The sequence below is a fragment of the Prunus avium genome, chromosome 8 (genome assembly GCF_965620075.1).
Source record: "Prunus avium chromosome 8, drPruAviu1.hap1.1, whole genome shotgun sequence".
Lineage (NCBI taxonomy): Eukaryota > Viridiplantae > Streptophyta > Magnoliopsida > Rosales > Rosaceae > Prunus > Prunus avium.
The window spans coordinates 30,311,412-30,445,401 of NC_142291.1; the positions used below are offsets into that span (position 1 = coordinate 30,311,412).

The 133,990-nt window shown below is 37.2% G+C and overlaps 17 protein-coding genes, 3 non-coding genes and 2 pseudogenes across 33 annotated transcripts in view; 11 read left to right on the forward strand and 11 right to left on the reverse strand.

Annotated features, from left to right (window-relative positions):
- LOC110772537 (B3 domain-containing protein Os01g0234100) overlaps positions 1-1,640 on the forward strand; it is a 4,058-nt gene extending 2,418 nt beyond the window's left edge. For all 4 annotated transcript variants that reach the window (XM_021976974.2, XM_088245074.1, XM_021976975.2 and 1 more), the window contains 2 exons: positions 410-497; positions 615-1,640. In XM_021976974.2, the coding sequence (XP_021832666.2) occupies positions 410-497; positions 615-1,318 (792 nt within the window). In that variant the 3' untranslated portion in view covers positions 1,319-1,640. The remainder of the gene's footprint in view (positions 1-409; positions 498-614) is intronic.
- A 129-nt stretch (positions 1,641-1,769) lies between these two features.
- TRNAT-UGU (transfer RNA threonine (anticodon UGU)) lies at positions 1,770-1,841 on the reverse strand. The gene has a single exon. It is a non-coding gene; the product is annotated as a tRNA-Thr (tRNA).
- Positions 1,842-11,515: 9,674 nt separating this feature from the next.
- LOC110772552 (oil body-associated protein 1A-like) lies at positions 11,516-12,462 on the forward strand. Its single transcript, XM_021976989.2, has one exon. The coding sequence runs from the start codon at positions 11,523-11,525 to the stop codon at positions 12,240-12,242; it is 720 nt and encodes a 239-aa protein (XP_021832681.1). The 5' UTR covers positions 11,516-11,522; the 3' UTR covers positions 12,243-12,462.
- A 24-nt stretch (positions 12,463-12,486) lies between these two features.
- LOC110772550 (uncharacterized) lies at positions 12,487-20,471 on the reverse strand. The gene is made up of 18 exons (XM_021976988.2): positions 20,170-20,471; positions 19,581-19,754; positions 19,052-19,233; positions 18,428-18,533; positions 18,163-18,239; positions 17,986-18,073; positions 17,235-17,427; positions 16,512-16,638; positions 16,193-16,273; positions 15,969-16,070; positions 15,663-15,758; positions 15,300-15,380; positions 14,810-14,929; positions 14,032-14,160; positions 13,412-13,489; positions 13,138-13,224; positions 12,938-13,024; positions 12,487-12,831 (listed from the first exon to the last, which is right to left on the reverse strand). Exons 1-18 carry the CDS (start codon positions 20,222-20,224, stop codon positions 12,781-12,783), a joined length of 1,914 nt encoding a protein of 637 aa, XP_021832680.1. The 5' UTR covers positions 20,225-20,471; the 3' UTR covers positions 12,487-12,780.
- A 6,996-nt stretch (positions 20,472-27,467) lies between these two features.
- LOC110772522 (uncharacterized) lies at positions 27,468-40,249 on the reverse strand. Of its 10 annotated transcripts, XM_088245608.1 has the most exons (26): positions 39,920-40,237; positions 39,659-39,832; positions 36,994-37,175; positions 36,400-36,505; positions 36,131-36,207; positions 35,960-36,050; positions 35,576-35,768; positions 34,945-35,071; positions 34,733-34,813; positions 34,509-34,610; positions 34,222-34,317; positions 33,876-33,956; positions 33,155-33,274; positions 32,811-32,939; positions 32,381-32,458; positions 32,169-32,255; positions 31,966-32,052; positions 30,815-31,860; positions 30,664-30,722; positions 30,456-30,547; positions 30,173-30,311; positions 29,293-29,370; positions 29,044-29,071; positions 28,868-28,954; positions 28,370-28,453; positions 27,468-27,814 (listed from the first exon to the last, which is right to left on the reverse strand). In XM_088245608.1, the coding sequence occupies exons 1-18, from the start codon at positions 39,972-39,974 to the stop codon at positions 31,810-31,812; spliced, it is 1,917 nt and encodes a 638-aa protein (XP_088101734.1). In that variant the 5' UTR covers positions 39,975-40,237; the 3' UTR covers positions 27,468-27,814; positions 28,370-28,453; positions 28,868-28,954; positions 29,044-29,071; positions 29,293-29,370; positions 30,173-30,311; positions 30,456-30,547; positions 30,664-30,722; positions 30,815-31,809. The 10 variants fall into 10 exon arrangements, with proteins under 10 accessions (XP_088101734.1, XP_088101736.1, XP_088101731.1 ...); XM_088245610.1 differs by lacking the exon at positions 29,293-29,370; XM_088245605.1 differs by having other exon boundaries at positions 29,044-29,370.
- A 487-nt stretch (positions 40,250-40,736) lies between these two features.
- Positions 40,737-43,083, reverse strand: NPQ6 (YCF20-like protein (DUF565)). The gene is made up of 2 exons (XM_021976971.2): positions 42,944-43,083; positions 40,737-41,350 (listed from the first exon to the last, which is right to left on the reverse strand). Exon 2 carries the CDS (start codon positions 41,308-41,310, stop codon positions 40,843-40,845), a length of 468 nt encoding a protein of 155 aa, XP_021832663.1. The 5' UTR covers positions 41,311-41,350; positions 42,944-43,083; the 3' UTR covers positions 40,737-40,842.
- A 976-nt stretch (positions 43,084-44,059) lies between these two features.
- LOC110772534 (autophagy 2) lies at positions 44,060-54,595 on the forward strand. 2 transcript variants are annotated; one of them, XR_015826244.1, is made up of 15 exons: positions 44,060-44,592; positions 45,065-46,137; positions 46,372-46,520; positions 46,843-47,006; positions 47,124-50,333; positions 50,419-50,531; positions 50,675-50,882; positions 51,367-51,480; positions 52,291-52,398; positions 52,495-52,627; positions 52,870-53,072; positions 53,458-53,654; positions 53,771-53,845; positions 53,955-54,049; positions 54,334-54,595. XR_015826244.1 is itself a non-coding variant. In XM_088245328.1 (13 exons), exons 1-13 carry the CDS (start codon positions 44,389-44,391, stop codon positions 53,841-53,843), a joined length of 5,949 nt encoding a protein of 1,982 aa, XP_088101454.1. In that variant the 5' UTR covers positions 44,060-44,388; the 3' UTR covers positions 53,844-53,847. The 2 variants fall into 2 exon arrangements, 1 of the variants encoding a protein (XP_088101454.1); XM_088245328.1 differs by lacking the exons at positions 53,955-54,049; positions 54,334-54,595 and having other exon boundaries at positions 53,771-53,847.
- A 1,893-nt stretch (positions 54,596-56,488) lies between these two features.
- LOC110772547 (uncharacterized) lies at positions 56,489-57,630 on the reverse strand. Its single transcript, XM_021976985.2, has 2 exons — positions 56,983-57,630; positions 56,489-56,843 (listed from the first exon to the last, which is right to left on the reverse strand). Exons 1-2 carry the CDS (start codon positions 57,403-57,405, stop codon positions 56,796-56,798), a joined length of 471 nt encoding a protein of 156 aa, XP_021832677.1. The 5' UTR covers positions 57,406-57,630; the 3' UTR covers positions 56,489-56,795.
- A 2,206-nt stretch (positions 57,631-59,836) lies between these two features.
- On the reverse strand, positions 59,837-69,012 carry RAD54 (DNA repair/recombination protein). The gene is made up of 21 exons (XM_021976983.2): positions 68,696-69,012; positions 67,740-68,123; positions 67,468-67,554; positions 67,047-67,287; positions 66,856-66,981; positions 66,706-66,762; positions 66,544-66,630; positions 66,114-66,209; positions 65,855-65,905; positions 65,147-65,221; positions 64,958-65,044; positions 64,419-64,510; positions 64,201-64,333; positions 63,356-63,475; positions 63,119-63,232; positions 62,921-63,004; positions 62,718-62,795; positions 62,582-62,640; positions 61,714-61,903; positions 61,532-61,630; positions 59,837-60,483 (listed from the first exon to the last, which is right to left on the reverse strand). Exons 1-21 carry the CDS (start codon positions 68,896-68,898, stop codon positions 60,115-60,117), a joined length of 2,832 nt encoding a protein of 943 aa, XP_021832675.2. The 5' UTR covers positions 68,899-69,012; the 3' UTR covers positions 59,837-60,114.
- A 735-nt stretch (positions 69,013-69,747) lies between these two features.
- On the forward strand, positions 69,748-69,820 carry TRNAR-ACG (transfer RNA arginine (anticodon ACG)). Its single transcript has one exon. It is a non-coding gene; the product is annotated as a tRNA-Arg (tRNA).
- A 2,351-nt stretch (positions 69,821-72,171) lies between these two features.
- On the forward strand, positions 72,172-73,808 carry LOC110772543 (protein PLANT CADMIUM RESISTANCE 2-like). The gene is made up of 4 exons (XM_021976980.2): positions 72,172-72,388; positions 72,483-72,554; positions 72,661-72,873; positions 73,544-73,808. The coding sequence occupies exons 1-4, from the start codon at positions 72,172-72,174 to the stop codon at positions 73,618-73,620; spliced, it is 579 nt and encodes a 192-aa protein (XP_021832672.1). The 3' UTR covers positions 73,621-73,808.
- Positions 73,809-75,547: 1,739 nt separating this feature from the next.
- LOC110772542 (Tetratricopeptide repeat (TPR)-like superfamily protein) lies at positions 75,548-77,706 on the forward strand. The gene has a single exon (XM_021976979.2). It carries the CDS (start codon positions 75,603-75,605, stop codon positions 77,433-77,435), a length of 1,833 nt encoding a protein of 610 aa, XP_021832671.2. The 5' UTR covers positions 75,548-75,602; the 3' UTR covers positions 77,436-77,706.
- Positions 77,707-78,201: 495 nt separating this feature from the next.
- Positions 78,202-79,108, reverse strand: CML30 (Calcium-binding EF-hand family protein). Its single transcript, XM_021976966.2, has one exon. The coding sequence runs from the start codon at positions 78,955-78,957 to the stop codon at positions 78,400-78,402; it is 558 nt and encodes a 185-aa protein (XP_021832658.2). The 5' UTR covers positions 78,958-79,108; the 3' UTR covers positions 78,202-78,399.
- Positions 79,109-79,263: 155 nt separating this feature from the next.
- SCO2 (protein disulfide isomerase) lies at positions 79,264-82,089 on the reverse strand. The gene is made up of 3 exons (XM_021976967.2): positions 81,481-82,089; positions 81,256-81,382; positions 79,264-79,477 (listed from the first exon to the last, which is right to left on the reverse strand). Exons 1-3 carry the CDS (start codon positions 81,874-81,876, stop codon positions 79,404-79,406), a joined length of 597 nt encoding a protein of 198 aa, XP_021832659.2. The 5' UTR covers positions 81,877-82,089; the 3' UTR covers positions 79,264-79,403.
- Positions 82,090-82,822: 733 nt separating this feature from the next.
- LOC110772559 (Leucine-rich repeat (LRR) family protein) lies at positions 82,823-86,680 on the reverse strand. Its single transcript, XM_021976997.2, has 9 exons — positions 86,549-86,680; positions 85,707-86,265; positions 84,590-85,053; positions 84,327-84,462; positions 84,101-84,172; positions 83,925-83,993; positions 83,725-83,796; positions 83,565-83,633; positions 82,823-83,426 (listed from the first exon to the last, which is right to left on the reverse strand). Exons 1-9 carry the CDS (start codon positions 86,619-86,621, stop codon positions 83,378-83,380), a joined length of 1,563 nt encoding a protein of 520 aa, XP_021832689.1. The 5' UTR covers positions 86,622-86,680; the 3' UTR covers positions 82,823-83,377.
- Positions 86,681-87,923: 1,243 nt separating this feature from the next.
- On the forward strand, positions 87,924-87,996 carry TRNAR-CCU (transfer RNA arginine (anticodon CCU)). Its single transcript has one exon. It is a non-coding gene; the product is annotated as a tRNA-Arg (tRNA).
- Positions 87,997-88,158: 162 nt separating this feature from the next.
- LOC110772539 (EKC/KEOPS complex subunit tprkb-like protein) lies at positions 88,159-90,639 on the forward strand. The gene is made up of 7 exons (XM_021976977.2): positions 88,159-88,316; positions 88,890-88,995; positions 89,494-89,560; positions 89,680-89,802; positions 89,897-89,980; positions 90,083-90,175; positions 90,270-90,639. The coding sequence occupies exons 2-7, from the start codon at positions 88,928-88,930 to the stop codon at positions 90,354-90,356; spliced, it is 522 nt and encodes a 173-aa protein (XP_021832669.1). The 5' UTR covers positions 88,159-88,316; positions 88,890-88,927; the 3' UTR covers positions 90,357-90,639.
- Positions 90,640-92,388: 1,749 nt separating this feature from the next.
- LOC148292523 (uncharacterized) lies at positions 92,389-96,168 on the forward strand. Its single transcript, XM_088245849.1, has 2 exons — positions 92,389-94,964; positions 95,553-96,168. The coding sequence occupies exons 1-2, from the start codon at positions 92,389-92,391 to the stop codon at positions 96,166-96,168; spliced, it is 3,192 nt and encodes a 1,063-aa protein (XP_088101975.1).
- A 981-nt stretch (positions 96,169-97,149) lies between these two features.
- Positions 97,150-101,339, forward strand: LOC110772528 (Vacuolar import/degradation, Vid27-related protein). Its single transcript, XM_088245938.1, has 2 exons — positions 97,150-98,942; positions 100,809-101,339. Exons 1-2 carry the CDS (start codon positions 97,320-97,322, stop codon positions 101,088-101,090), a joined length of 1,905 nt encoding a protein of 634 aa, XP_088102064.1. The 5' UTR covers positions 97,150-97,319; the 3' UTR covers positions 101,091-101,339.
- A 3,673-nt stretch (positions 101,340-105,012) lies between these two features.
- Positions 105,013-106,437, forward strand: LOC110772554 (putative F-box protein At4g22030 pseudogene; annotated as a pseudogene).
- LOC110772546 (F-box protein At4g09920-like) lies at positions 106,421-108,872 on the reverse strand. Its single transcript, XM_021976984.2, has 2 exons — positions 107,431-108,872; positions 106,421-107,276 (listed from the first exon to the last, which is right to left on the reverse strand). The coding sequence occupies exons 1-2, from the start codon at positions 108,733-108,735 to the stop codon at positions 107,067-107,069; spliced, it is 1,515 nt and encodes a 504-aa protein (XP_021832676.2). The 5' UTR covers positions 108,736-108,872; the 3' UTR covers positions 106,421-107,066.
- Positions 108,873-128,211: 19,339 nt separating this feature from the next.
- On the reverse strand, positions 128,212-129,003 carry LOC148292524 (secreted RxLR effector protein 161 pseudogene; annotated as a pseudogene).
- Between the last annotated feature and the right edge of the window lie 4,987 nt (positions 129,004-133,990).

A 133,990-nucleotide genomic window follows, 5' to 3' on the forward strand; every position in this document is an offset into this window, starting at 1 on the left:
AAAGGCAATAAATGACTACAAGATAACTTCGTCTTACTTGTAAAAAGATAAAATCTTGAAGCAAATATTAACAGTAATAAAAGGATGAATTGAAGCACTTGTATAGAATGTTTAGAAAATATTGCAGGGGGCTAGGGCCACGTCAGGCCTTAGAGTGGCTCCTGATGATGAGAATGTTTATCCTGCAGTTTGAAGAAAAATGGTATGAACAATTTGGCTGATTGTATATTTTTTAAGTTTGTCATAATTTATGCTTAGCTGTAGATAAAGGATAAGATTTACTTTTCTTAGTGAAGAATTCCTAATGCTTCTGGGTTGACGAGCATAGATTGCAGACATTTTAGTGCTTTAATATGCTACTCCTAAATGCACGCCAACCACTCAATTCTTTTTCTGCCTACTTGTTTAGGTGTATATTGTGAGATCAAATGGATTAGATGAACTTGATGGCGCTCTTGGCCTTATGAGATTAGATGCTTGCAAAAAAATGGACACTGGTAAGTTGTCTCAAAATTCACAAAGTTATTTCGCTAAGTGGCTTGACAATCATTCTTCTTACTTTCTTCGAGGCAAAGCGCGCATTATGAATTTAGTCTGAGTCTTAAATCATGCAGGAGACACTTTTGCATGTGAGAGGGAAGAAAGTGAGACTTTGGAACCCAATTCAGAGGACAATGCAATAGCCTTTATTACAAAATCTTGTCCAATATCAGATCAGTCTGAAAGTGAAAGTGGAGATGTTGGTTTTGAAGTTCTGGATGGACTTAGACTTTCAGAATCTGCTGTCACATTCGAAGAAGTGAAATGCATGGATGACTTCAACATTCTGGTCAATGGTTTAATCATAAATTCTGAGTTTTCGAAATACATTTTGAACAAGTATTATGAGCTTTGTTGCAGTCAAAACTCTTTCCTTCATGAACATCTTCTTGAGGGTCTGAACTGCAAACTCGTAGCTGGAGTAATTTCTGAGACCGTAAACATTGCAGATGCCATCAGGGCGTGCGATATTACAACCCCAGAAGGTAATTTTTCCACTTGGGATCAGACTTTGAAAGCCTTTCAGGGTTTAGGCATGAACATCGGATTCCTTCTAGCCCGGCTAGACCAGCTTGTAAGTCTTGCTTCAAAATCAAAAAGGTTTAAAGAGGCTAGACTTGAAAAGGACCAGGCAGAAGAAGAGATGAGGAGCTTGGAGGCAAAGCTTTTGGAAGTAAAAGAGGCTGTAAATAGGCTTGAATCTGAGATTGAGACTCTAAATACGAGTTCAGAGAACCTTGGGGTTATGTTTCAAGATGTGGCTAAAGCCTCTTGGTGATGAAAAACTTAAACACCGGCTGCTTGGTTCTTTTTTTGGTATAACTCAAGCTTTATAGTTCCGAAGCAGAAATGTGCCGAAGCTACACTGTGAAGAAACATTTTGTGTCATGATCTTTGGGCTCTTTTTGTGGGGTTACAAGGACATCAATATTTTGTATAGGAGATGATGTACATGAGCTCTATTAGTATAGAATGCTGATCATCGGATGTCTCAGTACCTACCAAGTAGGGAGGAAAATTGTAGCTTCTGGTTCTCTCTTTTGTAGTTTCCAGCTAACATTGGAGGATATGATTTGATATAGGAAGAACCAATTGCCAAATCTCCTTCTCTGCTACACAAAAACACACACAAGAGGTTTATGTCAAGATCAAATAATGCTGTCAATTCCAATCTTTAAAAATTGTAATCGACAGCTTGTAAAAAGTAGATAAAAAACGTATGAATTACTTGCCCCCATGCAGGATCGAACTGCAGACCTTCAGTTTACAAGACTGACGCTCTACCACTGAGCTATAAGGGCATTTGCGACTTTACTTATGAAATGTACTTATTTATTGGTTTGAAATAGATTCCACCTCATTATAATTTATAACATTACTTTTATCTTTTTGAGATTACCCAATAGTTTTATCTATGGCTTCCCACTAAAATTCAAACCTGGCTTTGAATCCCTAGTCGTCTGTGCAAATTATCTCTATCATTAGTTCAGGTTAACATATCAAATATATTCTATAAAAAATTTGCAAAAAAAGAAAATTTTAATTTAAAAATAAAGCTAAAAATGCACTCTCAATTTTTCCAAACAAGCAGCTTTGATGCAAGGAACTTGTAACTCAAGTCGCGTTAAGAGCATTTACCAACCCCCAATATCGCTTGTATAATTTAAAAAAAAAACACATACAAAGCTCAAATCTCAATTAGTGTATCAATTTCAAAGTACTATTTGTTGGAGGACAATCATAAAATAATAAAGTAACATATAATAAAATACACGAAACCTATATATAATTAACAATTAAATATACAACAATTGTACAACACAAATTAACTATTTTTAAATAGAATTTTAACAAGTTAATTAAAATAAGTTAGTTTGGCTGATTTAACAATATTACCCTTATTAATTTGAATGCAAAATTGGATGCAGTAGAGGGTGACTTTGATGTGTGGAACAAGAAAATGAGGATGATATCGATCGAATTTGAGGAATGGGGATTAATATGATGTCTTCGGAATATATGGACTAAAAGCAGTCGTTATCACAATGTTAGATGGCTGCTTTGGTGTAGTATACTAGTATTGGGTCTAGAGTTTGAACTCCATATACTTTTTTTTTTGGTCAAGGAACTCCATATACTTGGTGTGTGGGTCTCTTGGGGCACGTCATCTGTGTGGGGGTGCCACTTCTCTTGGTGCTTGCGTATTAATTCTTTATTATATGTTTTTTTATATAAAGAAAGAAAAATTGCAATACAAAATCACGAGGGCAACCAATATCTAAGGAATTGAAAACCTAACAAATTATCATTACATTTATATTTTCATTCATGTATTCATGTATTCATGTATTGTTGTAACTTGTAGACAAGGACTAAAATATCGATAATATCAATGAAATATCGAGGATATTATCGTTTTTCCGGGTCTAAGATATTTTGGAACATATCCATACACATATTGTATAAGTATCGACAATATCGAAAAATATTGACGTCGATAATTTCTCTCACACTTCAGCAACATTTAGTCAAAATATCGCTATATTATCGATAATATCGAGAAGATAAAGACAGTGAAAAATTTGATGAGTTATTTGCACTAACACCCCATGAGGTTTCTTGTGTTTTCATAAAACCCCCTAAGGTCTCAAAAATCACACGAACACCCTCCTGAGGTTTCAGTTTGTTTTCATAAAACCCCTTTTCGTTGATTGTTTGTCTAAAAATTAATGATTTCATTGAAAAAAAAAACGTATGCAAATGACAAAATTAACCTCAATGAAGTATATATACAATCTAATCTCAAAGGCCAACTTTGTTATTTTGAGATTTTTTCTTTGTATAAAATCATCAATCTTTGGATGAAAAATCAATGAACTGGAGTTTTGTAAAAACAAATTAAAACCTCAGGGGGTGTTCTTGTAATTTCTAAAACCTCAAGGAGTGAAAAAACCAAAAACCTTAGGAAGTGTTAGTGTAAATAACTCAAATTTGAACCTTATAGGAACTCTATGTGGTACTAAGTCACTCATGTATCTTACCATGCAATGTATAAAGTGTAAAATATTGTAGTAAATCATTATAAATAAATGATTATGCTGTGTTTAATCTTCTTTCATTAATTACTACGTGTTTTCTACACTCGCATTGTTTGTCAGCTTGCTATATAATCAACTTAAATCAGTTAAACTCATCATGCGATGCATTTCCTTCCAATATTTTTGTGATAAAGTAATAGATAATTGACTAAATAAATATCATCCAAAGTTTCAAGAAAAATTTCCAAGTTTTTTTACAATTTCCGTGGTTTTTGTTCAATTTTTTTGATATCGATAATATCTCGATATGTCCATAGAAAATTTTCAATTTCATTGGGTTTTTACTCCGGGGCCAAGCCTGAATACGACACGATTTGTTATTCCATACTCTACTTTCTAATTCAAGTTTTGACAGCAAGAACAAGAATGATAGAGATATATCATTCTTGGATTATGAAAGCATCTTACTAGAGGATCTCATTTGGCAAATATTACAAAAATTCTTTCTTTTAGCTATTATGATTTACCTCACCAACTCAGACCTTGCTTCATATACTTTGGGACATATCCAGACAATTGCAGAATCAGATGCGGTAGACTAATTCGGCAATGGATCGTTGAAGGTTTATAAAAGAGAGCAGAGAAAGAAAACATTGGAGGATGTATAAAATATGCCCATCAATGTTGCAAAAGAATACTTGACAGAGCTTATCCAAAGAAGCATAGTTCAAGTGTCATCGGTTCATTATAATACTAGGAAACTGTCACGCCCCAACCCACGAATTTAAGTAATATTGGGTTAAGACGTGATTCACACCTTAATTATAGAATTTAATAAAAACTATAACTAAAATATGAAGAAACATTTAAATAAATAAAGTAAATATTTCACATAGAATATTCGAAACAACAACATCTGAAAGCTTGAAATAGTTATATTATTTTACAAGCCAGAACTACTAAAGAGTTTACTAAAAGAGTAACTCATTATTTATCCACGAGCTATGTACACAGTACACTCTTATAAATATGCCAAAATCATCACAAGCTCTAGCTTTCAGGTTCGATACCTGCAAAATCTATTAGGGGGTGAGCGAAACCACAGCTCAGTAGGGACATAAACCTTTTTACATGAAACTGATATACTTAAATTAAGTGAAACAATCACACAGCCAAATATCACATTATTAATAATAATGCATGAATGCTCTTAATCTAATCCCGTTAATTCATATAACTGGACAAGTAGACCTGCACGTCCCATACCATGCTTATATCACTTGGTCCCGGATGCCCATTTATATGAACTAACACCCATTTCAACCGTCCCATAATTCCCCCTTTTGTTAGTCATCTTGCCTAACTCCCTTTCGCCAGTCTCGAATCACCCAATAAAAACCATGTGCACTGTGGGATCCCTGAGACCTGGTACCTGCCAAGAGTTAGACTCAACTACACAAAAGACTATATCCATTACCCTCTTTTTCATCATTATTATCTCCAACCAACATCTCCAACTAATTTTCATGACATGATATAATTATGCATTTCACATATCTATATATCCCACAACAATGTAGCTATTCAAAATATCACCAATGTACCAACATTGTTCAACCAATCAAGAACACATAAACATTCCAAGAATAACATTCAATTGTAACAAGAATATTAATCAAATAATCATATCACGCATAATATATTGTTCACAAAATTTAATTAAATCAATCTCTGCAAAAGGCCCCCAAGAAACCCCTACCTCGTTTCCAAAGCTAGCTCCAAGTTAAGAAAATACACAAGCTATTACCTCTAATTCCTCCTGAGAATTTGATCACCACTTGCTTTCTCTTGTTTTCTTTCCTCTCTTCTATCTCACTCTCTTTATTTCGATTTCTTTTCTTTTGTCAAGCACAACTATGCCTGAAAACAAATAGTGATGACCCTATTTATACTAAGAAGATGGCGGCAACTCTCCTATGCTTTCATTGGCGGCATGTTGATTTGCACCAAGTAAGGATAACTTTTTCTACAATTACAACAACACATGGTAATGTTGCTTAGTCACAATACACTTGTAGGCCTTAGTGTGCTGCAAAGCAAGTGTTCTTCCACACGTTGATTAACTTAGTAGGCAAGGAAAAGTAAAGTTGCCAACTATACAACAATCAAAGTCAAGCGGTTGCATGCAAGAGATGAAGTGTTTGAGTTTCCTAAGCCCAACTCTCATAAGTTCATGAATTAAAACTATTATTAGATCGTAGCTTCTTAACACATAGAAGATAAATATCACAATTCTAATAATTGAATATTATTCTAAATATATACCATTAAATACCCAAAATATCTAAGGGTGCCCATTTTAAAGAAAAACAAATTAAATATATAATTTATAGTTGAACATATATATATATATATATATACTAAGTACAAATATTTATTTAGAATAGTATTGTAAAAACTATATATATATATATATATTTAAAACAATGTTTAATCTTCTTTAAAAACTTTTTAAGAATACAGATTCTCACAGAAACTCCAAGAATGTCAAGTCTATGATGTTATGCGGGAGGCCATGATCCTTTTAATGACAGGAGATGTGAGCTTTTCTCAATTTTAGAAAGAAGATTCAAGATTCGCAATAATTTTGTGAAGACAAATCTAATCATATTCGCAAGGACTAATAATAATAATCAAAGTTAAATGGGCTTATACTCCGGGACGATTTGTTATTTTGTACTCTACTTCAATATTGATGGTCTCTAATTCAAGTTTGGGAGCAAGAACAAGAATGATAGAGATATTTCATTTTTGGATTATGGAGGAATCTTACTAGAGGATCTCATTTGGAAAATGTTACAAAAATTCTCTTTTATCTATTATGATTTACCTTACTAACTCAAACCTTAATTCATATACTTTGGGACATATCCAAAAAATCGCAGCATCAGATTTGGTAGATTAATTTGTCAATGGATCACTGAAGGCTTTATAAAGGAGCAGAGAATGAAACCATTGGAAGATGTTGCAGAAGAATACTTGACAGAGCTTATGCAAAGAAGCCTAGTTCAAGTGTCAGCAGTTCATTAGATTATTGGGAAATTCAAAGAATGTCAAGTCCATGATGTCATGCGAGAGACCGTGATTCTTTTAAAGACTGGAGATATGAGCTTTTCTCAATTTTTGAAAGACGTTTAAGATTTGCAATAATTTTGTAAAGACAAATCTAATCATATTCGTAATTACTACTAATAATAATTAAAGTTAAATGGGCTAGTACCCCTAAGTGATGCTTATAATAGATTATACTAGAATGGCGTAATAATAAAGCTGACCATTGGATCTCATCTCACGCAACACTACTAGAAAATCTCTTTATAAGCCAATTGATAGATTGTGGTTTATATTCATGTTGGCCACAAATTGACCATGGCATATATATATTATAAGTCACTAATGCACAGTAATCTTGACCATACACTACCGATGGCCACACTATTGATTTGTTGTGGCTAGGCCAACTGTGGCTTATGCCTCCATTTTCTAGTTGTGCAAGTAATTGAATTTGTGACTCTGTGCGGTATATATAATATATTTTCAAGTTTGTGTATGTGTTAATAAAATATAAGATTTATTTGACTTGCATAATTATTTTAGTTACTCATTGAGCTAGTGGTTTGCTCATCTTGTAACAAATGTTTATTTTAGTTAATACAATACAAATCTTCTTCTCAAATTCCCCTTTTCTCTCTCTTGAGTTATATTTATATGTTATCAGAGCCCTCGGTGCCCTGCATGTGAACTAGTTCCTATCATATGTTAAATTTGTGTTAATGGCAAAATTATGAGGCGAACTTTGTTTTGATTTGACTAGGGGATTAGGGCTAATGGAGTTCTAACGAATCTAATAATGTCTTTGGCGGGATCCGGGCATGACAAATGTGTTTTATTTATTTATTTATTTTTATTTAGGCTTTTCCATGCACGGCGAGAATTAATTAACGAAGCTTGATGCATAGCATATTTCCAACTTCCTTACATACGATATGCCAATTTGATTTATTGACTTTATTGAATTTTTACGTGAAAAATGACTTGTAGTTTAAGTAGTTAATTATTAATAATATTTAACTCGGAACTCGAGATCTCATGTGTTCAAGATTTGTAGGCGGAGTTTATGATCTAATCCAAGCTTCAAATTTGTTGCCCATTCCATTTCAAATTTTCCTTTTGAGGATACCAAACAAGGAAATTATTGATTGTCATAACTTTTTCCCAATTATTGAATCCAATTTGTTCATCCAAACACATTGTTATTGTAAGCTTGCCATCGGACAAAAAGGTACATGTAAAGTCGAAACAATCATGCTTGACATAAGGTTAATCAACAACAGAAACTCAAAATTAACTGAAAATTCATTATGACATAAGAGTATAATACTTAATAACAACGGGATGAACCAAACAACAAAAGATCGGCCAAGTGCTTATTGCATAATAGTAAAACATCATCTTAAACAAAGCTAGAACTTTAGGAAGAAAACGGTGCACATCAAAAGCCATAGTGAAGACACTTAATCTTAGTCTATGACGGTAACAGTATTAGCAGTAGCCTGGTTATTGAGCCCATGCACGTACTGCATAACAAAAAATCGTGTGGACTCACCATCCAGAAAGGACCAAAGGTCAACAGGAACCTCAACCCTAAAGCGGTTGCGGGAAACAACATTTCTCCATTCGTCCTGAGAACCAAAAACATACATCCCATTTCCCTTCTTGACCAGCTTGATCAAGCTAGTAAAGCCCTCAGGCTCTATAAGCTTTACGGGGATGGAATCTCCGTCATTGGCCAGCTTTTCCTTCTCCTTGGAATGGAGAATGAGGCTGAGCAGCAGTGCCTGGGGTATCATCAGATACTCACTGCATATGTCACGTTGGAACTTCAAAAACAATCGGCCTACGAGCTTCACATCCTTACCCTTCAGTTCACGGATCTTATCTTTTGTATTTTGAGCCAGCGCAAAGTCTGCCATCTTCGAAAACCTTGGTATTCGGGAGATGATGACCTAGTGAGGCTGAGAATATAAGTGAGGAAACTAAGAACTTGTGCCCTATGATCAGCCTCTATACATGTATATATAGCTGTAAATAACTAGTTTAGGAAACATGGTTTTCAAGAATTTTCAATATTTGAATCTTGAAAATGACCAGCCTTCGAGCCTATATTAATTGTTAGGCAGGCAGGCATATCCATTAGGAATTATCTTATAACCATAAAGATGTGAGCATGCATATAAGGATGAATATTTGGAGCCACTACGCTTTAAAATAAAAACATTAGAAAATTAGATTATGATGACAGATTAAATCCTAAATTTTGCTCCTAATTTATATCCAACTCATGAGTTTTCCTTATATCACCTGATTAGTTTGCTATAAAAAATTGTTTTATTTATTCCTAAAATGCCTTCTTCTTTTTTTTTTTTTTTCTATAATCCAGCGAACAATCATTGCATCAATTTAATTTTGAAAATATAGGTTCACCTTATACCAAATGTGGGTACTAAAGTTCATGAATCTACCACCAAATGAGTAGTTAAATATTTTTTTTAAAAAAATTTGAGTAATTATATATATGTATATATGTAAAGGTTTTCATATGTTGGCCTCGCAGATTTCACTTGTCATATATAGGCATATGCAAAATATAAAGTCCATTGCAGCTTAAGCGGTTAAGAGCATTTACAGTTGAATTCGATATCCTGTGTTCATTTCCTATCTCTCCTTGTATCGCTTGTAAAAATTAAAAAAAAAAAAGACATTAATATTAGTGCATATGAATTCACGCGCTAACAAATTTTCTTACATGTTTAATGTTTTGATTTTTAAGGACCTCCAAGTTCCGACCGTACCAATCAAACCACCTAGCTGCGAAACACATAGACAAATATCAAATTTCAAGTAAATTTTTAGTCTTCCATTGCCGCAGAAGCAAAGGAGTTTTGTGGTTTGTTTATGTACAACGACTTGTATGTTATCTATTTTATGCATCCGTGATACTATCATTTGCAAGGGGCCTATAGTTAGTGGTTAAGAGCATTTATCTCTGCACATGAAATTCTAGGTTTGGTTCCTCCGTCCCCTAATAACGTTTGTATATAAATAAAAAAATACCTCCAATCATTTGGATCATTGAAATACAATACGAAGTGGGCCCTACAAAAGTATTCCTCAAATAATCCATCAACTGAAACTATTTGTATATACACATATATATAGACATTTCTTTTTTTGGCATGCCCTAAAATCACGAGTACGCTCCTTTTTTTGGGACGAGTTACAAGTTGGTTTACGAGCAACCAACCTTACATAAGTTTTACGAAGCAATTAAATCTCGAAAATACCAACCCCTACAAATTCTCAAATAGAAAAACAAAGACTCCAAACTCGAAACATGACAAGGTTTCAAAAAATAATGTGGTTCATAAAGGGACTTGCCATGATAAAACCCAATAGTCGGGCCTAATAAGATCCATGAGTGTTTTGCTTGGCCACAATTTAAAGTGTTTTTCGTTTAGGTGCACAGTACATATTAATAGTTGTTATTTTCATATTTTTTTGAAACACCATGTCATCTATTTTATTGGTCACAATATATATACATATATTTATATTATATTATATTATAGGAGACACACAATTAATAATAATACATTGGGTATAGAAATTTTAATCCAACTTTTATTTTGGTCTGGAAATTTTGTATCCAACTTATCCGACCACTTTCCCACCTTCTGATAATTTATGTACAGTATATCCATATATAGCAAGAGTTATAATTTTAGTGGGTATTGCTCGAGTCACCCTTGGGTGCATAGCATATAACGAAGCAACGAGTGGATTCTTTGTCTATGAAGGTCCATAGGTCAAAGGGAATGTCGACCTTAAAGGGACTCGTTGACACCAATTTCACTTTAACCTCACTATTTTTCTTTATGTCAGGCACTTTCACCAGACTTATCAACCCACAATGGCCCTCGGGTTTGAAGAGCTTCGCCACCAGTTTACCGTTATTGAGCAGCTGCACCTCGCCAGGCTCGTCGAGGATGGAGTCAAGCACTTGTGGCCGTATTGTCAGATGAATGCAGGGTTCAAACTGCAAGTTCAGTCCGGAGGCAACGTGCTTTATGTTTTGACCTCCCTTCCGACTAATTAGGGTCTTTATATTAACCGGCAATACAAAGTCCACCATCTTAATAGAGTTTAAGGTTTGGAGTATAGGAGTCAAAAGCTTTCGAGATTGAGAAGTTGAAGGAGAAAGCTGAGGTAGGTTAATTTGCACTATGCTCGATCAATCTCCGCCTATTTATAACGTTTAGGTTAGTTTTAAAGAACTTAGCATGCTAAGTCTAAATTAATTGGATCGGCATGTGCAGGCATGCGTGCATTGCATATTTCTAATAACATTAATTGGAGGCACTATGCGGTGGCGCCACTTACGTCAAATGAATTTTATATTTGAGCACACGCATAAACTTTCGATACATTTTCATATACGCGAAAATATGTGTGTTTGCTTGCTTACACACAAACAGTCACTAAAAAAACATTCACAGAGTCACAACGTATGGATAAATCTTATAGAGAAAAAGTAAACCTCAATTACCAGACAATATATGTTGATTTTGTTACAAATATAATCCTCTAGCAAAACCCAAGTTTTTTTTTTTTGACTTCTTTTGAACTTGTTCTCAATCACGATAAGAATGGTTCCTCAGTAAAAGCCTCGTCTATAGCCACGTTTGAGCTAAAACAAAACACACGTATGCCTTCTTCTTCTCCCACCACGCGTAACTCTGCATGCAAGTTTGCAACCACCTTCTCCTGCTTTAAATTGGCTTTACGCATTGCCTTGCAAAACCAAAACCCACCAAACAAACAGCAATGTCCACGGCTCACACACAAGTCCCCGGCGAGCCAACCCACACGGGCACCGCGCTCGTCGAAACCGCTACGGCCGCCATCCAAGGCTTCGGCCCGATCAACCAAATCCACCAGCACCTCTGCGCCTTCCACTTCTACTCCCACGACATGACCCGCCAGGTGGAGGCCCACCACTACTGCGCCCACCAGAACGAGGAGATGAGGCAGTGCCTCATCTACGATGGGCCAGAGGCTGATGCAAGGCTCATCGGCCTCGAGTACGTTGTGTCAGAGAATCTCTTCCTGACACTCCCGGATGAGGAGAAGCCGCTCTGGCACTCACACGAGTACGAGGTCAAGAGCGGGGTCTTGTTCATGCCGAGAGTGCCAGGAGTGATCGAGAGGCGGGACATGGAGAAGGTGTGCAAGACGTATGGGAAGGTGTGGCATTTTTGGGAGGTGGACAAGGGGGACAACTTGCCGCTTGGGATTCCGAGGGTTATGATGGCGTTGACCAGGGATGGTCAACTGGATGAGAGTTTGAAGAAGGGTGTGGAGGAGAGGTATGGGGTGAGCTTTGACAAGGAGAGGCTGAATCGGGCGTATATGAGTGGCCCCGAGCACGGGGTACATCCGCTGGCGAACGGGGCAGGGAAAGGGTTGAAGACTGAGCTGAGAGAGACTGGTTGCGTTAAGCCTCCTGCTGATTCTGTTTCTCCTGTTCTCAGGGCCTCTGTTTGATTGTGTGTGGATGGGGAAATTAATCAGTGATATATCAAATAGGGCTTTTCTAGTTGTGGGTTTCTTAAACTAGTAGTTGCATTATCATTTGTAATTTTTGTAATTTTGAAGTTAAAGGTGTGTTCAATCTAATCATTGAAGTCACCTTTCCAAACGGAAAATTATGGAAATGTATTTTGTGAAAACAATTTGGAAAATACAAAAAATTCAATGGGTGTCAGTGAATTTCTGCTAGCACAACTAGTGATCCAAAAATCTCTTTTTATTCAATTAATGATACAAAAGAAGGCAAAATGTGGCTCATATATATAGTACACAAACAAGCTCCTGTAAAAATGATCATCGTTGTTCTTGAAAATTTTCACCATTGTTTCTTTCTCGTGTAAATATATTTTTCTATGACAGATGAGTTGCTTTGCTAGCCTTCTTGAACAAGAGCTGCAAATGTAAACATCGGTGCTCTTTCAATCTTCTTTTCTCTGTTTATTTTTCAGAAAGGAAATAAAACATGCCTGGGAAGCTGCAAGGCAACATCTGCTCATAATCTTGCCGTTTGTTGGCTAAAGGTAGGATCAATGCAAACAACCACCTGCAACAATTTTACAGCAAGGAAAAAGGCATTTAGGGGGGGAATTGAGTGGCCACAATCACCATTCTGAGAGTAAGAGAAGTTCAAGATATGACAGAGGAATTACCTTCCCTACACTTTTACCAGAATGGAGATACTCCACGGCATCTGCAACCGAATGTACACCCAAAAACTGTTTTGGGTCTAAAGAAACCTATAAAATTGAAGGCGACATACAATCAGGAACACCGATGATTCGAGTTCAAGAAGTTCGTGGATAAGAACTAGCGGTAAATTTAGTTGGTGCATTATGTAGATATATTCTACCTTCAGCTTTCCCATAGAGAAAAGATGAAATAGTTTATCCAGATGTTCTTGCCAGAAGTGACTGTATTGCACTAGGAAGAAACCAGCCTGAAAAGATTGGCATTGTTATATCAAGTAGTTTTCGATTTATTGATAAATTCACCAAAATATATTTGAATGCAGAGTCAGTTCTCAAAACTAGGATGATGAATGTCAAGAAACTTATTTTGTGGGAAGTAGGACGAAATGATGGCCGATTATATGAGGACCAGTTTAGTATTTAGCAGCTACATACCACAGTTTGGCTTTTCGCTAAGAGCTTTTCGCAAAGTCCTGGGTAGTTTGATGGCTTCCACCCATGCTCTCCTTGATACTGAGTTCAGAATGGATTATGTTATTGGAAAAAACGAAAGCCAACAACGTCAAACCCAAGAAATTCCAGAGCAGACAAGAAAAACTTCAAGTGAAATACTAGTTAGTGTTCTTCAGGGCACGATATAATAGAATTTAAACAAAATTAAGTTAAAAACAAATTTGAACACATCAGGAAAGTATGAACCTAACAAGGAGAATATATACAGATCCATAGCTGAACCTGTACTACATCCTAGAAATCTTATACCAACTCTACATGGTTAAGACTGTTAATTGGAGCTTATATTGATTTCTTTACCGATAATGAGATAGACATATTATTATTACAGAAAAAATAAAAGTTTTTAAAATTTTACCAAGATGATTGCTAGATTAGAATTGTAAAACTAAAACACAACAATTATGCCAAATCGGAAAAAGAGAAAAAAAGGATTCTAACATTTTTCTATACTTCAATAATTCTATTCAAATGTCAACATATCAAGTGTCAAGAAAGACAATCATAGTGTAATAACGTTTATGCTTGCATGAATACACAACCTGAGAAATCATTCCAATCACTATGAGTCGTCCATAAACCGCAAGAGCATTCAGGCACAAATCGAACATGTCACCACCTACAGACTCATAGATAATGTCAACGCCTTTGGGAAACTCCTTCTTTAGAACCTGGAAAACTGAAAGTTATCAATAACCCCAACTTTATACTCAAATGACTTTAGAATAAAATTATTGCATTGCTCCCTAAACTGAATCAGATTAAAAGCCATTTAGTTCTTACTGTGAGTGTTCCTTTATCCATCCAACATGTGTCCATGTTAGAAAGTGACAATCCAAATAGTCCCATTTAAACCTAAAGAGTGGGGATGACAAGATGTGTTTCAACTTAGTAATTGTTCAGACTGCATTCTCAAAACCCGTTTCAGTGATGATATAAATTGGACAAGGAAAAACTGATAAAATAGGAAAGCTATACAAGCAGATGACTCAAAGGTTACTTCAACAAAATGCAAAAACTAGATTCGCTATTAACCAGTGCCAGATTATGATTGACTATGAGTCAGTGAATTTTACTGAGATTAAAGACTTGCACATGACCACATACTTCAAATTAGATATTGATCCGTGGAGTCTTTGAAAAAATAACACTAAACAATCAGTATAAACAGATGTAGTCGATTTTAAGAGCTGAAATCTGGATTAACTGACATATTGCATCACATCAATGAAGTCATGGGTCCATTTTCACCTTACCATTCCACCAAATACAACTAAGAAACAATTTCGTAAATTAAGGGGAAAGATTCAAAAGACATACAGTCTTGATATCTTCAGCTTTATAGTCTATGACTCGATCAACCCCCAATTCTTTCAAATGCTTTGCCTTTTCTTCACCTCCACAAGTTGCAACCACAGTATTTCCAGCTAGCTTTGCAAGCTGTGCATATAAAAGACTACTAAGAATATTTCCATTCAGGATGCTCAAGAGAATAATATCGTTGAAACACTATTCCAATAGCTACAAAATTTTGTTAAGAAAAAAATTGCCCCAAAGACCCACGAATTCCAGTCAATATTCATCCAAAGTTTTGGTGGGCTTTCAGGAGATAAAGGAAATAAGGTTTTTTTTTTCCTCAGATTTCCATCCCCTAGTTGGTGTCAGTGGGTTTGACATACCGAATTGTCGTATGCATCAGTCAACATTTTAGACAGTGAGAGCAGTGCACTCACAAACAGCCATACACCCTATGGGATGAGATAAAAAGCAAGCATGTCATAAAGAGCTATTCCTATATTTGAAAGCAAACCTGGACTGCAAATTGCCCAGTCCCTCCAGCAGCAGCAGTAACAAGAACTACTTTTCCAGATTCCAGTTGTCCTGCTCCCGCCTAGAGGTTCATAATAAAAGAAATTGTAAGACAAGTAGAAATGTGGTGTCTCAGTGAATAATCTAACACAAACTATTAAAAACAATGAAGGCTACAGAACAAAAAATATAATGCACAATGGCTAGAAAGTTATTTAAAAGATGGCACGACGTTATCATCTGAATGTGACCACCAAGAATTCAGCGAAGGAAATAATATGCAATTCTGATACACAAATACATATATGTGCACTAACAGTTTTTGGACTATTATTTTCAGACTACACATACACACACATCTAACCTTTTCTAGAGCGATTGATGCAGTCAGTCCTGAAGTAAGCATAGCAACAACTTCTGGATCTGGTCTTTCCACAGGAAGGATGTGTTTTGAAGGCACCTAACTCAAATGCAAAGCTCATCAGTTATTAAACTAGTAATGGATATTAAAAATAAACAAAAGAAAGATATCAAAAAATAGAATAGAATCATTTGGTGTCATGACTCATGATTAGTGTAAACTTGGAAACATTCCTGACATTAAATATGAAAGCACTTCTTAGTAAACATTGAAAAAAAAAAAAAGAACAGTATTCTTCAGACAGTGTACCATCGTGAATTCTGCATAACTACCAAAAGTCATGATTGCAGCTGGAGTACCAACTTTCAAGTTAGTGACAGATTCCCCAACTGCTGCAATTATCCCCACAGCCTGCAACAGTGCGACAGACTTTATCAACTAGGCATCATAGATAGCAATAACTTTATAAACCTAAAGGCCCTCAACTGCATGAGCGATTGTAAGAATGTCAAAAATGATATATTGTCCTGCACCTCAAAACCACAATCAAATGGAAGACGGGATTCAAGATCTTTGTTGCTTCCACCAAAATAACGCCCTGAGCTGTAATTTACCTACCAAAAATAAGTCCTTGTTAGAGCATATATTAATGAAGAAAAGTCATTAAGTTCAGTCTAGTTCTAAATACCATGCCAGATAATTTAGATTTCATAAAATAAATATTAAAAAAATGTATGTCATAAAATGAAGAAAAGTGACAGATGTAAGCCAATAAAACATGTGATGGCATAATAGAATCCAGGAAAATAAAAAACCTTAGGATGAATATTTCAAGGGGAGCCATAAACTTACATCACTAGCATTTACGCCAGCATATATGACTTTGACAAGAACGTGGTGTGGTATAATGGGTAATCTCAAAGGTGCGCGCACTGTGCCGGTAGCCTTACGAAAATTGTGACTCAAGGTGTGAACAACTCTGAAGAAAAAGAACTACAATTAATTACCAAATACTAAAAACAAAACCACTTGCATTCTTTCAAAAGTTAGTTTAGCACTTCTGCCATATCATGTTAAGCGAAAGATGTGAAAGGTTTGAACAGATAATAAATGAAACATGAATGGAAGAGGTTTCGGGACCACAAGACCGAAGCCATACTTTATATTGAGCATTTTACACATAAGCAACATAATAAAAGGTAGAAAGTTGTTCTATCACAAAGATTTCGCAATCAAAGGATTTTGTCAAGTCAAGCGAGGAAAAGTGGACTACAGTGAACAGATTTATGTAAAGGCTCTTGAAGAAATGAAAAGCTTCATTTTCCGCCTATACCAACAAAAGTAATAATCTGTCAGATTTTTTCTTCAACAAAAGAGTTAATAGGGGATACTGTAACATCTTTACTCAAGACCGTACTTTTATTCTGCATATGCTAAATGAATTCAATTTATGGGTTCACAATAAAAAATATATCCAGCCATATATTAAACAGTCAAGAATTGCCTAAGAAATTGAACTTGTATCATACTCATAAAGGAAGGAAGAAAAATAATGTTTGATGTATTATTACTAACAATTTCTCAAAACTTTGTGGAAGTTGAAGATTCAAAGGAGCTTGGAATGGAGCTTTGTCCCCAGCTCTTTTCCTCTGGCTAATCAAGTATTTTGCTTCTTCAGCGGGAGTTGGCCAATATTCCATGCCTCTTCGAATTGTAATCCATAGGCATGAACCAGCTTTACTCTCATCAGTAATAAGCTCAAAGGCACCTAAAATGCATAACAGCCTTTATTCAATAAACATGGTGGGTTAAACAATATATCCAAGCTCTATTTCAGTGATATAGTATGCATGTATACAATCTAAAAGAAAGTAGAAAACCTATCCAATAGCCGTTCTGAATGCTTAGACCCTTTCACTACATAGAGTTGAGTAGCAAAGAACTGTGTCTTTGCAAGGCACTGGCAATAGATAATTTCTGAAATCACCACCGCCCGCATGTTGGACCAAAACACGATTCAAATCCTAGATAATTAAAATTTTGACCCAAAAAATAAAGCCTTCATTCGATGAAAGCCTTCTACACGGGCCTCATCATTTATAATGACAAATGGAGACATCAAAATCATCATTGCCATAATACAACTGTTTATGCCAATTTGGTATAGTCTCTTGATGTTCTTTCTTATGTACTAGGATATTGTAACAACACAAAAAAATCCTTAACTATGAAGTCCAACAATTGTATCCCTATAATTATAATTTTTCTCCTCACATAATTACTAGAATTACAACCTTCATTAAGAAAAGAGAAAGATAAAGCATACCTTTCACTACCATTTCCATAGGGACAAAGCCGTCCATTAGGCTAACAAATTTAGAACCCACCTTTGAGCCCATGTCAGTTTCAACAAACTGCATCAAAGAGGTTGGCAATAATGTGTTTCTTAAGTATTCCTTTGAATTGTACTCTTATTTCAGTTGGGTTTAAGTTACAATCTTACTTCAGGACAAAGCACATTGATGCGAATCCCTTGACGCTTGTAGAGAACCAGAGATCTAGTAAATTGAACAACACCGCCTGCAAAAACATGATTCTATGATTGTCAATTTATCTATGAAAGTGGCATTTACAAGATATCTCTGCACATGTTAGGTGTACTAAAGTTTATCTGTATCCATGGATGCTCCAGAAAAAATTGGTATAGACTGACCAAAAAAACAGTTTCGGACAGGAAATCAGAGACAAAGCTACTGCATAGAACAAACCTTTTGAGCCAGAGTAGATTGGATCAGAATACAGTGGGTAAAGACCCGAAGCAGACCCCATATTGATAATTACGCCAGGCTTTTGCACAGCTTGCATGGTTTTAATCTGTTTGAAACATAGTTGATTCATGAGACACACTAATGTAGTCAACAATAAATAAGTTCAGAAGCATAATAACATAGAGAAACTAACAAAAGTGGCTCTAAGTAATCCTCAACACAAAACATTTTTTCTCTTATTTCTTACAATCTAATTTCACAAGCATGACTGGTATATATCAATTTTCAACACTACTTCCCACTGGGTATGATTCAAAAGTTTGGAATTCTGAGCAACATCATAAACAACCTTTTTCTTTCAAAAGATCAATTAAACAAGAAATAAGACGAAGAGCATTTTCTTATCCACTTTCAGAAGCCCAAATTGATACGACTAAAACATCAGGAATGACAACATATTCTCACTCACCACTATGGACTAAACTTTGATAGGCAATGGCCCTGAATAGAACTTTATGGTTTAGGGGGAAATCATTGGAGGTCAAATAAAATGCAGCACATTCACATTAGCAGATACGGAAGGTACGGGTCTATCAGGAAAACCTAGTCAAAGTCCAAACGTACCGCAAGACGAGTGCAATCAATAATTGCAATCAGATTCACGTCTACTGTTAGTCTCCATGAGCGAGTACCGTCTGTTTGATCCTTATTGAATGGTATGGGATTACTGATGCCTGCACTGTTAATACAGATATCCAATCCTCCAAATGTTGCTAAATGTTTCTCAAACGCAGCAGCTATATTACCTGTCCATCACATAAAGAATGACATAATTATCTGAAAGGTACCATCTAATCCACAAATTCGTAAAACTGCACATATAGAATGAATGAGAACCAAGCCTCTTCAAATTTCTAGTTGTGAGTATGAAATGCAGATACATGTACATATTTCAAATCAAACATGCCTGAAAAACAAATCTTTTGCCTTTTTCTTCTTTTCTACTCATTCAAAAATAAGACTTTTGTAAAATATGTATAACTTGTAAATAAACACATTTTAGGGAGAAAAACAGAATATTTAATGAAAAGAAGAAAACCGAGAATTTAGAATTCATTCGTATATCAGTCTTATGTACAAACAGTTCACTTACCTGTATCAGTCACATCGCATTTCACAAACAACGCAGATGGAAAACCTAAATTGGTATGGAACTTGGCATTCTCCTTCTGAACAAGGGATGCAACTTCCTTTCCCTTTTCTTCAGAGAAATCAACGACCGTCACAAATATTCCTTTCGCTCCAAGAGCCAAGCTAAGAGCTTTCCCTACATAGCAACACCCCAGAAAGTCACTAATACTTACAGCTTGCAGCCCCAATCATAGAGTCAAAGAATCTACACATCTACAATTTAAATTGTCTATGCATTCGCCTAGTGATTTCATCAAGAATTTGATTGGCTTTGAAAGTTTCCATTTTCAGAACAAGCTGTTTGGCCAAAGAAAAATGAATTTGGAAATTTCAAAATCAAACCCAGTTCTTCAAAAATCAAAACCAAACACAACCTGACTGATGCACACCAGCCACGATTGATGTGCAGCGATTTTCATTTTCGTTCTTGTTTTTAAAACTTCCAGTTATATATGAATCAAACAGGCATAGCAGAACCAGTCTTCTTGTTGTTCAAGTTCGATGAAAAAATTGATAGAGGAAGATTAACAGAGCAGTGGACGATGGTTTACCAATTCCAGAAGCTCCACCAGTGACGAGAGCTGAAAGGCCTGGTTTTAGCTCCATTTCTGTGGAAATTGACCGTTGAATTTGAAGGAGCTGATGATCTTAGCGGTGGTTGACGACGGTTGAAGGCAAAGAGAGAGACGCACAAGGGCGAGTGTAATAAGCCAATGCTGGGTGGCTTTGTGACGTTTCGTAGCTTTTGTGTCGTCGTTCGTAATGGCGCGAGTTTATCGCTAACAGACAAAGGGGATGGCCGGCCTCTGGAAGAGGGAATGGCTATTCGGTCCAGTTTATATTTTTATCCGAAATATCGCATCAGTATTTCTCGGTTTATCCAATTTTTATTCTAATTTCATTTAATTGTTTTATTAGGGAGAGAGAAAAAATAAATTAAAATATAAAAGATCTTAAAATCCTAGAGGACTTTTTGAATGGACATCTCCAAACGTAATGGAAGTTCTTTTTTTCTTTTTTCTAACATAATGGAAGTTATTTCAAATTTCTTTAATTCTTTAAAACAAATGGCCAGTTGCTCTTTTCATATGGTCACTGATGATGGGCTCGCATCTCATATTTAGCTTAATTAATGGTTGTAGAGATTTTGACACCAAAAAGAAGTATTTTATTTTGAAGCTATGGGAGCATAACCATATCATCTTGAAGCTATGGGGTACAGTTCTTCCTTGAGTTTGCATAGTTTTGATGTCTTCTTTATTGGCGAGTCCTTATTTAGTTAGGATTTTAGTTCCTTATTATATTAGGATTTTGGTTACTTACCTATTTATCTAGTCCTATTATAATTGATATTTATTTTCTATTGTAATTTAGTTTATTTCCTATTTTATTTAGGATTGTACTTCCTTATAAATACCTCTATATTTGAGAAGAATACATATTTGAGATAATTGAAAATTTACCCTATTTTGTTTGACATGGTATCAGAGCCTTGGTTTTCTTGTGACCTATGCTTGCGTTCTTCTTGCAATTTAAGTGTTCTCCTCCCCTTCTCCTCAAGGGGGGGAGAAGGAGTGAAAATGATCTGTTTATCTTTCTCATGAAGATATTGCCTATTTCTTGACTACGACGACCCTTTCACTTCAGAGGGGGAGGGGGAGTGAAGAGAAGTTGTGTTTGCGTGAATTAGGTATAGTAGATATGGAGGAATTCTCCTTCACTTAGGCTGTTGTTATTGTTGTCGTGGCCGCTGTTGCCGGCGTTGATGTTGCCTTTTCTTGCTTCGCTTTCCGTTGATGTGGTCATTGTCGTTGTTGTTGCTGTGGTCATACCCTTTACCTTTGCTTTGCCTTCATTTGCCTTGCCTTTGCCATTGCTCTTGCCTTGCCTTACTTTGCCTTTATTTGTCTTTGCTCTCGCCATACTTTGCATTGCTTTGTCTTTATTTGCCTTTACTTTGCCTTGCCTTACTTTGCCTTTATTTGTCTTTGCTCCTGCCTTACTGTAATATCCCGAATAATTCAAAGTGGATTTACATATTTCAGTGAAAAATAATATTATGGTGGAGAATGATTATGAGTATTTTATCAAGTGATTTTAGATTAAGATTATTAAATTAAGTGTGTTTAATTTTAAGTTGGACAAAAATGACCAAAATACCACTATGTGTGGAAAATTACCAAAATACCCTTATAGGCAAAAAAAAACATATGAAACGTAGAGGGCATCAACCCACCCTCCTCTCATTCTTCTCCCCTTGCCTCAAGCTTTCAATCCACCATTATAAAAGGATGAGTCACCTAGTCTAAAGTGGTGAGTCACCTAATCTAAAAGTGGTGAGTCACCTAATCTAAAGTGGTGAGTTACCTAGTCTAAAGTTATGACTCACCTAGCCTAAGGTATCTTCCTTAATGAAGTTGAATTTTTTTAGAGCTAAGGGAGGTGAGTTGTTGACGGGAGGGAGAAGAAAATGAGAGAGAGAGAGAGAGAGAGAGAGAGAGAGAGAGAGAGAGAGAAGAAGAAGAAGAAGAAGAAGAAGAAAAAGAAGAAGAAGAAGAAGAAGAAGAAGAAGAAGAAGAGAGGAGAAGACTTGGAAATAAGGGATATGGAGGTTATTACTATTACATCCATGAGAGAATTAAGAAAGAATTGTGAGAGGTAGAAAAGAAAATGGTTAAGTGTTGAAAGCAATTGGAAGGATGAAAGGTGGGATTTTTGTTTTAAGTTCATTTTCAATTCTTGAGTTTTTGTATAATTATTTGTTTGAGTATATTTATAGTTGTATTTGAGTTGGAGAATGATTTATGAACCTTTTTAAGGCATAAGAAAATCAAAAGAAGAATTTTGAAATCAATATTTTCGGATTTTGGGTGTGTTGATAAATTTTTGGGTTTGGGTGTTCAAAATTTAGATCCAAATCTTGTTTTTGGGAAGTTTATGCCAGGGATTTGATGTTGGAGTATGATTTTGAGCCTTAAGGATGGTATTTGAGGTGTGTTGAAAGAAACTTTTGAGAAAATTCTGAAACTTTGTATTTTTCTGGAAATTTCAGTTCATGGGCCTTACTTTGGCTCTCGTGTTCCTTTGATCTGTGAAGTACTTTTTGGAAGGTTTAGATGTTTTGGAAACTAGGAATAGCAAGGGTCAAAACCCTTTCGATTTCACTGATTTTGGTTAAGTTTTGGGGGATCAAATATTGGAGTGAAATTAGGTTTTCAAAACTTCCAAAAACAGAGGAAGCTGGAAAACAAAAATTCAGATTTTTGGGTCTGTCTTTGGGTTCGAATTTCTCACTAACCGTAGCTCCGTTTTCACAAATCTTTATATGTATAGAAAGCTAAGGTTATAAGCTTCAATTTGAGTATAGTCTTGGAAAGTTTTACTATTGTTAGTTACGCCAAAAACGAAGTAGAAAACAGGGGGGAATGGGGAAGACGATGAATAGTGCCATGCAATCTTCATACGTGTGTTCAGCACATGTGGTGCAATGTTGGTGTTGTTCGTCATCCTCCCCAACTTGGTTTTTCGTTTTAAGTCCGTTAACGTTCGTTTCGGGACCATCCGAGACCCGTAACTTTTTGACCAAAAATTATGTTAAGCAAAAGCACTAACTATTATTTGTCCTTATTGTTCGATTTAGGCTCGAGTGGAAACAGAAGGATTTGAAAGGTATTTCGGTAATCTAACCAGTCAAACGTGAGGTAGGGTTTCCTGATTTTCGATGATTGGGCTATGTCACTTTTAATCTTGGTGCTTATATCTAGTATTATAAATATGAATATTATTGTTGCGTTGCTTGGTAAATATTATTTGATGTTGGGTGAATATAATAATTCATGTGATTAAGCCTGATATATTATTGTTATTATCTATATTATTATTCTGCAGAGATAAATGATGTTTGCATTACATTACATATGCATCATAAATACAATGGTGTTTGAGGGGTGTGTGTGTGTCGTTTGAGGTATATCTAAGGGGTGGGAGAAGACCTTAGATATATCTGAGTAAAAAAAAATGTGGAATATATTCAGGTGATGGGAGTAGAGCTTGAATATATTGAGGTGATGAGAGCAGGGCCTCTAATGAAAAGTGAAACTTGAGAAATTCGTAAATAAAAGAAAAATGGGTTAAGGGACGAATGGGTGCTAGTTCATATTTTAGGATATTCAGAGCCACAGTGGTAAAACGCATGATATGGGACATGCAGGCTTGTTGCCCTAAGGTATGAGTTAGTGGGATTAGAAGGGAGTGAGTTCATGGCATCACCGCATATGCAAATTTATTTATTTGGTCTGATTACATAACTTATATATCTTGTGTTGTTTGATGCATGACACTTTGATTAACTGTAATAACTGACCTTGAGGGGTTTGATGGTACTCTATTGGGCATTAGAAATGCTCATACCCTAATAGATTGTGTAGGATTAAAGAAGAAGTTTGAGGAAACGGGTTTCAACTAAGCTGCTGGGCTTTTGTTGTTGATTTGTGTAATTAATAATTGTAAGTAGTCAACCGTTTGATAAAAATCTGCGACTCTAATTTTGTGTTGTTAAGTAAATTTGTATTATTTGTGACTCTATTTCTCATCATACCATGGTTGTAAGATTTTATTCTTATGATTATGGTATGACTCTCACACTATGATTCGGGAATATTCCTTATTTTCGAATCGGGTCGTGCAACTTACTTTGCATTGCTTTGTCTTTATTTGCCTTTACTTTGCCTTGCCTTGCTTTGTCTTACCTTGCTTTTCTTTGTCTTTGCTCTTGCCTTGCCTTTGCCTTATCTTATTTTAGGGTTTGGTTTTGCCTTGCCTTTGTCGTGTTCACAAGATTTCTGTGTTCTTTGCCTTGCCTTTATCGTGTTCACAAGGTTCTGTGTTCTTTGTCTTACCTTTGCCGTGTTCACAATTTTCTATCTTTTTTGTTTTGCCTATGTCGTGTTCACAAGGTTTTTATATTATGCCTTACCCAATTTTTAGGTTTGGTTTTGCTCTTGCCTTTGTTTTGCCTTGCTTTGCATTTGCCTCTAGTATGGTGTACTATGCCTCGCTTGTCAAGTTAGGCATGTGAAACATCTTTGCGCCAACTTGAGGGATTGTACTCTATAAATAGAATATTTCAGCTGTATAGCCGCGCGGTTTTACTTTATAAATAGAATATTTTAAGAGTTTAACCGCGCGACCTTACTCAATAAATAGAATATTTTAAGAGTATATCCGCTCGGCTATACTCTATAAATATAATATTTTAAAGGTATAGTTGCACGGCTATACCATTTAAATGAATAAAGTATATTTTTTTTAATTACTTTAGTTAGTAGTTATGTTTTAATTATTATTTAATTAATGAATATTTAGTATTTAAATAGTTTATTAAAAATAAATAAATTACTATTTATTAAGTAATATAATTTATGAAGTTAATTAAAATATTTAATTATTCACTAAAGAAATAATAATTAAAACACAATTACTAATTAAAGGATTTAAATAAGGCTAAGATATTATTTAATTACTAAAAAGCAACTTTTTTAAAAAATGCTAAAAAGAATATTTTAAGCGTACAGCCGAACGGCTATACTATTCCAATTAAAGCGTATAGCCGCGCGGCTGTTCTCTACTAATACAATATTTTAAACGTATCGCCGCGTGGCTGTACTGTACAAACATAATATTTTAAACGTATAGCCGCCCGGCTTTACTGTAGAAATAGAATACAATATGCAGCCGCACGGCTATACGCTTCGAATACAATATCTTTGAAGTATATAGCCGCGCGGCTATACTCGTTAAATACCATAATCTTGATTTCTCTTTTCTAATTACTTTATTTAGTAGTTATGTTTTAATTATTATTTACTTAGTGAATAATTAGTATTTAAATTAAATTAAAGATACTAAACTTATATATATTTTAAAGAAAACCTCCCTCAACGAAAGTTCGTCGGCACAGATCTATCCCGGCGAAATTTTGCTAGATTAGAGATCTCTCGAAGACAATTCGTCGACAAAGTGAGTTTCATCAGGAGAGGTCTAATCCGGCAAATATTGCCGGCATAGATCTGTGCCGGCAATATTTCGTCGAGACAAATTTTCTTGATTTTTTTAATTTTATAACAATTTTAAATTTTTTTTATAAAAAAAACAAAAAAACAAAAAAGCAAAACAACCTCTCCTGACGAAATTTCTTCGTGAGAAACTTAATCCGGCAAATGTTTGCTGGCATAGACCTGTGCTGACGAAATTTCATCGGAAGAGGTTTTAAAAAAATATATATAAAAACTTAGTATCTTTAGGTCAATAAATTTGTTTTTTTTAAAATTCCTTTTCAGTAATTAAATAATATCTTAGCTTGATTTAATTACTTTCATTAGTGAATAATTAGTATTAAATATTTTAATTAACATTATAAATGATATCACTTAATAAATAGTATTTAGTTTTTAAAATTTTTGAATTTCATAAAATTCTTAAATACTAAGGTATAGCTATTGTCTGTTACGTTTAGGCCATTACCAAGGTTGTCCCCTTTTGATTTTTTACTTTTCCAGAGTTATTACCCGTATAAAGAATTTAGCATTTTCCCATTTAATACTCGTATTATACATGTATGTACGTATTTTAATGATTATTTAATATCAAAGAACAAAAAACAAAGTCCACAAAATAATTAATTTCACTAAAGAAATAATAATTAAAACATAATTACTAATTAAAGTAATTTAAAAAAAGCTAAGGTTATTGGAAGTGCCCAAGTGCCCGTAGGCCAGAGGCCATCTTTTTGTTAGTTAAATGTATGATATTAAATGCCCATTTTACTTCTACTTGGCCCAACTTCCATGTACTATGTGTGGGATTATGACATTTATAAAAATCTCATTTTTCCTTCTTTCTACCAATATGGGACAAAAGTTCTTAAATTTCATTCAAACTTCCAACACTAACCCAATAATCACCTCTTTTGCAACTGCAAGCCCTACTGTAAAACTATGGAGGACCATGGTGCAGCACTGTTACATGTAAAATTAGGGGTTTAATGCTGCTAATAGTGGCACTCTCGCAACTCACACATTCATTCTCAATCCAATTCTTGGGTATGGACATTTTCAGGGTAAACAAAAAGGTTCCTTAGTAAAAGCCCCGTCCATGGCCACGTTACGTATGCCTTATTCTCCAACCACGCGTACGCATGCAAGTTTCCAACCACCTTCTCCTGCTTTAAATTGGCTTTACGCTGCATCATGGCCTTGCAAAACCAAAATCCACCAAAAGAACTATCAATGTCCACGGCTCACACACAACAATACAAGTCCCCGGCGAGCCAACCTAGATGTACACGGCTCTCCCTGACTCCGCCACGGCTGTCATCTAAGGCTTCGGCCCAATCAACAATTTTGTGAAAACAATTTGAAATTTAATCCACTGACACTACTACAAAAATTGAAATAGACGACGGGAAAACACCGTCGTCTTTTTCTTTTTCAAACCGTCGTTAAATCGACTGTCGTCTTTTTGAATGTCAAACTACGACGGTAATTAACCGTCGTCTTTACATATAATAGACGACGGTTTTTAACATAACCGTCGTCTATTATATGTAATAGACGATGGTTCTTTCATAAAACCGTCGTCTATTATATGTAATAGACGACGGTTCTGTTAAAAACTGTCGTCTATTATATGTAAAGACAACGGTTTCTTGAAATATTGTCATTTATTAGCTCTAAGACGACGGTTATTAACTATAAAACTGACGTAATTTTACATTTTAGTTTTTTTTTCTTGTTTCAAATGGTATCAGAAATATATACTCAAATATGCTATTACCCAAGCCATACATATATATACTCAAAAATTGTTTATTTCATAAACAGAATATCAAGAGTACAGTAGAACAAAATAAAATCTAAAAAATGAAAGTACTCTAAGGCAGCTAGCTGCAAGCCTAATTACAATAATACACCAAAATTCCTATACCTAATTATCCTTCAAGTCAAGTTCTCCATATGTATACAGAGCTATACATTCATCATCACCAATTTTCCTCTGCATTTCTTCAACTTTTACCACTATGAGCAGCTTCTTTAGTACAATTTTCTCCTAACAAGACCTACATCTAGTACTCCTCATCCAAGCCTTCCTCTCATCCAAACATACAATTGATGCACAATTGAAGTCTACTCCATCATCCTTGTAAATAAATCAAAATGACAAAGAAAAAAAGGCTAAGATTACAAACAAATAAAATTAGATGAAAGAGAAATTTTACTTCACAGAAGTATGCAGTATTTCTAAGGGCCAGGAGATATACAGGTACATAAATTTCAGTTCGTCAACTGTCAGCCTAGAATCTCAATGACTTGGCCTAGCAAGTATACATGCATTTCACAAGCCAAAAATATAATAAAACAATTTAAACATGCCCAGCCTTGTTAGCAGGCCTTGAATTTTCCCAAATTGAACAAATGAAGAAGGTTAGTATTATCATCTAATCTTAGTCCTAGTTCTAAGGTTAATGCTTTATCATCTAAACTTTGTTGATTGAACAGTAGAAATCTATACCATACATAAAAAAAGAATGATCAGTTAACAAAACCTTTCTTTTTGATAAGACACATATGTGTTTAACTGAACTACTCCAATTATCTATAATCAATACCTAAATCCAAACCTATAACCCATACCAACAGCAGCAAATCTGAACTCAAAAACAAAGATTCCTTTAATTCTTTTAAAGAAACATACAGCTAGTCGAAGGTGATGAACTTGATTGGCCATGCAGGGTCTTGCATCTATAGCTACTCTTTCAACGGCAGCAAATCCATCTGCCTGTGGAATAGGAAGAAAGAAAGTTTGATAAAACTCGCTTAGATTCAGAAACCACTAGTACTTGCAAATGAAGCTCGGCAGGAACTATTGGACAGAATATATGTAAAGCCAATACAAGATTGGTAGATGGATAAAAGTAGCAACTGATTTAATCCGAAAGTTAGAGGTGCAAGTAAAGCAGGGCATAAGAGTCGAGGCTTAAAGCGTATAATGTGTCAGAAAAAATGGAAACAACAAGAAATAGAAAGTAATTGTGAAAATAAAATAATGTAGATTATAACTCAATTGGAGATGTCTTCGAACCATAGCTGCATTAGTAATATATATGTCAGATCCACAAAACATTCATAACCATATGACTATCCAAACTGAAAGATAACAAAAGCAACGAGTCTGCAGTAGCAAGATTAATACCAAGTCCTCCAGCTCTGATAGAAACACTGGAAGCAATGGCTTAAGTGCTTTTGGTGAACAAAATCCAGGTATGAGAATTGCTCCTCCCTGCAAGGTCACAAACATAACATATTAGGATTAATATAGACCATTCACTGGAAAACATTTAATATATGAAGCAAGGGAACTGAACTTACAAACCCTTGAGAAAGCTTCCCAAGAAACCTGTTGAACAGAAGCTAACATACAATGTTATACACTTGGAGTCAATAACAGAACATGAAATACTCGACTATCATTGACAGCTATAACAAGCTCAGATATAAGAGAATCGACATCTTCCTCATCTATGACTAAGACCACAATGTCAGCAACCTCCCTTGCCAACTTTTGAACTTACTAACATTTCCAAAGCAACAATATTTCAAATTCAGCCCATTCTTTACCAGATCCTAAGTTCGGCGGTATATGCCCATTCTTTGTCCATTGCTATAGTGAACAACTTGTTAACAGAATCGTTCATCCTGTTACAAATATATCACAGCAGTTAACACAAGTTCAGAATAATTACTCTGAACCTGCACACAAAAAATCAAATGATCCTCAAGAAGGCTCAGATTGTGACACATGTCATGCTTAGATTGCTTTGACTGTTAGATGTTAGAGTTTGTTATTGAGAGAGAGTTGTGTTTCTCTCTTGTATAAAAAAAGTACATTCTTGTAATTATTTTCATTCAAGTCAATAAAATCAGAAAGTTCCAGATTCACTTTTCTCTTCAATTCTCTAATCTAGACTTTTCTCAGTATCCAAACACATAATACCTTATTTACTCATCACATCCCAATTCGAATAAGATATCAAATTAAAATTTCAAGCAAGAACTAAAATTCCAGCACACCTGCCCACCCAATACAAACCGATGATTGAAGCGCCCACCCAGGAACATTATGGTTGAAGTGTTGCATTCTTAAGCTACCGATAATCCCCAAATTTGAGTTGAAGATAACAATTACACTCTGACATAAGTTGGAAGGATAATTTCTCTTTTTCGGTAACCACGAGGAGAAATTTTCACATAATCAAAATTACTCTCTGAAAATAAAAAAAAATACAAATTTCTAAATTCTAACGCACAACTAGAACCCAAATTCAATCAAATAAAATCAGAAATACAAGTAGAATCTTGGATTCAATCAAATAAAATCAAACATTCACATAGAATCCACAATAAAAGCAAGCTACGGACATCTAGAATTCAAATCAATCCTAAACTGATATGAAAACTTTGTATCAAGCATGGAGGTTAGGGCTTTTGAAAATCGCACCTTGGGAACTGTCACTGAGCCTTCAACTTCGAAGCAATTGGCCTCGAGCAGTTGTCTTCCACCATATCGTGTATTTACGTAAATACACGATATGGTGGGAGCCCAAGTGTTGGTAACCTCATCATATGGGGCACACGCCCTGAAAAATCCAAATCAATATAATCAGCTTCAATGCTTCACGAACTAAAAACAATAAAGCATGCATCTTTGTTTTCTGTTTTTTTTTTTCAGTCATTAAAATTAGGGACTTTCAAAGGAATTAAGGAAACAAAGAGGGCCTTACTTGCATCGATGTTCGGCTTTGGGGAGCTTCGAACGGAAATTTTCTCAACCATGGATCTATTAAATTTATCTTCTCTGTTCCTCTGCCCTGCCCTGCTCTTTTGATAATTACCAAAATCAACAACCCAATGAGTGCAGCCACACACACAACACGAAGAGAATACAGAGAGAGAGAGAGAGAGAGAGAGAGAGAGAGAGAGTTTGGCTACCCATGAGAATCCCGGAGAGTCTGAGATCCATGGGAACTGAAGGATTCAAAAGATCCTCGCTGCAAACAAAAAATCATGAAAATTTGCATCGGATTTTTAGACAACAAATCAGAAGAAGCCTAAGCAAACTCCTAGAAAAGTAACTTCGTACCTTTCTGGTCCACGAGGAAGAAGATCTAATCTAAAGCTTATGAAATGGAAGATGGGAATCCAGATGGGGGCTTAAAAATGATCGCGATGAGGAAGGGTAGCTTCCATGGGCAGCGCGAGGGAGATGACGAACGCGGCAAGATCGGTGACCTGAACGGCTCGACGGAGATGGCGATCAAGGCAAGTTCGGTGGACGGCGCGAGGGAGATGTGCTTCATAGATGTGAGAAAGGGTTTTCTTCTGAAAGGTCGTGATGTAGTACAGTGTTTGAGAGAGCGTGGGTTTTCTGAAAAGCTCCGCGCTCGCGAACTTAAAAGTTAAATTTTGTTTAGCGCCTCTTAAAAACACGACGGTTGTAATAAGGTATCGTCGTAACTTTATAAATTAACCCGAAACATCAGCGTATTAGGCACCTTATCACGACGGTATTATAACACTCGTCGTCTTTTAAAATACCACGACAGTTTTATATAAACGGTCGTCTATTGGGTGTCGTTGTTTAACATAATTGTAGTAGTGTGAGTGCTAGTGTAATTTCCGAAATCTCATGATTTTATAGTAACATGAAAAAGAAATTCATGAGCGTTAGTGATTCTGAGCTACACAACGTTACTAATGATACTTATCCTTCCAAAATCCCCTTTATTCAATTAATGATACAAAAGAAGGCATTCAATGTAGCCCATATATATATGGTCATATATGACAAGATTACAGAACAAATAAGTAATTTTGTACCTGCAATACCACCTTCCAACCAAAATAGTTTTATTCTCTCTGTATACTTGCAACCGGTATAGTTTTATTCTTTTGTACTTTGTCCTTGAAAAGTTTCACCATTGTTTCGTTCTCGTGTATATATATTTTTCTATGACAGATGAGTTGCTTTGGCTAGCCTCTTGGACGAGCGGTGCCCAATCTTCTTTCTCACTCTTAAGTGCTTATTGTTCAGAGAGGAAAGAAAATACGCCTGGGACGCTACAAGGCAACATCTGCTCATAATCTTGCCGTTTGTTGGCTAAAGGTAGGATCAATGCAAACAACAACCTGCAACAAGGTAACGGCAAGGAAAAGGGCATTTAGGGGGAAGTTGAGTGGCCACGATCACCATAGTGAGAGTGAGAGAAGTTAAAGATATGACAGAATAATTACCTTTCCTACACTTTTTCCAGAATGGAGATATTCCACGGCATCTGCAACAGAATGTACACCCAAAAATTGTTTTGGGTCTAAAGAAACCTATAAAATTGAAGGCGGCCGGCATACAATCAGGAACACCGATGATTCGAGTTCAAGAAGTTCATGGATAAGAACTAGCAGTAAATTTAGTTGGTGCTTTATGTATATAAATTTACCTTCAGCTTTCCCGTAGAGAAAAGATGAAATAGTTTATCCAGATGTTCTTGCCAGAAGTGACTGTATTGCAAGAGGAAGAAACCAGCCTGAAAAGATTAGCATTGTCATATCAACTAGTTTTCGATTTCTTGACGTTTAAACTCGACAGGATAAATGAGGTAAATAACGGCCTATTATATGAGGACCAATTTAGTATTTAGTAGCTACATACCACAGTTTGGCTTTTCGCTAAGAGCTTTTCGCAAAGTCCTGGGTAGTTTGATGGCTTCCACCCATGCTCTCCTTGATACTGAGTCCAGAATGAATCATGTTATTGGAATAAATGAAATAAATGAAAACCAACAACGTCAAACCCACGAAATTCAAGAGCAGACAAGAAAAACTTCAAGTGAAAATACTAGTTAAGTGTTCTTGAGGAAAGTATGAACCTGTACATACATATCCATGTGAATATGATCAATCCATCCTAGAAATTTTATATAAACTCTGCATGCATGGTTAAGACTGTTGATTGGAGCTTATATTGATTTCAATATTTTTCTATATTTCAATAATTCTATTCAAATGTCAGCATGTCAATTGTCAAGAAAGACGATCATAGTGTAAGTGTAACAACGTTTATGCTTGCATGAATACACAACCTGAGAAATCATTCCGATCACTATGAGTCGTCCATAAACCGCAAGAGCATTCAGGCACAAATCGAACATGTCACCACCTACAGACTCATAGATAATGTCAACGCCTTTGGGAAACTCCTTCTCTAGAACCTGGAGAACTGAAAGTTATCAATAACCCCAACTTTGTACTTAAAATGACTTTAGAATAAAATCATTGCATTGCTCCTTGAACTGAATCAGATCAAAAGATATTTAGTTCTTACTGTGACCTTTATCCATTATGGGTCCATTTCCACCTTACCATTCCACCAAATACAACTAAGAAACAATTTTGTAAATCAACGGGAAAGATTCAGAAGACATACAGTCTTGATATCTTCAGCTTTATAGTCTATGACTCGATCCACCCCCAATTCTTTCAAATGCTTCGCTTTTTCTTCACCTCCACAAGTTGCAACCACAGTATTTCCAGCTAGCTTTGAAAGCTGTGCGTATAAAAGACTACTAAGGGTAATGTTTGAGCAAAGAAAGACAAGGTTGACATCATATGATGTCAGAATTCAAACGGACAAAATTAAACAAATTTTTTTTATAATAAAAAAAAGAAAGAAGTGCAATCCTTCCCGAAGGGAACTAGGAAAGAAATCTAGGGTGGTCTTTTGGATTAAAATCTTAGGACATAAGGAATACACCTTTTATTTTCTAAATGTAGTTGGAACAGAGTCATAGTTTTCTAGCCTTTCCAACTCTGTTTAAATTCAATCTCCAAATGCACCACAAACTAGGTTAGAACTTTTTCCTGATTGATTGGATTCCATAATCTTTAAGAAACTGAGATTGAAGTGGATTTTCTGAAAGAATGAAAGCGGTAGCCTAAATTAAATGCCCTGCTGGTGCTTTTGTGCCTAAACCCTAAACCCTAGGGCAGTGCTTTTGTGCCTACTAAAATCTGGAAAACTAAAGAACCTAGGAAACTAACAAAAAAATTGGGAAACTAATCATTTCATCTACCCTTCTTCTTCTTCTTCTTCGTCTTCTTCTAAGCATGCATGTCATAAAGAGCTATTCCTATATTTGAAACCAAACCTGGACTGCAAATTGTCCAGTCCCTCCAGCAGCAGCAGTAACAAGAACTACTTTTCCAGATTCCAGTTGTCCCGCTCCCGCCTAGAGGTTCATTATAAAAGAAATTGTAAGACAAGTGGTGCGTCGTCTCAGTTAATAATCTAACACAAACTATTAAAAATAATGAAGGCTACAGAACAAAGAATATAATGCACAATGGCTAGAAAGTTATTAGAAAAAGGGCACGACGTTATCATCTGAATGTGACCACCAAGAATTCAGCGAAGGAAATAATATGCAATTCTGATACACAAATACATATATGTGCACTAACAGTTTTTGGACTACACATACGCACACATTTAACCTTTTCTAGAGCGATTGATGCAGTCAGTCCTGAAGTAAGCATAGCGACAACTTCTGGATCTGGTCTTTCCACAGGAAGGATGTGTTTTGATGGCACCTAACTCAAGTGCAAAGCTCATCAGTTATTAAACTAGTAATTCATAGTAAAAATAAACAAAAGAACGATATCAAAAAATAGAATAGAATCATGATTAGTGTAAACTTGGAGACATTCCTGACATTACATATGAAAGCACTTCTTAGTAAACATTGAAAGAAAAAAAGAACAGTATTCTTCAGACAGTGTACCATCATGAATTCTGCATAACTTCCAAAAGTCATGATTGCAGCTGGAGTACCAACTTTCAAGTTAGTGACAGATTCCCCAACTGCTGCAATTATCCCCACAGCCTGCAACATTGCGACATACTTTATCAACTAGGCATCATAGATAGCAATAACTTCATAAACCTAAAGGCCCTCAACTGCATGAGTGATTATAAGAATGTCAAAAATTATATATTGTCCTGCACCTCAAAACCACAATCAAATGGAAGCTGGGATTCAAGATCTTTGTTGCTTCCACGAAAATAACGTCCTGAGCTGTAATTTACCTACCAAAAATAAGTCCTTGTTAGAACATATATTAATGTGCAGAGGGAGAATGTAGAATTTACTTTACAAAAAGAGACAAAAATCTTCAATATCATTATACTTGGTAACAATGATCACATCATAAACTTACATCACTAGCATTTACGCCAGCATATATGACTTTCACAAGAACGTGGTCTGGTTTAATGGGTAATCTCAATGGTGCGCGCACTATGCCGGTAGCATTACGAAAATTGTGACTCAAGGTGTGAACAACTCTGGAGAAAAAGAACTACAATTAACTACCAAATACTAAAAACAAAACCACTTGCATTCTTTCAAAAGTTAGTTTAGGCTTGCTTCTGCAATATAATGTTAAGGTAAATATGAGAACCATATGAACAGATAATAAATGAAACATGAATGGAAGAGGTGTCGGGACTACAAGACCGAACCCATACTTTGTATTGAGCATTTTACACATAAGCAATGTAATAACAGTCAGAAAGTTTTTCTTTCACAAAGATTTTGCAATCAAAGGATTTTGTCAAGTCAAGTGAGGAAAAGTGGACAACAGTGAACAGATTTATGTAAGGGCTCTTGATGAAATGCAAAGCTTCATTTTCAGCCTACACCAACAAAGTAAAATTCTGACTATGCTAAACAAATTAAATTTATGGATTGACAATAATATATATCCAACCGTATAAGAAAATGAACGTGTATCTCCTCATAACTTTGTGGAATGGGGGGAAAATATTGTTTGATGTATTATTACTAACAATTTCTCAAAACTTTGTGGAAGTTGAAGATTCAAAGGAGCTTGGAATGGAGCATTTGTCGCAGCTCTTTTCGTCTGGCTAATCAAGTATTTTGCTTCTTCTGCGGGAGTTGGCCAATATTCCATGCCTCTTCGATTGGTAATCCATAGGCATGAACCAGCTTTACTCTCATCAGTAATAAGCTCAAAAGCACCTAAAATTCATAACAGCTTTTATTCAGTAAACATGGTGGGTTAAACAATATACCCAAGCACTATTTCAGTGATATAGCAGTTCTGAAGACTTTGACCCTTAACTATGAAGTCCAACAATCATAAGTTGTCTCCTCACATGATTACTAGAATTACAACCTTCATCGAAAGAAAAGAGAAAGAGAAAGCATACCTTTCACTACCATTTCCATAGGGACAAAGCCGCCCATCATACTAACAAATTTAGAACCCGCCTTTAAGCCCATGTCAGTACTTTCAACAAACTGCATCAAAGAAGTTGGCAATAATTTTTTCTTAAGATATTCGTAGTCTTATTTCAGTTGGATTTAAGTTACAATCTTACTTCAGGACAAAGCACATTGATGCGAATCCCTTGATGCTTGTAGGGAACCAGAGATCTAGTAAACTGAACAACACCGCCTGCAAAAACATTATTCTATGATCGTCAATTTATCCATGAAAGTGGCACTTACAAATATCTCTGCACTCACATGTTAGGTGTACTTAAATTTATCTGTATTCATTGATGCTCCAAAAAAAAATTGGTATAGACTGACCAAAAAAACAATTTCGGACAGGAAATCAGAGACAAAGCTACTGCATAGAGAAAACCTTTTGAGCCAGAGTAGATTGGATCACCGTAGAGCGGGTAAAGACCTGCAGCAGAACCCATATTGATAATTACGCCAGGCTTTTGCACAGCTTGCATGATTTTAATCTGTTTGAAACATAGTTGATTCATGAGAGATGAGACACTAATGTAGTAAAAAATATATAAGTTCAGAAGCATAATAACAGAGAGAGAAACTAATAGAAGTGGCTCTAAGTAATCCTCAACACAAGACATTTTTTCTCCTATTTTTTACAATCTAATATCACAAGCATGACTGGTATATATCAAATATCAAACTACTTCCCACAAGGTATGATTCAAAAGTTTGGAATTCTGAGCAACATCATAAGCTATCTTTTTCTTTCAAAAGATCAATTAACCAAGAATTAAGACGAAGAGCAGTTTATTATTCACTTTCAGAAGCCCAAATTGATACGACTAAAACATCAGGAATGACAAACATATTCTCACTCATCACTATGGACTAAACTTTGATAGGCAATGGCCCTGAATAGAACTTTATGCAGCAGACTCACATTAGCAGATATGGAAGGTACAGGTATCAGGAAAACATAGCCCAAGTTCAAACGTACCGCAAGGCGAGTGCAATCAATAATTGCAATCAGATTCAAGTTAACTGTTAGTCTCCATGAGCGAGTACCGTCAGTTTGATCCTTATGGAATGGTATGGGATTAATGATGCCTGCACTGTTAATACAGATATCTAATCCTCCAAATGTTGCTAAATGTTTCTCAAACGCAGCAGCTATATTTCCTGTCCATCACATAAAGAATAATGCAATTATCTGAAAGGTACCATCTAATCCAAATTAGTAAAACTACACATATAGAATGAATGAGAACCAAGCCTCTTCAAATTTCTAGTTGTGAGTATGAAATGCAGATACATGTATATCAAACATGCCCCAAAAACAAAATCTTATGCTTTTTTCTTTTTTCTTCTTTTCTATGTCCAAATGTTTTTACTCATTGAAAAATAAGACCTTTGTGAAATATGTACATAAAGGACGTAATATTTGACAGCAGGGTTTTGTAAGGAGTATTATTTTATTATTCTAAAAAGCTATAGGTTCAGAGGTCTGACCCGGCCTGCACTAACTGGGTGGCAATTTCCAATACGACCCAATGACTCGAAACCCGCACGGAAAATTAGCGAGTCAATCCGCACGATTAAATTTTCGTGTCATTTTCAGGTTAACCCGCCATGACCCGTTTAATAAATAGGTGAGTTTCGAATCAACCCGTTAACCTGCTAAAATACCTATGTAATCCATTTAATAAACGAGTTGTGTCAACCCGTATAATACCCATAACATGTTTATTTTCTTATTTTCCTATTTTTTATTTCTCTTTCTCAATCTTCATACATGCATAGGTAAATGTAATCACAAGTGTTTTTTAATTAAAAAAAAAACTAATTAATAAAATTGCAATTACTTGATTAGATTATCAAAATTCAGGTTTTTTATTTATTTTTTGATGACCTTGTGAATTTGAGATGTAGGCCTTCGTTGTTTTTTGGCATTCTTTCTTTTTAGGGAGATTCACTAATATACCCAATATATGAGCCCAAATTATAAAAATATCCTATATGAAATGGACTTTAGAAACACACCCAAAACCCATTTATAACATAACAAAAAGACTTTTAACTTCTTTTAAATTACAAAACTGCCATTGATTTCTCAAAACAAACCCAACCCCAAAACATATAAACAAGCCCAAAATACTCAATAGGACATCAAAGTAATTTAATAATCAAAATTAAATTCAATATGGCCAATTGTCATTTTTTGGGTTTTTTTTGGGTTTGTTTATAGAAATTAAATGGTGTAGGGTTTATTTATAGTTTTAGTGCTAAGAATGGGTATTTGACTAAATATCTCTTCTTTTTATTTGTTTTTGCTTATTGCCCAATACTTAATTATGCAAGTGATTCTTATACAAGTTATTTTTTCTTTTTAGGGATTTTTGCAGAAATGTCACCTGAACTTAAACCTCAATTTCAATTTGTCACTTTTCTTTAAGAGAAATGTCATATTAATTTTCCAAAATCTATGATTTATCATCTGACTTTAACACCATCCAATTTTCCATCCATTTTAAGGGTATTTTAGTCTTTCCATTTTCAAGAAAAAAGGGAAAGAGATCTCTCTCCCTTTCTCCCCCACCCCTAAACACATCACTCAAGACCCCCCGACTCACTCTTTTTTTTTTTCTCTCTCTGAGCGTGTATAAATTTTTTTTATGGTGTTCATTGAGCATGGAAATGGAAAAAATTTCAATATGCAAATGGAAAAATACTAAAAAGAAAAAAGAAGAAGAAAAAAGTGGACTCGGTTTGGGTGGGCTACGGGAATTTGTGTGTGGAGGGTAGGTGTTTCATGGTAGATAGAGAAGGAGGAAGGGGCTGTGAAGAGGGAATGAGGAATGGATTTCAAGGTGGGCGGGGTTGGTTGGAACCGCCAGTGGGGCACAGGGGATGGGGGAAGGTGAGAATTTTTTTTTTTTCATTTTTAATTGTTTAAAAGATATTTAAAAAAAATTATAACGATTTTTCCATTTTTAAAATACCCTTAAAATGGATGGAAAATTGGATGGTGTTCAAATCAGATGACAAATCATGGATTTTGGAAAAATTAAGGTGACAAATTGAAACTAAGGTATAAGTTCAGGTGACATTTCTACAAAAATCCCTTCTTTTTATTTGTTTTTAATTTTTACCCAATTATGCAAGTGATTCTGAAAAAAAAACATAATAAACTTTTTTGGTCTACCTTTTTAGCTTGCTAGTTACTAGTTGCTACCACTTATTGAACCCCCCAAAAAAAAAAGTTATAAACTAGAGGCATGTCATCAATTCAAGTCAATATATTGCAAGGCCTTAGAGAACATTCTTATTTGATTATGATAAGAATTACTTTTTTGGTTAAATTATGATAATAAATCAAATGTAGCAATCCTGATAATTTGTAACTAGGTAACTTGTTGAATAACCTATTAATCACGACTCAAATTCGGCACGACACGTTTATTAAATGGGTCGGCTTTGAGTTAAGCATTCTTGACACATTTATTATCCTAACACGACACGATCCATTTTATCTTGTTAATTACTATCTTTTTACGTAGCTTTGGTTCTTTTTTGGCTCCCTGTACAATGATTGGTGTCAAGTGTCTGCATACCAACATAGTATTCATTCCTAAATCAGTCTTATGTACAACCAGTTGACTTACCTGTATCAGTCACGTCGCATTTCACAAACAAGGCAGATGGAAATCCTAAACTGGTATGGAACTTGGCATTCTCCTTCTGAACAAGGGATGCAACTTCCTTTCCCTTTTCTTCAGATAAATCGACCACCGTCACAAATATTCCCTTCGCTCCAAAAGCCAAGCTAAGAGCTTTTCCTGCATATTAACAGTCAAAGCAGAACCAGTCTTCTTGCTGTTCAAGTTTGATGACAAAGATTAATATAGCAGTAGATGATGGTTTACCAATTCCAGAAGCTCCACCAGTGACCAGAGCTGAAAGGCCTGGTTTTAGCTCCATTTCTTTTCTGCGGAAATTTACCGTTGTCCAGAGAATTTCTAGTTGCTTCTTGAGTTATGTTGTCACCTTGGAATTCATGGCTATTTTATCCAGACCACAGAATTTCTAGTTGCTTCTTGAGTGATGTCTGATGTGATTGATAAGATAGTGTGGGGTGGAAAAGAGCAAATCGACCACCTACCTGTTCCGGTAATTTGATTTTTTGTTTCTTTTTTTGGCTAAAGCACCTTCGTGTTTCCAATTTTTATTCTAATTTCCTTTTTTTTTTGTTAGGGAGACCAACTTGAGAAAGGACGTGAATATTGAGAAGCTGCATCAAGGGTTCACTCATAGACTTGAATCTACATTTGAGAATAGGAACTCCTTGTGATTGATAACAAGTCCTCTACATCTTGTGTATAATTGGAAGGGCATGAATCCAATTAGGTGAACATAGAGGACTTGTTTACCAATTTCCTTGAATATTCGTTGACACTCTTTGTAGAACTCTCAAGTATTTTAATGATTAATCACTTGCTTCGCTTGCATGAATAAAAAAGCACCTCCCCAGATAATACAAGGGTTGGTGAAACATCGCAATCAAATAATACAAGGATACAGTACGACCAAAAAAAAAACACAAAAACAAGGGTCCAGCTTATCTGAAACGGTGTCAAATAGAAACTACCTTTTAGCAAACCATACAACAATAATGATAACAAGTTGCAAAAGGTAGAGTCGGCATTCAAATCAAAGCCAACTTGCCATACGGGGAAAAGTAAATAAAGAAATGGGACTGTGTATAATTGGGAAATGTATCTTTTAATCTATACCAATATAAACAGAGAACTTTACATAGACAAACCAAAAGGGTTTACACAATATGCCATCAACTGGCAAGCTTAAAAGCATCGATGAACAGACCATAAGTGAATCCCATTTTGAAGTTGTTGAGAAGAGCAACAGGGAATGTTACTTTTGGTCGACTGTAATAAAATTTGGTCACATACTCTGTCAGGAGAACACACACAACTGAAGCAATAACGTCGTTGACTCCTAAAGCTCCAAACGACAGAGATATCGTTTGTGCAACATAAAAGCCACCCAACAAAGAGATTCCCCCAAAGAGAGCCCTACGAGATGGACTTCGAAAATAGTTCCTTGTGAGCTCCGGCACATTTCTGATGATATCAACTAGTCTCCGAGATCCTCCAGTCTCCTGCACAGCCCGAACACGAAGAAACCCTGGCGAGGGTCTCAAAGTAAAAACTCCATATTTCCCACGTGAAACTCTGTTTTGAGGACTCAATCCAAATTTATTGAGGCCTGTAGAGACCAAACTCAAGGAATGTGCCATTTTCTGATTTAGATTCCACTATCAAAACCAACCAAAATGCCTGCAAAATGAAATGGAAGCAACACTTGACAAGGCAACCCCGGCAGAAACATAAATAAGACATGAAAAAAGAATCATTTCATAGCATAAAAGGAGAATGTGGTTCAGTCAATAGCAACAGTCCAAGGACTCCAATGTGAATATCCTACCTATTTTGTTTTCTCAAAATTTTCCATAAAAGAAAATTCCTCACATAATTTTTTAACCATTGATTAGTTAATATTGTCATGTTTGAGTCACATCAATCTTAATTGGATTGTTTCAAATACTTCCCACATCTTGTAGATTTTCACTATCAACAATCAATGACGTGTTACTGTATTCATTAAACAAAACATAACATACTTAAATCTGTCCAAAAACAGCTATACACATATCCCTCTAGCTCCTTCTGTATTTTCTCATTTTTAAAAAAATAATAAATAAAAGCTGTCATTGACATTGTAGAATCACATTCTGTCAAAACCACTATTGCACTAGTTCAATAGGATCCAAAATTCAGAAACCACAAAATTAGTGTGATGTGCAGGAACTACAAAGACTTCAGCATCCTATAGAGGACTGTCAAAAAATGAATTTCATCATCACTGTAGCTTAAATCCCACCACCAAAAGCACTAGTCTCAAAGAACAGTGAGACGCATGCTGGAAACAGAAGAATTAACCAAACTCAATGCTTCAGATAACAGGGCAAACTTCCTCAAGGAATTATCTACCAAAAGCATGCTGGAAACAGAAGAATTAACAATTTTTATGGATCCACACAAATCCAGGCCTAATTATCATAACATGTGCTCCAAAGAAACTATATCAAAAAAATTAAAAAAACTTATCAACATACATCCACACTATTTGATATTTAGAGCCTTCATGTAGGTATAATGATCACAATATTGCAACGAGCAGCACTTGGAAGCAAACCAGACTTCATACAACCATACATTAACATGAGAATACCAAGCTCATAAATACGAAGAAAATGGATATGTTTTTATGATAATGGTAAGTTGCAGGAAAGATGACAGCGGCAGTCTCACAACACAACTTTGACGACGATTAGTTGCTGTCTCTAAGTTTTTTCTTCCAAATACTAATGCACTACCATTCATCATGCCCAGAAAAGCAGACAAGTTCATCAAATAAAATTTTAATGGTAATACCAGAACACATAGGCTGTTACCCCAGATATGACATTTTTAGATAAATACCAGAACATACAAAATGCCCTTCTATGACCATAAAAACAAGAAAATTCAGAAGAAGAATTGCAAAAAAAAAAAAAAAAACAGTTGTATGAGAAAATAAGGAGACAAATTAACAACATAAGATAAGATGAACACAGTAAAAAATGAGAGCTAAAAGCAGCGGCCAACCAACAAAACAAAGTCCAGAAATGTTGATATCATTGACAACCCATCATAGACTTCACAATTCTAATGAAGACCCTATTGGGTTCCATGGATTTGGCATCGCAAGACCTGAGCTTGACATGGCCCTTGCAATGGCAGATCCAAATGTGCCCCAATATCTATCTTGGGGCTGAGACTCAAAATTCAAATATCATTTAGCTGATGGTCAGAAACAAATCTACTTACCCAAGAAACCTCCTTTCAATCTCTACGGCGATGGCAGAGCCTGAAGCCGCCCAAAAGGTATCGTTGTCGCTGAAAGGTCCTAACCCAATAATAGAATTTGGTTCACCTCTTTCTCTATCTCTCTGCAACTGCAAGCCCTACTGCAAAACTATGGAGGACCATGGCGCAGGACTGTGATATGTAAGATTGTATATGCTCGGAAGTTCGGAGGATACACTCCGCAACCAAAGCCTCAAAATGTAAATTTCGGGTTTCCACCACTTTAAGCATCTTATCGTCAGTGTAAAACAGAGTACTTTGCACCCAAAAGAAAAGAAAGACAAAAGTAAAAAACGTAAAAGAAATTGTGCTTTTTTTTTTTTGGGGTCAAAATAAAAGAAAGTATTCTGTTATTGAAAAAAGTTCAAATTATCATGTAAACGAAAATAACATAATAATGTTAAATTTTTTACAACAAGATACGAAGCATCGAACTCATCATAATTATACAATAATATTGACTTAAATCCGAATATACATATATTATATATCATCATTCATATGAGTCGAATTCCACAATTAAATGGAGACAACTTCAACTAAATAAAAGGCTAGTTGATAACTAATTGAAGACAACTACCACTAAATGTTTGATACTAATATGAGCAATTTAATGTAGGAAAAAAAATGTGAACATGAGGCAAACACTATAAGTGTGAAAAAACCTTGATTTATGTGGTTTTGAAAAAAAAAAAAAAAAAGTGTAAGAAACACACTCCAAAAAGGATTAGAATATTTTTAAAAATCATTCTCAATTTGAATATGTGTTTAACGTCTCCTTAGAATTTCTCAAATTCTTCTCCAAATAGTGAACAATATACTCCAAGCCATCCCTAAATGTTTTATGAGACTCTCCTCAATTGGTCAACTTAAATTGGACTCTTGAAAAAAATTATATAAATGTAAATAGATTTTTAAGAGAAATATTCTCCACTCTAACTTTTTACTAGAGTCCAGAAAAAAAAAATTACAAACTTTATCTAGAATAATATTATTCACTTTAACTTTTTACTAGAGTTTATAATGGAAAGGGTTTTGGAGACGGTACCAATATATAGGAAGCGAAATTAAAAACCACCGGGAGACGCCGACGCGGAAAGGAAACAAAAATTAATAATAAATAATAAAAAAACAGAAAAAAGAGTCCTCGTCGTCATCGTCGTTTCGTTCTAATCCCACCCAACTTCTCTTTCTGTTTCCTTTTCACGCCTTCTGATCAAATCAGAAGCTCAAAACCATTCTTTATAGCGCTTCTGAATCTATGAGGGCTTGACCTCCAGCTACCAATCTCAATTCGAAACGCACCGTTTCGGCCTCCTGAATTCCCCAAACCCTAAATTCCACCAAATTCCACTCAATTTCACCGAATTCCGAATTTGTCGGCATCGTTGTTGCCTTCGGCGGCCATGTTTCCGTGGAACATCGCGAAGTCGGCGGAGGCGATGTTCTCGCGGTGGGCCGTGAAGAGAGTGTGCAAGTTCTTGTTGAAGAAGAAGTTGGGGCAGTTCATACTGGGAGATATTGATGCCGACCAGCTCGATGTCCAGCTCTCCGAGGGCACTATTCAGCTCAGCGACCTTGCGCTTAACGTTGATTTTCTTAATCAGAAGGTACGCGTGCTTTTCTGTACTTGGTTTCGGAATTAGCTCGTGTTTGGCCGATGAGAAAATAAAGGAAAAATGTATATTTTACCTCTGTTTTCTGTCTAGAATGTGAGTTCTGGGTCGGTTGTGCTTAGTTTAGACTGTAATGGCGTTTTTCTCGTCCGTTATTCAAAATTGTAGTGGATACTGGAATGTGAAGTAGCCTGGGGAAAAAAAAGTGAATTAGTTTTTGTGAATTTTGTAATAAACACGAAGCTATAGTGTGTGATTATAAATAACTTTTGTTATGAGAAGAGTATGAATAGTTTGTTAACTGGATGTTAAAGACCAATTTTTGACTGTTGTGCGCAAGCTAAGGTAATATTGAGCTTTGGTGGAGTTTAGACCGCTATTTACTTTTGTTAACTGCGTCTTGAGTTTGACATTTAATTTATAGTTCTGGAGTTTAATTGCTTTCTTATGGCCAATGTTTTTCCAGTTTGGCGCAGCAGCATCAGTGATGATAAAAGAAGGATCTATTGGGTCCCTATTAGTTAGAATGCCTTGGAAGGGAAAAGGATGTGAGGTTGAAGTGGATGAACTTGAGCTTGTGCTAATTCCCTGTGCAGAGAACAATTCACAAGGTAGTGCTGAAAGTTGTAACCTTGATAAGGATGGTAACCCAGTGAAGCTAGACGGCGACATGGGGGAAAATACCGCAAAATCTTCTTCCAGGGATGTGCATGAAGGTGTTAAAACAATTGCAAAGATGGTAAAGTGGTTTCTAACGAGCTTCCATGTAACGATAAAAAGGTTGATTGTTGCATTTGATCCTTGTATAGAAACCGATGGAAAGACATCAGGGTGTCGCTCAACCTTGGTGCTTCGAATTTCAGAAACAGAATGCGGAACATGTGTTTCTGAAGATGATACTCAAAATGCTGATGCAAGAATTGAAAACTTTCTCGGCATTAGTCAACTGACAAACTTTGTCAAGTTTCAAGGAGCAGCACTTGAATTGCTCCAAATGGATGATGTTGATAATCAAACATGCATTCCATGCGAGACAGAAAGCACATTTGCTGAATTTTTTTCAGGGTGCCGTCCACCAGGTGCTACCACTCCGATATTGATTGGGAAAAGAGGTGGATTTTCAGGGAATTTAAAATTAAGTATACCTTGGAAGAATGGGTCTTTAGACATTCGTAAAGTGGATGCGGATGTTTCTATTGAACCTGTAGAATTAAGATTTCAACCCAGCACAATTAAATGGCTTTTGCTTGCTTGGGAAAAATATAAAAATCTGGAAAAGGACGGGAGTAGTCATAAGTCAGCAGATTCTGTTTTCCTTGATTCAGCATCTCACTGCATTTCACCAAGGCCCGTTTGTTCTGCAGCAGATAAGGTGATGCCAATTTGTGGTAGTTTTCCCACAGAATCCTCTTCTTTGACACTGCAAGAATCAATGACTGAAGCTCTTCTACCTGGGTCACATCTTATATCAGATTGGGTACCCTTTTTACTCCATAAAAATAAAGAGGATGCTATTGAAGAACTTGATTTTGGTGCAAGGTTAGTATCTTTTTCTGCTATTATCAAGGAACTACTGTTGATACTCTTGCCAGAGACTTCTAGGGTTGTTTAGCTCATTAATATATTAACTATTTCTTTTTCTTGTGGTGATTATGTTGTTGCATTGATTATTGCTAGCGTAACGTATAAAATGAGCAATAGTTTTCATACTTCACATCATCTTGTTTGTGTGTATCTCCTGTTCTTATATGCATTGTTTTGGTGTTTGTGCAGTGTGGACCAGTTTTTTGAATGTTTTGATGGAATTAGAAGTTCCCAATCAGCTTTAGGGAGCAGTGGGGCGTGGAACTGGACGTGTTCTGTTTTCACTGCTATCACAGCTGCATCCAGCCTTGCTTCTGGATCTTTGCATATTCCCTCTGGCAAGTGCATTTCACCCTTATTAACCTAGAATATCTAATGTATTAACTGGCATGTTCATTTTGCTATTGTTTCTGGAAGTTATTTGTATCAAAATACTGTATTAATAATCCTCGAAATATCAGGAATGTCTGGTGTCAAGTTATTATACCCATGCGGGAAAGAAATTGTTGAACTCAGTTTGACGCTTTACATTAAAAGTTGTTAAGTCCTCAGATGCTTTTAGTCTCTGATATTTGTTTCCTGATAATAAAGTTTTCAAACTATGTATTCTTATTTCCTTCTAAACAATTTTCACTGTAACTATTATTTTAATGTGTACAGAACAGCAGCATGTTGAAACCAATCTTAAAGCAACTTTAGCTGGGATTTCTGTCGTGTTTTCATTTCAAAATGAAAACCGGACACATTTTTGTGATACTAAGGGCGCTCATTCAGCTGTTCTATACCTAGGAGCAGAATGCCGAGACATCCTTCTTGTTATGCAGGTAATACCTGTGCTTGGGGAACATCTTGTCTTTTGAGTTTGATGTCTATGCTATACACTTGTTGGTTCTACATGATTGTCACCTACACTAACTTGAAACATTTGATAAGGTCAACAGGTATGCCCCCAAGAAATAAGGTTTCAAGGAACAATGGAGTACATTGAGGTTGCTAATTACTCAAGTTACAAAGATGATACCTTTGAGTTTGGCTTTCAAGGGTGTAATAACAATATTAACAGCCAAACTCTTTCGGTTCTACATCTTCAAGCTGATGTTCAAAATGCTCTTCCTCTGTATGTCTCATCTTCTGAAGATTTGGATGAATCAAATGCTTTAACTGCTGAAGATTTTCCGTTTGGGTATAAGGATGATGTAGTCAGAACTACATTGCTTAAAACTTCAGGTGTTACTCACTGCCAATTTACTGTGAGTTCTAGTTCATCAAATGGGAGTTTATCTGGGACAACATCATTTTCACTGAAACTGCCACATTTTGTTTTCTGGGTGGACTTCTCTTTGCTAAATATGCTATTTGAACTGGCGAATGAATTGGAAAAGCCTGTTGAATTGAATAACAAACAGGCTGAGGTTCCTTCTGAGGCCTCCAATAAGAACCATGGTTCATCTCATGGGAATCTTAGAAGACCTTCTAGGTGTGTTACGACCTTGTCTTCAACAGAAAGCCTGCGAGGTGATATATTGATCCCTAGTGCGAGGATAATTCTGTGTTTTCGTGCTAAAGGGGGTGAAGATGTTAGAGGCTTCTCTTCCTGGGATCAGTTTATTGCTCTTGAATTTTCTTCACCATCAACTTTTAACGAAGGTATAATCCAAGAGCATGGTCCAACTTCAGATGCAAGGTCAGATAAGAGGTTTTCTTCAACAGCCACGCGTTCTTTACATTTGAATGTTGGTAATCTTGATGTTTTCCTCGTCAGTCCTGCAAGTAAGGATAATGCTGGAATAAGATCTGGGAACATGCAGAGGCAAAAATTTACCGCACAGAATATAATGTCCGTGACCGACAGAAAGAGTCTTTCTGTCATTAGTATGCTTTGGCAGGAGGGTTATGTGACTGGTCCTTGGATAGCAAAGAAAGCCAAGAACTTAGCTACTTTTGAGGAATCAAGGAGCATTTCTAAATTTGTCGGACAAGATCATGAGTTTGCTTCTGTATCTACTGTGAAAGATCTACAAGATTTAAACTCCCACACTCGACAGGAGATTATTTTGAGCTCCGCTTTTTCCCTGCATGCTTGTCTACCTTCTGTTTCAATAAATCTAGGCAATCCTCAATATAAAGGGTTATATAGTCTTTTAGATCAGATGATAAGTGAGTTAAATGTGGCTTGTGGTTCAGTCAATGTTAAGGAAAAATCTTCTGTGTCTCAGACATCTATCCTGGTGGGCTGTGATTCTGTAGAAATTTTGATTAGCCTAGATGCAAAGGAGATTGTCAAAAGCTCAATGCAAAGTGAACTTCCTGGGGCGTGGCGTCAGCTAAAACTGAAAGTTCAGAAACTAGAAATGCTCTCTGTCTCAAATATTGGAGGTATAACAGGTGCCAATTTTTTCTGGCTGGCCCATGGGGAAGGCAAATTGTGGGGTTCTATCACTGGTATTCCTGATCAGGAGTTTCTTCTGATCGCATGTAGCAACTCAACAATGAAGCGTGGTGATGGAGGGGGTTCTAATGCATTATCCTCTAGGCTGGCTGGTTCTGATATTGTACATCTGTGGGATCCCAAGAGTTTTCAGGGTTCTACATCTGTAACTGTCCGATGTGCCACAATTGTTGCAGTAGGCGGTCGATTGGATTGGACTAATGCAATATGCTCCTTCTTTGTTATTCCTCCTCCTGAAATTGAGCAAGCAGTGGACATCGAAAAGGGTGACGTTAATTCACCTCATGGATCGTCTTTTGTTCTTAACTTGGTTGATGTTGGATTATGTTATGAGCCCTACCTAAAGAATGCAATGGTCAGGACTGAAGCTTTAGATTTGGAGCCTATTTTTTCATATGTCAAAGAAGATGAGGAACAGGTTTCTTGTCTTTTGGCTGCGTCTTCCTTGAATCTTTCAAATTCAACCACGGAAGATTCAATGGAAAGTGAATACAGAATTAGAGTGCAAGATCTCGGGCTTCTTCTCCGTGTAATGGCAAAGCCTGAGGATGTTGGTGGCATTTATAGTGTAGAACATCTTCGCAAGATTGGGTATGTTAAAGTTGCCAGAGAGGCACTTGTTGAAGCAACGTTGAAAACTAATTGTAATAATGGCCTTCTCTGGGAGGTAGAATGTTCAAAATCTCATGTTTACGTGGAAACATGCTATGACACAATGTCTAGTCTGTTTCGTTTGGCTGCCCAACTTCAAAAGTTATTTGCCCCTGACATGGAGGAATCATTCGTGCATTTGCAGACTAGATGGAATAAAGTACAGCAGGAGCAAGAGAGCAGAGGTTTCAATGATGATCCAAGTAACTCTGACAGCAATTCTTTATTGCCAACTTCTCAAGTTCACACTTTTGGTGCTGTTACAGAGAGTGAAACTCGGTCAGTTGGGTTAATGGATGAGATATGTGATGATGCATTTCACTTAGATAAGGATCAGACCTGTCAATATGATACTTCTGAGTCACAAATTTGTATTTCGTTTGATCAAGACCTTGGAGAGGCACATTACTCAAGTATTGAAACTCCTGAAATTTTCTCTCCTGGTCCATCTTTTGATGGGTCAGTGCCTGTAGCGGAATTAGAAAATAATCAAACATCATTTCTACAAGAAGGTAATGTTCTGGAGTTAATAGAAGGGTATTGTTTATCTGAGTTACAACCTCTCTCGGAATTGTCTGCCAACAGACAATCACTGCATGAGATTCTGAAATGCAAGACCGGGAATGTCATTAACGGAGATGTTGGAGCAGAAAATAATGGATGGTATGGTACGTCTGTAAGAATTCTAGAAGACCACATTTCTGAAGCGAGTGAAAGTAGTATGAAAGAACCTGTTGAAGACAAGCTTCCTTCTATAGAAGGTACAAAATGCAATGATTTTGGAAAGGCCATTGGATGTGTACTTCTTAAGAACATTGATGTTAGGTGGAGAATGCTTTCTGGGTCTGATTGGCACAATTCTAGAGCAACTGATCAGCGATCAGTGGATTGTAGTGGAAGGGACGCTACTGTTTGTTTAGAGTTTGCACTGTCTGGGATGGAATTTCAATATGATGTTTTCCCTGCTGGTGGAATAAGCGTATCTAAGCTTTCTCTTTCAGTTCAAGATTTTTATCTATATGACCGGAGCAAAGATGCTCCTTGGAAACTGGTAAACCTTTCATACTTTAACACCAAAATTTAATTTTTGGGCTTTACAAAATTGATTAAATTTCTTTTTCCTTCTTGGTTGGAAGGTACTCGGATATTATCATTCAAAGGATCGTCCTCGGAAATCATCTTCAAAAGCATTCAAGCTGGACTTAGAATCTGTCAGACCGGATCCTTTAACCCCTCTTGAAGAGTACCGGTATTCCTTCTTTTTATACCATTATTAGTGTGTTAGTTAAGGTGGTAGTGCAAATCTGTTTTGGGCTGTCACGCCCCAGGAAGTATAGATGGTGGTATAACAGTGTTCATTGAGTGTTGGTCTTCATATTTTCTCCCTTGTAGGTTACGTGTCGCACTCCTTCCCATGCTATTGCACCTTCATCAGTGCCAACTTGATTTTCTCATCAGTTTTTTTGGGGCAAAGAGCTCTTCAATCGACCAGTCTCCAGGCTGTCGTCAAGATTCAGATGGTTCAAAACTCTTGCCAGCCAAAAGTAATAATCTTGCTGGGTCTACCATTGAAGAGGAGGCATTTCTTCCCTACTTTCAGGCAAGTTGTTTCCCCTCTTCTCCCTGATGTGCCTTGAATTTTAGCTTTCATCCTAGGCACAAATGTGTGTTTGCATTTTCTAGAAAGTGATAGCATGTTATATATAAAGAACATAAAGGGATCACCCTGGTGCTGGGAATCAGTCTAGCTTAATTAAGCCTTTCCCAATAAATTGGTTTCAGCTGCTTGATCCCTATTTTTTTAGACTACTGAGGTACTCGAACTTCAAACATTTATTACTTTAGGCTTAGCCGTGTTCAAAGCCAGTCTTCATTATAATGATATACTTCCCTGAGAGAGAAAAACGAATGCGAAAATGGGAAATGCAAACAAAAGAGTGGGATAAAATATTCATGCATAATTCTTAGAATCCACACCTTGTGGTTTTCTTAAATTAACGTGCTTCAACTTTTCCTGTAATATGTGGATTTTAAATATGCAAATCCATATACTGATTGCTTCAGTTTCCTTTTTTTCTCCTCAGAAGTTTGATATATGGCCTATTCTTGTTCGGGTTGACTACAGTCCCAGCCGTGTTGATCTGGCAGCATTAAGAGGCGGGAAGTATGTAGAACTTGTAAATCTTGTCCCATGGAAGGTATATTGTTTGCTTCTTATACTTTATGAGATTTATACAAGTGAAGGAAGAAAAAGGTTTTACTTGTTACTTTTTGTCCCCATAGAGCTTATTGTGAAAGGATACAAAATTGGTCTATTATCTCATGAATCATATGCTTTCCTGGTATCCATTCCCATGAAATTTGCAGAAGACTTGGTTAACATCAAACTTCTGACCTTTTTAGTTACTGTCCAGTTAGCAGATTTAAAGTCTTTCTTGCACTCTGGTCTATTATCTTATGGTTTTTGTCTTATGTTTGCTGTCGTCCTACCTCTTAATTCAGTTGAGAATTTGGTGTATTCCTCGTATTCCTTTAATGACAAGATTAGAGAATATGAAAATATGTATTAATATTTACTGGAGGTCTAAATCTGGAATGAGTAAACAGCAGGATTGCCTTTAAACGAGGCTCGCTGTATATATATGCATACTTACACATGCACAATCACATACATGTGCGTATGACTTTACAAACTTCAAATACCTGATGTGATGAGTTATAATTTATAAACAAGGTAGGGCTGAATCTTTTCCTCATTCTTCTTATTTTGAATATGTCTCAACAATTGATGTTCGTATTGGTTACTCAGGTGCTATTGTTATTCTTGGTTATGTATTGTCTCCCAAAATTTTTTTGTAACAAAAATTAAATTCTATTTGTGTTACTGAATTTTGCAATCCTGATAACTATCTGATCTCTACCTTCCATTGTTTGTATTTAAACTTTTTTTTTTTCTCATTGAGATTGACAAAGGAACTTATTGGCCATACTTTCACAAATAAATGCAGGGGGTTGAGCTACAGCTTAAGCATGTTCATGCAGTTGGTATTTATGGTTGGGGTAGTGTATGTGAGACAATTGTAGGGGAGTGGCTAGAAGATATTTCTCAGAATCAGGTTTTGGAATTACCTGCACTTCTTTAGAATTCTGCCCCCTTTGCAAGTACTATTGTGTGTAACAACTTAACAAGTTATTGTATTTTCATAATGTAGATTCACAAAATATTGCGAGGTCTTCCTACAATTAGGTCATTGGTAGCAGTTGGTGCTGGTGCTACAAAGTTGGTTTCTTTGCCCATTGAGAGTTATAGGAAGGACAAAAGAGTACTTAAGGGAATGCAAAGAGGTAAGTTGAATTCATTCAACTATCTCCCTCTTGGGAACGTGCACATCCATGTCAGTTTTTAGGTGTTCCTTGACTCGAGTTATATTTCTTATTGAATCTCAATTAACCGAGTTTAGATAAATGAGGCCTTTATCATTAATTTTATTCAACAGTGTATAATAAAACCATCTGTCTCCATATCAGATAATATTAAATTGGAAAGAATAATCCTTGGTATTCATGATGGCACTACTTCCTTTCAGGTACAATTGCATTTCTTAGAAGTATTTCTCTTGAAGCTGTTGGACTTGGAGTACATTTGGCCGCTGGGGCTCATGACATTTTACTCCAAGCAGAATATTTACTTACAGGAATTCCTTCTTCTGCACCATGGTCGGTACCACATAAAATGAAAACCAATGTCAGATCTAATCAGCCTAAAGATGCTCAACAAGGAATTCATCAGGTGAATATTCCAACCTGGGGTAATTGCTTGCACAAACTTAGAAATAGTTGTCCTAAATTCCTAATACTTTGGGCCTTAAAAATGATTTCTTTCAAAATTTGAAAATTCAAACCAAAGCTGTTGATATAAAATTTAATTTTGAGAGAAACTGATCCTGAAAAAGAAGTACTTAAGACTCTCAGTTGCTTTCTGCCCCGCCCTCCCTCCCTCTCATTGGTTCTCTTCAAAGGATTAATTCTGTGCAAAATTTAGTTTTAAAACTTCTTTAGTGTGTGGACGCAAAAATTGTGTTTTACTATGTATAATAATCAACTGCTACCTATTTTGGGCGTGGGGATGTGCTCTTTTATTTTTCTTAATCAAGTTAATTTTCTTGCTTTGACAGGCTTATGAAAGCCTTAGTGATGGCCTGGGGAAATCTGCTTCTGCTTTGGTCCGGACTCCCCTAAAAAAATACCAACGTGGGGCTGGTGCAGGATCAGCTTTGGCAACTGCTGTTCGGGCAGTTCCTGCAGCTGCTATAGCTCCGGCTTCGGCTTGTGCTAGTGCTGTACATTGTGCTCTTCTTGGCTTCAGAAATAGGTTAGTTGAATTCTTAATTTTGTTTTGTATATTTTGACAATACACAAATCATTTCACAATATATATGAGGACATTAATCTCTACAACCAAGGCTAACTGGTTGTTCATGCGTGCAGCCTGGATCCTGAGCGCAAGAAAGAGTCCATGGAGAAATATCTGGGCCCCCCTCAGCCATGGGAACAAAACTGATGGTTCGATCACATAGTTACATTTCAGTTGAATATTTCTTGCATTTCCATGACATAGCACATCCTGATTTGATAACTGACTTTTTATTGGCGGGGGTCTATTTTAATGTAGGTGATTAAACCATGACTAAAATTTTGAACTCTTGCATGCCTCGGGAAAGGAGATCATTACTGGGCCATCTATTCCTGTTAGAACTTATGTATCATGTGAGTTGAACTTCTCCATATCGGCTTAAACAAAGTTTTTTATTTTTTTTTTGGGGTTAAACATGCTTGTGTGAGTGTGTATGAGTGTGCTTGTCTCAATTGATGAGCTTCTGGGGAATGATGGGTTGGGAAGGATAATGATGCCAGGTGCTCATGATTTTAACCTTTATGATGCGCTATATTTTCTGATAGGTTTTTATTGATTAAGTATCACATGATAGCGCAAAACCGAGAACTGCTATAGTAGAAGTATTGTTTATGCTCTGTATTTTCATCGGTTGCAGGTGTACAGTTACCGGGATTATCACTGGATTCTTTCCATCAGAAACATCAGGTAGTTTTGTACAAAAATGTAAATGGATAAATAGCGCTCAAAGGTTGTACCATACCCACAAACGTTGTAGATTTAGCATCCGACTGGCATAGTTAGTTAGATAGCCATTGTTATTCTTTCAAAAAGCCTCATCAAGTGTAAGTTGTTTGCATTTGTTTGCTGTAAATATTTATTCAAAACATTATTTCTCAATCAGCAGTGTTGGTAGTCAATCGATTTGTTTTGGCTTGTGACTACATGCAACGTGCATAATATTGCTTAGAATATCTCTCTTGAATAAATAATAATTTCTTCGACCATTCAAGTTAGGAAGGACATCAGTCTGGATGCCAATTTCACCAAACAGGGCAGAAAGAACTTAGTCTCCTATGTGACTACATAAACACTTTATTATAAGCATGTTGAAATTTTTATTAAAAATTCCAGTGCTTCCTCTTTTACAACCCAAAAGCACTTAAGTTTTCTGCCAAATGTGTTCAAAAGCAATTTGGGTAATAAACTAGACAATATTTCTTCGGGGGATTAACTATTATACCAAATATAGGGGCATAAATTATATTTTTAAATCTCTATATGAAATGGACTTTAGAAAGCTCATTTACAACAAGACAGAGGCTTTTAACTTCTTATAAATTACAAAACTGCCATTAATTTCTTAAAACAAACTCAATCCCAAAATCTCATAAAAAAAACCCAAAACACTCAATAAAGGCTAGCTGTCAATTTTTGGGTTTGTTTATAGAAATTAAATGTTGTAGGGTTTATCTATATTATTAGTGCTAAGAAAGGATATACGACTAATTATCTCGACTTCTTTTAAATGATAGCCAAAATTTGTTTGATCAAATGTTGAAAAGAATAAATAAAAAAAGAAGAAAAATTATGAAGATGAGTAATGTTACATCTACATGTACTAAGATTAACCACTGGGCGAGATTAATTAGTGTTAGTGGATTTCATTTTCGTAAGAAATGGTTAAGCAAATATAAAGCATTTAATATTGTTGATACAAGGTTGGAGTGGAAGGTTCCGAAAAGGAACTTAAAAATAAGAAGGATGGATCCAATCCTGTTTATTATTTAGGAAAATCCATATGTTCCAATGCATTTCAAGTCGGTGAAATTTTGATTGCAATACGTGTTGGGTTGATTAATTCTTCTTTAGTACAAGCGATAGTCTAAACTATAAGGGAGGGGGGTTTCTCACACACACAACTATGATGTCGTGGGAATTTAAACTTGAGACCTATAGTTTGAAAGTCAAGACCATTTTTGACTGGGTTAAACCCCATTGGCACATTGATTAATTCTTAAGCGACCCTTAATGACATCCAACTGTTGTTGCTTTAGCGGTTTCCAATGGTGGTCAACTTGCTTCAACCCAAAGTGATCCTTGGTGAATGAATGGGTCACTTTCAAGTTTCAAGCTCACCACAAGCTAAAGATATATATGATCTAGAAAATGCATTTTTTGAACCAGTCCCACTACACCTAGAATTGCAACGTAGGCCAATTTTAGTCCTCAGCCGACACAAGAGGATTTGAAGTCTAGTAGCCATCAGGCATTGAAAAGGATCTATCATCTTAAAATATAGGTGATGGCCCTTTCCTCTTGCGACTCTTCCTTGAAGAGAGTGGTCATGGTCATTTGGCTTGCTGGAAAGTTCAGCAGCAGCAGTACCCATTTGATTAAACCCATACTGGGGGGTGAAGAACTTCGGGGCAATGGAGATGTCTTTGTAGCGGTATTCCACACACTATCATGTGAGAGAATTAAAACCCATAATAGTGCGTGATCAACTTGGAATACTGATACAATGACATCTCAATAAAGGTAAGTTCTCCGTATTGGGGTGGGGGATTACTGAAAAAGAATACCTACGGGTTTAACACCGCACATTCAAAGGACACTCAGATAATGTGGGGTGGGACTAGGCTAAAATTACTAACATTTAATGCAATGTTGCTATTGATTTGGGCAGTAAAAAGACATTTCAGGAAGATGAAAAAAGACCAAGATTTTAACAATGACAAATTGGTGTTAGCAAGCAACAGGTTGACTGAATTGATAATGTGAAATGAATAGTGGGAGGATCAAAATCTATATAGAACCACACAAATCATAATAAGATAGATCAAACACAATAGATTTACATAAACTCATAGAACCTCTTCAACTGCAAACATTTGTACAAAATGGAACAGCCAAATACCTTCTTCTTGTTGTTCATCATCATCTTCTACTTCTCTGAAGAAGAGGATGGGGATGTTGTCTAGAATTAAATGGACAAAAGAACTGGAAAGCTAAGCCAAGCCCTAAACACACACTCACAGAAGCCACTCTATCATACCTTAATAGTTAGCAGAAATATAATTCATTCCTCTTGCAATAAAGATGAATAGCAACCTTGCATTACATTCCATCATCTCTGCAACTTAACCCTCCTCCAAATAGAAAATCCTGCAAACAAGAAATGTGTCCATGCTTGCAATTATCTTAAGTTAAGAGTTTTCAATTTCCATGTTACCTAGAAAAACCAAAGGAAAAAATAAAACCAAAAAAAAAAAGAAAGAAAAAAAGAAGAAGAAAGACATCTTACCTGGCTTTCCTTGCTAATAAGCACAGCCTCATGAACAAACACAGGCCTCCTCTCTTCAGCTATCCTCTCCAGAACAGAATGACTTCTGTCAGCTTTTTTGGGAACAACTTGAGCCCTCTTGAGGCCCAAACGCTCCTTCCACCTGCTTAAACTCTTTGGTGCCCTTGGCAACACATCCCCATAATCATCATCAACAAGCAGCTCATCTCTCAAAGTAGTAGTCTTCCCTAGCTGGTTGGCACCATTATCCTTCAAGGGCAACAATGTGCCCTTGAACATAATCTCATCCGCCGAGATCATTCCAAAGTTGTTCACGGAGAATTCGAAATCGGAAGAAACGGGTGCTTCTCTATAGCTGGTTTCATGCTTGATGGCTTGTTGAGTGTCTGCAAAGTCATTGGAGAAGGAAATCCTAGGATCCATAGAGAGAAAGAAGTTGTTCTGCTACTTGCAAGTTGCAATGCAAAGGGCTTGTTGCTATTTGTTAAACATGTTTAAGCATGCCATGGACACCCAATCCAAGCCCTACTAAACCCTTTTAAATTTGTTGATTTACTTGCGCAGTTAGAATCCACATGGAGATGTTTGCATTTATATTAGGAGGAGCTTGTTTTATGCGTATGTCTGGTAGACATCTCATGTTACTCAGATTTGTCACCTTTTAATTAAAAATGCAAGTAAAACACTTTGATCTCTTTTTGCATAACATAATATTCCACAGAGAGTAACAACTAATAATTAGTAATCAAATATTTATTCTTCCTAGGGTTGGCCAATCCCATTCACTTGTGAGAGAGAGAGAGGGGATGAGTGGATGGCAGCAATTGATGGCAAAAAGTTTCCTTACCGCATTAGTCAAATGTGGCAGAAACTTTTTAAGTTATTTTTTTTCCCTTTCTTTTATGGAAAATGGTTAAATTTTCAGTCCGTCCAAATAAGGAGCATGTGTGACAGTCACATGTCATGATATGGGTGAGATCGCAATTCCCATATGATCTTTCCAACGCAGGCCTTCTCTGTTTGATTGGTGGTAGGAACAAAAGGAAAAACAAAAAGAAAGGAAAATGCTTAATATCCCAAGTTTCCCAACTATTTTTCTCAATATTTTTTTTTCCTAACTTAGGTGTCAAGTGATTTGTACCCTACACCATAGAATTAAAAATTTAGCAACTTTGTATACACAAATCTGAGAATGCCGCTTAATATGAGAAAATATTGCTTTGTTTAGAATTGTTCTAAGAAAAAATTGTTAATTAATTTCATGTGGTCATAGTTGTAGCTCTAGGGGTAGAACATTCATTTGCTCTCACACCTCTGATCGCAGTTCAATTCTTGTTTTTATCTTTTCATGTATTGAAAAAGAAAACAAAAGATTATTAAAATCTTATTACAAATTTTCATGACGAAATTAGGAATCGAAATTCAGAGAATCGTCGAAAATTTCCTATTTGGTTTTGACATACTCTTATAATGGCTATAGGGTTGATTTACCTACAAAATAGCACCCACAAAATAGGTGATCAGTTAGAATCCAAGCCCTACTAAACCCTTTTAAATTTGTTGATTTAAGTTGTTCCATATATTGGTGATCAGTGTCATTGAGATCTCCTAATTTGGTTCATGAGGACTTGAGGCTAGTCTCAATTTTAGTCAAATAGTATACACATCAACTTTTTCCACTCTTATCAATCCAATGAAACTAGCTTCAATCTAGGACCTTGGATTTCTCTAAACTGTACTGGAAGAATAAAGTTTCTTTATTCCACTCTAAAACTGTAGAGGAAGAATAAAGATTCTCACCCATATCCAAAGTATAGGACAATTGACCTCCACAGTAGTTGCACATGGTTTACCCTAATCTAGATTGAAATTTCTAGGACTTGGCCTAATGGGTTTTTGACAAGTGGCTGATTCCCAATTGACAACTGTGACAACTTTAGCAGGTACCATTGCAATTAGCCTCTTGGGTTAGAGGAAGAAGAAAACTTGGTCAAAGAGCACTGTCTCCTCTTTTGGTCTCCCATCTTGTTAGCAAAACTTGTCTTTTTGCACTCTTGTTTAAGGGCTTCCTTCTGTCTTTATCTTGAAATTAACCATAAACAAATCCACCTTTCAAGGCTCATTTTACAATGTCAGATCAGGATTTAAGCTCTATTATGTTGGGTGCTTTGAACGGTACCCTAAATGTGTTAAGACTAATTAAACCTATCTTTGTGTCTTTCTCTAACATGCTTGCATTGAAGAAGTAGAAAGTGGCTCAATTTCTATCTCAAAACTTATGCCATCCCATGTCTAAAAGTATAATATTTTGCTCTGGCTCGATATTTTTTTAATGGAAAAATAGGAGGCTGCTTCTTGTTAAATCATTAATGTAATGATGACTTGATGAGTGGTAGTGAGACTTGCTTTCAGATTGATGGGCAAATCTCAAATTCAAGACCATGAGGGTTGCCTGGGAATAATCAAATGGCCAGCCATAAATTGTGGGTGCTATTAAGATATGAATATCTAGTAGTAGAACTTCTCTCAAATTCAAGTCGGCAAGTGAAATTTATACTTGGCATTTGTAACATTACTCAAATTGAAGTTAATTCAATGTGCATTCTTTGTTAAAAGATGGACTTTGCATCGATATATTGTCAACAAGGAATCAATAACATGTCGAAATATATTGTTACTGGCATGTTAAGGATAATGATATTAACACTTTATTGTTACCATATCGACAATCCGTCCTTTAATAAACATCTTCAATAAACATCTAATCCCGAACAAGAACGTTGGTTAAAACTATCCAACCTCCAATACCCTATCAAGAAAAGATGAGTATCAATAGCCTCAGCTGCTGCACATCTGTCTATCAATCTCTTTATAAATAAGTTCAAAGAGAAGTCTTCATTTCGCGATTACATCAAAGAGAAGACATTAATTTTGTCTTGTATGTCACTAAAATCATAACATGGGTTTAATCTGTCTTCGGTGAATCAGTGTGCCTGTAATTCTTGAAGCATTTCAGTTATGTAAAATGATACAATGTTTTTCTTTTAAGTACGTAAAATTTATATGAATGGAGTCAAAATTGATTTTTCCAGGGTGACACCACATTTCAACACTGGACAAGCCAAACAAAATTTACACAAAATCATCATCGTGATTGACGGTATCAGGAGACGATCTTTTCAGGGGCAATCGAATTTTAAGAGAGAGCTTAGGCTTTAATGCTACATGCACCGAGCCCTTTAAAGAAGTTTTCACTGATTCCACAGTGGTCTTTTCTGAGGGCTTGAAAGGGGCAGACATTGTGCTTCTGGTAGAATTTTCACTCGAAGAAACAGATTCTAGCGGTTTTCTTTGCCAAGACAATAGCAAGGGTTTCTGATTCAGGTTTTGTCTAAATTTGGGATGATTCTCTTTTCCTTCTTCTCCCTGCATCTTTGGGTTTACCTTTGATTCAACAGGTACAAGCTTCCCATCCACTTGGTTTGTAAAAACAAATGTGACCTGAAACAACCATTGTATTCAATCTAATTTCCCCCCAAAGTAGATCATTATAATTTATATATAATTAGTTCTGCTAACGGATAATGATCATGATATCGTCTTTCCGTTGAAGAACAAAGTGAAATATCAAGCACTAGAGAATAGCAAATTATCTTTTCTTTTGCCACATATGCATATGGATTTCCGATGCAATAAACTGGGATTAGAAGCAAAGGAAAATTAGTTATACAAATGGAGCAGAAGAAAGCCTTTGGAGGGGCAAAAAAAGTTATTTTCCCTTCTATATTTGATAGTTTTCACTTCTTAAGCTGGGATCCATTCCCAAACCGAGCACATAGATTCATCTATATTTTAATCATGCAAGTACCTTTATCTTTTCTTCTCTTGGGATTGCTTGTACTAGACTTTCTTATCTTAAGGAATAAACATGCATGGAGAAAGCACTTTGAATGAAGGAAAAAACCTTTTGATAACATTTTTATTACAAAAGCATTTAAAAATTGAAGTTGTTAGCATCACTGTTGGATATGCTGCAGTGAGTTATTTTAGCTCCCAAAATAAGCTGGTGCCAAAATTTTCTCATCCTTAAGCAAGAATCAGAAAGAAAACACCTAGTAACAAAAAAGTCCAAAAACCTAGTTTCGTTATCAGCAGTTGATGTGATGGTCACTGTAGATTCAGTGTCAGAGAGAGATAGTTATATTTTTCTATTTTCTTTGCAACTAATTCATATGTCCTAATTCAGAAAAAACAATCTACATGATACCAAAAAATTAAGGGTATGCTAGGCTTACCACATTTTTCATACCACATTGTATACCACATCTCTAATAGAGGTGGAGCCCACCAATACAATGGGCCCCACCTCTATTAGAGAGGTGATATACAATGTGGTATGAAAAATGTGGTAAGCCTAGCATTTTCCAAAAATTAAAAGCTTGTCTGGGGTAGTAAAACCTATGTGAAAGGTAAAACTGTTGCCATGCACTAATCCCACAAAAGAAATTAATTGAACAGAAGAACTGTAAAGAATTTTTTCTTCTCATACCTCTTCTCCAGCTGAAGCTTGGAGAATAGCATCGGGTACTGAAGTTGGGAAGAAATGATGCCCCCAATTACTTAAATCCTCTTCTAGAGGTGTCCCTACCTGGAAAAGAAAAAATAAACTTATCAACTTACATATTAAAAGGAAAAGAAATCTATGACATCTCATAAAAATATGTGGCCAACCTGCTTCTCCGAGCTCTTTAACTCATGTAAGCATCCAGCCATTTCTGCAAATCCACCTATGTCAGAGATTTCGTGGCCAGACTGACCACTTTCGTTAGTTGGTTGGTTTGCATCTCCCTCTGCTATGCTTCGATGTGTATCATTGCTATTTTGGCAACGAATGCAGTTCATCTTCTCATGCACTTCAGACCTACATGTATAATTGATAATACCCAGTAACAGGAAAAAGGAATTATCAGAGAAGGAGAATAAAATGTGGCAGTCAAGAAACAGTTTAACCAGCATCACTCAACAGGGTAAGAAGATTAATGCAAAAACGAATTGAAAACTTAATTTCGTAAACATAAAAAGAATTGTTTGATTAACAATTACTGTATGAAAAAGAGATTACATGATATATTTTGAGAACTGTACATCTACAATATCAGGTTTCGAATGCCGGATGAAAGCTTATATGCATATAACCTATTAATATTATGATACAAAGGCTAAGTTTGACATTATTTATTTTGCGCTTTGGCAGACTAACTTGAAAATAGAGAAATAGTTAAGGGATGAAAAAAACAGTGACAAAGAAAGAAGAATAACAGACAGAACTACATTGGAAGTTTAGGAATTTTCATCAAAATTATACAAAAGATATGTAACGGTAAATGAAAGTAAAACCTCTTAATCCATGTACTGTTTACAAACAATCAACGGGGTGTGAAAAGTAAACTCTTGGTTATACCATTTCAAATACTGAATCCATACTTTTTAAAATTCACCAACCTTTCCATTCAGCAAACTCATTCACATAAAAGATATACGAATGATATATTAAAGTGCATGGCCGAGAAAAGGATTACAAGAAAAAGGAAGACATTACCTCACATTCTCATGAAATGTGAAAAGATCGCGTAGGTCTTCCGTTGAAAGAAGGTTTCCCTGTAGCAAAAGTACTTTGTATAACATGCATTTAAAGGCAAACCCCAATTCAGAAAGAAAGAGATACAACTTCAGACCTGTGCCATTGAGCTATCTGTTTGTTCCTGCTGAATAACTTTTTGAAGCCCTTCCTTTGACATTTGACGCTGGTACACCTGCAGGATACAAGGTCTTTTTATTAAAATGAATCTTAATAGAATTGATTGCATAAACCATACAGAAAAGGAAAAAAAAACAGATGATAGTGATTATGATAACTCAATTGCTGCCACATCAAAACCTTTTCTTCAATTGTTCCAGTACTTAAAAATCTGTAAATGTATACTCTCTTCTTTTGCCCATCCCTCCAAACTCTTGCAGCAGCCTACTTATGAGATAAGAAGAAAAAAAGAATTAAGCAATAAGAATATCATACAGAAGAATGTTCATAATTTATCTCTTCCCAGATGTACATTAAGAATTTAACCTAAGCACTTACTTGTTTATCATTGGCAGGATTCCAATCAGGATCAAACAGGACTAGTCGATTTCCACCTATCAAATTGAGACCGCAACCACCAGCCTTGCTGCTTAAGAGAAATACAAATTCATCCTGCAGGAAGTTGAGTTAGACTTGTTTACCAACAACAACAAAACCCAGATAGAGCTAAGAAAAACATTAAAAACTACAAGAGACTGTATTGCCAATATAATTACAAACGCACTAACTATATACCTTTGATGGGTTATTGAACTGGTTCACTAATTTCTGTCTTTTACTGATAGATGTGGTTCCATCAAGCCTCAAATATGGGTATCGTCTTTCTCGACACAGTTGCACAAAAAGGTCCAGCGTCTGATACATAATAATTACACAAATTTACAACAAGTTAAATTGAACCAGTTTCTTCCACAGATAAATTGTGGCAGGTAATGCTTAATGGATTGAGATATTAAGGTTTTTTTCCTTAAATAAGAAAAACTAAACACAAATGTAACAGTAGTGAACACGCAATCAAGGTACAATAGTAACCTAATATTTGACTAATAATCTAACAACATAAAATAATTAAGAGTTCAAATGACCCAAGAAACATCTCCCCAAATCCAATGAAGAACGGAATATCATTAAATCATTAGATTTCAATGCCCAAAATCTAACTTCATCCCAGAGGACATCCATTAGCCCTTGCCATAAACAATAATATTACTCCTTACAGTCCATTGAATAAAATAAGACTTGCATGAGAAAATGCCAAAGGATTTTCAATTATCTTATTCCTAATTGCAAGGGATGTAACAAGACATTTTCAGTCAAAACCCACCAACTTCAATATTTTTCAAAATTGAGATATTAGGTTATAAATCCCATACAAACAAACAAACCAAAAAGAAAAACTTGTCCATAATTAGGTACACCCTAATTCTGTAACAGTAAAGGAATCATGATGACTGATGGCAAGAATGATTTATTTGTTAAGAACCATGTACTGCCTGCATACTAGAAAGGAGAAAATGCAATAATACATGTACACACACACACGCATAGATATGTAATCTGGAATAAGTGTATAACAATACCTGTGTATAGTTTGAGACAAGGACAATACGGTCATCAGTCCTCTTACGTAGATGGGCCAGTAATCGAGCTAAAACGTGCATTTTTCCAGATAGTTCAACCCAAGCCCCATCCCCGCCAGTCCATGATCCAGATCTAACAAAAGAAACACATGGTATAAGTGTAGAATGTTGGAATACTAGATGTGGAAAAGCAAATAAAGGAAAATAAAAATGCATACCTTCCAGAGAACATCTCTGGTGGGAAAAAGCGAATACAGTCCTCAAAACCTGAAGTTCCTGGACTTCCACTTTTTATGGTGTCATAGATGAGCTACAATGAACATACTTCATGAGGATGAAAACATCTCAAACTAGAACTTGAAATAAATCAGTAAATAACTAACATGGGAAGGTATAAGAGGTAAGTTAAAACGATCAATACTGATGATAATGTAATAAAAAATTTGAATGCGCAAAACCCATGAAAGCCTATGTCTGCTGAGATCACAAAGTATACAGGAAGACTTTTTAGGATGTGAATTTGCTTTTTCTATTTGGAAAAGAGATATATAGATTTTGTACGTGGGTTCTTACAAGATAATAAAGATATCTTTAGAAGAAAAAATAAGGACAACTACACATAGTATCAAAATTTTGTATTACGTTACCATGTATCCTCAGAATAGGTCCAAACATAATAAAGACAGAAAAACATCCCAATTATATTATGTGAGTGCATGCATACGTAAGTGTTAGTGTATCTATATATATGGCATACCTTTGGATGATTGCATAGCTTCTTAAGAGCTGTTATATAAGCCAAAATCTTTGATTTCTTTGTCTCTTCAGAGATTGCTCTTTTAACCTGTGCTTGAGAGAAACAGAATAAAATCCATATGCTGTCAGACAGTCTTTTCATTAACTCCAAAAGTTCTGCCTTGATAGCTCAATAAGAATGAGAACCCACATTTTTGGAATGTATAAAATGGGTATATAGGTCTAATTGGAGAGGAGTCAACTTGCAACAAACAACTTCAATTATCTGCAAGGGAAAAAAATATAGAAACTCAGAAATTACTTTTTGTAACTAACTTTTAAAATAAAAATATACATTTTTTCTTTAATCCTGTATGAGCCAAGATTTTTGGGTTTTGACTGCCTGTGTTAGATCAAGGTGCTACTGACAAAGAGAATCTACTTGAACATCCATTTCAGTAGAAATCTCCAAAGTTCCATAATGCTAATGAAAGTAAGTAGAGAAAAAAAAAATATAGGGTAGTAGATAGTAATTTCAAGACATCCAAGTTTAGATCAAATAATATACAGTCCTGTCATAAGTACCTCTACCTAAGGTAACAAAAGATTTTGCTTTTCAGTTTACAATTCTACTAGACTTGACTTCCCAAAATGTGTGAAGATTCATCTACCATACTTAATCATATACTATTAGTTTGTATGGCTATACAAAGGTCATAAAACATGGAAAGCATATAGGTACTGAAACTCAGATGAAAAGTAGAAAGTTTACAATTCAGTTTGTATATGAAATGAAATTTTTAAGGTACAATAAACTACTCTCTCTCTCTCTCTCTCTCTCTCTCTCTCTCACACACACACACACACACACATATATATATGGAATCTCTTAACATGCAGTCTACCATAAGTGCTATACCTTTGGTGGCAGATGATTTGATAATAGTGCGTTAGTCCTCCGCAATATAAACTGCAAAAGTATGTTAACTATTACACATTAATCATTAAAAAAAAATTATGTACATCAAAAAAGAAAAAGAAATGCTGATTTCATCAGTTAATTAGCCATTCAGAACTCCTACAATCAGTGAAAGCTGTTGATACAACTTTTTAAAGCAAAGACTGGACAAAGATTATGTGCAATGTCTATAGTTATCATGTCAACAAGGAACTATAACCTGATTAACTTTTCCACTTAGTTCAGCAGAGCGCTCACCACCTAGCTTCTTCTCTTCTTCAGAGGCATTAGGTTCTCTTCCACAAATAATAGGTGCCTTCACAAAACATATATGTAACAGTTCATATACAGAATAAATACATGTCAACATCGACAAAAGAAGAAAAATAATTATTTAATCATTATTGATATATTGGAATTTTCAACCACTAAGAAAGAGAGATTCATCGTTCACATATAATTCAAAGAATATTACTGCACATTACATCACCAAAACAAAATTACTAGAAAGAACCACACAGCTTTATTTACAAAGGGAGAAGGAAAAAGAAAAGAGAAACTAATAACAAAGAGAACCAATAAACATAATGATGTAGATTCATTCTTAAATACCAGAGAGGGTATATTGAAATGTAAAGTCATCTACTCACCTCATAGTAGCGACGAAAATGTGCAGCATCCCCTAAGATGCCGGGATTAGTAAAGTTGACCATGGCAAAGAACTCTTCTAGGTCATTCTGCAAGTGAATATACAAAGAGAGAAATAAGAAACAACTTGGAATCATGAGACATCATGCACAATTGCATCCCACCTGCATTGGAGTTCCTGACAACAAAATGCGCCTCTTGCATGAAAGAGCGGCCAACGCCTGACAGAATGTTCATAAATAGTTTAGGGGGGAAATGGAATAGAGTTAAAAAAGAGACAAAGATAATGGAAAACAAACTTGCATACATCATACCTGATTCGTCATTGTCTGGTCATTCTTCAGCCTGTGAGCCTCATCACATATGAGAAGGTCACAGGATTCACTTTGGCTAAACTTTGTTGAATGCATCCGGAATGTCTCATATGAAATAATTAGTACCTGCTGCGTATTCATTGTAAGTTCATTATTCAAAGATAGATGTCTGACCAGTTACACAAATTTACCTGTATAGGGCTGCGAGGACCTGTGAACCGATCAATTCCAGAAACAACATCATCTCGGGTACTTTCACAGAGAGCAATGAGATGAACTCTTTCTCCAACCCACTTCTTTATTTCAGCCTCCCAATTGCTCACAAGACTGGTAGGGGTGACTATAATTGCTTTTTTAACCATTGGTTTCCCATCAAACCCTTGACAAAGAAGAGTATATAGTAATGTGATTGACTGCAATGTCTTTCCCAAACTGCAAAAGTAACACGATTAAGAACAAGCGTGAAGACATGATTCCCAAACATAATAACATAAAAGAAAATATGCTGATATAATTCCATAGAATTGATATATGCTGAGAGAGAGAGAGAGAGAGAGAGAGAGAGAGAGAGAGAGAGAGAGAGAGAGAGAGAGAGAGAGAGAGAGAAATTACCCCATATCGTCTGCCAGAATGCATCCATGTATGTTTGCAGCACTATTTAACCCTGAAACACATTCAAACATAAACTGAACGCCTTCTCTGCATTAAAACTTCATCTCATCAATTTTAAGCAACAGGAAAAAAAAACAAAAAAAAAGAAGCTTTTCTCAAATTTGATGGATGCATCTGCTTAAATTCATAATACTAGATAGATAAAGACAGTTTTGACTACATTGTTATACCAAAAAGAAAAAAAAAATCAATTTTAATATCATGATAAAAACCTTTGATGTGGTCGAAGGAAACGAACAAGCACTGGGTCCACTACTATCTGCATCATATTAGCAGCCCCATCCTCAAATTCTTCAGGTTGCCACAAGACCAAAGGATCAATTCCGGGTGGCAGAGTCACACTCTCTTCCACTATATCTTTCTCAGCCTCGTTTGGTATATTCAAAATCCTATCAATGTTTGGAACGAATGCTGTACTTGATGAGCCCCAGGGAACAAATCGTTTACGTGCATAGAGACGACGAGCAAGCTGGTCATTTCCGTCATCATAGCCATTAGAGCATGGTGGTTTAAAGGGTTTCCTACAAACTGTTGCTCCTTCTGTCACTGAGAGAACTCGTGGAAGCAGTGACTGTCTTTTCACGACAAGGTTACCTCTGACATAAAATCATTGCCACAAATTTCAGTTGAAGCACGAAATTTGGATTTAAAAAGCCCCTATACCAACAATTCCAATTACGAATGAGCCAATTGACCGCCAGGACCTAGAGAGATTCCAATTTACATAAATTATTGCACAATGAAAAACCTTAAATTGAACCCTCAGCGTTTTTCATTGTTAATTGAGAACTCAGATGCGAAGAACCTTAACATCTAGTAAGAGTAATAGCACCAAACAGCTTAGTCGCACAATATCATTTCTTTAGCCCCGTTATATACCAAAAAACAAAAAAGCAACATCATTTCTTAGAAAACAAACCAATCAGAACCCTATGATCCAAATAATTGGTTTTATTTCATTCTCCATCATTTTCTCAATAACCAAACAGGAAGGCAACCCCATAAAATCTCAATTAGTAAAAGAAATGAATGGTCAAAGCACACATAAAAGGCAATTTCACACCACATAAAAAGAACAAACCCTAGGTGCGGTGCAGCTGTAGAAATTCAAAAATGCTAAGCTAAATTCTCCAACCAAAAAGAAATTGGAAATAAAAATCAAAGGCACCTGACGAGAGCGTCGACATTCTTCGATTTCTGATCCTCGCCGGAGGGCTGAGGAGGGTCTATGGATTTTCGATTGTTCCCCAAGACGTCGTCACTTTCTTCTCGCTCTAGCTCTAGCTCTTCTTGGTCGGCCGCGTATTCATCGCTGGAATCGGACGCATCTGAGATGTCGGATTCTGAGAGAACTTCGTATTCGTCCTCCATCTCTGTGACCGACTGAGTGTGTGAGCGAGTTAGAGGAGACTCGGCGAAAATGGTCTATTTAAATTCATCCGTTTTGGCGGTAAAAGTTTGGGCTGGTGGTGGGAATGGTGGCTGGTGTGAGTCAGTGAGTGATGGGCAATGGATTTGAAGTGACAATTTTACCCCTAAAATGTAATAGAGAACTTAACAAATTTAACAGCATGACCAACACTGTTAAGGAAAGTGGAATGGAGAGAATCACTTTTGAGAATAAGCATCTCCTATGTGCTTCTTCAGAAAATCACTTAGGTTATTTGGAGAAGTGATTTTCTATAAAAGTGACTATTGACCTCTCCAGAATTACTTGCAAACAACATTAGCCATTTTTCTAATTCGAAAACCAAAATACAAATATGGCCTTAATTCAACACTATGGTAAAACGAATGAATTTAAATAGACACTAGTGCAGAAGTATTAAAAAAAATATCTAGTAAGAGTTTTGTGGTGTATTTGTCTTCTTCTTAACAAATTTATTTTTAAAAAAATTGAAATATTAGACAAAAGATTATCAACTCCTCCATAAAAAACTTACAAGTTAATAGACAAGATTTTAATTTTTGATTCCTTATACATTAAGAATCAATAATTCAAAGACCAAGTGTAAAATAATAATCTAAATTCAAATGAATAATGGAAAATAGTATCGCGTTACAAAAAAGCCACAAAATTTAAATTGGAGTTAATTAAAAATGTTTTGTTATAAATCAAATTATATGATGTTATCATGAAACGTAATTAATTTCTTATTTTTCATATTCATAATGTAAAGTTAGTTTAATTAGGTAACTATTGGAATTGAAGTCCAAAGGGACTCCATGGCCCAATGGATAAGGCGCTGGTCTACGAAACCAGAGATTCTGGGTTCGATCCCCAGTGGAGTCGTGTAAATCATTTTATTTTAATTTCCTTTTTCTGGCCTAATTACTACGTAATTGTTTCTAGAAGCTATTGCTCCAGATATATTTATTTATTTAATTTTTTTGTGTGCAGAGGAAGATAACCTCTTTGAATTATCGCCACTGGGATTATATTTTACAATTGACTTTTGAGCTTAGAAACTAATAACAATTGCTTTAATTGTTAAATAATTAAAATGATTATTTAGGAGATTATAAGAAGGTGCTGAAGTACTTCCAAGAATGAACTAACCCAACAATTTCCCACCAAATTCCAATTTGCGAATTTTAGTGAGCAATAATCTATGGTCGAGCCTCACATTCCACGCATAATTAAATTAATTCACTTAGGATGTGATAATTGAAGTTCAATTATTAAGAGTATATTGTCTCACGTCGAAAAATGAAAACCGTATATAAAAATTTGAAATGATTCACTCCTTCTATGATGGTATAAGAACACATGTTACTTTTATGTTGATGAATCCAACGACCACACGTACGTTGCAATGTCTAGTGAACTTGATTAAGATTATGTAAGAGGTCATGGTAAACTTCAATATTCTCTTTTTTTCCAAACATAGTTTGAAGATGGAAAAGCCAAAAACTGTCATTTTCAATATCTTTTCATGGAAGACATCAACTTGTATTGCAACATCATCTTTGAATTCAAATTGGCATTTTTTTTGGCTTTGTTCTATTTCTTGTTTTTCTTGTATTGACCGGTTGAGCAAGTCACTTGTGCGCTGGACTGTAAAATTTTCCACACAACCAAACACAAGTCAATGGATTGGACGAAAGGTGCCTTTGGGGTAATGTTAATTTGCATTTTTTGCTCTTAAACAATGCTGATTAATTAAGCATTTCAATTAGATTGTTTGAACCGGATGTATAGAAAATATGAGTTTTCGTCTTTAAATAATTTTTTTTTTGTATGCAGCTCATCGTATTATCTTTTCTCTATTAAATCCGATGATTATGATCCAACTAAATAAATTATCTAATCAAACTTAATGTGTTAAATATTATATTTTTAAATTCATAAAATACCCTTAATTACATTTTAATGTTCTCCTTTTTTGGTTGGATTACTTTTTTATTCTCTCAATTTATTGTGTTGATTTTTTTTTCCAACAAATTATTTGCAATTCAATGCACATTAATGGTGTTCAAATTTCGAGATAATTTTTCCTTTTTTAAAATTAAAATTTTGTGTGTAATGACATATGTTTTAATTTAGTATACCAAAATATCTAAGTAAATTAGTATACCTAGGATATTTTGTATATTTATACCTACAAAGTATAGGTAAACAATATGTACAAGTATAGGTAAATTAATCAGGGTGAAATGATTTACCTATACAACCTAACTAGTTTAGTATACCTACAAATTATAAATAAATTAGTACGATATATATATATATATATATATATATTAAGTATATTATGATTGTGTTTATGTAGGTGTATTACTATTGTTTGGATATATTGTTAAGAGTTATTTACATTAACACCCTATGAGATTTCTTGTGTTTTCACAAAACCCCCTCATGTCTCAAAAAATACACAAACACCCCATGAGGTTTCAGTTTGTTTTCACAAAACCCCTTTTCGTTGATTGTTTGTCCAAAAATTGATGATTTCATTGAAATAAAAACTTATGCAAATGAAAAAATTAACCTCAATGAAGTATATGCAATAATCTCAAAGGTCAACTTTGTCCTTTGCAGAATTTTTTTTGTATAAAATCATCAATCTTTGGATGAAATATGAATGAAAAGGAGTTTTGTAAAAATAATTTAAAATCTCAAGGGGTGTGAGTGTAATTTCTAAAACCTCAAGGACTTTTGTGAAAGCAGAAAAACTCAAGGGATGTTAGTGTAAATAACTCTATTATTATTGATTTTGTCTATTAGTAATTTACGTTCATTACTAATTAAAGATGGTTACAAAAAATTTACATTGATTAGAGATTTTGATTATGATTCTTACTATCATGAATTGGGATTTGAATGTCAATAAAGTCCTTAAATTAATGTGTTCTGATTACATGAAGTGTAATTAATATAAAGGTGGATAGCATCAATTGTAAAATAGTTAATAATACTAAGAACAAATGACAACATATTTTAAATTTGGGGTTTTTTTTTAATGAAAGTTGACAAATGAGAGTGGGGTTATGTTTAGAATATATGAGTTACATGGGCTTTCTCTTAAGATATTTTTCTGTAAGCCTAGGACCACATGACAATTTCCACCAAATTACACTCCTTCTATAGGGCTATTATATATACTAAGGAGGACTTGAGCCACTAAAACAAATTAGCCACAAATAATGTATCCTACAGCACCTCCTGACGAGGAGAAATATGCAGCTGATCATAATAATCACCAAAACATTGCAAATCCTGTCCCAGTTCCAGGGCTGAACAATCCTAGTGTATTACGAACGTACACTCCTCCCCCGTACGCATACAATACGCAGCCTGCTGGTCATGTAAGGGGGACCTGGTCCACTGGTCTTTGCCATTGTTGTGATGATCCTGCAAATTGTTAGTGAACATATTACATACACTTCAGCCATGTACAAAGTTTCATTTTCTTTTCTTTTTCCCTAATAACTAGTTTCAATTTCAATGTTTGAAGGTATGATCACTGCCTGTTGCCCTTGCATCACGTTCGGCCAGATAGCTGAGATTGTGAGCCAAGGCTCCACATGTAAGCCCTGAAATCACTAGCCATGTTGCTACTTGTACATCTTGATGAATAGTTTGTTTAATTTTTTTGTTTTCTGGTGTGTGTGTGTGTGTGTGTTTTTTTGCAGCTTGTGCTTCACAGGGAGTGTGCTATGGGGTTCTTCTAGCAACAACTGCAAATGCATGCTTGTATTCGTGCTTCTACCGCTCGCGGTTGAGAGGCCAATATGACTTGGAAGAAGCTCCTTGTGTGGACTGCCTGGTGCACTTCTGCTGTGCTACTTGTGCACTATGTCAAGAGTACAGAGAGCTCAGAAATCGCGGTTTCGATATGGGGATAGGTAAACCAATACCTTCTTTGTTCAAGTAAGACTAGCAGTTTTACCCTTTTGTTGAACCTCCTAAGAATCTCACACTGAACTTGAAGTTTCCCCCAGTTTTTTTATATGCAAAATCTAATATATGTTCTGGTGTTTGAGAAACTAATGTTTTTTTCCCATTTTTTTTAAATACAATTTGAGCAAGGTCATTCGGTGTGGTTATAACTATACTTGGTGAACAATTTAACCTGACTGGTGTCATTTGGTGTGGTCTTAGCCTGGTTAATTTATTGGCTGTAGTGGGAAAGGCATAAAGAAACTGCAATCTTGCCAAGGCCACCATGGCTGTGAAATCTTGGCTCCAGAGACGATTAATTATTGTTCAGGTTGCTGATGGTTGGGGCACATAATATTAATTTTCAGCAGTGAAAATATCTTCCTCCAGGACAATTTTTTTATAAAAAAAACTAGAAACTTTATTTATGTAACTCAGCTGCTACTTGCAACCAGATATATAAAGATAAGATCAAATTCCAGCAGAATATGTCATCATAAACTGTACTTATATTATACGAACATGTTGCGTGGTTGCATTCAGTTTTATATTTCAGCTTTAACTTAACTCTGTTAATTCTCCAATTTATTAATCGTCTGGTGCATTTTGTTCGCGATTGTTTGCTTGGAATTGAAGGTTGGGAAGCCAATATGGACCGACGAAGGCGCGGAGTTACTGCAGCTCCGACTGTGGTTCCAGGGATGACCAGATAAAAGAGTATTCTGTGGCGCCATTTCTTTGTGTCAAGGGTGCTGCTGATGTTGCTGTGCTGCTACTTGCACACTTTCGTTATGTTATGAACTTTTTGTGTGCATGTTCTTTGATGCTGGTTTTGAGTGCTTACCCATGTGTTCTTTATGTGATTTTATAATAAAATTCTTCATGTTGAGTTCAAACTAGTCTCATTTTACACCACATCAATGGTTAGTGAGATACACAACTAGTTAAGCCATAATAACTATATTTCATTACCCTTTGCACTCTTCAAACATGGCCATCTTCAATTTACACAAAGGGATCTCAAGAGGAAAATCTAGTGAATTTAGGGGGCATTCAACCTCCTCGATATTGATATTTATATAGCTACTTTTACAACGGGCTAAGCCAAATCTAGATATATCAAATTCATTACAAATATGTATCATCCTTGTGTTCACGTAGATCAAATATGAGACCTCCTCCAACCAACCAAGTGGAGTCAACTACCACTAGACCAAAAGCGTGCAATGCATCTTCCCACACGGCACCCAATCTCTGCACCAACCCATTTCATCTTTTTAGCTTAAGAGAAAAAAAAAATTTATTGAACAAGAAATACTACGAAAATAAGATTTTGGAGGATTTCCCATCGGAAAAATGTTCAAAACCAAGCTCTATAACATGAACACCATGGCCAATGTCAACCAAGCTCCAACCAAACCACCTGCAAGAATCTCCATATTTAAGTCTCCTTCTGAACGCTCTCTTAGTCTGTCATATCTAATTTGTTTTTGTTTTTATCTGCATCAATTGTAGTCTGCAAGGAAAGATCAGCAAAATTGTACTTAACCTCTGGCAATCATCGACCTTGGGATATATCACAATTGACTTTTGAGCTTAATTACCTACCAAAAACTAATAATAAACCATTCACAGTCTCAACTTTTAGCATACTTAATTATGATAACACAAAAATGACGTTGAAGGATGATGATAGATAACCATGATCAGATATTGCCACTTGCTTTCATTTTTAATTTTATTATAGGCAGGTAGTAGTGAAGACAACAACAAAACAAATGATTAATGGTGCACAATAGTCTCAAGTTCACACTTGGATATAAACTAATTAGTGAATTTCTCTACCACACGACGAAGTATGACATACGACCACTTCTAAACCGTTAGATCGACTTAATTTCCCCTAATTCATTTAGGATGAAAAAAAGCTAAATGTGAAACCATATAGGCAAGGAAGAGTGGTTGAAGAAGGACCTAAAAATTAGAGACAATAGGGCTTACAAGTCTCAAGCATGTTTTCATATCCCAGTTAGGTAGTTGGAAGATGACAAAACAAAAACATGTCATCATTTTTCATATCTATTCATTGGCATTGGCAAAGGTCAACTTATATTTCAACCACCAACTAGTCCTCTGTTTCCTAGTCACTTGGCTCCCATGAAGATTCTAAACTTCTTAGGATTGGACAAAGATTGCCTTTGGGGGACTTCATTTGCATTTTTTCTTTTGTGAAGAGAATGACGTCAATGTATTATAATGAAGAGGAAGTAACTGATACAAAGAAGAAACTAAGGTTTAGAGGATTAAGCGAGCCTCTTTACACGTGAGAGTTCTCGTCGATCTAACTAAGTAGCTTACTCTCCTTTGCATTTTTGTTTTTCAATGTCATGTTTACAATTTTTATTTTTATTTTTTTTAAAAGGCCAATACCAAATACGTTGCCCTTCCTATCTTCAAATTCATATAAAATTTGATTATTTGGTTGAAACCATTTTTCCTTCGAATGGGCTTAAAATTTGACCCGAACCGACCCGACTCTTCCAATGGGCTTAAAATGGCCCCAGGGAACAAGACCTGGGCCTTGCATACTTCAAGTCAGAACCTCAGTGGATCAAACCCAAACACTAAAACATCATAAGGATGCAGCGCAAGACCATTTTAGGGTTTTAGCTAAAATCTCTCTCAGAGCTCAGAAATGGCGTCTCTCATGGCGATTCGACGCGCGCGAAGCCCAGCACTGTCTCCCTTCTTCAAGGTACGGCCTCTGCACCTTTCTCATTTTGCCTTCTCTCACGGCAGCAACACCATCACCAACTTAGAAACCCTAACCATAGCCAAAACCCTAAGCACCTCTGCGGTCCCAAACGAGTACCAGAGGCCCCCTCCGCAACAGCAGCCTCAGCCGTCTGATCCTAGGGCTTTCGATGACCAGGAAAACCCTAACCAGTGGGCCCCACAAGGCCAGGGATACGGGAACTCTAACCAGTGGAATCCACAGACCCAGAACCAGAGGCCTAACAATCAGTACAATTATCAGGGTCAGAATCAGAGCTACCCGGGTCGTGGATATCCTAACCAAGCTCCGAACTTTCCCAATCGCGGGTATCCTAACCAGAATAACCAGAACCAGAGCTACCCACAAGGTGGAAACTCGAATGAATGGAGCCCTCAGGCGCAGAGCCCTCCTCAGTATCAAAACCCTAACCAGGTGAACCCTCCTCCGAGCCCCAGTTTTCAGCAACCCAGAAGCCCAAATCAGTGGAACAATCCCAATCAAGGATACCAGCAAGCCAGAAACCCTAATCAGTGGAGCCCACAAGCTCAAAACCCTGCTCAGTGGAGCAACAACAACAACAACGACAATCAGGCTGTGAACCAAACCCCGGTAGTTGTACCCCTTTCAATTGACGATTTGAGGAGGTTGTGCCAAGAGGGGAAGGCTAAGGAAGCTCTTGAATTGATGGATAAAGAAGGGGTTAAGGCCGATGCTGATTGCTTTCAGTCTTTGTTTGAGTTGTGTGGGAGATTGAAGTCGATTGAGGATGCGAAAAAGGCTCATGACTTCTTTTTGCAGTCTACATGTAGGGGTAATCGTGAGTTGAATCATAAAATTATTGAAATGTATGGAAAGTGTGCGAGCATGACTGATGCCCGGAGGGTGTTCGATCATATGCTTGACAAGAATATTGATTCTTGGCATTTGATGATTAACGGGTATGCGGATAATGGCTTAGGAGATGATGGGTTGCAGATGTTTGAGGTAATGAGGGAGCAGGGGTTGAAACCAAATTCTGAAACTTTCATTGCAGTATTCTTGGCCTGTGCTAGTGCAGATGCTGTGGAAGAAGCATTTATACATTTTGAGTCGATGAAAAATGAGTATGGAATTCCTCCGGGAGTGGAGCATTATTTGGGTGTTCTAGATGTGCTTGGAAAATGCGGTCATCTAAATGAAGCAGTTGATTATATTGAGAAACTCCCATTTGAGCCTACAGTGGCGGTGTGGGAGGCATTGAGGAATTATGCTCAGATTCATGGAGATATTGATCTTGAAGATCATGCTGAGGAGTTGATGGTTGCTCTTGACCCATCAAAGGCTGTTGTGAAAAAGATCCCAACTCCACCACCCAAAAAGCGCAGTGCTATTAGCATGCTTGACGGGAAGAACAGAATCAGCGAGTTTAAAAATCCAACCCTCTACAAGGATGATGAGAAGTTGAAGGCTCTTAGTGGGATGAAAGAAGGAGGTTATGTGCCAGACACAAGATATGTTCTTCATGACATTGATCAGGAGGCTAAGGAGCAGGCCTTGCTCTATCACAGTGAGCGTTTGGCGATCGCATACGGTCTGATTAGTACTCCAGCAAGGACGCCTCTTAGGATCATCAAGAACCTCCGCGTCTGTGGTGACTGCCACAATGCCATTAAGATCATGTCCAAGATTGTTGGAAGGGAATTGATTGTTAGGGACAACAAACGATTTCATCATTTTAAGGATGGAAAATGCTCTTGTGGGGATTATTGGTGAAGAGCAAAATGTCACCTCTCAGACTTGTCTAAAGAGTTCTTCCCAGTTGCAGTTTGGCGTGTAAAAAGTTTAAACAATGCCGAGCTGTATACGGGATCCTGTGCAGATGAGCACCAGTGCTACTAGTTGGTAGGAGATGAACCATCCACTTCTTGTTTTGACATGTATGCCGAGCTATATATGCATTATCTTTGTTTCGATATTGAATCAATTAGTTGTCGAAATGCCAATCCTGGTGTCTAGAAGCTATTAGAGAAAACTTTCTTTCAAAACATAAAATGATTGTCTCTCTCTCTAGTTTTATGGTGCAAAGATGACATCCCGTTTTGGTATTTAGGTAACAATTTGCCATGAACTCTGGTAGTAATAGTTTAATGGGACCCTAGTTTAATTATATTGATTAAAGTTCTAAAGAGGGATTATGACATTTGACCAAAAACAAATGAGGGATTATGGCATGCTGGATTTTGTTATCATTAGCATCTTCTTTTTGGTTTTGTGAATGGAATGTGCTGATTGATTTGTATCATATGTTTTCACCGAAAACTCTAGAAGAGCAGTGCTAAGGTCAGTGATCCACGAGCACGTAGGGTGATCCTAGTCGTTGATGCTTTGGGGTCTAAATGCATCGACGAGCAGGATGAGCCCGCATGCGTGCTCAACTGATCTTAACAACTCTGGAATTATAAAACACTGGTGTGATTGGAGTGTTCAAGCCCTTTGAGTTATTATGCCAAAACGACCTAGTGGATGAAGCAAAGCCTGGTAGTCTAGGAAGCTCTAGCTCCAAATCATAGGTTTAAAATAAACAAAAGACAAAAGGAATAAAGTACAATAAAGCACTCACATGCCACATTATGCTATTACCATTTGCCATGCATATGGCAACTTATACAGTAAATTGCTTCACATGGATTAACAATAAACACACATAAACGCAAACACAAATTAGGTCTCTAATTCTCTAAGCATGTTTCATGGACCGAGTCATCATGGTCATGAACTCATCTATGTCAACAACGCCATCCCCATCAGTGTCCACTGCCCGTACCATTCTCTGGCAGTCTTCAAGGCTGCAACTCTCCCCCAACCTCTCCAGCACTTCCATGACTTCTTCAGCACTTATTTTTCCATCTCCGTTCAAATCAAACGTCCGAAAAGCATTCTGAATGTCTATTGTTCGAATCCCACCTCCCTTCTTGTGTACTTCCATGAACTCCTTGAAATTAATAAACCCATCCCCGTCCAAATCGGCAACCCTAAAAATCTTGCGGACTTCTCCAACCATGTTTCCCTTTCCTAGTGCTCTCAAGATGGCCTTGTAGTCCTGCTGAGATATCTTCCCATCTTTGTTGGAGTCAAATTTTTCAAACACTCTCTTCATTTCATCGGGATTTGGCTCAAAAGAAGGAGATAAGCCAGAGTTTTGCCTGTCTCGGAAGGAAAATACATGTGATGGTTTTCGCAAAAACTTCCGTTTCGAGAGGTTATACTGGAAATCGAGGAAGTTTGCATTCGACATATCCGCCTCAGCTGATCAGAGCAAATACCTAAATCAAACTTCGATATAACAGTCCAGACAGCCGTCAAAATGAGATGGCAGAAACTGGGTGTCTTCAATCTTTATATATACTGACAGATAAACATTTGAGATTCTAAAGTCAAGGGCTAAAACAATTTTATTCCTTCAACAAGTTGTGGCAATTCATGAACAGAAGGTTCTTTACGTGATAGCCGAAATAAAAACAAATAGTAGATAAGAAAAGAATACATTCTTTGCAAAAGCTACAAGAAACTACAGCCTCCTTTCTCATCCTCAAAATTCTCCTTTTGAAGACTTGCTTTCTTTTTATTATTATTAAAAAGAAAAAAGTATTCAAAGGAGGGGTAAACATAACTCATCAAAATAATTGTAAAATATCACCAATATACAAAAAATTATACAAAAAATTACTCTTTTTTTTTAGTTCACGGTGGTCTTCCATTATCCAAATCCTCCATTACTTCAATGTCTTTGCGAGCTGTTATCTTTTGTACATATCCTGCAATGATGAATATCTTGTGTAAAAATTCTAGGGTTGAAATTCAAAACTGCAAGGGGTTCGAACTCACATAAAATTAGTAAAAATGAAATCTAAGAAGGAAAAGCCCCTAGACTTGAAGGTATACATTAAACACAAAAAGATAACACAAAAAAATGATGGCCCGAAGGAATCAGTAAAGTTTCCTTTTCGAGCTTTGAACAATCTTTTATGTCCTTTAAGCATCCTACACAAAACTATTCCTGTATAAAGTAAATGAGTTAACGGAACTTCCACAACATCAAATATTCTCATGCATCTCCCCTTTTAGTGTACAACAAATGATAGTGCTGAACTGCTCGCTAACATTGTCCTTGGTCTTAGTTTTAGCACTAAAACACCAACCAAGAGAAAAGAAAATTCGCAGACCTTGGTAGTGCCAGAGTTAAGACAAATAATGACAATGGGGAAATAGGGAAAAAGATTTATAAAAAAAAAGAAAAAAAAAGAGGGTAGAGACATTCTTATGTTAGTTAATCTAATTCAATACAGTTTGAGAGAATACAAAATCTCATTTACCCAAAATGAGAACTTAACTTAAAGGAGACGTTCTAACAAGAGCCTAAGTTGAGGCTGCACTTCAAAACTTATACCTCAACTGTGAGATTATATATGTGGTGTCTGAAAGTAGATGATGGTAGGCAAGATGCAGCCATTTGACATGTTACATTTGACATGTTAACGTACCTAAAAGTCTCCAATCAATACAACTCATGAAAATACAAGAAATCCTCAGTCCAGCCACCAAGTGCCATAGAAAGATATTCAGAAGGTTTAGTCATCATGTCTCAAATCCTATTGAATCTAGTCAAACATGAGATTGGTATGAATTGCGTACATCAGAAAAGAAACATCTTATTAGTAAATTAGATAAATAGTCCTCTTTTTGAAAGGTGATAAGCTTGGACATCCAAACTATTTCTTACCATCTCCAGATCTCGGAGTTTCACATGTCTAGACCATTTAAATACATTAGATAGTAATGAAATCCATATAATTCTAAATTGGTTTATAATGTACTTTCACAACTTAGCTGAGGCTACCTCCCTCCCTCTCTCTACCTCTCTGCCTACTGGCCTCAGTAAATGACAGATATGACAGACAAACTCCATAAATTCTTGACACATTATACACATTTAGAAAGCCAAATGGCAAAATGTACAACCTAAAATTTTATAGATGCATGCAAAGAAATCAAGAAATTCCAGATGCCCCAAAATATGTCTTGAAGGATTTTTCCCGAGTACAAAGGCCTTTCTTTCCCTCATTTATCTACATCAGAGAATTCAAACAATTACTTTCATAAAGCTATATATGCCGAAGATGTGTACTAAGCAAGTTGAGTTAGGCAGCCAAGTCTACTATTTCAAACATAAGGTTACTACTCTCTAGAACGGGAAACTTTGATATATCCCGCAATCCACAAAACAGACTCAGGCATATAAATGCGTAGGCAAGGGGGGTACTTATCCACCATTCATATAATCATTTTCTCAACTTGATAAAATTCCTAAGATTTGAACAGTATGAGCACACACACAGACACACCCATGTGACTAACAAAGGCCAAATAAATACCACACCAGAAAATTCCAATCACAACCCAAAATGGGAAAGCATAAACTTTAACATATAGCTGAGTTGAACCAAGCAAGGTAAACTAAACCCATCTTTTCCAAGCTTCGAATTGACAAAGCCCAAAATGAGCTCAAAAAACTTAATAAAACAGAACAGCATACCAATTCCTTGGCAAGGTAGGCATTTGCAGACAGTTTCTCTTCCTCTTTTGTTGTAATAACTGACAAATCCTGAGCCTTGGCAACTCCTACACTTTCCTGTCCATTCATATACAACTTCCTTGCAATCCTACAAAATTTCCCAAAACTTTCAAGATTTTTGAATGACTTATCCACATATAATTTTACAAATAACACCCAAATTAAAACCGAATTTGCAATTCTGACCTCAACTATAGGATCACATCGGAGCCTCCGGTCAATCTCCTCGGGTGACACCGGCGAAGTATTGGGATATGTCATCGGAAGAGGGAGGGGGTCGCCGTTGTCAGTCAAATAGCTCTCTCTGTCACGCGACCACTTCCTCTCCATGGCATTCACCTTAACACCACCACTGCCACTGCTGCTACCGCCGCCGCGAAGCCGAGCAGCGCCGCTGTCGAGCTCGGCGTCCTGGCCAATTCGGACGCCGACGGCGGCCACGTCAGCAGAGGCGGAGGGGAATTGAATTAAGCGCGGGAATGCGGGCCCGTGAGGGAGGTCGCCGGTGGCCGCGCGGCAGCGGAGGCGGGTTAAGGAGGGTTTGGAGGAGGAGAAGAAGAGGCTAGGGTTAGTAGCCAACATTCCAAGAAATGTTGAGGAGCGAAAGACTGAAAGACTGAAACTTTTAAGAGAGAGAGAGAGAGAGAGAGAAGGCGAGAAATGAATTTATATAGATTGCGGGTGTGGCGCGCGCGCGGCAACAGCGAGCTAAAAGGAGAATTTATATAGATTGCGGGTCTCTGCTATCTGTGTGTGTTTTGTCAAGCGGAAGTTGGCAATTCGTTATAAAAGCGTCCAATCAAGGAATTTGTACGACAATATCTGCCTCAAAGATACGTGTAGTGTTATTTTTAGTTAGCTTTGAGACACATTAACATTAGGGACCAATTTTCTTACATTTTAAGTTTGGAATTAAACACTTGTCTTGTCTAACATGCTACGAGAGCTCTGTTTCTACTTAGTATTTATCCTGTTAAGCAAACCTGTTGGAGTTGCTGCTTCTATACTATTTGCATCTACTTGTCTTTTTATGCGCAAAATCAAGTTAAGTTTTTAAGATTCAGTGATTGTCCAACATGTTATCCATTGAGAGGCAGGATTGCTCTCTTAGCAAGTTCGTTGTTTATCGATCCATTTTACATTTCAATCAAAACCCGAATTAATGTTGCGGTTAAGAGCGTTCAGGCCAATGAACGAGAAGATCAGCACAATAAAAAAAAATACAACAATAATAATCAGCACAAAACAAGTCCCATTCTCAAAATGGTAGAACCTATTGCGATCCCTCACAACTTGATCATTGAGTGGCAGTCACCTCTGCTCTCGGTTGAAGTTAAAAGATGGAAATCATGGTGTTTGAATGAACATTAGATGGGGTGTTTTTTTTTTCGAGATCCTTGGCAACTCTAACATCAATTTATATAATTTTCCTTAGATCCCTACCTGCATTGTCTCTATCTAAATCTTGACTTATGCTAAGATTCGTGATCTCAATGCAACCGTTTCAAATTACAAATAACTTGTGGTGTCAAAATATGCCTCAAACAGACCTAGTCCCAAAGAAGCAAACATCTAAGGGAAACAAAGCTTAAACGTAAAAAAATCGAAAGACACACTCCGGCACGACTGTAAGGTACGTGCCACAGTGGTAACCCATCAGCCTGTAGGGTGTTGATAAAGGAAGAGGGTGGCCATGGAGAGACAACTAGGAGCCCACATCCTCCTGCATTAGAATGTCCATAGTTTACAGAATATACATTACACAAGATCATAGCATTGTGCTATTTGAATTTCATAACATTCTCATTAGCAGTTAAGTAATTTCTGTATGGCATGTTAGTGATGTACATGTTAATTAATCATATTGCATATGCTGCACTTGGTTTGTTTGTTGGTTTTCGAATTATGGGGCTGACATTTGGAGAGAAAAAAAAAAGAGAGAGCCATAAACATGAAGACCTTCCCCAACCAAACTATTACTGAAGCAGGGGTCATAAATTTCTCTGCCATCTCTCCACACCGTGTCGATCCATTCCTGTCATTCGACTCTTACAGTTCTATTCCAGGGATTAAAACTTCCCAGTTACATCCTAGCTGGAGACTGCGATCCACTGTCAAGGTCGTTCTTCAACCTGCAATATTAACCAGCATAAGTTGCAAAGGAACCCTGTTTGTTTTTTTTAGCAGGCTCATTCATCCGAAGATGTTAGAATACATTGAAATCAATTACTTTGGGGATCAAATTAGAAATTAGGGTTGTTATTTCTTACTGAATGTTCTTCTTTTTATCTTGTGGCGTGTGGGGGACATCGCCCTTAACTTTGTTATTCTGAAGGAAACTGTAAACCAAAGCAGGTCAGCAAAATAGTTAGCTGATGCCACAGAATAATGTTATAAAAAGAAAACACAGAGAGAGAATGATTTGCTCACATCTCTCGTAGTTTTGGAAGTTTTCTTAATGATGGAGGAATTAGTCCTTCAAGCTGGTTGTTTTCCAAATGCCTTTATCAGATAACAAAAAAGAAAAAAACAGAATTAAAGCATTGCAGAAGAAGTATACATGGATTGCTAAGCATAGAAAAGTATACTGAAGAATGAATGACAGTGATAGAACTTCATATGTAACATACAAACTCTGCAACTCCTTCAATGAGCCCATTTCTGGAATGTTGCCTGAAAGTTTGTTTCCCCCAAGCCAACTATAAGGAAATAATTCCATCAAAAGCGCCATTTAGTAAGTGATCGCGAAAAGAGAAGCTGGTGAACAATGGTTGGTAGCATAACTAGCAAGTGCAAGATTACTTACATATGGCGTAGAGCAGTCAAATTTGCTATGTTTGGTGCCAGTGACCCAGATAGCCCAATGCCAGTTAGATTCCTTCACAGAATATGAAAACATTTTGACTGCCAATCAAAATTTTAACCCCCTAGCATAAATCATTATCTAGGAAACATCTTGTAAGCATATTATGTATGCCTCATGAGATTCAGGGCCAAAAATTTAGTCATGTCACATATCCTTGTGGACTTACAAAGCTGTTACTCGATACTGCTTTCCAGGAGAACATGTAACACCAGTCCATGAATTCTCTCCTGGCAGGCAAGGATCGCCACTCCAATCGGGAGGTGGATTGTCGAAATATCTTCTCAACTCATTCATTGCCCCAACTAAGGAACACCAAAGACATTTACCGGTTAAAAATTCAAACAAGCAAGAAAAGAGGAAAGTCTGATAAAAATAACCATGGTTTAAGAAATGGTGAAAAAAGTGGATGGGATATTGAATAAGCTATACCATCTCTATTGACAGTCACTCCTCCAAGAGGCAGAATCTGCATGATCTCACCGGCGCAGATGACAGGCCCAACAGGTATGCCCTGGCCAGGAGTTAGGACAATCTGAGTCTCCCCGGATAGCGGCCATTGCGGTGCATAAACTGTTAAGCCTCTGGTGCTGACATTAACATTGGCATAGAAGTTCTTGTCATTCACAGAAACATTAAAGACTCTCCAACTAAGTGGACTTGGATTTCTGTTGTCCTGGAAATATAATGCAATGTAGTAGCTTGCACTGGGGAGTGACCCGGCTGGCCATTTGATTTGCAGTGGCTTCCCTCGGCTTGCTGTGACAGAATTTTGGAATATTTTTGCTGGCGGGATGTTCCAGAAATCGGAGGGAGTTACATTATGCTTGCTGGTCACAACAGGGTTCTGGTCCTTATAAGGTTGCCATAACCGGTTGAATTTGTCATCTGGAAAGCTAAGTTCATATTTACATATTCAACATCAGATAGTTCATTATATATAATTGTACAGATAACATAGCACTCATAAAATAAAAACTTGTATCCAAAGACAAATTTATATTTCCTTCACTACAAAAAAAGTGGCAACGATCACCATTATTTGGCGACATTTGGTGACATTTGTTGGGGTGATTAAAGGCTTCAGTCACCAAATCTCATGCCAAAACTTATGTTAGTTTGAAAAAAAAATTCTGATCATAGCTTACAAAGGTATGATGCACATATGACCTATGTTACATAAATCACATTTTAGGCTACATCACTAGTAGAGTGGAGGTAGGACCCACTTAACAAGTAGTAAATCTGATCTCTATGCCTCTACAATGTGCCCATATATAAATATGGTTCAGAACTTCAAATAGTTTTATCTGCAAATGTACACATAGTATATATTACTAGTACCAATAAAAAATGAAACCATTTTGATCACATTTGTAGATCACATTGTAGACCACATCTCTAATAAAGGTGGAACCGACTAGTGCAGCTGATACACCTAGTCACACCTCTATTGGTGACGTAGTTTACAATGTAGTCCAACTGAATTGCTCTCAAGTTAATTGATAAAATGCAGCAAGGAGTACTAAAGAACAAGTTGAGTTCCTACCCAATTATGTCACCATCATCTCCAAAGCTACTCCTGGCCACCGTGGTAAGTGCATACTTGTTAAAATCCGTGGCATTGTACACTGAATCGTCCACGTACTCCAGCTCAAGAGCTGAGATAAAGGGGCTAGAACCCGATGCCGTCATGTTATTCCTCGCAAGGCACACACTTAAGGCCTTTCCCTTAGCCTGCACCACAATCTCATAATACGAGCTCATCCCTTTGGCATGGTCCTCCGTGGTGTTAACCACGCTCCATTTAGTACCCTCCACAATCTGATCAAACACCGGAGGCTCCTTCCCGCCATCAAAACTGCCATAATAGTACGTGGTTCGAACGAGATACTTCCCTCCTCTGATCACAGGGATAGTGTAGCAGTACTTTCGTGCGGACTTGTTTGGGAAATAGCGCAATGTGGTGAGTATGGGCACTAGGCCATCCTGTTTGATGGTGCTGGTGTTTCCCACCGATATGAAGCCCTCGTCTGTGATGTACTTTAGGCTCCCTACTGTTACGTCGTTGCCAGACGACGACCCTGCTCCACAGTTTAGGAGGTACCCTGCATTTTTGAGACATTAATTTTGCATGTACCTACTTTGGAAAATATATTTCAGCATCAAATACTGGACAAAAGAGAAACATCATATAATTCAAGGCTTCGAAAAGTTTGAAATAAAATCTGAAAAATGGGATTGTATAATCAACTAGAGGAAAATGCTAGAATTTTGTGTTATTTTTGGGTGAAAAAAAAATGAACAAACAAGAAAAACCCTAAAGATAAAAAGCGATAAAATGTGTCTAATTATTAGTGGGGATGTGCCATGTGTATTTATGGAACCTACCTCTAGGGTTGCTTTGAGAGTAGGCGAGGAGAGGGATGGTGACGAGCCATAGGAGGAAGAGGCAGAGGGACATGTTGTCCTGCTGGGAACCCTAACCCAGAAAGAAGGGATGCAAAAGTTTGGCAAGTTTTTGTTTTCTTGGTAAAATTGAGGAATGGGCGCCAGGGGGGAGGTTGGGCATGGCGTGGTTGGGGTTGACACGTGGAGGGCTATGCTTGAAGCTAGATGATGGTTTTGAGAGCCCCATGGAGATTTTTGACCAGGTCAATATGGTTAATATTTACAAGACAACATTTGTTCTTGCCTGAAAGATTTCGTTAATCAATACAGTAATAAAAGAGCTGTTTTTTTCTCTTCTAATGTTTGTTTTTCTATTTTTTTTCTTTTTTAATGTAGGGGGCAGGATTCTGGCAAAGCCGTTTTCTTTCTTCGTCTTTCTATTATTTGTTTCCCCGTTATTGGTTCAGGCCACAAATTTTTTTTATAGATAACACTATAGTTCATATCTCTCACGTTGGATTTTGGATAGGGGTGTTCAGACTTCCTATTATTTTCTTTTCCTTATTTCTCTGTAATTGGTTCAAACTGTGAATCTTTGTCTAAATTACACTATCGTTCGTATCTCTCTTATGTTAGATTTTGGATGATTTCATCTATAAGTCAAGGAGTACTGACTATTCTGTTTCTTAAAAGTCATGAAGAAAACGACATGCAATAAATTCCATCTTTGCAACTTGCAAGGCAAGACTACTCTGTTTTGAAGAAAACGACATGCAATAAATTTCATCTTTGCAACTTGCAAGGCAAGACTACTCTGTTTCTTAAAAGTCATGAAGAAAACGACATGCAATAAATTTCATCTTTTTATGTAAGGGTGAGCAGAAAATCCAATCTCATTAGTTAGCATCATACAAATAAAAAATCCATGTGGTCCTTCCCAATCTTATAAATTCTTATTATATAAATCTTTAAAATCCAAACATAAAAAATCCTGAATATAAAAAATCTTTAAAAAATCTTTAAAAAAGTCCTTCCAAGTCATTATGTTCCTAAATAGTCTTTTAAAATCCACTAGACTTATTTATCCATAAATAGTCTTTTAAAATCTCAATTGAATACACCCCCTTTAGGCATCTTCTATTGTTTCGAATAAAGCATCTTTTCCGATAAACAAAAAAAAAAACCTACATAAAATCAATGCAATGCAAGTATGGTTTTCAAGCTTGGCTCCTTTGTTGCCTTAAGCCTGGGGACCGAACAGATATGAACATCTTATCCGTCAATTTGTCTTCTATAGAAACACCCATAGGCACGGCAATGCATAACATGGAAATTATTATTTATTACAATTTATTGCAGACAAATTAACAACTAAGCGCCTGTAGCTCAGTGGATAGAGCGTCTGTTTCCTAAGCAGAAAGTCGTAGGTTCGACCCCTACCTGGCGCGCTTAAAATGGCTTTATTTTTATTTTTTGACTTTGCCATGTTTGGTAGGCTGGACTGGACCAGACTTCTCCAATTAAAATGGACTAAAATCCAGTCTGTTGTTTGGTAGGCCTAAATGCACACTGGGACTGGTTGGGCTTCATAGTTTGATCGGATACCAATCCAGTGAATGAGGGTTTTATAAACCCAAGCGGAAGCATGGGTTTCGAAGCCTCCGCCTCTGGCTTTCACTGCATACGACCACCTCCTTCTTCCCATGGTCTCTATTTCTTCTTTTCATTCTCCCCTGCGACTTCAACACCTCTTTGTGCCATTCTGAAGGTAGATGTATTTCTTCAATACATCTATGGAGCTGCGATTCTTTTTTTGGATTCTCTCTTCTCTCCTCTCCTCTCAACTCTCATCTCTCATCTCAGATTTCTCTCTAAATTTTTTATTTAAATGTTAAATATTGAGATGTTTTGATGATTGCCATCACTTTTTTCTGGGTTAGAGGTCGAGATCTATGGTTTTTTTTGGGGGGTGGTGGGGGGGGGGGGGTTTCTGAATGTTGTCTTTCATATATGAGATACTTTCATTCTCTGGATTCTTTTCATTTTGTTTCGAATTACCTTTGTTTTGCTAGACTACAATTTTGTTTCTCATGTCTTTTGTCTCCTCTATCTGCCTACGAGAAGCCATGGATCAAAGGCTTCGATAATTCAAATCAGAATTTTGTGTTTTTTTTAAATAAATATTGGCTCTGTAATTCGTTCTCTTTCCTTTACGATAATGGGTTCTGTATTTTGTTTATTATCTTGGGGTCAATCCCATGATGCTTTTTTGCTACTTTTTTTATTTGATTATGTATTCGCACCAGAAATTGTAAGCTTCAATTAAATTGTTTTGTTGCAGACTTGCAGTGCAAAAGCCTACAGCTTGAAGACGCAATCATGAAGGCGTTTGAGGTCAATGGGAACACTCTCTCTCTTGCTCTCTTCACTGAAGTCACCAACTCCAAGTACTCTATCTCTCTCGCTCTCTACATTTCTCTCTATCTTTGTATTGCAACTAGCTCAACTGGGTATTGCTTTATCATGGAAAATTCACCAAACCCAATTTCGTTCCCCTGGATTTTCCATCAAAACCTGGTTAAGCTGGTGAATAAAGTTGGGCATTTCGTTGTCGTAATTTCTTTGGCACATAGATATGAACTTGTTCACTTATCACATGCCAGTAACAACAAGTGTTTTTTTCCTTCTTCCAATGTATTAATTTTTGGGAACCGATGATTTCCTCTGTACTTAACATAGCTCTAACTGCAAACAAGATTGCCGTCGCTTGTTAATCTTATTTTCAGTCCCAAAAGAGAAAAAGAAAGTTATTGAATTTGTAGTTGAATTTGAAAGATGTTTTAATTTTAAACAGAAGTAAGAATGAACCCATCTACTTCAATTGAAGTGGAACAAAACTTATGTGTGATATATCTGTCTTATGTTGTAAAGTCATTATCTTGTAGGGAGCTGCTTGATTCTATGCAATCTGGGACACTAGACCCCGAAGTCGCGTTCCTGAATGCTTCTCTGGTTTTTTTCCATACTTTAACCATCCCTTTTTTTATTTTTTCCTTCAATGTTGTATTCTCTTTGCTGAGATCCTTCTTGTTGAGTTTCTCTAATGTTACCTTCACCCACAATGGAAGCAGATACCAGATGTTTTTCCTTTGCTTGCAGCTGCACATAAGACACTTGTAGCCAAGTCCCGAGAGTCGCTGACAACGCGCACTCTTCATTCTGAGCTTGTTTACAATTACTCAGGATCCAAGCATGTAATTTTCTACCTATTAACTAATATGTTCTGTGGCCTGTTGCTTATTTTTCTCGTGCTGCAAATATGTAACCCCTAGCTTTGAACGTGACTAGATCACAGAATCGTTGAAAAGATGTGGCATCTCTGAAAGCTCGACTTATGTGCTTGCCGCTCGTTTTAATTCTTCTTCTGATGAGGTAAGATCACTCTGAAAGATCTACTAGATCAAGCCTTGCATTGCTTCAGGATATCAGAAAATGTTAGCTATTCTGACTTTAATAATTTTTGTTGAATACTAGATTGAACAGAAAGCAGTAGAGAAACTAATCAATGGAAAAGAGATTGACTTGGAGGAGTTGGGAGGTAGAGCAGACCAAGCCCAAATACAAAAGGTACACTCTTGAGTCTAGATCACTTTTCTAGCGGCAATTAGTTTTGTTGTGATTTTGTTTCTAGTTAGTGATCATCAACACTCTTTATTTTCAGCACTATAAGATAACGAGCGTGGAACTAGGGATATCTTCTCTTGCTGATGCCATTACTTGCCGGATTGCCTCTCGCGATGCCTTGTGAGAAGAATGAGGTTCATGTTCTGGGAATTCAGAGCTTCATTTGAAGGTGACCAAGGAAACAGAAAACCTGTAGCTTACTATTCTTGTTTTAGCAAGTTCAACTGTCCGGTGTAATATGTAAGTATACTTGTAGGCAAAGCTGAAATTTGGAAAACGTGATTATGCTACCTATACCCAGCAATGAACCAATGACAAAATTTGCTTGAAATCGTAGTACTAGTTTAGTTGTGAGATTGCTTGTATGAGAAAAATTCAATTGCTGATCATTATTGGTTTCTTGGACAGTCATAGACTTGCATATCTTCAGTACTCAGTAGTGCTGGCCTGGGCGTTAGGTGCTTGCATTGCATTCTTGGAACAAACCTTTGATGCTTAGACACTTATGGCATGTTGTGAGCAATTCTGACCGCATTTGGACCAGATGGGTGCGTAAGTTTAATCACAGGGGCATAAGAATTTGGGCTGTTAACCCTCCCCAAGTTTGCCCTGGAATTGGAGAAAAATCTATAAATCAGAGATTTAGATACAAGTCCCAATTGAATTTGTGGTTTGACAACTGACATCCATTGGGACCTCTACCAACTTCTTAGGAGTCCTCCTGCTATCCCGAGTTCGGGTTTGGCTCTTGATGCTAGGGTTAGTCTCATTATCCACAACTGGCAGCAGCATTGCTCTTGGAACGGGATTTGTGATCGCAAGCCTTTTGTTCCCACAATCCATCTAAGAACGAGTTTTATTCTATGGATGCCAATTAGAGATTTGGAGGCAACTTATGATCATTTCTGGTTCCTCCTGTTCTTTTTATTTTTATGGTCAGTTCCTCCTGTTCTTCCCACTCGTGGCCTCTACTTGGTCATATTACTGCCAAGTTTTGGTAAGGCAAGCAAGCTTCTCAAATTGGTTGCCTATTGGGCTAGTAGTTTGGCTGCTTTAGCCCTTTGTGTCTTGCTCTGCTGGCTGGATTTTCGCCCACATTCCTTGTTATGATTACCCAAGAAAACTTTGATTTAAAAACTTTCTTTTAATTATTTTGTTTTGTTATTGATCATTGTATACTGCTCCACTTTCTACCTTTTAGTATAGTACTTATTTTGTTTTGTTATTTACAATGAGAATCGAAGCCAGACACCACCTTCCCTACATCCTCCATAGCATTTCATCTAAGGTTCTTTGGCTCTTTATTCAATCTTAAAAAAGGGGCATAGGCTCCCTAAAAAAAGAATAAAAAACTTTTGTTGAATTTGGAATGCATTCTCGTGTCCTATTGAAAACTATAATCTTTGTTTTTTAAAAAAATTACAAAAACTAGAATCTTTATATGCCATGTTTATGATACTTCGTGATGTATAAATATGATGAAATAAAATATCAACCTTCGAGCTAAGTAAGTACTTCAGATTTATCTCCTTCAATTCAGGAGATAAGTCAGTTACATGGTTTTCAAAAGTCTGAAGCGGTTTCTCCTTTGCCAGTTGGAAAGTTAAAGGCCCAAGTTTCTATGTCCCACACTTCTCAATTGGGCCTCTTTGGCACAGCTACTTTACATGATCCGGCCCAAAGGGTTGAGACTTCGAGCCCTGTACTTCCTACAAATCTAGATACATCAACTACTTCAGTCTCCCCCTTAACTTCTGGTTTCTCTGATATTTCTTTTCCAAATTCTACTCATTTGGAAATTGGTCTAGGTCTTTCTTCCACCTCCTGCAAAGGTTGGAAACGGTCTGCTCGTCTAAAAGGTGTTGCTGATACCACTCTTCCTCTCACAGATGTTACTAATTCTATTCCTCTTTTGGGTGGTCTTCCTGATGACTTCACTCACGGCTCTTTGCAGATCAAATGTCCTAAGAAAATCAAGGTTAATTCTCTTTCGTCTGGTGACAAAACCGTGGTGGATGCAGCAGGGCTGCCCCACCACGAGAAATGAAACTCTTATGTTGGAATGTTTGGGGTCTCGGGAAACCCCGAACATTACGTGCCCTTAAGAATATCTTAAGGGAGAATCGTCCCGATTTGGTCTTCTTGGCTGAACCAAGATGACTCATATGCAGATGGAGAAGATTTGTACTGAGGTAGGTTTGTCTGGATTCTTTTCTGTAGAAAGAGTTGGTTTAAGCGGTGGCTTATTGTTTATGTGGCAATCAAATTGGCATGTCCTGTTAGTAGGGTCGTCTGCAGGTCATATGGATGTTTCTATTTGCTCTCCAGATCGTCAATTTTACCGGGTAACTGGGTTTTATGGAAATCCTATTCCTCAACTAAGATCCCATTCTTGGGAACTTTTAAGACGATTATCGACATCTATTCAAGGGGGTTGGTTGGTTGTTGGAGATTTTAATGAATTATTAGATGTGAGTGAAAAGACCGGCCTTTGTCAACGTAGCTCGATTCAAATTGGTCAGTTCCGAGATGTTTTGGTTGATTGTGGTCTTAGCTCCATTCCTTTTGTGGGCCATTCCTTTACTTGGTCTAATTATCGTGCTGGTGATGATTTTGTTGAGGAACGTCTTGATCGGGGTTTGGTAAATGATACTTTTCTTCTAGACTACCCACATGTGTTATGTCATCATCTGGTCAACTCTGTCTCTGACCATAAGGCTCTCTTATTTGATGTTTTCACTGATAATGAATTTACTGCACAACAATCCCGAAAACGCCGGCGTTTTCATTTTGAGGAATTTTGGGTTGGTGATTCTGATTGTGAGAGGATTATTCAAGGGGCATGGCAAGGGTCTGATGGTTCTGCAATTGGTATTAGTCAGGGACTTACTCGTTGTGCCAATTCTCTACAACGTTGGAATTGGATACATTTTGGCAATTTACAAGTGCAAATCCGGAAGGTGAAGGTTGATATTGCTCATTTGCAGGCCACTGTTCCTTCTCCTATTTACTTGCCAAATCTTAAACTCCTGGAGGCTCGTTTAGATCTTCTACTGGAACAGGAGGAGACAATGTGGCGACAACGCTCTAGAGTAACTTGGCTGCAGCAAGGGGATAGCAATACACGTTTTTTCCATGAAAGGGCAAAAACAAGGCAACGAGTTAATTTAATTCGTCAACTGCAAGATGATCATGGGGTTTGGCAAACCGATTCTGATGCAATTGGTAATATGTTTTGCTCTTTTTTTAGCAATCTTTTTACACGTGTTGGAGGTATTAATATGGATCGTGTTTTGTCTGTTCTGGAGCCTTGTGTTTCTTCCGGTATGAACTCTCATTTACTATCTCCATTTACGCGATCTGATTTGGAAAAGGTTTTATTTCAAATGCCAGCCACTAAATCCCCTGGTGTTGATGGGATGTCAGCTTTATTTTTTCAAAGGTATTGGCATATTCTTGGTGATGAGGTTAGTCTGCTATGTTTAAGTGTGTTGAATGGTTTGAGTAGTGTCCAGCCTTTTAATCACACTTTGCTCGCCTTGATTCCTAAGCTAAAGTCTCCTTCAAAAGTTGGTGATTTTAGACCAATAAGTTTATGTACTGTCATTTATAAACTTATTGCAAAATGCTTTGCAAATCGTCTGAAGTTGGTTTTGCAATCTGTCATTTATCATACTCAGAGTGCTTTTGTACCATCAAGGAATATTCTTGACAATGTCATGGTGGGTTTTGAGGTTATGCATGCTGTCAAAAGGAGGAAAAAGGGTAAACAGGGAGCTTTGGCAATTAAACTGGATATGGCTAAGGCTTATGATAGGGTGGAATGGTGTTATATTGAGGCTGTTATGTTACGGTTGGTATTTGCACAGGAATGGGTACGACGCATAATGGATTGTATTTCGACTGTTTCCTTTTCGGTGTTATGGCATGGCAATTCTTTTGGTCATTTCAACTCACAGAGGGGATTACGTCAGGGCTGTCCTTTATCCCCTTATCTTTTCTTGTTTTGTGCTGAAGGCTTTTCTGGTTTACTTCGTTTTGCTGAGATGAATGGAAGTTTAATTGGGGTCTGTGCTGGTCGTTATGCCCCTCCAATTACGCATTTATTATTTGCAGATGACAGTTTATTATTTTTAGAGCAAACTCCAGATGTATGTTCCATATTGAAGAATATCTTTCAAGTGTTTGAAGAAGTAACAGGTCAGGTAATTAATTTTCAGAAGTCAGCTTTGTCTTTTAGTCCTAATACTTCTATGGAATTTCAACAACTAGTGACTGATTCTTTATTCATTTCGGTGGTGGTTTGCCATGAGGTTTATTTGGGTTTGCCTACTTTGGCTGGTAGGGGAAGAAAGGAATTATTTCGATCTGTTAAAGATCGTGTTTGGCATCGTCTCAATGGGTGGAAAGAAAAACTTCTTTCACAAGCTGGTAAAGAAGTTCTTATTAAATCTGTAATTCAAGCTATTCCTTCTTATCCTATGGGGGTGTTTCATTTACCAAAAAGCCTATGTAAAGAACTCTCTGCTATGTGTGCGAGATTTTGGTGGGGAAAAACTCATAATCGTCAAGGGATTCATTGGCTCAAATGGTCTTCCTTATGTAAAACCAAAAAAGTTGGTGGCCTGGGTTTCAGAGATTTTGAACTTTTTAATCAGGCTTTGGTGGCTAAACAAGGTTGGAGGCTTCTCACCAATGCAAATTCTTTTGTGGGGCAGGTGTATCGTGGAAGGTATTTTCCTAATGGAGATTTTTTGACTGCTCCATTAGGGAATTCTCCTTCACTTATTTGGAGATCCTTACTTTGGGGTCGGGAATTATTGACTGCTGGTCTTCGTTGGAGAGTAGGTGATGGTTCATCAATTAAAATTAATCGAGATCCTTGGCTGCCTCTGCCGTCCTCTTTCCGGCCTTCTTCACCTCAATTTTTTGGGGATGATGCTACTGTTCAATTTTTAATCGATTCAGCTGGTTGTTGGAATTTAGATTTACTTTATGCAGTTTTTTAGAAAGAAGAAGTTGCTGCTATTTTGTCCATTCCTTTGGTACCAAATTCTTCAGATAGGCTAATTTGGCATTATGCTGTGAATGGGAAATATAGTGTCAAAAGTGGTTATTGGCTATCTCAAAGTTTAATTTCGAGACAGCAGGGAGATGTAAGTGGGTCAGATTATTCAGTGGATTTGTTATGGTCATCTATCTGGTCCTTGCGAGTTCCAAATAAATTGAAGGTGTTCTTATGGAGAGCGGTACATGACATTATTCCATGTAAGGTGAACCTTTTTAAGCGTCAAATTGTTCTGGATCCACTTTGTTTTAGATGGTCTCAACAGCCTGAAACTGTTATACATGCTCTTTGGTTTTGTCGATTGTCAAGGGAGGTTTGGCAGCATTCGCCTATTCATGATTTGACTATTCCCCTACAGGTTGGTACTTTTAAGGAGTTATACCGATATATTACCTCAGTTTTGACTAATGACGAGTTAGTCTTCTTTGTTTTTTTGAGTTGGGGATTATGGAGCTCTCGTAATGATTTTTTACATTCTGGCCGAAGTACTTCACATCTTTGTCTTTTGGCTTGCACTCGAAAGCTTGTTTTGGAGTATCAACGGGCTATTATTTTATTACCATCTCGTGTTCCAGCAAATAATCATACGCGGCATTGGTCTCCACCTACTGGTAATTTTGTGAAGATAAATGTTGATGGTGCTGTCAATTTGCTGTTTGGATTTAGGGGTTTGGGAGTTGTGATACGGGATAATATGGGTGATTTAATGATGGCTGGCTATAAAGGTCTTCATGGCATGTTTTCTCCTAAAGCTACTGAACTTTATGCAGCAATTTTGGGATTACAGATTGCACGTCAACTGGGACATCTTTCTGTCATTTTGGAAATGGATGCAAAGGAGATTATTATGAATCTTCAATCTTTTTAGGAAAGCTGGTCGGTGGAGGGTGTTTTAGTCGATGAAGTCAAGGGCCTTTTTAATCATTTTACTCATATTTCCTGTCAATTTGCTCCTCGGGAATGTAATCAGGTTGCTCATCTATTGGCTAAGCAGGCACTTCTGACTCAGGATTTCAAAGTTTGGTTAGAGGATGGTCCTTTATGGATTTCTGATGTTTTGGCCAGTGACAAATTATTTTCTTAATTATTTTCTGCTGGATGTGATGTAGTGGTACTCTTTTTCCTTGACCGGATTTTCCCCATTTGGGGGTTTTTAAAGGCAAGGTTTTAATGAGGCCACATTTGTTACATTACTAAGGTCCAGTTTTCCTTTGTACTATGACATTGTTGATTCAATGAAGTTATCTTACTTTGATAAAAAAAAAAGAAAAAAAAAGAAAGGAAATCGAACCTTCAATCTAGCTTAATCCTAACTCATTATCTCATGCACTAACGACTTAGTAATCTCTTTGTGGTAAATAAATGAAACATAGTCAATTAAACTAGAGATCTTAGTAGCATATTTGCTTACATCTAATGAGTATTTGATCTATTTTCTAATTTGTTTGTGTTTACTAGTGTAAGTAAATATGCTACTAATTTATTTGCAAACATATTCTTTTTATGTTCACTCGTTATCTAATTTATTCATGACTTTCTAATTCAAGAATTCACATATTTGAAGTAAACATATCGTAAGTTTAAATTTTATTTTTATTTTTATTTTTTGATGAGATAGGATTAACCAACTAATCCTAACGGTTCATAAAGCAAATTTTAAACTTTTTAAGTAATGCCTCAGAAAAGGGAGGAGAGGTCGATCACATTAATGAAACGCATACGTGGCATATACTCTCACAAATGGGAGATGTACCCCGCGTTACAGCCAATCCCTTCCTTAACCAAGAAGCAAAGGCCACGTCAAATTAACGCTACGCTGAAAGCAAAGCACATATAAAAAAGCAACCGAGTCAGCAGCCAACTCTGCAAACGCTCCACAAAATCAAAACCTCTACAATTTCTTTCGCTCCCAAATTCTCAATACTCAAATTTCATTTCCCAAACAAAATCTTCGAAATTCGAAATTCGAAATTCGACATTCGTCTTTCTGAGCTCTGAGAATTTCGAATTTCAAAAGGCATGGGAACCTCTCAGAGCCGCGAGGATCACATCACCGACTCAGACGAGTACGAGTCGGAAGAAGAAGAGGTTTCGGAAGACGAAGACCAGTACGACGACGCCGAGGAGAAGCCGCACCAGCCCTCCTCGAAGCCCAAATCCGAAACCCTAGACTCCTCCATCGACGACGTCGACGCCAAGCTCAAAGCCCTCAAGCTCAAGTACGGCTCTCCTTCCTCTTCCTCTGCCGCGCAAAACCAGAACGCCGTCAAGCTCTATCTCCACATCGGCGGCAACACTCCCAAGGCCAAGTGGGTCGTCTCCGATAAGACGTCTTACTCTTTCGTCAAGACCTCTAATGTCGACGGCGACGATGATTACGACGACGACGTTCGATCGGACCGTGAGGGACAGTGGGTTCTGAAGGTCGGGTCCAAGGTCCGAGCTAGGGTTTCCACCGACATGCAATTGAAGATGTTCGGCGATCAGCGCCGAGTCGATTTCGTGTCCAAGGGCGTCTGGGCTTTGAAATTTTACACCGACGAGCAGTACCGGAGGTTCGTGACGGAGTTTCAGGACTACTTGTTCGAGAACGTGTACGGAGTCCAAGCCACGGAGGAGAACAAGGTCAAGGTTTACGGCAAGGAGTTTCTCGGGTGGGCCAAGCCGGAGGCAGCCGACGATTCGGCTTGGGACTATGATGATATCGATCAAAGCCCTAAGTCGGCTACGCCGGTCCGGCCCAGCCAGGACTTGATGGAGGAGTTCGAGGAGGCCGCCAATGGAGGTGTCCAGAGCTTAACCCTTGGCGCAATGGACAATAGCTTCTTGGTGAACGACACTGGTGTTCAGGTTTATCGGAATTTCAACCATGGGATTCATGGGAAGGGCGTAGTCGCGAAATTCGATAGCGGGGGCTCGAGTTTAGGGAGATCGACGCCCAAGAAGGCTCTGTTAATGAGGGCTGAGACTAATATGCTGCTTATGAGTCCATTGAAGGAAGGGAAGCCTCAAGCTAATGGGATTCAACAGCTTGATATTGAGACCGGCAAGATTGTCACTGAATGGAAGTTTCAAAAGGATGGAACAGATATTACAATGAGGGATATTACTAATGACACTAAAGCGTCGCAATTGGATCCTTCGGAATCAACCTTTTTAGGTTTGGATGATAACAGGCTTTGTCAGTGGGATATGCGCGATCGGGCAGGAATGGTTCAGAACATTGCTGCCGCTAATTCGCCGGTGCTGAATTGGACTCAGGGGCATCAGTTTTCTCGAGGGACCAATTTTCAGTGCTTTGCTACCACTGGAGATGGGTCTATTGTTGTTGGATCTCTGGAAGGGAAGATAAGGCTGTATTCCAAGACCTCCATGAGGCAGGCAAAGACTGCGTTTCCAGGGCTGGGTTCCCCCATTACCCATGTTGATGTAACTTATGATGGGAAGTGGGTGTTAGGCACAACTGATACTTATTTGGTTCTAATATGCACTCTCTTCACTGACAAAGATGGAAAGACCAAGACTGCATTTAGTGGTAGAGCTGGAAACAAGATACCAGCTCCCAGGCTGTTGAAGCTCACCCCTTTGGACTCGCATTTGGCTGGCACAGACAATAGATTTCACGGTGGCCATTTCTCATGGGTAAGCAACTTATTCTCTATTTAAATGCTGCAATATTTAGATCTTTTGGACATATGCATGCTTGAATAAATTTTTTGAAGGTATATGACGGCGATTCTTGTAATTGGAAATTGTGTTCAGTGTCATTTTGGTTAGATTAAGTGCCCATCTATATTAATGACTCTTGAATGAGTTCTTCTGGTGTTAATGTTTTCCTCAGTTGTTACAGAGTTCAGTTTCATATATCTTGGTTAAATTAAATGACAACCTACATTAATGAGTCTTGAATGCGATTTTTTCGATGTTCATGTTTTCCATATTTTTCAGACAGCTTCATGTTCTACCTATAGTTTTTCTAGATGCTTGTATATCCTGGATATTTTCTATAGGTTCACGATATATTGCCATCAATACATGCTTTATTGGTTTGATTGTGGTTATAGCTATACTAGTTTCATTCTGTAACCATGCATTGGCATAATATAACTAAACCATGTTTTAACCAGTACTACAAATGCTAATGTCAAAACACCAATGTCTGAGCGTTCAATGCAATTAGACAACATGAAAAGTCTAATTAGTGAAAACTTTCATAACAGAGGACTTTTGAATTTATTGTTCTGGAAATTTTTTTGACTTATCATGCCAGAAGAATTTCATGACAAGTCATGTTGGATTCATATCTCTGGTATATATGGCGTGAATCTCATACATGTGTGCAGCCAGAGAATACATTTCTTTTCCTCTATAATGCCATTGGTGATATTTGAACTGTCATATCTGCTTTAAACAAAGCGTGGATTTTTCTATGTTAATTGTCTTACAGATTTTATTTGAAAGTGTTAAGAATCTTAAAGATGCTCATTGTATATTATGATGCTTCTCATACATTGATTAAATAGTTAAGCATGTTTTGATTGATTTTTGTGGTAGCTTAATCTCAATTTTTGTTATTGGAGAATGTTGATTGTTTGATATCTACTCCCATGCTTCATTGACAACGATACTATGATATTGTTTGTCTGCCTGGTATTAAGTGTAGGATAATATATAGCAATTTTCAGTAGCAGTGAAAATTTCTTAGTGTTTGTTACTGAAAAAGAATAAAAGAATTTCTTAGTGTTGTTTCAACAAACTTTAGTTGTTCTTCCTGTTTCGTGCACTGGAGTTCAAAAGCAACGAACTTGGCCATACAAGACCAAATTCCCTATATAGTGAAGGGATTAGCCAACAACCTTAGATCATGACGTGGATACCGGCCATAACTTAGGGAATAAGTATCTAAACAGAAAACAGCAGAGGAACAAGCAGAAGCTAACACTAACTACTTAGAATTCTCATTTCTTAGGTAATGCACTGTGTGCTAGCTGCATTTTGCATAAGTGCATCAAATTTAAAGTTGTGGTTCAAACTCTTTCGAAAATGAGATCAAGCATTGAACTAGTGTTAAGGTGCATTCATTAGCTTTCACACTTGCATTAAAATGTGAAATTTTGAGGATTGCTACGTAAGTTCTGCATTTGCATAGATGTAGGCTGGATTTTATGTTTTTTTCCCTCATTGCCCTGTATTTGTTCTTTTAGGCATAGACCTGTAGCAAACAAGTGTTCCATAGAAAACTCGGTGGTATGTTTAGTTATATAGCTTTATAAAACTGATAGAATGGAATAGAAAACTATCATTTACTTATCTCTTCCAAATATAATTAGAAGGGGAGAATCATCAAAATAGAAAATATAGAAGTAAAGATGAGAATTCATTTTTTGTAATAATAAAATCAACAAGTACCAAACAGTTCTGCCATGATTTGGAAAATAGAAGATGCATTCATTAGCTTTCTTTATTGAGAAATGCATTGTGCTGAAAACTTGTAATGTCTGTTTACAGGTCACTGAAAATGGTAAACAAGAGCGTCACCTAGTCACAACAGTGGGAAAGTTCAGCGTGGTATGGGACTTTCAGCAGGTGAAGAACAGTGCTCATGAATGCTACAGGAATCAGCAAGGTCTTAAGAGTTGTTATTGTTACAAGATTCTGTTGAAGGACGAGTCCATTGTGGAGAGTCGTTTCATGCACGACAACTATGCTGTTACAGACTCCCCGGAAGCTCCACTGGTGGTGGCAACCCCCATGAAAGTCAGCTCAATCAGTCTCTCTGGCAAGAGATGATATAAATACTGCCGTACCCTTTGTATATGAGAGTTAACATTGTCATCAGTCTTGTACCTACGGGATTCGCTCTAATGCTGCGTTTCAGCTGCTTGTCATTGTTACTCAGAATGTTTTTATTTTTTTTATTTTTTACAAATTTTTTTATTTTTTCATGGCTTCTTGTTCTTAGCTTCTTCTGCATGTATCCGTGTGAGTTGTTCTAACTGGTGTTTTCATACAGAAGTACAAAATAGGGTTTCTTCTTAATGGTTTTTTAAAAATTTGTGTTTGTACAAGTTCCGGCTGCAAACATTGAGCCATTCCGATTTCTGTGTGACAAATTGGATTGTGCAATTGAATTTCGTTCAGGAATGTAGAGTTCTTATAACATACTCACGGATCAGCTCTGCCGTAGTATTATTCCATCATTTAATTTGCCAAACTGAAAAAGCGATGAAAATCTAAACTTGTTTGATTAGTACCTAAAATTGTTCATTAAGATAAGGAAAATGTTTTGGAGCAATTACCAAAACCACTGAAATATACCAACTTCTTCAAGAACTTTGTTCATGAAGAAAGCACATTTAACTCTGTTCACAAACAGTCTCTGCAGTCAAAGAAGCTTTGAACAAATTATCATTCAACTAACATTTTCATTTTATCTAAAGCAAACTTTAACAGGATTTTCTTTGTCATTCACTAGAAGGGGTAGGGGGGAATATTGTATTGGGTTGCTTCAAGATTGTCTTTTACGTGAATCGAACCTGGGTGCACTTGGGGAGACGGAGAGAGTTTAGCCCACTTTTCCACTGTGTACCAGCCCAATTGCATAACAGGATTTGATCCATGGCAGTGCTTTACTAAGCAAGAAATTCTCTGCAACTTTTAAATTGTATATGCACTTGACAACAATTAGCTTGTTAACATGGAAAACTAATGTTAATTAACATTCTATTTATTCAAAAGGAGAGAAAATCATTGAAACATTGAAACAAGAACATTGCAATGTGTCTTCGAGTGCACTAAAATAAACTCCAACATGATATTAAAAGGAGTGTAAGTGGTCAAAATGGGAATGGGGAAATCACCACTCTTAATTAAAACTTAGAAAAACTGGGCTACTGAGTTTTCTTGTATACCAAGATACAAAGAGTGCAACTTTAAAGAATTTTCCTTCTGTACTTGTACTCAGAAGGAATGTCACAGTATTTCATTGATAGAAACTCTGCACAAGGTGCCAACCAAGATAAAGAGTGCCTCAAGTCACAATGTTTTGCACCTTTTCAGAATCGATGATTACGGTAAGAGTGTTGACATTAGGTAATGGTGGAGGCCAGGTCCTTCCGAATTTTTCTGGGAAGATGAAAGCCTACAAAAATTCAGAATTGGAACAATTAATTGCACAAGTTGGACTAAAATACATACAAACTGAAAAACAATCATGATCAATGGATGTAGACTCACCTCAACATCCTTAATGTATAGCGATAATTCCTCGAAACAATCAAAATGTTCAAGATAATCTGTCAGAGAAAGGTCCCCATGTCCAAAGACCAGTACATCCAAACACAATCCAAATTTGGAACATGAAGTTTGGGTTTAAATTCAAAGTTGTTTTAACTTTGAAATTCTTTAACACAATCCATATATATATTTTTTCCGTTCAAAAGCACCATCAATATTTTGATTGTCTATGTAATACAGGGTTTAGATCCAAATCTATTTCTTGAATTGCAAGGAATAGGGAATGCCTTGAACATCTGAGGTTCTATATCTTATTAATTTTGCATCTGATTCCCAAAAGACCACAAGGTTATACCGTAAACTTTGCATCTCTGTGTTTCAAATTTACACAGTATTCGTGGAACAACACACCAACCAAAGTGATTTCCCTCTTCTTTGCATCCCTTATTGCAACCACAAAGCATGGATTATAAGAACTCTGTTTTGCCAGCAAATTGCTGAAGCTACCACAACTCATATTGTCTATCTATTAACAAGTTGTTTTGTCATATACTGATGGCTCAACTTTGGCCACACTAACCCATTCATTACTAGAAGCCAACAATTTATCATAAAGAAGAGTCTTCAAAAAAACAAAAACAAAAACAAAAACAAAAACAAAAACAGGAACTGGGCTCCAATGTCTATTAGAGCATTAGTAAGAAAAAAAACTGCTTGTCATTGTTACTCAGGTTTGTTCTTTTTTTCTGGCTTCTTGTTCTTAGCTTTTTTCTGTTTGTATCCATGTGAGCTGTTTCTTAATGGTTTTGTCAAATTTGTGTTTATACAAGTTCCTTCTGCTAACGTTGAGCAATTCTTGGATTCTACAATTGAATTTTGTGTTATATTCCTATTTAGATCGATGCACTACATATTAAGTTATATAAGGTTTGATAGGAGTTTAAATTAGGTTATACCTTAGGGCCCAAGACTTTGTGAAATAAGGAAAGTTTTGAAGCCAATTAAAGGGGTCCTATTTATTTCCTTTTGCTTGAACCGTTGCTTGATGGGCGCTTAGTGTTAGTCAAGTCGGCCCTCGATGATGAGTAGAGACGACTTGACCTAGTCCTATATAAACTTAAGACCCTGCTCTTGTCAGATATGTTCTCTAAACCTAATCTCATCATAAAGAGAGAGCTAAAACAGTTTCTGAGAGAGAGCAGAAGTCTTGAGCCGTTTGTGTCTTTTGCCTAAGTTGCTACTACTGCGATTGAATGAGTTCTAAGATCGTGTACACAAGGAAGAAGGTGCTATGTATGTCTTTTATGTATTTCAGATTGTGTGAAATATCATGGACACTTATATAAAAAATCTAACATTTCGTTCAGGAATATATAAATCTTATAACATTCTCACGGATCAGTTCTGTCGTATTATTCCATCATTTTTTTTCAATTTTTAAAAAAATACAAGCAACAATATAAACTATTCTAAATTTATCTAACTTACAGACTCGAACTTGGCTGCAATGGGGCAAGCTAACCATCCTGACAAATTTTCCTAGCTCGCGTATGCAAGCCTAAACCTGCTTTACCTTACACAATTTGGTTTACTATTTTATTACATTTTGTTTTGTTATATTATGTGTGATTTCTGCTTTCTTTTTTTTTTGGTCTGAACCACGAGGTGGTCCTGGATGGGCCCCAACTATGGGTGGCACCTTTAAGCCTTAACCACAATCCAGACTAATCCCCGCTAACACCGGGTCGAAAATAATTACTGCTTTAGGTTACTCTCATCAACTTCATTTATTTCTGACAATGAAAAGATGTTAACATGGTATTTGGTGACTTGTATTTTTTGTGAAATAATTGTGATATTATAATATAATAAAATGATCCTTTCAAATTGAGTCTTGAAAATGATATATATATATATATATATATATATATATATATATATATATATATATATTTTAAGAGCAACTCCTTTCAACATATTTTAAAGCACTAATAGAAGCAACCCCACTATTGATTCAAGTGACAAGGATCGGAATGAGACAAGTGTACCAAAAAAAAAAGACCAAACATTTAGAAAAATTATAATATAATGTTGAGGTTTGAAAACTAGTAGTCGGTAAAGAAACACTCGGTTCATCTTAAAAACCCAGTGAAGAGACCACTTCAATAAAATAGGTAGGAGGTCACAAACTTGCAAGTTGCTAGCAGCTTATTCAATTGTTGACAAGGTGAAGTACCACGCACGCAAACGTACGGTGAGAGAGAGAGAGAGAGAGAGAGAGAGAGAGTGGAGCCTTAGTGGACCAAATCTTGAACAGAGAAAATTAAAAATAAGGGAATGGGTCAGGCTGCAGGTCAGCCAAGACGGTCAATATTTTCCAAATCTGACCTCTTCCTTCCTTTCAGTTTCGGCTGTGCTTCCCCACTATAAATAACACCAAATTGGACCTTCTATTTTCATCTCAAACTCTTCTCTCCTCCTACAACAACAACAACAACAACAACAGAGGCACCAAAGAGAAAAACTCAGATCCTCTTTCATTTCAATACTCTTAACTTCACAACCAAAGAGATCCAAGAAAACCCAACAAGTTAAATGGCTTCCTTGCAAACTTCAACCCTCATTTTCTCTTCTTCTTTTTCTTCTTCATGCTGTTCTTCTTCAAGGAGATCAAATATCAACGCTGCTATCCATGTCCCCAAGCTCCCAGGAGTCCGCTTCACAGTCCCAAAAACAGCAACAAAGCTGGTGCTTGAGGGACTTCAATTGAGGGAACCAAAACATATCCTTGATAATGATTCATACAATAACCGTTCTGCCATTCCAGAAACTCCTACAGCTGCTACAACTCAGCTCTATGCAATCTTAGAAGACGTAGCAGACAGAGTTGAGATGCACAACAACATTCGCGAGCAGCGCGACAACTGGAGCACGCTTCTTCTCAACTCCATCAACATGATCACTCTCTCAGCTACACTCATGGCTGGAATTGCAGGCACTGCAGCCGGTGCTGGAGTGTCCGTTTTGGCCTTGAACATCTCCTCCACTCTTTTGTTCTCTGCAGCCTCCGGAATGCTGCTTGTGATGAACAAGATCCAGCCTTCGCAGCTCGCTGAGGAACAGCGCAACGCCACAAGATTGTTCAAGCAGCTCCAGAGCCAAATCCAAACCATGCTTGCCCTTCATGATCCTACTGAACAATATGTGAAGGACACTATGGAGAAGGTCTTGGCACTCGACAAAGCTTACCCACTTCCTTTGCTTGGAGCCATGCTTGAAAAGTTCCCTAAAAAATTTGAGCCAGCTGTTTGGTGGCCTAAAAATATTCAATCTCAAAAGCCAAGCAAACCCAACTCCCAGATGGGAAAGATTAATGGGTGGAGTGCTGAACTTGAAGAGGAAATGAGGGAAATTATTGAAGTGGTGAAGACGAAAGACATAGAAGACTATGAGAGACTGGGGAGCTTGGTGTTGAAGATCAACAAGATTTTGGCAATCTCAGGCCCTTTGCTAACTGGGGTTGCAGCCATTGGCTCTGCTTTTGTGGGCCAGGGGTCAGCTAGTGCCATCGTGGCAGTGGCTGCAGGGTCATTGGCTAGCGCAGTTAATGCTTTTCAGCATGGTGTGCAAATTGGGACGGTGTTTGAGATGTATAGGAACTGCGCTGGCTTCTTCAACAAATTGGAGGATACAATTCAAGCCACACTTGAAGAACAAGATTTGGAGAAAAGAGAAAATGGGGAGTTGTTTGAAATGAAGGTTGCTATGCAACTGGGAAGAAGTTCGGATCAGCTTAGAGAACTTGCATCAAAATCAGCTTCATCTCGTCTCGAGGGAACATCCATAGATGAATTTGGTTGCAAGCTTTTCTAAGTAGTTCATCAAATGTTGTACAAACAGAAACAGGAAAATTCATTATTTGGTTCTTTTTAGAATTTAATGATCGATTCTTTATACAATCATGCAACATAGAAGAATTAATGTTAACACAAATTTTTTACACTACAATATTCGCAGAAGAATGCGTTTGATTATTTTTGTTTCTGCATCATTTGCTGTCATGCATGACATAGAAACATTTAGTCTTTTGTTTTTCATCTATCTAATTACCAACACCACTGAAATTTACTAACTTCTTCAATAGTTTTGTTCATTGCGATTAAAATGTTATAAACTAAACCATTCTTCAACAATCAACACCACTGAAATTTCAGGAAGAAAGCACACTTAACTCTGTTCACCAACAATCTCTGCAGTCAAAGAAGCTTTTGAACAAATTATCATTCAACTAACATTTTCATTTGATCTGCATCAAATATTAACAGGTTTTGCACTCTTAAATTGTATATGCACTCGAAAACAATTCGCTTGTTAACTGGGCAAACTAATGTAAATTAATATATTTTTGTTTAAAAAAAAAATTGTGACTTCACCTTGTTTGAAAAGGAGAGAATTATTGAAACAAGAACATTGCAACGTGTCTTCGAGTGCAGTATAATAAACTGCGAGATGATATTAAAACTTGCACCTTTAAAGAATTTTCTTTCTGTACTTGTACTTGGAAGAAATGTCAGAGTATTTCATTGATAGAAACTCTGCAGAAGGTGCCAACCAAAATAAAGAGTGCCTCAAGTCACAATCTTTTGCACCTCTTGGAGAACTGATGGATACAGTAAGAGTGTTGAGAGTAGGTAATGGTGGAGGGCAGGTCCTTCTCAATTTTTTTGGGAAGATAAGAGCCTACAACAACATGCACAAGATTCAAAAACGGAAATCATGATCAGTGTGGAAGAATTACTTGCAGCAGAAGTTGGAATAGAATACAAAAAATTTACAAAATACAGAACTCAAAATCTATCAAAGCATGCATATGCAGTAAGGATGTAGAAATCACCTTGGCATCATCAACATATAGCGATATATTCTTGCAAGGTCCAAATTTTCTAAGATATTTTGTCAGAGAAGAAAAATGTTCCCATTCCACATTGGAGGAGCTTCCTACATCCAACTCTGGAATATGAAGTGTGGCCTTCACAAGATGTTCGCATCCATGAAGGTGTAGTTTAAAGTCTGGCAGGTTCGGAGCACGAATGCTCAAATGTTTCAAGTTTTTGCAACCATCCAACTGTATACTCTCAATCTGCATTGAAGATTCTGAAACCAAGGTAAAAGATTCAAGACTCTTAGCTCCACTCACTTGAACCACCTTAGAATCGAAATCTCTGACTTCCAAGGATTTGAGACTGGAAGAACGTGGAATCTTAGGTGATCTATACCATTTAGCGAAACAAAAAGATACTGACAAATGCTCAAGGGAAGGGCTCCCTGAAATTAACTGGGGGTAATACAGGTCCACAATTTCGAGGGACATTGTTTTCAAATAGGGAAGGCCTATAGGAGCTTTAGGATCATTATTATTGTCGTCCTTTACTCTCACGTACTTTAGATTCAAGGAAGTTAAAGACTCTGCACCAAGAAGGGTCTGCATGGATAAGTCATAGGATTCAAAGCAAGAAGATGAAGTTAACGACAAATACTGAATGCAAGGGCAGCCTGAAATTAATGCGGAGAGAGACGAGGCTGTGAGTCTCACTCTTCTGATGGACAGAGTTTGTAATGAGGGCAGGCTTATAGGCTGACCGCTGTACGCTATTGTCACATTCTCCAAATTCAAAATAACTAATGGCTTTGCATTGAAAAAGGTAGAGGAAAAGCAATATTGATTGACCTCATATTTATATTTGAGGCTGATATCTAATTCTTTGACTCTTCTTCCAACTGCAAAACACAACCACTCTCCAAGCTTGTCTTTGTCTTCGACTGAACTCAACGTCATACGAAGCCGGAATTTGTCCAAGCCCTCGCATTTCTGGTGGAACTCCAAACACCTGTCCAAGAAATTGATGAAGTTCGTATGTTGGAGTAGTATTATGTCAAGGTTTTCGACGCCATGTGGTGGCTCGTCCTCGTCGAAATCTAATACTGGGATTGAAGACCACAGCCCTACCCATTGCTTGCAAAGAGAGCTTATGCGGATCGCAAGTTTGGTGGGAAGGAATTGGAGGATGTGGAGGATAACAAGGACAGGTAAGTGAGGTATTGGGGCGGCGGCCTTGGAGTTTTGCTTTCCCTTCAGATTAGTCTTGTTTGTTTTTGGGTGATTTGGGATTTTTCTGCCTGCTTTGCTTTTGGTAGCCATAAAGGATTTTCTTTTGTGGGGGAGAAATCGTTAACCTGGTTTGCTATGAAATAAACCCTAGTACTGATACACCACGCCATCGTATAGTATTGTATCAGGATACCTGTATTTATATCCGTACCCGTACCTGTATTCTAGCAGAAAACTAGAATATGGATACGGGATGAATATATTATAAAAGAGTTTTTGTATATTGGGTAATCTTCTATTATATTGGCCCATATGAGAATTTTCTTTAAAAAAAATTAGCCCATTATCATAAAGCCCAACTGAGTACGTTAGGTGTTCTAAAACACATCGTTCGACTTTGGTGTGCTTCCAAGTAGTTCTGAGTTCAAGTCCTCATGATACCTGTGTGTTCCCTCTCTCCTTTCTTAACTTTGACCAAAAAAAAAAAAAAAAAAAAAAGAATAAAAGGGGGCTAACAAAACGCTGCGTATAATTTATTAGGGCACCAACACAATCAGACATATCGATTGCGTATCTGAGCCGTATCAGATGGTCAACATTTCCTTGGAAAAAAAAAAAAAAAGGGTCAACATTTCCGGAAAAAAGGTCAGCATTTTTCAGTAGTAGTGAAATTTCTGCGGTTGTTACTTAAAAAACAAAAAAGAATTTTGTAGCAAACTTTAGAAGTTCTTCCTGTTTCGTGCACTGAAGAGTACAAAAGCAACTAAATTGGCCATACAAACTCCGCAGTCAAAGAAGCTTTGGAACAAATTTTGATTTCATCTAAAGCACCTTTTTATCCCTGGCAATGCTTTACTAACCAAAAAATTCTTTCAGATGCAGGGAAACCACAACCTGCAACTTTTAAATTGTATACACTTGGAAACAAGTAATTAGTCTTGAATTCACCTTATTTAAAATGGAGAAAATTATTGAAACAAAAAACAAGGGCATTGCAATGTGTCTTCGGGTGCATCACAACAGACTGCACCATGATACCAAAATTCAACAAAACTAGACTATTGACTGAGTTTTTCTTGTGTATCAAAATACAAAGTGCACCTTTTACCTTTAAAGAATTTTCTTTCTGTACTTGTGCCGGAACGAAACGTCAGAGTATATCATTGACAGAGACTCTACAAAAGGTGCCAACCAAAGCAAAGAGTGCCTGATCAACTCAGAATCTTGTGCACCTCTGGGAGGAAGAATTAATTGCATAGAATGTCAAAAACAAAAACTTACAAAATCTATCACAGCATGCAATGGATATAGACTCAGCTCATCATCGACATGTAGCGATATAGTCTCGAAGCAATCAATTTTTTAAAGATATTTTGTCAGTGAAGAAACATGTTTCCATGGCACGGTGACTCTTTCCCCAAAAAGTTGATTATAGGATAATCCAAAGTCTGACTATCAACTGTGGCCTTCACACGATCTTTGCGTCCATTAAATTCAAGTGTAAATTCTTGCAGGTCTGGAGCACGGATGTTCAAATATTTCAAGTTTTTGCAACAATCCAACCGTATACTCTCAATCTGCGTTGAACATTCTGAAATCAAGGTAAAAGATTCAAGATTCTTAGCTCCACTTACTCGGAACGTCGTAGAATTGATATTCGTAACTTGCAAGGATTTGATACTGGAACGCGGTATATGAATATGATCAGATATTAAAGATACTGACAAATGCTCAAGGCAGGGGCTCCCTGACGTCAAACGACCGAAAGTCATGTCATCCAGGATCACCTTTTTGAGGGACATTGTTTTCAAAGACAGAGGGCCTACAGCTTTACGATCATTATTATCGTCACCTGGTAGTATCTTCACGCGCTCTAGACTTAAGGAAGTTAAAGATTTTGCATCAAGAAGGGTTTGAATGGATAACTCATAGTAGGGCTGAAGATATCCAGTTAACCGCAAATACTGAATGCAAGGGCACCCTGAAATTAATGAGGAGAGAGGATAGTAGTAATGAAGAGTCACTATTCTGAGGATGAGAGTTTTCAATGATGGAAGGTGTTAGGATCGGTTAGTGCTAGAATGAAATTGCAGAAAAATAAAGAACACCAGAAATTAACGTGGTTCGGCAATGCCTACGTCCACGGGGCAGCAATATAAACTTCTTTCACTATAACAAAATAATGGGTACAACAAGACAGATCTTACCAAGCCAATGCCCAGGGCCTGATGATTAACACAGGGAAAATATAATGACACCACACTATACTCTCCCAGTTTTTCTTCACTCACACACTTAGAGTGGTATACAAATGAATCTTGCAGATGGTGTTCTCTCCTTCTCTCTCTGCTTCTTCCCTCTAGTGCAGCACACATGACTCACTTTTTCTAAACTCTCTTACAATCACCCGCATGCACACTTGCATGTCCTTTTATATTTGAGAAAGGAAAAACCTGGAAGCCTTTAGATCTTTCTTCCAACGGATGGCAGCACCAATTGCTAGAGACATCATCATTTGCTAAAGACATCATCATTAGCTAAAGACATCATCATATCATGTTGGTTTCATCATTGTGTTGGTTATTCTCTTTTGACCACCGAAAGAATAGTTTTCCATCATGGGCTGGACCCATGGTAATATACCAACAATCTCCCCCTCTAGTCCATGAGGGAGGAATACCGTGCATGACCCCAAATTTAATTGGAGTCCATTCAAGTAGCTTTGATGCAAAAGTTCAGCTTCTGTTTAGCGACAATCTTTGTCAGCATGTCTGATAGATTCTTGTCAGTATGAATCTTCTTTAACTGCAGCAACTTGTCTTCAATAGCTTCTCTTATCCAATGATATCGTACATCAATGTGCTTGGTGCGGGAATGATATGTTGAATTCTTGCTCAAATCAAGAGCACTCTGACTGTCACAGTAGACTACATAGTCTTCTTGCTTCAAACCCAATTCTTGAAGGAACCGCTTCATCCATAACAACTCCTTGCATGCTTCTGTAGCTGCTATGTACTCAGCTTCTGTTGTGGATAAAGCAACACACTTTTGCAGCTTGGATTGCCAAGATACAGCTCCCCCTGCAAAAGTAAACAAGTACCCAGAAGTAGATTTTCTGCTGTCAAGGTCTCCTGCCATGTCAGCATCAGTAAATCCTTCTAGAATCGGTTTGGAACCACCAAAACACAAGCACATTTTAGATGTACCCTTCAAATATCTTAAAATCCACTTGACTGCTTCCCAGTGGTCCTTTCCTGGATTGGAGAGATATCTGCTCACCATTCCTACTGCATGAGCAATGTCTGGTCGGGTGCACACCATGGCATACATAAGACTCCCTACAGCAGAAGAATAAGGAATAGAAGCCATTTTCTCCTTTTCTGCATCTGTACTTGGACATGACTTCTTACTTAACTTGAAATGATTTGCTAGAGGTGAACTCACTGGTTTTGCTTCTTTCATGTTGAACCTTTCAAGCACCCGTTCAACATACCTCTCTTGTGACAACCACAGCTTCTTGGATTTCCTGTCACGAACAATACGCATGCCCAAAATCTGTTTTGCTGGTCCTAAATCTTTCATGTCAAAATACTTGGACAACTCTTCTTTTAGCTTCCTGATCATAGAAGCATCTTGACCAACAATTAACATGTCATCAACATATAACAGTAGAATTATGAATTTACCTCCCGCGAACTGTCGGATGTAGACACATGGATCTGCAAATGTCCTGTTGTATCCATGACTCACCATGAATGAGTCGAACTTCTTGTTCCACTGCCTTGGAGCTTGTTTAAGTCCATATAGACTTTTCTTCAGCTTGCAGACCATGTCTTCCTTCCCTTTAACTTTAAACCCTTCAGGTTGCTCCATATATATCTCCTCTTCTAAATCTCCATGAAGGAATGCAGTCTTCACATCTAGTTGTTCAAGTTCAAGATCCATGCTAGCTGCCATACCCAAGATAACGCGGACAGAGGTCATCTTCACCACTGGTGAGAAGATTTCGTCATAGTCAATGCCTTTCTTTTGACCAAAACCCTTCACCACCAAGCGAGCCTTGTACTTCGTCATCTGCTCATCCTTTTTCAGTTTGAATACCCATTTGTTTTTGAGTGCCTTTCTCCCTTCCGGTAGCTTCACCAGCTCATAAGTATCATTCTTCAATAAGGAATCCATCTCAGACTCCATTGCCTTCAACCATTTGTTACTGTCTTTGTGATCTATGGCCTCTTTATACGTCTCGGGCTCTCCATCATCTGTCAGCAGGATATAATTCGATGAAGGATACTTGGTAGTTGGACGTCTGTTTCTGGTGGATCTTCTAGGCTGAGCTTCAGTCTCTTGTAAGGCTGAATGCTCCCCCTGATCAAGCTCCTCATCATTTCGCTCTTCCTGATCAGGCTCCCCCTGATCAGTAATCTCTGATGTCCCTTCAGCAGCTTCTTCTAGCATGTCACCATGTGCTTCTCTATCTGAAATTAATGGGTCAACAGCCTCTTTAATCACAGCTTCAGGTTGAGCCTTCTCATCAGGGTCTGCTAGTGTTTGATCTTCATAAAAGATCACATCTCTGCTTCTTATGAATTTCTTTGCCTTTGGGTCCCACAATCTATAGCCAAATTCTTCACCACCATAACCAAGGAAGACGCACGGTGTGGCCTTGTAGTCTAGCTTTGATCTTTGCTCCTTGGGCACATGCACAAGCGCCTTGCAGCCAAACACCTTCAGATGAGAGTAAGACACATCTTTTCCAGTCCACACTCTTTCTGGAACATCAAGGCCCAAGGGAACTGATGGGGATCTGTTGATCAGATAAAAGGCTGTCATCACGGCTTCACCCCAAAACTGCTTGGATAACTTTGCAGTCCTCAGCATACACCTGACCTTTTCCATGATGGTCCGGTTCATTCTTTCAGCTACACCGTTGTGTTGTGGAGTACCAGGAACTGTCTTCTCATGCCTTATGCCATGCTTTGCACAATATTCTCTGAATTGTTGAGATGTATATTCTCCACCATTATCGCTGCGGAGACACTTGAGAAATCTCCCGGTTTCTCTCTCTACCATGGCATGGAATTCCTGAAATGTCTGGAACACCTGGTCTTTGGTTTTCAACAAATACACCCAAACCTTTCGTGAAGCATCATCAATATAAGTAACAAAATATTTATTTCTTCCTAGTGACTCCACTTCCATGGGACCACACACATCAGAGTAAACAAGTTCCAACAAATTTTCTTTCTTTGTAGATGGTGTAGAAAAACTAACTCTATGTTGTTTTCCAAATAAACAAAACTCACAAGAATTTTTATGCGTACCTTTGGCAAAGGGAATAAGAGACTTCTTTGCCAGAACTTGTAGGCCTTTCTCACTCATGTGGCCTAACCTCTTGTGCCACAATTCTGGTGAAGGGTCCTCCACTGGGTTCAACTCATTTTTGCAGACTTTGGCATATGACCTGTATAAGGTGCTACAAAGATTTGCTCTAGCAATCACCATAGAGCCCTTGGTAAGCTTTAATTTTCCTTGGCCAATATAATGCTCAAAACCTTGTCGGTCAAGAACGCCAACAGATATCAGATTGAGACGCAGCTCTGAAACGTGTCTCACATCTTTCAGCAGCAACTGGCATCCAAGATTAGTCTCGAGACAGATATCACCAATTCCAAGAATTTTGGAGTAGCTATTATTTCCCATCTTTACTATGCCAAAATCTCCTTCCTTGTATGTACTGAAGAACTCTCTTTCGGAAGTGGCATGAAACGAAGCGCCATTGTCAAAAATCCATTCGGTGCTTTGATCATGATGACTCATGTTTAGGCAATCTTCAACAGAGAGAATCTCGGTTTCACTGCCGCTTAAGACTGCTGCGGTGTTGTTGCTTTCTTCTCTCTTTTGGTTTTCTCCTTCATTTCTCCTTTGGTTGTGGCCTTCGTTTTGCTCTCTCTTCCATGCACGACAATGCTTCTTCATATGGCCCTCTTTGCCACAATGATGGCAGCTTCCTCTAAATCTTGATCTGGAGCGACTTGGGTTCTTTCCACGACCTCTTGGTCCTCTACTCTTGCTCCTTCCTCTGTTTTCTGTCACATGTACCTGGCTGCTTTCGATGCCTGAAACTTTTCTCCTTGTTTCTTCATTAAACATGCTATCTTTAAAACTATCTATAGTAAGAACACCATTGGGAGCAGAGTTACTTACAGTCACCACAAAGGTTTCCCAACTATCTGGTAAGGAACCCAGCAGCAAAAAAGCTTGCCACTCAGTGTCAATCGTCATTTTCATAGTTGCCAATTGGTTGACCAGATTCTGGAAGTTGTTCAGGTGCTCCGTCACACTCAAACCGTCCTTGTACTTCATATTGATGAGCTCCTTGATCAAGAAGGCTTTCTTCGCTGCGGTCTTCTTCTCGAACAAGGATTCAAGCTTCTCCCAAAGAGAGTGCGCATCTGTTTCATTAGACACATGGTGAAACACGCTGTCATCCACCCATTGTCTAATGTTGCCGATAGCTTTACGGTTCAGCTTTGTCCATTCGGCATCAGACATTGTTGCTGGCTTGGCCTTTGCACCTTCAATTGGTTCATGTAGGTCTTTGCAGTAAAGAATATCCTCCATCCTTGGTTTCCAGGTCACCCAATTGGAGTTGTTGAGTTTGATCATAGAGCTTCCTTCCATTCTGCACTATTCACAGGCACTGTTCACGAGCACTATTCACGAACACTGTTCACGAGCACTATTCACGACGGAATTGCTTCCGGCTCTGATACCACTTGTTAGGATCGGTTAGTGCTAGAATGAAATTGCAGAAAAATAAAGAACACCAGAAATTAACATGGTTCGGCAATGCCTACGTCCACGGGGCAGCAATATAAACTTCTTTCACTATAACAAAATAATGGGTACAACAAGACAGATCTTACCAAGCCAATGCCCAGGGCCTGATGATTAACACAGGGAAAATATAATGACACCACACTATACTCTCCCAGTTTTTCTTCACTCACACACTTAGAGTGGTATACAAATGAATCTTGCAGATGGTGTTCTCTCCTTCTCTCTCTGCTTCTTCCCTCTAGTGCAGCACACAGGACTCACTTTTTCTAAACTCTCTTACAATCACCCGCATGCACACTTGCATGTCCTTTTATATTTGAGAAAGGAAAAACCTGGAAGCCTTTAGATCTTTCTTCCAACGGATGGCAGCACCAATTGCTAGAGACATCATCATTTGCTAAAGACATCATCATTAGCTAAAGACATCATCATATCATGTTGGTTTCATCATTGTGTTGGTTATTCTCTTTTGACCACCGAAAGAATAGTTTTCCATCATGGGCTGGACCCATGGTAATATACCAACAGAAGGCTTATAGGAACATCATTATTGTCAGCCCAGAATCTCCCGCACTCTATATTCAAGTAAGTTAAAGATTTTGCATCAAGAAGAGTCTGCAGGGATATGTTATAATAGTGAAAGGAAAAGAATGAAGTTAATAACGACAAATAGTGAATGCAAGGGCAGCCTGAAATTAATGCGGAGAGAGACGCGGCTGTGAGGCTCACATCTCTGAGGGACAGAGTTTGCAATGAGGGCAGGCTTATAGGCTGATGGCTGTCCGATATGGTCACATTCTTCAAATTCAAAATAACTATAGGCTTTGCATTGAGAACGTTCCACCTCCAGGATAAGCAATACCAATCACAGTGATATGTATTATTGATGCTGATATCCAACTCTTTGACTCTTCTTTCAACTGCAAAACGCAAGCACTCTAGAACTTTCTTTTCGTCTTCGTCTGAAAACAACGTCATGCGAAGCCGGAATTTGTCTAAGTACTCGTATTTCTTGGGGAACGCCAAACACCTGTCCAAGAAATTGATAAACTTTGCATGCTGTAGTCTGTCGTCTGGCTCGTCTTCCTCGTCGAAATCTAAAACTGGGACTGATGACCACAGCCCTTCCCATTGCTTGCATAGAGAGCTCATGCGGATGGCAAGTTTTGTGGGAAGGAATTGGAGGACGTGGTGGATTACGAGGACAGGTAAGTGAGGTATTGTGGCGGTGGCCATGGAGTTTTGCTTTCCCTTCAGATTATTCTTGTTTGTGTTTGGGTGATTTGGGGGATTTTTCTGTTAACCTAATAAGTTTCTTATGGCTTTATATACATGGGTCATCATAACACCGTAATTACAGGGAATTATTCGCAACAATTCTAGAATCACTAGGAATCCTTCTAGGGTAAGAAATCAACTAATTACTAATTACATAATTATCGCAACATAAACCCTAGTACAGATGGATCCAATGGATTAGAGCTATCCACGTCAGCTAGGATAGGTTTTATGTTTTTTTTTTTCTTTCCCACCCCTAGACTAACGCTCTCTTGTTACCCAAACAAATCATCATCTCAACTCACATGGCATTTCTCCGAATCCTTGTCACCCAAAAAACCCAAACTTTCCAAATGGCCTTTTCTTTCCTGCGCCACAAGCTCTATTACAAGAGTTAAGTCAAAAGAAATTATATTAAGGCTTAATTACACTGCCAATGCCCCCTGAAACTTTGATCAGGTCAAACCACCCCCCCCCCCCTCAACCCAAAAAAAAAAAAAAAAACCTCAAAATGGCCCACTTTTTATTCATTGACCGAGGTTTGGTGACCCACTTTGTCCCCTGCTGTCAACTCCATCCAAAAGCCTCTATTGGGTGATATTGAAAACTGTCATATATATATAACATGATCATTTTTAAAGTTCTTAACACTTTCAAATAAAATCTGCTTTAAAAATGCTCATGGTATATTATGATGCTTCTCTTACATTGGTTAAATAGCTAATCTTGTTTTCAACAAACTTTAGAAGTTCTTCCTGTTTCGTGCACTGAAGTACAAAAGCAACTAACTTGGCCATACAGTGAAGGGATTAGCCAATAACCTTAGATCATGAAGTGGGAAAACTAATGTTAATTAACATTCTATTTATTCAAAAAATACGTAAATAAATATAGTGGATTTGGAGGAGAGAAAATTATTGAAACAACAACATTGCAATGTGTCTTCGAGAGCACTAAAATAAACTCAACATGATATTAAAACTCAGAAAAACTGGGATGCTGAGTTTTCTTGTATACGTACCAAGATACAAGAGTGCACCTTTAAAGAACTTTCCTCCTGTACTTGTACTCAGAAGTAATGTCAGAGTATTTCATTGATAGAAACTCTGCACAAGGTGCCAACCAAAATAAAGAGTGCCTCAAGTCACAATGTTTTGCACCTTTTTCAGAGTTGATGTTTATAAAATACATACTAACTGAAAAACGATCATGATCAATGGATGTAGACTGACCTCAACATCCTCAACGTATAGCGATAATTCCTTGAAACAATCAAATTTTTCTAGATAATCTGTCAGAGTAGAAGAAGTTCCCCATGTCCCAAAAACAGTACATCGAACACAATCCAAATTTGGAACATGAAGTGTGGCCTTCACACGATCATTGCATCCATGTAGTGTAAAGTCTGCTAGGTCCGGAGCATGGATGTTCAAGTATTTCAAGTTTTTGCAACCATACAACCGTGTACTCTCAAACTGCATCGAATTGAATGAATCCAAGGTGAAAGACTCAAGATTCTTAGCTCCATTTACTTCAACAGCCTTGGAATTCCATTTCCATTTCATAGTAATTTCAATGGATTTGAGACTAACGTTCTCTTATTACCCGAACAAATCATCATCTCAACTCACGTGCAATCTCCAAATCCTTGTCACCCAAAAACCCAAACTTTCCAAATGGCCTTCTCTTTCTTGCAACCACAAGCTAATCAGCTTCTTCTGCTTGTATTCATGTGAGTTGTTTTGACTGGTGTTTTCGTACAAAAGTACAAAACACGGTTTCTTATTCTTATTATTATTATTTTCAAATTTGTGTTTATACAAGTTCCTTGGGCTTGTACGATTTCGAATTATGTGTAACAAATTAAGAAGTTGCTGCAGGGCAACAAAAACCTGCAGCAAATCTTTCGGGGTTGGGTTGGGCTGGCGCCGGGTAGGGCCTGTTGGGGTGGGTCGGTGGCGGATCTTTAGGTTGGATCGGAGAAGGTGGCTGGGGGATAGAGTGTTTTCTTTTTTTGGTTGCATTTTTTTATTTATTTTTCTTCTATTAGTTTCAGGCATTGAGGGAGGGGTAGGGGCTGAGATTGGTTGTGGGTCGCAGGGGAGGTGCATTCAAAGAGATGGCGGGCGAGGGGGGTTGTCTAGGTGCAAAGAGATGGTGTGGGCGAGGAGAGAGGGGTGCATCTAGGGGGCTGGTGGTGAAGTAAAATTTTTAATGTAGTTTCTTTTAATGTTTTTTATTTTAGTTTTTTATTATTAGAATATTTAATTATGTTTTTATCTATGTGGAGGTGGGCTCCATTAGCCATGTCGCTCACTCAATTGGTGGATAATGATCCATGTGTACGAAATTACAACAACACCATTGCCACATCATCAAAGTTAACAAGACTTTTGGATGGAGTTGATGGCAAAGGGCAAAGTAGATCACCAAATCTCGGTCAAGGAATGAAAGTGGGATTTGACCAAAGTTTCAGGGGGCATTGGTGTAATTAAGCCTTATATTAACTACAAAAACAAACATTGAGACATCATCATTGACGCAGCGTGACAATTGATTAGTTAAAACCTTAGCTTAAAAAATGTAACTTTGGAATTCACCAGGAAGATATGAGGAAACCTCAAGATTTATTGATAAAATTGGAATAACAAAGCATAATCCTAATCACAAGTAAAGTAAGCTTAAATACTTTTAGAAACCTTAGGAATAACAAAGGAATTAAAATAGGAAAATAACAAAGTTTCCAAAAACAGTAAAAACTTTAAAATTGGATTTCAGGCTACTAAACATTCTCGGATGCCCGAAAAAAGCCCATGCATCATAGAAAAACAATGAGTTTTACTCTTGATGTCGTTCCCTTTAAATCGACGGGTCATGGGTCCAATTCTAAGTTCGGAGCCTAAATCTGCAGTTTACCAAATTTGCCTTTGTTCGCATGTCGCTCCAACTCCTCTTCGATTGCTTCCGCCATCTGTTCTACATCAATCATCATACTTTACCATCATTCATATTACATATATACTGTTAAAAATATACAGTTCTTCCATTCCGGATGCTCTTAAGGTACTATTCCTAGCCCATTACCGCACCCTCCTTTACTTGCGCTGGGACTAAAGGTCAGAGTATATTATTGATATATACTCAGGTCCCAACCAAAACAAAGAGTGCCTCAACTCAGAATCTTTTGCACCTCTTGGAGAACTGAGGAATACTGTAAGAGTAGTGTTGACAGTACGTAATGGTGGATCGTAGAACTTTCTCATATTTTTTGGGAAGATAAGAGCCTACAATATGCACAAACAAGATTCAAAAGGGAAATCATGATCAGTGGGGAAGAATTAATTGCAGCACAAGTTGGAATAGAATACAAAAAATTACAAAATCAAAATCTATCAAAGCATCATGCAATGGATATTGTAGACTCACCTCAGCATCATCAACATATAGTGATATATTCTCGAAACTTTGAAATTTTTCAAGATAATTTGCCAGTGAATAAAAATGTCTCCATTCAACATTGGAGCTGATTCTAGTAAAATACAACTTTGGAATGTCAAGTGAGGCATTCACAAGATGTTTGCAACCATGCAGTTGTAGTGTAAAGTTTGGGAGCTGCGGAGCACGAATGCTCAAATGTTTCAAGTTTTCGCAACGATCCAACCGTATACGCTTAATCTGCTTTGGGGATTCTAAAACCAAGGTACAAGATTCAAGACTCTTAGCTCCAATGACTCGAACCACGTCTGAATTGGAAATTCTAACTTCAAAGGATTTGAGACTGGAGGAAGGTAGACTATACTTATAATAAGGGAAACTTATGGATACTGACAAATGCTCAAGGGAAGGGCTACTTGAAATTAATTGGGCGAAAGTCCCGTAATAAATTTCCACAGTTGTGAGGGACACTGTTTTCAAACAGGGAAGGCTGCCTATAGGAGGATCATTATTAATGTCATCCGTTATTACAACGAACTTTAGATTCAAGGAAGTTAAAGACTTTGCATCAAGAAGGGTCTGCATGGATATTATATAATAGTCGGAGGAAGAAGATGAAGTTAAGGACAAATACTGAATGGAAGGGCAGCCTGAAATCAATGAGGAGATAACAGACGAGGCTTCGAGTCTCACTGTTGTTAGGGACAGAATTTTCAATGAGGGCAGGCTTATAGGTTCACCCCTGTCCGCTATGATCACATTCTCCAAATTCAAACTAGTTATAGACTTTGCATTAAGAAGGGGCGAGAGTGACACAACGCCACGGAACGGGGATATATAGCTGATATCTAACTCTTTGACTCTTCTTTCAACTGCAAAACCCAACCACTTGTCCAATTTATATCTGTTTTCAGCTGAAGGGAAAGAATTGCGAAGCCGGAATTTGTCTAAGTGCTCGTATTTCTCATGAATTTCCAAACACCTGTCCACAAAATTGATGAACTTTGCATGTGGCTCGTCCGCCTCCTCTTCGAAATCTAGTACTGGGACTGAAGACCACAGCCCTGCCCATTGCTTGCAAAGAGAGCTCATGCGGATGGCATGTTTTGTGGGAAGGAATTGGAGGACATGGTGGATAACAAGGACAGGTAAGTGAGGTATTCTGGCGGTGGCCATGGAGTTTTGCTTTCCCTTCAGATTATTCTTGTTTGTGTTTGGGTGATTTGGGATTTTTCTGGTAGCCATAATCGATTTCTTGTAGGGATTGTTAACCTAAGTTTCTTATGGCTTTGTATACATGGGTGATCATATATAGGCTCTCATCATACAGCTTCTCATCAATCAGGGAATTATTAATTATAACTATTCTAGAATCACTAGGAATCCTTCTAAGGTAAGAAATCAACTAATTACTAATTAAATCGCAACATAAACCCTAGTACAGATGAATCCAATGGATTAGAGCTATCCACGTCAGCTAGGGTAGGTTTTATGTTTTTTTCTTTCCCAAACCGAGTCCCTACTAACGCTCTCTTATTACCCAAACAAATCATCATCTCAACTCACGTGCAATCTCCAAATCCTTGTCACCCAAAAATCCCAAACTTTCCAAATGGCCTTTCTTTCCTTAACCACAAGCTAATTAGCTTCTTTTCCACCATGTGAGTTGTTTTGACTGGTGTTTTCATACAAAAGTACAAAACACGGTATCTTATTATTATTATTATTTTCAAATTTTGTGCTTATACAAGTTGCTTGGGCTTGTACGATTTCGAGAAAAGGGGAACGTTAGACCTTTTTTTATTTATTATTTTTTTTTTAAGAAAATGGGTATATCATTACAATTGAGACATCATGTATATAGGTGGCCTCATTAAAACCTCTCTGGAGAAAACTCAATGGGACAAAACCTTAGAGGAGAAAATAGTACCATACATGCCAGAGACTGCAAAAGATTGAAACATCACGACTAGTAGAAGAGTCCTCATACAAACAATAACGCAACCAAAGTGGTGGATCAGTAAACTAAAAGGATAAATCCTCCTGACCAAGACTGAAACGCATGAAATGATCTGCAACTCCATTAGCAGTGTGGGGATCAAAACGAGCAGAGTGTGAGAATGTGAAGGTAAAGAGTTCCACATTGGAAATTTGAGAAATCTAGCAAGGGCTTATAAGGAATTTGGCTACTCCCCCCCACTGTCAATTGGTTTTGGGGTGGAACCTCAAATCCCTTCATGGTATCAGAGCCAGGTTAGCCCACGTGTGAAAGCCCAACGGGCACACGTGCTCCACGTCACCCAATATGTGTTGTCCACGTGTTAGGCTTGAAAATTCGCCACACGTGCGGGGGCGTGTAAGAATGTGAAGGTAAAGAGTCCCACATTGGAAAGTTGAGAAATCTAGCAAGGGCTTATAAGGAGTTTGGCTACTCCCCCCACTGCCAATTGGTTTTGGGGTGGAACCTCAACTTCCTTCACAGAGAGGGACAACGAAGAAGCAAGTAGCCAGCGGAGTTTGTCCACAAGAGCTCCTTCCACCCCGTAGCAGGTCTCCTCCTTATTAAGAAGGAGTTGAATAGCACTCAAGGAATCAGACTCAACTAGAAGTGGAGAAAAGGAAGCATCCACTGCAAAGAAAGTTCCAATTTTCAGGGCATATAACTCAGTAGCCAGTATCAATAGCCGGCTGGGAGCACGCATTGCCCCCGTGCCGCAGAGACGACCATAGAAATCCCACAACACTGCACCAACGCCACGCAAGCCAGAAGTCAAACTAAGAGCACCATCAACATTGAGTTCAGGAATGTAGACTTGTGTTCATTAAAGATGGGAAAATGTTTTGGAGTAGTTACCAACCCCAATTGAAATTTACGAAGAACCCCAGTCTTCAATAAGCAACAACACCACTGAAATTTCAGAAAGAAAGCGCACTTAAATCTATTCAGAAACAATCTCTGCAGTCAAAGAAGCTTTGGAACAAATTTTCATTCGATCTAAAGCACCTTTAACTGGATTTGATCCCTGGCAATTCTTTACTTTTTACTAACCAAAAGAATTCTTTCAGATGCAGGAAACCTCAACCTGCAACTTTTAAATTGTATATGCACTTGAAAACAATTAAAATTAGCTTGTTAACTATTCAAAAACAAAAATCTTGACTTCAACTTATTTGAAATGGACAAAATTTCTTGTGCTGGGGCTTTGCCCCCCTTTTTCATAAAAACAAGAGAGGCCGAAATTATTAAAAAGAGCATTGCAATGTGTCTGGTGGGCATTCAAACTGATAACCCAGTCAAACCGCCCAAACCAAACCGATGGTTTGTGTTGGTTTGGTTTTTTTTCAAATTTTTTTTTATCGGTTTGAACACAAACCAAACCGAAATATATAGTTCGGTTTACGGTTTGCAAAATTCAAAACCACGATTTAACCAAACCAAACCGATAGTATTAGAAAAATATTATATATAATATTATTACAAGAAATATATATATATATAATACATAGTTTCAATTTTTTTTCCCTTCTTCTTCTTCTTCTTCTCCATCTCTCCTTTTTTTTTTCTTCTTCTCTCCATCTCTCCATCACTTTTATTTCTTCTATCTCTCTCTCTCTCTCTTTCTCTCTCTCTCTCTAAGAAAGCCAAAAAATCCAAACCGAACCAAACCAACCCACTAAGTCCGGTTAACCGAAGTGGTCGGTTTTCATCAACTATGGTTTGATTTCGGTTTCCAAAATAGCCAAACCGAGGCCTACGGTTTGGTGTTCGAGTTGAGCCAAAAACTGAACCAACCCAAACCGAGCCCACCCCTAATTACAATAATACAATAGCCCTACCCATTGCTTGCATAGAGAGCTCATGGCTCATCATTGGCCACACTATATTCCCTTCATTACTAGAAGCCAACAGTTTATAAAAAAACTGTCTTAAAAAAAAACTGCTCCAACATCTCTGTGCTTTTAAAAAAAATTGCTTCTGCTGTGCTGCGAAAATAATCAGCTGTGAAAAAAAGCAGCTAGGCGTTTGGAAACTGGTTTTGAAAAACTGCTGTGAGTAGTCAAAGTGTTTAGTAAATTTTTATCAGAAGCGCTTTCAGTGTGTATAATGACCAAAAAAGGCATGATGATAAATCTGTTTGTTTTTTACTTAATTCTTTTTCTTTTTCTTTTTTTTAAGAAACCCAACTTCACTACATAATTTTTTTTCTTTTCTTAATTTACACTTTTTTATCAAAAAATTTAATCTAAAAAATATTGTTATATATATATACTGTTATCTATATATATATATATATATATAAAGCAAAAAGGTAGAGAATGGTGAAACATTCAAAATACCAGAAAATACCCTTGGTTAATGCAAACATTAAGAATTGAAATTATTAATTAAATGAGGATAATATGGTAAATTCACACTTTTTTATATTAAAAAAAAATAAAATTAAAAGAAAAATCAGATAATTGCCTATTTTTATGGAACACAACTACCCATTATTTTTTTAATTCTAAAATAAATTTTAAATTTTTATAAATAAAAAAAAGCCTTTTGCAGGCGCGGAAGCGCTTACGGAGAGGCTAGTATGAATAAAATATAAAAATATATATACAAAATTAAAATTAAAAACAAACAAACCCATCACCGTACCCACCCCATCTCTCTCTCCATCGCCTCAAAACACCGATTAAAAAACAACCCAGATCAAGAATTTTCGAACCCAAAACTCAATCCAAACCCATATCAAGAGAGGTTTGAGTTCATGGTCCTTTGCCCTATGTATGTGAGTGGGATTGTAAGATTGGATTTTATTTTGGTGAGAGTCTGCCGCTTGCGAATTTCCTCATCTGGGTCTGTTTTTATACGCAAAGCAGTGAGATTTTATACTTGTGAAGGTATCACAGATGTGATGTGATGTAAAGGGCAAGTAATTTTCTGGGCACAATCTTCAACAGAAGCCCACAACTTGGTTGTTTGGTGTTGGGTGTTTACTTGTCCACGCTTTGACATCGCCTACGGAACATGACCACCTGCTTATATTATATTTTCACCATGAATCTTAGATTCTTGAACTATTCTTCAACGTTGTAGGGGCTTCTTCTTCGCTTGAGTATGAATTCTTCTTTGATTTGATGGGGCTTCTTCTTCTCCTTTCTACAATTTTTTTTCAAAGATTTTATCTTCTTCTCCTTTCTCTATGCAAAGTTTGCAGATGGGAGTTGTGTAAGGGACAAAGACTGTCCATTTGAAAAATAAGTGAGGGCAATATCGGAAAGCCGAAGTTTCATTAAAACCACCAGTTAAATTTTTTTATAAGCAGCTTTTGAAAGCTGCCTTCTCCCTGCTTTGAAAAAACAGGGGTCGCTGACGGAAATTTAAAAAAAAAAGCTGATTGTTGATGTTTACCAAACACTTTAGTTTTGAATTTTTTTTTTTAAAGCTGCTTTTTAAAAAATTTAAGCACTCCCAAACACTACCTTGGAGCATCAAGAAGAAAGAAAACTGGACAATCTTCAGACACAAACCTCTGCATACATTCGAAGAAGCTTATGACCAAATTTTCGCTTGACTAACTACTTGGATTGATCAACAGCACATTTTGACAGGGCTTTTATACCTCACAGTGCTTTACTAAGAAATTCAATATGCCTAGCCATTTCCCTACAGTTGCTTCACCAAGTCATGAAGTTCTTCCAGATGCAGGGCAAGAAAAACCTGCAGCAACTTCTTAATTTTATGGACTTAAACATGTAACGAACACAAAATTAGTTTGTTCGCAGGAAGACCAATGCCAATATTCTATTATCAAACTATGTACTGATTACTACTTACATAACCAATGATATCAAGTTGAACTTCAAAAATATATATATATATCAAAAAGAAAAATTATTGAAACAAGAAAGAAGAACATTGGAATATGTCTGAAAGGAAATGAAATTACGGACACCTATATAGCAGATTATTGTGTGCTGGTGCATTAAAAGGAACTTCAACATCAAACCAAAATTTAGCAATCCTAAGTGAAATATCTGGCAGTACATGCACCTTTCAATGAATTTTCTTTATGTAATTGTACGTGCAGTAGTTCTCATTGTATTTTATCCAGATTTAAAGCACTATTGTCAGCCACTATTTTCAAATTTTGCACAGATAAGGGCACTGGTCATCAGGTCTAAGCCAAAAGTATTGAAAGAACCCGAAGTAATCGACAAATTACCGACCCTCCTTCCTTACTTGTGCTGGTCAGAGTATATTATTGACAGAGACTTAGGTCCCAACCAAAGCAAAGAGTGCCTCAACTTAGAATCTTTTGCACCTCTTGGAGAACTGATGAATACGGTAAGAGTGTTGACAGTACCAGTACGTAATGGTGGATGGCAGAATAACTTTCTCATATTTTTTGGGAAGATAAGAGCCTACAACATGCACAAACAAGATTCGAAAGGGAAATCATGATCAGTGTGGAAGAATTAATTGCAGCACAAGTTGGAATAGAATACAAAAAACTTACAAAATCAAAATCTATCAAAGCATATAAGCATGCAATATTGGATATTGTAGACTCACCTCAGCATCATCAACAAATAGGGATATATTCTCGAAACTTCGAAATTTTCCGAGATAATTTGCCAGTAAATAAAAATGTCTCCATTTCATTCTAGTCCAATCCAAGTTTGGAATATCAAGTGAGGCATTCACAAGATGTTTGCAACCATGCAGTTGTAGTGTAAAGTTTGGGAGCGGTGGAGCACGAATGCTCAAATGTTTCAAGTTTTTGCAATCCAACCGTATACGCTTAATCTTCTTTGGAGATTCTAAAACCAAGGTACAGGATTCAAGACTCTCAGCTCCACTGACTTGAACCACGTCTGAATTGAAAATTCTAACTTCAAAGGATTTGAGACTGGAGGAAGGTAGAATATAATTATAATAATGAGGGAAACGTATAGATACTGACAAATGCTCAAGGGAAGGGCTACTTGAAATTAATTGGGCGAAAGTCCCGTAATTAATGTCCACAGTTGTGAGGGACACTGTTTTCAAACAGGGAAGGCTGCCTATAGGAGGATCATTATTACTGTCATCAGTTATTACGACGAACTCTAGATTCAAGGAAGTTAATCACAGCAGACAAGGAAGGCTTCTACTCTCAGCAGCACCGAATGCTCTAACTAGTAAATAGGACTAGGTATTTTTAGAACGCATTTTGCTGTGAGAGCAGGGACCTCCTTATATAAGAATACAATACAAATCAGATCCCCCCTATCAAGGAATGTGATTGCTCCTTTCAGTATCTTATTTAATTAATACCAATAGACACACCTTATTCGGGCTTGATTGCCCTCCTTATTAGGATACTCTATTAGTCAACTAATCAGGGCTCCCTCTTAGGCTTAATCATAGTAAAAATTGTGCCTTGTATATAATCAATCAAAGCCCAAATTATCTTACATTCTCCCACTTGGGCGTAGATCAAATTATCTTACATTCTCCCACTTGGGCGTAGATGGATTATATTGCACATATTTTACCATGACAAGTCCAAGAGTCTTTAGTGATCACTGAGCCCATATACTTGACTGAATCCTAAAGCACTAGTCAAAACTAACTCTTAATACAGAACCACAGAAAAATTCATGCATCTTAAATTGCATTAGTGTTCTGTGATTACATGGATTAGAATCAGAATTACAAGATACTTTCAATAAGATGTGATAGTGAGAAAACCCTACCAGATGTTTCCACATGCCTTCCTAATGGTTTTGCAAACCACTTTATACTTCAGTAAAGAAGTCCTTATGTCTTGCTTAAACAAAAACAATTGTATTTCTTTCAAGTCACTTTGCAGAAGATGACATCTATCAAAACAACAAATAAACAATGTTTAAAATAAGAGCTTGTATTCTTCCTTAAATTCAAACAGTATGAAGAACTGAATTGAAAAACAATAATGACATTTATCTGCATAACTTTCTTCAGAACATAATGAAACTGAAACATGTATTAAGCAAACCTTACTCCCACTGATCAAAAGATTCAACTAATCCCATTCGAGTTACATGATCCTTAAAAACTCCCACTGGTAATGCCTTAGTCAAAGGATCAGAAATCATGGATTGAGAATCAATGTGTTCAATGATGATTTCTTCATTCTTCACTCTGTCTCTAACAACTAGATATTTTACATCCATAATCCTTGAGGCAGATGTTCTTTTGTTGTTCTTAGAGAAGAATACTGCAGCCTTATTATCACAAAAGATCTTTAATGGCCTTGATATAGAGTCCACAATCACAATATTTCCAATGAAGTTCCTCAACCACACCGCTTGTTTAGTGGCTTCATAACACCCTATATACTCAGCTTGCATAGTAGAGGTAGAAATTTCAGTTTGCTTTGCACTTTTCCAAGAAATAGCTCCACCAGCCAGGAAAAAGATGTAACCGTTTGTAGATTTTCTATCATCAATGCACCCAGCAAAATCTGAATCTGTATACCCTATTACTTCAAGTTTATCCTCTTTTCCATATACAAGCATAAAATTCTTGGTTCTCTGTAAGTAACGCAAGACCTTCTTAGCAGCTACCCAATGAGGTACACCAGGATTTGCTTGAAATCTTCCCAAAACACTAATAGCAAAAGCCAAATCTGGTCTCTTGCACACCTGTGCATACATTAAACTTCCTACTAAAGAAGCATACGGCTTGTCTTGCATGCATTTCTTCTCCAATTCATTTCTTGGACATTGGTCTATGCTGAATTTATCTCCCTTGCCTATAGGAACTTCACCATGAGAACAATTGTCCATGTTGAATTTCTTAAGCACACGGTCTATGTATGCTCTTTGTGATAGCTGTTCGGTTCATTTTTACACATGATTTTTCATGTTATTCACCCACTATTTTGAGTTAGTTCTTGACATTTTATAACTTTTTACTTCCTTTTTGTGTTTTCTTAGATTTTACCTTGGTTGGAATGAAAATGAGCTAAAAGTGCATTATTGGTTATAAACTTTGTTTTTGTTCATTTTCGTAGGTCAACTTCTTGGCCTGGGATCAACATGCTCTGGTACTCGGATGAGGTCATGATCTTCATGAGACTTGTTCCAATGGATGTTAACTACAACATATCCAAATTTGAGCTCCATTGGACAAGTATTGCCTATCCAACCAATCCAGCATGTTACCACAGCTCTGGAAATCCGGAATTGGCCAGCTTTTACCTCCTTTGTGTCATCTTGATTCTTCTTGTTACCATAACTCTTGGTAACAAGAAATTACCTTTGTAAATGAGATATTTTCTGAAGCATTTGGCATCTTTGTGAAGTCAAGACTTCATCATGGCAAAGGGGACAAGGGCAAAGGCTTTAAGGAAAGTATGAGTTTTATATTATATTTGTGAGCTGGAAATTGATGGGCAATGGAAAGTTAATTGCAATCTGAAGTGGGAGAGGTTTTGAACGTGGGTAGCCTATGTTGTGAATTAAAGACTAACTCACTGCCCTTTTAAGATCTTGTTGTTGATGGACTTTAGACAAAGAACTCAATGATGGATGAGTCTTACACACACACACAGAAATTAACCAAGCACAAATGACACAAATGTTTATAGAGGTTCAGCAAATTGCCTACATCCTCTTTGGTGATCACCTTGAGAAATTTCACTAATAAAGATAGTTTACAACTTTGGTTTACAAAGGAAACCCCCTTAGAACACTACCCTCACAATCTGTTTCTCTCACACCCTTGCTCAACACCTTGATACACTTAGAGAACTCTCTTGTTCTCACACTTGGCTTTTCTGAAACTCTCACAGAAAAACTACAACTTCTGCTCCAGCCACTTACTAATTATCCAACTTGTTTTCTCCTCTTGTGTTATCTTACTTCACCCCATTTCCTACACAAGCCAATAGACAAGAGATAAGATATCAGCTTGTCCTCCACGTTCTTCCCTTTAGTCACCACTTAGACTAAATGTCATATCAAGTAGGTAAATAGAATCCAACTCAGCCACCTCCCACTTACACCAGAAAATGGAGAGTGATATCTTTGAAATAAGATAACCAACTAGCCATGAGTGCTCTCCCAACTTATCCAGCACGTAGTCAACATTCATTTAACTCAGAAGTGACCCACAAAGCTTCTGAAATCATGTGGAAAGCGATAGCCATCGAAAACACAGTTGAAAACACATAAGGAAACGTCACAGCACGACTGGAGCGACCGGTCGTCAGGAATGGGCGACCGGTCGCCAGAAGTTTTCCCTACAGACTTCCAATCTGCTTCTCAGCGACCGGTCGCAAATGTCTGGCGACCGGTCGCTCGTGCTTCATGCGACCGGTCGCAAAGAACTGGCGACCGGTCGCTCCTTGGTTTAGCTCCAGACCTCGAATCTGCCAGAAACCGACCGGTCGCAACTTCCCAGCGACCGGTCGCTTTTAGGCAGTTTCAAATACTCCCTTTGAGCGCCAAAACCTTTGTATCCTTTAGGTGAGCCATTTTTTCCAACAGCCTATCCATTTTATCATTCTACACATTGAGAGCAGATTTTGGAGAGCTTGGAGCTAGGAGAAAGCCAAGGTGCAGCCAAGCAAAGTGGAGAAGAAAGCTTCCACCATTGATGACCTTGAAGCTTTCATCATTTTCTCAAAATCTGTAAACTCTTTCTAATTTTATTTTGAGTTTGTATTTGGAATAAGTATGAGCAACTAAACTCCAAAGCTAGGGCTTAGGTTGAAGCCCTAAACATGATTACCTTATTGTTTCGATACTTGAGTGTATGAATTTCTAGATATTGTTGATGAATTCCAATTCACCAAATTAATCTATCCTTGATGTGTGTTTTTCCTTGGTTGGCCATCTTTGAAAGCATGCTTCTTGAGATTGTTGGGATTATGTGTATCTTCATGTTATCCTAAGCAATAAATGGATGAAGTAAGAATCATCCATGTGATTTGGTTTCTTGAATACCTAATGTAAACACCATGCTATTAGGATTCTTGTGATGTTCATATTCTCTTTGAACTTAATGGGTTCTGCTTGTAATTGAATCGAAGTACGAACCATACCTAGGTTCGGTTATGGGGAGGGCACATGTATTGTAGCACGAACCATGCACTTTACGTATATTAGAGAGAATCAATGCGTCTTGAGCCACGACCCATGGTCTTGATTGCGAACATCTTCATCAACAAGTTTAGAGTTCATCACTTGAGTATCCATGAACATAGGTAGAATTGTTTAGGGTGGATTCCGAAACCCTAGTGTTTGTTACTTGGTACTTTCACATTTTGATAATTCATCTCTGCCATTCTCATTTAAATTCAAAGTCCATTTACTTTCATGCAATAGAATTAGGTCACTTGAACCAAACCAAACCCCCCCCCCCCCCCCAATGTGTGTGTGAGTTGTGTGTTTGTTCATAGGTGATAAAAGGGTGATAAAAAGTGCTGTTTGTGTTTTTCTTTAGTTTTCTTGTGTTGTTTTATTTCTTTTACACTTCTTTACTCATTTCTAGTTTCCCTCTTTCATTTGTGCATTTGTGGTGTGTTAATTAAGTGTTCTCTTTGTACTCAAATTAGAACTTATAGGAAGCCGACAAGTTCTTCGTGGGATCGACCCCGTACTTACATAATCTATACATTAATAGATTCTTGCACTTGCGGGTATTTTTAATTGGTTGTTTGCACATTAATTTGTGTCCTTTTAGGAATGCAACAATTTTTGGCGCCGTTGCCGGGGAACTGGCACGGCTGCTTATCTGTTTTGTTTGAGTATGTTTAGAGTACTTAGTTTTATTTTTGTTTATTGATTGTTGTTTCGTTTTATCTTGATTTGTTTTTGTTTCTTCTTCTTACAGGAACATCCAAGGAGTCACCTCCACCATCACCAATGGCAGCCGCAACTAAAATTGTGGAACTTACTATGCAAGAATACTCCAATAAATTTGGGATGGAGGAAGCAAATGCTTTTGGCTCATTTCAGAATGAGTTGACTATGAATGAATATTTCCAACAAACATACAATCCGGAGTGGAGAAATCATTCGAACTTCTGGTGGACCGACAATCCAAATTTTCAACAAGGGTCATATCAACCATATCAAGGCCAACATAATACTTGTCCACCTTATAGTCAACCCCAATATTATAATCCACCACCACTTAGTCAATCTCACCAACCACCTCAAGGACCAACTTTGGAAGAAATTGTTGCTTCAATGGTTAGAAACACAGATAATTTCATCATGCAGAGGAATGACACCCACATGCAGAGGAATGATACCCACATGCAAAAAATGAATAAGGCCATTGCCAATCTAGAAAATCAAGTGGGGCAAATTGCTACAGCTTTGAGTCAAAGGGAAGTTGGGATGATGCCTAACCAGACAGTGATACCAACCGGGCATGAGCATGTTCAAGCAGTTACCTTGAGAACTGGTAAGGTAAATGGTGAGGTTGATAATTCTGAAAGTCTAATTAAAATTGATGATGAGATGCAGGTTGAGCAAGTGACTGAGCCTAAGGAAAAGGATGAAATCAACATGAAGGAAAATAAACAAGCTGCTTCTCCATCCGAATGGATCCCAAAGCATGAACTTGCGAGAAGGGCAAGAAAGGAAAAGGTATGTCGTGAACCTACTGATGAAGATATCTCACGTGCTCCTTTTCCTCACAGGTTGATGGGTTCTAAAAAAATTCAACATGCCAAGGACATATTGGAAACTTGTAGGAAGGTGCAAGTCAACATTCCCCTCTTGGAGGATCTTTGTACCAACAAGAAGAACTTCAAAGATGATGAAACAGTTGTACTAACGGAAGAGGTTTCTGTTGTTTTGCAAAGGAAGCTCCCTCCCAAATTGAAAGATCCAGGAAGTTTTACAATTCCTTGCATTATTGGAGATAAATTGTTTGAAAAAGCTTTACTTGATCTAGGTGCTTCAATTAATCTAATGCCTTATTCTGCTTTTGAAGTACTAGAGGAAGACAAGCTGAACATCCATGTTCCAAGTACCAACCATATGTTCAATGTCATTCCTTCTACTCAAGTGAGAAGGCCACCCGATCCTAAATATGTGCCTCCTCCATCTAATCCACGTATTGAAGAGCGCTTAAAATTGCTTTTGAAATCTGCTCATGCGCATAAAAAGAAAAGAATACGAAATGGGTTGATTAGATGGCAAAGAGATTTGAAGAAACTTCATGTTCGGCACAAAGAGGCGATTGAGCCAAAACCCCCCAAGTGACCATGGTATGTTGGAAGTCCGGCAAAAGACTTTAAACTTAGCGCTTCTTGGGAGGCAACCCAAGGTGAAGAGAAGAAGTTTGTTGTCATCCTAATCGCTTCAAAGTGGAGTGTCTCTTGACTCAAACTTTCTTTTATTTTATTTTATTTTTTTTGAGTTAGGGTTACATTTTTCCAACCAAGGTAATTAAGATTTTCTTGTTGTTTCTCTTTGTTTTTCTTACTCTTTCTTTCTTTTATTTGTTTGTGTTTCTATTTTGTTGTTAAGTTTGGGAAGTGTTTTCAATTCATTAATCCACAATCAGGAATTGGGCATGAATGCTTATTCTATTTCATAACATGTGATTACATACACAAACGTGAAAATGCGTACATATAATTCCTAATAACATGTTCTTTGTTGCATTCTGCGCCACCTGAGGCTTCTGCTAATTGCCTCTATCTGTTCTTGCTTGTAGGATCTGCAGCAGCTCTACATGATCTTCGTTCCTTTTTTGCAGCATCTCTACATGCTGGTTGGCACTGTAGAGCCGCTTCTGCAGGTCCGCCAC

Coding starts and splice junctions, on each gene's coding strand:
- LOC110772547 (XM_021976985.2), bottom strand. CDS start 57,405: ATGGATCCTAGGATTTCCTTCTCCAATGACTTTGCAGACACTCAACAA. Junction 56,844..56,982: donor TTATTAGCAAGGAAAGCCAG/GTAAGATGTCTT, acceptor TCTTGTTTGCAG/GATTTTCTATTTGGAGGAGG.
- LOC110772522 (XM_088245611.1), bottom strand. CDS start 39,974: ATGGAGCTAAAACCAGGCCTTTCAGCTCTGGTCACTGGTGGAGCTTCT. Junction 34,814..34,944: donor CTGGCGTAAATGCTAGTGAT/GTAAGTTTATGA, acceptor TATTTTTGGTAG/GTAAATTACAGCTCAGGACG. Junction 31,861..31,965: donor CTGGAAAAAGTGTAGGAAAG/GTAATTATTCTG, acceptor ACCTTGTTGCAG/GTTGTTGTTTGCATTGATCC.
- LOC148292523 (XM_088245849.1), top strand. CDS start 92,389: ATGACTCATATGCAGATGGAGAAGATTTGTACTGAGGTAGGTTTGTCT. Junction 94,965..95,552: donor GGGCAGGTGTATCGTGGAAG/GTATTTTCCTAA, acceptor ACTTTGTTTTAG/ATGGTCTCAACAGCCTGAAA.
- LOC110772552 (XM_021976989.2), top strand. CDS start 11,523: ATGTCCACGGCTCACACACAAGTCCCCGGCGAGCCAACCCACACGGGC.
- LOC110772534 (XM_088245328.1), top strand. CDS start 44,389: ATGTTTCCGTGGAACATCGCGAAGTCGGCGGAGGCGATGTTCTCGCGG. Junction 46,521..46,842: donor ATCTTTGCATATTCCCTCTG/GCAAGTGCATTT, acceptor TAATGTGTACAG/AACAGCAGCATGTTGAAACC. Junction 50,334..50,418: donor AAGATGCTCCTTGGAAACTG/GTAAACCTTTCA, acceptor CTTGGTTGGAAG/GTACTCGGATATTATCATTC.
- LOC110772543 (XM_021976980.2), top strand. CDS start 72,172: ATGTATCCTACAGCACCTCCTGACGAGGAGAAATATGCAGCTGATCAT. Junction 72,389..72,482: donor TTGTGATGATCCTGCAAATT/GTTAGTGAACAT, acceptor CAATGTTTGAAG/GTATGATCACTGCCTGTTGC. Junction 72,555..72,660: donor TGTGAGCCAAGGCTCCACAT/GTAAGCCCTGAA, acceptor GTTTTTTTGCAG/CTTGTGCTTCACAGGGAGTG.
- LOC110772542 (XM_021976979.2), top strand. CDS start 75,603: ATGGCGTCTCTCATGGCGATTCGACGCGCGCGAAGCCCAGCACTGTCT.
- LOC110772539 (XM_021976977.2), top strand. CDS start 88,928: ATGAAGGCGTTTGAGGTCAATGGGAACACTCTCTCTCTTGCTCTCTTC. Junction 89,561..89,679: donor CGTTCCTGAATGCTTCTCTG/GTTTTTTTCCAT, acceptor CAATGGAAGCAG/ATACCAGATGTTTTTCCTTT. Junction 89,981..90,082: donor TTAATTCTTCTTCTGATGAG/GTAAGATCACTC, acceptor GTTGAATACTAG/ATTGAACAGAAAGCAGTAGA.
- CML30 (XM_021976966.2), bottom strand. CDS start 78,957: ATGTCGAATGCAAACTTCCTCGATTTCCAGTATAACCTCTCGAAACGG.
- LOC110772546 (XM_021976984.2), bottom strand. CDS start 108,735: ATGGCTACCAAAAGCAAAGCAGGCAGAAAAATCCCAAATCACCCAAAA. Junction 107,277..107,430: donor TATATGTTGATGATGCCAAG/GTGATTTCTACA, acceptor ATGTTGTTGTAG/GCTCTTATCTTCCCAAAAAA.
- LOC110772528 (XM_088245938.1), top strand. CDS start 97,320: ATGGGAACCTCTCAGAGCCGCGAGGATCACATCACCGACTCAGACGAG. Junction 98,943..100,808: donor ACGGTGGCCATTTCTCATGG/GTAAGCAACTTA, acceptor GTCTGTTTACAG/GTCACTGAAAATGGTAAACA.
- NPQ6 (XM_021976971.2), bottom strand. CDS start 41,310: ATGGCACATTCCTTGAGTTTGGTCTCTACAGGCCTCAATAAATTTGGA.
- LOC110772559 (XM_021976997.2), bottom strand. CDS start 86,621: ATGTCCCTCTGCCTCTTCCTCCTATGGCTCGTCACCATCCCTCTCCTC. Junction 84,463..84,589: donor AGTGACTGTCAATAGAGATG/GTATAGCTTATT, acceptor GGTGTTCCTTAG/TTGGGGCAATGAATGAGTTG. Junction 83,994..84,100: donor TTGACTGCTCTACGCCATAT/GTAAGTAATCTT, acceptor ATTTCCTTATAG/TTGGCTTGGGGGAAACAAAC.
- LOC110772550 (XM_021976988.2), bottom strand. CDS start 20,224: ATGGAGCTAAAACCAGGCCTTTCAGCTCTCGTCACTGGTGGAGCTTCT. Junction 18,240..18,427: donor AATCTACTCTGGCTCAAAAG/GTTTGTTCTATG, acceptor ATGTTTTTGCAG/GCGGTGTTGTTCAATTTACT. Junction 15,759..15,968: donor GTTATGCAGAATTCACGATG/GTACACTGTCTG, acceptor CATTTGAGTTAG/GTGCCTTCAAAACACATCCT.
- RAD54 (XM_021976983.2), bottom strand. CDS start 68,898: ATGGAGGACGAATACGAAGTTCTCTCAGAATCCGACATCTCAGATGCG. Junction 67,288..67,467: donor ATTCTGGCAGACGATATGGG/GTAATTTCTCTC, acceptor TTACTTTTGCAG/TTTGGGAAAGACATTGCAGT. Junction 61,631..61,713: donor TAAAGAGCTCGGAGAAGCAG/GTTGGCCACATA, acceptor TTTCTTTTCCAG/GTAGGGACACCTCTAGAAGA.
- SCO2 (XM_021976967.2), bottom strand. CDS start 81,876: ATGTTGGCTACTAACCCTAGCCTCTTCTTCTCCTCCTCCAAACCCTCC. Junction 81,383..81,480: donor GATGTGATCCTATAGTTGAG/GTCAGAATTGCA, acceptor GAAATTTTGTAG/GATTGCAAGGAAGTTGTATA. Junction 79,478..81,255: donor CCTACCTTGCCAAGGAATTG/GTATGCTGTTCT, acceptor TCATCATTGCAG/GATATGTACAAAAGATAACA.